Here is a 125450-nt window from a genome sequence, read left to right on the forward strand (position 1 = left end):
CTAGTCTTTCTTAGCTCAACATTTGTACAGAATTCATGTTACTACCATACTTGATGTGATTTAAATTTGGCAGAAGAGGACAAATATAGAAACATTAGCTGGAAATTGTCTTTCAAGATAGCAATTAAAAATAATTATGCAAATATGGTCGGAATGTATAACAACAGTAAGACTTATGCAACCTTGTAAAAGTTTTCATTTAATTAAAAAAACACCTCTGAAATAAACGGTATGGAGTAGAAAGTGCAATGTTTGGACTTTGAGGCAGAAGCAGAAAGCCATATAACACGGACATACTAATTTCTACTCATAAATGCATCTTTTGCGGGGGGTTCCCCATGCCCCATCTCTGAACACGCCCATAATCCCTTTACAAAATTGTAATAAAATTATTATGTTTATTGATTATTACTTTCTTAGGTTTTGTGATAAACTGAGGGACTCCTCACCGAATCCCAAAAATAGATCCACACTGCGCCCTTACTGAGTTCCAAGTGCAGTAATGTCATTGTATGCTGCAGGCTTCTCTTCGCTTTATGATGTATTAAGTGTAATCAAATTTTGCGCTCCTCCGCACTCTTGGGTCAGCTCACTATCGGCTTTTGATTTTTCTTTTTCTTTCTTTCTTTTCCTTTTTTCTCTCTCTCTCCGGAGAGACACGTCATATAGTGAGCTCACATTACTGTTTCGTGTGGTATTTAAAGAGTGCGTCCTCATTGCTTGGCAGAGCGGAGAGCCCACTGACATCCGAGCCGGGAGCGTGCGTGTGTGTACCGGCCTGCAATTGAAGCACTCCGCCGTCCGGAGGTCTAAGGTGGGCGGAGACTTGAGATCGAGGTCCTCCTGTGTGCAGATAGAGACACACCGTACATTTGTGAGACGGCACCCGCACACCGGTCCGAGGAGGAAACATCATGGCAACGACTACTTGCACACGTTTTACAGATGAATACCAGCTGTACGAGGAGCTTGGCAAGTAAGCCGCTGTTATATTAATTATCCAGAGTCTCCTGCATGCAGCCTGACCCCGTCCTGTAACCGTACAGAGCATGAGGAATCAAGGTCTGCACATCTGCGGTGATGATTGCAGCTCCATCCTTCCAAAACAAACGCACGCTGGTCTGGAGCAACTAAAATTAGCTCTAATCCTAAATCCTCAGTGCAGGGCGTATTTTGTGGACTTCTTGAAATGCATGAGCCAACCAGTGATGGTGTTTAAGATTGTCAGATTCTGTGTGAAGAAATACTTTAAGGGCACCCCCGCCCCAGGCTAATTAGGGACAAAGCGGTCTAATATGAGGGACAGATTGGAATCATCATCAGCTGTCTTTAATCACAGTGGCAGAAAGCTCAACAGAGATGTCAAAGAATAATGCTGCTACTGCCCTTGATCTACTGCAAATCTAATGAGGTGTGTCTTGTGATTAATAAGGAAAAAAGATGAGGGAGTGAGGATGTGTGGCCCTTAATAGGATGCAGACAAATTGAAACTGAAGAGGCTATGGGTGCCCCAGTGGGTAGAGGCAAAGTGGACTCAATGTCTCTGTCAGGTTGTGCGTGGGTAGAAAGGATCTCTCTGCAATGTTTGCCTCACAGGAACATTTATTCAATAGCCAGGCACAGTGAGAAAAAAAGCTTATTGTGATTGCTGTGGTTGGTTACAGTATGAGCATTTTATGTTTATTTTAAGTTCAGTTGTTTTTTGGTGATCTTTTGTGTGTGTGTGTGTGTGTGTGTGTGTGTGTGTGTGTGTGTGCGTGAAGTGATAACTTAAAGACAATAGTCACACCAACAGCAGCTGCCCTTGCTGATAATAGAGGCTTTATTTTGCTTGTGTTGTCATGTCTGCTGTGTTCCAGGTTTATGAATTTGGTTTTGAATGTGCGATGCAGATGTAAAAACAAGATTTGCTGATGAGTATTCCCTGACTCACACCAAGTGACCTTGGTCACCCAATCAACCCCAACTCTGGTATAAGTAAAGGTACTGCATTGAATACTCAATGACCAGACAAATATGTATTTAGAGTAAAAGTATTGAATGCAGTCAGTGACATAAGGCTTATTTCTAAGTAGCATATTGGATTAAAGCTAACAATGAATTTGATTTTCAGTGCTAATTATTTTTAGGTGTTTTGCAGTTAAGTACAGTTCTGATGTACTTAAATATTATCCAGCATTTCTTTTGAAGCCTTTAACAACTATAAAATATAACCATGGCTAAAATGTGATTTTGGAGGTTGGATAACCCTAAATTCAGACACAGGCACATTTGAACCCTTGGATATAATGCATTATTATGCTGTAATTAAAACTCACCAATGTTAGGACTATACGGTACAGTCACGAGTCATCCCTTATGTCTTTATATTTAGCTTGAAAGGAGCCAGCCTCGGAAGCACTAGTTCTCTACATATTTTGAAGCTCTTTCAGACTTTTTCTTTTGGACATTGGCTGCTTTTTTACCGAATTTTAGTTCAGTCCTTGTACCTGATCCTTTTCAGAAAATGATTCTTTTGTTTGTGAAACCACTTGACACTAATACATTATGAATTCAAGTATAAAAAGGCAGACAAGATTAACCAGAGTGTCATCTACATAACAGAAACTTAAACAAAGAACCAATTTTAAATGGAATCTTAGGCACTTTATTGCTAGGAGCCTGTTGCAAAAGCATAGTTCAAGTTTCTTTAGTTGAATCTATGGAAAATATCACAGCAGAGTAAGTAGGTATGGAGTAAGAAAAGTGGCAGGGTTAAAAACACTACCTACAGCAGATGAACAGTGTCTGAAAATCATGTCCTTAAGAAATACAAAAACCAGCAATGACACATCAGACAGCTGTTACAGATTTGCCAGCTGCACGTCCATGATGCTAATCCCCCATTTCTCCACTTCCCAAAAAGTGCTATACTGGATTGAGATCTGGTGACTATGGAGATCATTTGAGTACAGTGAACTCATTGTTATCTTGAAGAAACCAGTTTGAGATGATTTGAACTTTGTGGGGAAGATAAATGAGGCTACAAAAGAGAGAGCATATTTCTGCCATATTGGCTTAAAATTCTTCTCCTCGCGTATGAGGTCTTGAATAATCAGGCTCCATCTTATCCAAATATAGCACATCCCCCAAAGACTGCTGGCTTACACATGGTTCCCAGGGTATTTAAAAGTAGAATGAGAGGCCTTGAGCTTTTAGGCCCTTCTTGTGTGGAACCAGTTCCCAGTTTGGATTTGGGAGACAGTTTTAAAATTAGACCTAAAACTTATTATAACTTATTAAAACTTATTTTTGATCAAATTTATAGTCAGGACTAGATCAGGTGACCCTGAATCCTCCCATACTTATGCATGAATAGGTCTAGGCTGCTGGACGCTTCCCATGATGCATTGAGGGTTTCTTGTTCACTCACTTTCTTCATTCACTGTGTGTTTACACACCACTCTGCATTTAGTCATTAGTTATTATTAATCTCTGCTCTATTAACCACTGTCACCAACCACTGTCACCAATTGTTTGGTCAAAGGGGGTCATCTGATTATTGAGGTTTTCCCTGTATTAGTGTAGGGTCTTTACCTCACATTATCAAGTGCCTTGAGATGACTGCTGCTGTGATTTGGTGGTATATAAATAAAGTTGAATTGAAAAAAGTGGTTCAGTCATACACTAATGCTTTAATAGTGTAAGAAATTTTTTAGCACTAATTAAATATTATTTCAATTTTTTATTTTTACTATAATTAAATTTTTACTTAAATTCATCTGATACATACAGTCTGTGATTCCATGTTTAACTTTAATTGTCAGGCCATTGTGATGCCCCTAATGTATATGCAGTAATTCAAAGAATTCCAAGCCAGTAACATTTACATTACCGTGTTTCTCAATGACTATCAAGTTCTTCTCCTGAAAAGCTGGTTTTGTTCTATGCCAAATGCATCTACTGTGGCCAAACAACCCAACATGAGTGACTATGAATGGCTAATTTTGCATATTTGTAGATTACAAGATGCCAATAATTTTTAGAGCTGCATTTATTGGAAATGGACTTTAGTTTTGGCAAATTAGCAGCTTGCTTCATGTGTAAACAAACTGTAGACTCCAGTATCCAAACACTGTAGAAATTAGCATTATTAATGACCAAAATTGTTAACCCCATGTCAGATTCTTGATTACCACATGGAATTTCCAGGAAGATTGCCATTATGTTATTATTATATGAAGGAATAGACTTACTACTAAAAGTTTTCTATCTGGCTATATGACATCCATTTTTATTATATGACAAAAGGGAAAAGATAGCAGATTAGGTAAGAGACCTTACACTCACATTAATCCAGGTTTTAGACCCAGATCCAGCACTCCAGCTGATTCCCACCTGCCCTGCAGATAACCTGTCATGTTTAAGCTCTGCTGCCTTTCCCACCAACCAGCGGGATGTCAGCAAGTGTCATGCTTAGTCACCCTGTGTCCCCATAATATATTCATGTTGGAGAGCTTGTGAGATGCATGGGCTCTGAGGGGAGTGTGAGTGTTTCATTGCATAACAATACTGAGGTGAGATAAAATTAGCTCTGAGAAATGACAGAGGAGGTTATTTCTGTTGGTCTCTATTGAGTTTGAAGAGCAAATGTGGCCCCCAAAAACTCTAAAATGCACACACTTAGGGTACTTCAAATTGATGGCTTTTCTTTCCTGTTTGATGCCGCTGAAATTACTGGAATTATTCAAGTTGTAAAGGAGACACGACTGTAAATAATAATAGAAACAAACCCAAAGTTATTGTGTATAAATGCTGTAACCACAAGATACACTGTTGTTCCATTTGGGAATATGTCTAGATTCTCAATGGTGTAGATCATGTTTTAGCTTCACTAAAAGGTGTTTTACGTCTAAAACAGTGGGTAGTACGGTTAGTAGCTCTGTGGGTGAGCAGACAACCATATGCTAGATGGTCAGAGAACAGTGGACGGGGTTCGAGTCTAACCTGTGGCCATTTGCACTTTGTCACTCCTTTCCTGTCAATCGTCAGCTTTGCCATCAAATGAAGGCTAATACAATCTTTAAAAACAAAGGGTTAACTTATGAGAAGGTAAAATGTCAAAAACAATGAGAAGTACATTTGCCTTCATTATACATTATTTCCTTAGGGATTAATAAAGTATTCTGCTGAGCCCTTTTGGTCTGTCTGTCTGTCTGTTTGACAGTGCAGTGACAGACAGACAGACAGACAGACAGACAATATAAGAGCCCTTACTTTTTAAGAGTTGTTGAGGCTAGGTTAAGAAGAGAGAGGTGACAATGAATGAGTAGCAGTATGAAGAAGTCTGAAGTGGCAGAGATGTGTGTGAGGATGGTGTAAGACATGTATGAGGACAGTGAGTGATCTTTGGAATATGTAGGTAGAAAAGAGCATGGAGAGGTGGAGATATGCACTGGAAAGAAGAGGAATGAAAGTCAATAGAATCAAAAAGGAATACAGGTGACAGGTAACAGTGAAGACGAAGATGTAGAGATAGTGAATGTAGATGGAAAAGAGGACCAAAGAGAATTATGAATGTGGAAGACATCCAGAAGGTAGATGTAACAGAAGAGAATGCAAGGACGAGTGGATGATGGCGGAAAATGATCTGCTGTGCTGACCATTAAAGGGAGTAGCCGAAAGAAGAAGAACACATTTTGAGTGATGGTGCTGGAGTAGCACCAACACTGAAAAAGAAGCCTATCAATCCTGAACATAATGATATTTCATGCCAGTGTCATTGTAGTAGACCATATTAGAACTTGCCTTAATCAGCCAGGCTATCCTAAGCCTAGGCTTAATTTCCACACTGGATGTTATGTGATCTGATGATAGAATGTGTAAAGTATAAAAAACGGACACGTCTTCTGGGTCTGAAAAGTGAAGCCGGTGTGAAAATGTCATAAATCTCCATTGTTTCCAATGGCCAGCAGGGAAGGAGGCTCCTCTGTTTGCAAAAAGAACCTATGTTATATAGAAGTCTATACGAAAACTGCTTACTATATTTAGGCCCTCACTAAACACTTACCTGATCAGTTTATGTTGTCAGTCACTATAAGTTAAAATATTTTTACAGCACTGTGCTCTTATTGTAATTTATTATGCTCCTGTTTAGCAAATAAAGCAATAAAGGAGAGTATACTTCAGAGAGGGCCTATGTTGTTATCCACAGTAGATACTAAATAATAGTACCGTGTCCCTTGGTTCCGCAGTCAGATCCATTACCTGCTAATTACAGAAAAATCTAAGTAATATAAATTTGAAGCACTTAATTGGGTAAGAGAGGAACTAATCTAGAATAGTTAAGAGAAAACATGAAATATACTCTTGGGGTGGCTGTAGCTCAGGTGGTAGAGGAGATCATCTACTGATCGGAAGGTTGGTGGTTTGATTCTTGGCTTCCCCTAGTCTGCATGCCAAATATCCTTGGGCAAGATACTAACCCCAAATTGCTCTCCGATGCATCCATCGGAGTGCGAATGCGTGTGAATGTTAGCTATAAAGCACTTTAAAAAAATGTGCTTGTGTGAATGGGTGAATGCACAAGTTGTGTAAAGCGCTTTGAGTGCTCAGATGAGTAGAAAAGCGCTTTATATAAGAACCAGTCCATTACTATACTCCCTGTGTGAGGAGATAGTGATGTTTTTAATGATTTGTGGTTGACCATTGACCAGGACACCCAACCGAATGTGATCAAAATATGAGACCTAAATAAAATTTAGGCTTGTGATTTTAATTTATTCTCTTCTCAACATATTCACAATTTGTTTTTGGAAAAGAATAGCCCCTGGTGTTGATGAGGTCCGCCCCGAGTTCCTGAAGGCTCTGGACGTTGTAGGGCTGTCCTGGTTGACACGCCTCTGCAATGTTGCGTGGAGATCAGGGGCAGTACCTGTGGACTGGCAGACCGGGGTGGTGGTCCCCATCTTTAAGAAAGGGGACCGGAGGGTGTGTTCCAACTACAGGGGGATCACACTCCTCAGCCTCCCTGGGAAAGTCTATGCCAGGGTGCTGGAAAGGAGAGTTCGTCCGCTAGTCGAACCTCGGATACAGGAGGAACAATGCGGTTTTCGTCCTGGTCGCGGAACACTGGACCAGCTCTTTATCCTCTCCAGGATACTTGAGGGTGCATGGGAGTTTGCCCAACCAGTCTACATGTGTTTTGTGGACTTGGAGAAGGCATTCGACCGTGTCCCTCGGGGTGTCCTGTGGGAGGTGTTGCGGGAATATGGGGTGTCTGGCCCATTGCTACGGGCCATTCGGTCCCTATACAACCGTTGCAAGAGCTTGGTTCGCATTGCCGGCAATAAGTCGGACTCATTCCCGGTGGGTGATGGGCTCCGCCAGGGCTGCCCTTTGTCTCCGGTTCTGTTCATAATTTTTATGGACAGGATTTCTAGGCGCAGCCAAGTGGCGGAGGGCTTTCGCTTTGGTGGCCTCAGAATCTCATCTCTGATTTTTGCAGATGATGTGGTTCTGTTGGCTTCATCGGGTGAAGGCCTCCAGCTCGCACTGGAACGGTTCGCAGCCGAGTGTGAAGCAGCGGGAATGAGGATCAGCACCTCCAAATCTGAGGCCATGGTTCTCAGCCGGAAAAGGGTGGAGTGCCCACTCCGGGTCGGGGATGAGTTCCTGCCCCAAGTGGAGGAGTTCAAGTATCTCGGGGTCTTGTTCGCGAGTGATGGGAGAAGGGAGCCGGAGATCGACAGACGGATTGGGGCTGCAGCTGCAGTAATGCGGACGCTGCACCGGTCCGTCGTGGTGAAGAGGGAGCTGAGTGTAAAAGCGAAGCTCTCAATTTACCGGTCGATCTACGTCCCTACCCTCACCTATGGCCACGAGCTGTGGGTAGTGACCGAAAGAACGAGATCGCGGATACAAGTGGCAGAAATGAGCTTCCTCCGAAGGGTGGCTGGCCTCTCCCTTAGAGATAGGGTGAGAAGTTCGGCCATCCGGGAGGGGCTCAGAGTAGAGCAGCTGCTGCTCCACATCGAAAGGAGCCAGCTGAGGTGGTTCGGGCATCTGACAAGGATGCCCCCTGGGCGCCTCTTGGGTGAGGTGTTCCAGGCATGTCCCACCGGGAGGAGGCCCCGGGGCAGACCCAGGACACGCTGGAGAGATTATATCTCTCGGCTGGCCTGGGAACGCCTTGGTATTCCCCCGGATAAGCTGGAGGAGGTGGCTGGGGAGAGGGAGGTCTGGGCCTCTTTGCTTAGGCTGCTGCCCCCGCGACCTGGCCCCGGATAAAGCGGATGAAGATGGATGGATGGATGGATGGATGGAATAGATAAACAAATAGAGCTGCAACAAAGGCTACATTGTATAGGGTTTGATTGTATAACTAATTTCACTCTATCTAATAGATACATTTCTTGGATTAAAAAAGTGCTTAAACTAATCTGACATCAAATTAAAATTAGTAATTAAAAGTGAGTTACTACTGCAGGAAAAGGCATCTTTGCACTGTTTCTCTTGGACACAACGTTTATGTCTTAAATAATGCTTTTATGTGGCTGTGGTTGGATTTAGGAATAGGTTAGGTAATAGTGCTCACTGAGATACATGGTTATGTCGGAAATGATGGGTGGTTTGTATGCTTGCCTAACAGCAAGAATGTCCAGGATTCAAATCTACCATCTGAGGCCTTTCTGTAAGTTTGCACGTCCTTCCTGTGTCTGCATGGATTTTCTGGTTTCTTCATACAGTACAAAGACATGGCATCAGGTTAACACAGCTGTGATTGATTTTCTACCTTTCTGCTTCAGTACCTAAAACCTTTGGATAATACTCTGTATTAGATTAGACAGAAAAGAGTCCAGAATGACAGTGAGGTCAGCTGGACAGCTATGATGTCCCTATTGATGCTGACCAAGCTTATACAGCAGCCTCTCACCCCCTGTTTCCTGTCTTTTTTTTTTCCCCAGGGGGGCCTTTTCAGTGGTGCGTCGCTGTGTCAAACTTTGTACAGGCCAAGAGTATGCAGCCAAAATCATCAATACCAAAAAGCTCTCGGCCAGAGGTGAGAGTGAAAAACAAAGCAATCAAATACTCTCTGCATTTTCAGGAATTTGAAGAAGCAGAGACATCATGTCATCATCATGTGTATGTCCCAGATTTGAAAGGCTCACATTAGCATATTTTAGCGCTTGTTTGATTCCAGAGTGTGAAGCCTTCACGTCTGTTTCTCGGAGAGAGGCAGATGATAGGCTCAGTCATAATCCACAGCACGAGAACTAATCTGTGCTTTGAAAATCATTTCCCCAAAAAATACTTACAAGGAGAGTCCAACTATGAGACAGCTGCATTATGTTTTTTTTTTTTTTTACTTTTCCCAACATAACACTGACAAAAAAGGAAAGACAATACAAAACACCTCTGAAAGCAGCTAAAAATACAGTGGTGTTATTGCTGTTCAGAAATTAGCTCATCGGTGGGACTGTGGGAGTGTCAGCCTCACACAACCTTTATTAAAAATACAACCAGTTCTGTCTCAGGTTCAGGAATGTTTCCGCTGAAATTGTTTGTTCCTCTGTGTGCAGAACTGATACAGATGCTTGTGTCTGAACTGTAGGGCAACACTAGCTGCCTACAGCACAGAGACTTACTTGGATCTCTTACACTAACCTCCAAGCAAAACATTCAGTTGAACCAAAGCTCTTCTTGTTTCCTTCTCTACTTTCCTTGGTTACTTTTTTCACCTTTTGGTCATTTCCTTACCTGTATTTTTTCTCCTCTATTTTATCCCTTGTTATGCCTGTCTTGGTTTTTTCTTGTCTACCTATTTTTATTTTCTATTCTTTCTGCAGTGTCATTCCTGATATGTTTCTCCTGTAGTCTCTTTCCTCTGATGTTGTTTTTCTGCTTTTGCTGCTGGTTCTTCCTTCTTTTCTGTCTACTTCTCTCTTCACCATTCCTCTTCCTTTCCCTTTTTCCTCTCTTCTTTCTTCCCTTGTATCTTCTGTCTTTTCTGTCCCTGTTTTTTCCTCTCCTTTGCACTGATGTTTTCTTCACTTCTATAATTGTTTAACTCGACTTTTCTCTCTTGTTTCCCCTTCTATCACTTCTCTTGTTTTACTTCTTGCTTTTTCTTGTCATATCACATCCTCTCCAGTTGTTTTTGGTATCGTTTTCTTTTTCTGCCTTGTTTTTTGTCCTCTCCTTTCCTATTTTCTCCCTGTTTTCTTTTTGTTTTTCATTCCATGTTTCCTCTCTTCTCATTTTTCCCCTCCTTTTCTTTCTTGTGTGCTTACTTTCTTGTTTTCGCACCCCATTCTGTTCCCCATTCTTCATTTCTCAACGCGTTTTATTTACTTTATTTTCTTGTTTCATTTACTGTCATATCATCCCCCTTTTTCTCCTGTTTCTTCTCCTTGCCATTCGTTTTGACCACAGTGGCGTTTTCTTGCTTTGCTTGTTTTGTCGCAAACTAACATAGCATTACTTCCTTGTAGACCATCAGAAACTGGAGCGGGAAGCCAGGATCTGCAGATTGCTAAAGCATCCCAACATTGGTGAGACTTTTTTTCAGATTTCTGTTTATTACATTTTTAAAGATAACTCATCCAAGTGACTTCTTTAGTCTCAGCTGACTGCACGTTCCCCCAACCTTATAAACAGTACAATAACGGAAACCACCCCGGTGAATGAACAATGGGCTGTGAGGTCAGTTCCTTGATTATTAATATGCAAATTCTAATGAGAACTTAAGGTTGGGGAAACCTGCAGTCAGCTGAGACTGAAGAAGTCACTTGGATGAGTGACGAAACATTTCTCCCATTGAAAACACAGGTGTCTGAGGTGGAGTTGGGGAAGAGGTGGGTTGCACGAACGAAAGTCTGAAAGGAGGATAGACGAAGAGCACAGATTCAAATCATGCGAAGCGGAGGCTGATTGGCTCAAAGAAGGCAGATGAGAAAATAATTGGGCAAGAGTGAGAGTCTGAATAATACAAAGACAGGAGAGTATGTAAAATGCACGGAATTGAGCATAAGTAGTTTGTAGACAGCAGGCAAGAATATTATTGGACAGAGTAATGATATCAGAATTGAGTTTAACAGTGTGGGGAAATGAGATAAGAGATTACAGATCTTCCTCACTGAATTTACGCATAAGCTTCATTGGAACTGAGCAATACTTATGAATTTAGTTTTGCTTTTCTTATTTCTATTGTACAGCTGTCTATTTTGTATATGTATCTGACAACATCATGTTAGTGGGCGTGATGAGGCTTAATCAGAATGTGTTAATGTAAGCCCTTTGCATTAGCAATCTTACTGAGTTAGCTAAACTATTGAATTATATATACAGTCATACTAAGTTGTTCTTTGTTAATATTAATTGTTTAACATCTGTGACCCTGAGTGAAGTGAGTTGTGGGGTTGATGACTATCATCAGAAAAATCAGAAGAGTGCACAATGATCCTCTTAACAATGCACAAAGAAAGACGTGCAATGTGAACTTCAAAGTCTTTGCACTGAAGTTTTGCAAGACAAACAGTAATGCTGTGTATGTTTCTAAAAATTAAAAAAACAAACAAACCATACAGGGAGATGCTGACATAAAATGGGGCATTTTTAACTCATTAAGTTATATTAAACTAATTCTTTTGTTAGAGGTGAACTAAAAATATTTCAACTCTCTTTAATGTATTTCAGATTTTTATTTAGACTATTTAAACACTGAAAATATTTCACTTTTAAATCTGTCAGCTTAAGATTCTTATTGATAAGCCATCATAAATGGGAAATAGGCTTTAGTGAATTGCTTAATGGAGAAATTGTCAATAATGAATGCATGAAAGGCCCCAATGTTTAACTTTTTATATTTAAAATGTAACTTCACAAACTTCTGGTTGGGATCTCATTTCTATACACTGGCTATACAGACATTAATTGTGATAAAAAAAATAAAGCAGGGTGTGCTTTAGGGTGTGGTTGCCTTGTGATGGACAAGATGCTGCCATATGGCTTTAACACTATGCAAGAGAAATGATACATCATTTGAAAGATAAACCTATAACACTCCAAAAGACACTCTAAATCTGCATCTCATTTTATATTGGCCTAAATTAACAGCCTAATTCATATCAGTGAATAAGCAATGTCCTTTGCTACCCAGAGTAGCACTAGTGTTGACTGATCAGCTGATCAGCTGTTTAGCAATATGAAATATCAGTTCTTGTGGAAAAATATTCGTCAGTTAAAAAAATAGAAATAGAAAAAGCTAAAGCAATATCTATTGTTTGTTCTTACCAGTATGTCTTAAATATATGGGCTCATTTGGTCTATAATAGTGCCGAAAGGCCTTAATAAATGTGCTTTATAGCAGCCTGAATAAAAAAATGTCCTAAAACAGACCTAATTAGTCTGATATCCCTCTTGCAGTTCGTCTTCATGACAGTATCTCTGAGGAAGGCTTCCACTATCTCCTCTTTGACCTGTGAGTTGCTTCCTTTCTTCTTTACTTCTCCTGTTTTTCTCCTTCCATCCTCTACTTCTTTTTTCCCTTCTCCCCTCCCTTGTCCTCTGCCTCCTCTTTCCTCTCCAATGGTGCTTCATTTTCCACTCCCTTCCTTCAGTCCTTATGGCATCTGTCTCCTCAGTGATGCCACTGCTTTACATGATTTCTTTCTTTATACCTGCATCTCTTCATTCCTTCTTCTCTTCTTCTTTTTTCTCTTCTGTCTCCATCCCCCTTCTTGGTTCCAAGGCAGTTCCCCCATTGCATAACAGCACCCCTACCCCCTTCCTTGCGGCTCCCGCTTTAGTGCACACACAGATAGATCTACACTCCCCCGCACTGGAGCCAGTCTCCATGGCAACACAGTCAGAGTGAATCCTGCAACCGGGGTTTCCCCCTAATGAGGACATCCCCCTCCTGCATGTGTGTGTGTGTGTGTATACATTTGTGCTGTCTGAGTAAAGAATAAAAATTTATATAATTTGCCATTTTAACCTCCATCTTTCTATTTCTCAGAGTGACAGGAGGGGAGCTGTTTGAGGATATTGTGGCTCGAGAATACTACAGTGAAGCAGATGCAAGGTAAACCCCTGGTGAATATTATCTTTGACCCCTTTTTCTTCATCTTTTCTTCATCCTCTGCCTATGTCAGTCCTCCAGCCTCTGCAGTCCTCCAGCAGCAACTTGGAGAGTTGTGTTCCTCTCATTAGCACGCAGATAATTTTGACACATTGTTTTTTCTTTTTTTCTTTTTTTTTTGGCAGAACAGGCTGTGGCTCTGACGGATTATACCTCTGCGCAATTTTCTGTGCACTGAATTGCAAATTGAGGGCGAGGAGCTTTCTCCAGAGTCCAAATTTACAGACAGATTGAAACATACAAGAAAACTGTACAGAAGGCACACATGCCCATGCCATAACCCCCTTAGGAGGCAGACTTAAATCAATTTGACTGCGGAGGCGGTTTGTGAAGGCGTGAGAGAGAAGAGAAGAAGGGGACAGAAATGTTAAAGGGAGGATGGGAAGAGGTAGAATGAGAGATGCAGTAAACTGATTTTTTAAGCTATTTATTATTTTCCATAAACAGATTTATCCCTCAATCCTCGTCCTAACTCTGGCTTATTCATCTGTTATCCAATTCAGGACAATGAGTGATCTTTTTCACATTCGGTTTGGACTGTTATACTTCCAACATAAAATATGAAGTATTAATCAACTATAGCGTGAGAGCCATCAAGTTTTCAAGTGAAGCAGGGTTTGTTTTGTGTCTATGCAGCAACAGTAAAACTGGAGTTTTGTATTATGTTGCCAAAAGCATTATATAAATGTTTTATCTGTGGTAATTCCTCAAATTGTAATTTAGGTAAAGTAATAAAGTACAATATAATCATCAATCAAATCATGATGTTTATGCTGTCAGAAAATAAATTACCATACCTTATTGTCAATTTATTTTATATTTAAACAGTGCCAAATCACAACAACAGTCACTTCAAGGGGCTTTATATTGTAAAGTAGACCCTACAATAATACAGAGAAGAACCCAACAATCATATCACCCCCTATGAGCAAGCACTTTGGCAACAATGGGAAGGAAAAAAACCCTTTTAACAGGAAGAAACCTCCAGCAGGGAGGGGTGGCCATCTGCCATCTGGGTGAGAGAATTGAAGACAGGACAAAAGACATGCTGTGAAAGAGAGCCAGGGATTAATAACAAGAATGAGTCAATGCAGAGAAGTCTATTAACACATAGTGAGTGAGAAAGGTGACTGTATCTTTAGAGTTGCCTTACCTTTAAGTTCTGTTATGGAAATCTTTGCAATCTTTGCAAAGGGGGTCAAATACAGGTAATGGTAGAGAGTGTGATGAGGAGGTGCTTGATATAGAACAGAAATGAAGGACAGACAGTATTAAATTTGAAAGAGATCGGAAACTGCAAGGTGGTAGCAGGGTAGAATGTAACAGGAGGGCTTTCGGTAATCAGTAGGATGGCTTTGGAGAGTAAGAAGAGGAAGTGGGTGAAGGCAGAGGCAAGGATTAAATGGTGGAAGTTGGAGAAAGCAGAATGTTGCTCAGAGTTCAGGGAAGAGTTATGAAAAGCTCTGGGTGGTAAGAGAGAGTTATCAGATAGTACTGAGGCATTTGGTTTAGCCTTTTGACAAACTAAAGAGGACAAGGACACTTGGTGGTGGAATAAGGAAGTACAGGAAGTACAGGAAGTACAGGAAAGTATTCAAAGGCAGAGGATAGCAAAGAGTAAAAAGTAAGTCAGGGAGATGACGAAAGTAAACAGGAGTACTGGAAGGCTGGGGTACATCAAAGAAAGAGCCTGCAAAGGAAAAGGCTTTTAGTGAATTGTTGTATGTGAGATAGACACAAGGGAAAGAGAAAATTACTTTTGCTGATTGGCTAAGCAGAAAGATTTAGCTGCAAGTGATGCACAGCAGGTTAAGGTGATTAAGGAGAGAAACGGAAATGTGCTAGTGATAAACAGTGATAAACCTGTTGAGTTATGGAGATGTATATAGAAGAGTACAGTGGACTGTTTGGCCAGTTTTTTTTAAACACAGTTTTAAAGAATGAGAGGATGACTGAGGAATGGTAATAAAGTATACTGGCTCCAGATTTCCAGAACAACAGTAATGTGCAGAGGTATAGTAAGTACAGGGGGATAGAGTTGATTTGCCTCACCATGCAGCTATGGGAAAAAGTTGTGGAAGCTAGGTTAAGAAGAGACGTGATGAGTAGTGATTGTTTGGATACTTTTACCATTTTGTCTTATTGTAGCTGCTAGTGGTTCAATAAACACAGCAAAGAGAGGTGGCGAGAGAGGACATCTTTACCTGTCCCATTGTGTAGAATGAAGTTTTGTGAACTCAATTAATTGGTGGTGGCTGCGGTCTTTAGTGAAGTGTAAAGTGTCTTTATTCAGTCATTTAATTAATTTTCTCCAAGTGTTGGAAACAGTAATTTCTACTTAACTCTATCAAATGCTTTTTCTCTGTCTAATAATAAAATTATGGTGTTTATTGTTGTTTGAAAGCTGTATTGAATTGAAAAGTTTTTGGGAATTAGTGGATGAATATCTACTTTTGGTAAAACCTTTCAGATCAAGATGAATAAGAAATTGTATGATTTTATCTAGTTCATTTTAATAACCTAACCATATTAATAAGAGATAGTGGTTGATAGTTCTCTGGATCAAGGATCTTTTGCTTCAAGAGTAATGTCATCAGGTGTTGTATTCATACTTTGGAGGACTCTTTGAAATCATTCTTATAAATAATAGAGTTAAATTGTCTAAAATGTCTTTCAAAGTGACTGGAGAAACCTTCAGTTACAGGCATTTTATTATTGGGCATTTGATTGAGTATATTAGAGATAGGGTTTTTATCTAGTGTGTTCATTTGATCTTGTGGGAGGTTTAAGGATGTCGAGCAATTTAATGATGTATTCAATATTCAGATCATAATCTGAGGTTTATAATTACAAAACAAATCCTGAAAACATTAGTTATATCTATAGAGCTGTAAAAAAAACACCTGATAAGTCCCAGGTAACTGTAATTATTGCTTTAACTGTGTTTTGTTTAACTAGATGTGGGATTTTACAAGGTATTCACTTGAATTATTAATACACTGGACTTTGTTGAATTGAAGTCATTGAGAGAAACTGTTGGTGTGTGTGTGTTTTCTTTCTGTTTTTGTTTACTAGATCATTTAGTTCTGAAGTGAAAAGTTATTATTAATCTCAGGCTCTCATCCACAGCATCTCTTTTGTCCTGTCTCCCTCCCATCAAACCCAAACAGTTGTGGCAGATAGTTACCCGTCTGTGAGCCTGGTCCTCCCGAAGGTTTCTTCCTGTTAAAAGGGAGTTTTGCCATTCCACTGTCACCAAGTGCTTGCTCACAGAGGGGTTGTCTGATTTTTCGGATTTTCTCTTTATTATTGTAGACTTGTTGTTTTACAACATAAAGCACATTGAGGCAATTGTTTTTTGGCACTATAAAAATAAAACTGAGTTAAATTGAAAAAATCTTCAAACTCTAAGGACAAAAAAAACTGCTCTGGGTCCTAACTCTGGAATTACACTAAATGTGACCAAATTTCAAAAAAAGAAAGGTCATTATATATCCAAATGGTCCAGTTTAAAACTTCATTGACATTGTAATGTTCAACAAGAACACTTTGCTTGCCATTATTGAAAACAATAAGTCACAAACAGAATAATAAATTGTAATGAGTTTGAACAGATATGACATTGGTAATGCTACTCTTTGGTGCTTCCCAAATAAAGCTCATCAATGACTTCCCAATATACTGTACCATAACTGCAACTTGACTGGATGGAAGATGCATACAACCACAAACCACTTATACATACTAATCACTAAACAGTATGTTAAACAATATGTTTAATGAAACAGAACTCACAGACAGTCAGTGGTGCTAAATATGGGGAAACATGTTGTCAGCTGAGACTGAACAAATCACTTGTCAGAGTAATGACATGTTTCTTCCAGTTGAAATGCATCATCCAGATGCACACAATCGGCTTTCTTGGATTTCTTTACCTGGCTGATTAAGGATGCATCAAGACATTTTCTGTCTTTTTATTAAAATATATATATATATATATAATATCACAGATTTGGATCACAGCCTTTATTTCTGTTTAATGAGTAATATTAGAAAGTTGCAGAAAGATCCATCCACACACCTGCAGAAAGGAGCTACATGAACTTGCCTCTAATGAACAAATGCTATACTAATGCTTTGCCAGTTTGAAAAGTCTCTCAACCAATTAAAGGAGATCTGAAGATCAAAAGATATTTAAAAAAAGATAGGAATTTGTGTTAAACTATAAGGAAAGTTATTCCTCTAATTTTAACCTTTACTTTCCCTGTTATTCTCTGTTCTTTCCTTCAGCTGTCTTCAATCTCCCCTGTTCTCTTTGCATAAATTATGTGTGTGTCTGTGTGTGTGTGGCACTCTGTGTGTTCATGTGTGGGTGTGTGACTAGCAGGTCTTGATTTCTGTCCAACAGTATCTCACTAATGGTTTCCTCTCTGTACTCCATCTGTACGCAGAATCACTCAGTCTCTCCCTTCTTTCTCTACCCTGTTCATGTCTCACTCACTCTAGATGACCAAAAAACAGATTTCCTGTTACTTAACCTCTTCTGGTGTCCAACCATATGGATTCATTTGGTTTTATGTGTCAGCTTTTCACATACTGTAGTTGTTACTTGAATTTCTGTCCACCACAAATGAGTGTGTAAAATAATTCCACAGAAAACTGATAATGAGTCCTCTGGATCAGTGGTCTCCAACTTTTTTTGTGACACTGACCGGCTTATGTCCAACAATATTTTCACGGACCAACCTTTAAGGTGTCGTGGATAAATACAACAAAGTAAAACCAGTACCGGTACCAAAAATAAGAAGATTTATTCATAACACACGGGAAAAGACCCAGGGTAACCGAGTTAATGATAAAAATGATTTAAAAATAATGATAAAAACCCTGAAAACCATAAATTTCACACCCGAGCCTCAACTCTTGTGGCCCGGTACCAAACGACTCACAGACCAGTCCGTGGCCTGGGGGTCCATCCCCAGAGGTTGAATCCTAATGACTCTGTCACTGTCTTGTATATTTTTTTCCTCCAGCACTATCGTCAGGTCTGCATTTTAATTTTTCTTTGTTAGTCTGCACCATGGGTAAAGACTCGCAGAACTGGCATTTTTTTATATCTCCCTCACAGGAAGAAACTAGCAATGATACAAGAACCACTAATATAATTCTTGGCGAGTCAAAATGGGTGGGTATCCCATTAAAATGATCTCAACTTTGAAGCGATGTGTCACGTTGGCTGTGTAGAAGGCAGGTTAGGACCCAAATGCAGGACTTCAAAAGAACAATGCAAAACTCAAAACAGCTTTATTGCTGAGCAAAAGACAATAAAATACATTATACAAAATAAATCTGACCAAGCAGAAAACAGGAACTCATGAGATAGGCATAAACGAGGGAACATGGACAACATGGAGCGTACAGCAAGATAAACACAGCCTAGAAGGAGAACATGGCAAAGGGCAAGGGAAGACTGAGACAATATAAACACACAGAGAATACTGAGGGAACAGACCACAGGTGGGAACACAGCGGACACTAATCACAGACTAATGAGACAAGGAGAGCAAAACTGAACATACTGGAGACGAGACACAGGCAACCAAAATAAAACAGGAAGCAACAGAGAATGGGAACGGAAATGCAGGTAAACAAATATAGCAACCCAGATTAAGACATGAGAACGGACAAGGACAAGAGATATACACGGAGCCCTGGACAAAGATACACTAGCTTGATGCAGACAGAAGACAAAACACAGACAAGATAGAGTTTACGCAGAATAAGAAGCAGAGGAGACTGGGACACAATGAAGAAAGAAGGGAGCGGACTTCACAATGAAACAGTGGACTAGAACCACAAAGACTTAATATAATACTCAATACAAAATAATAAAGACTAGAACATAAATAACATCACAACCTCAAAAGAAAACATAAAGATTCTACAAAACTAAGACCCCTGGGTCCAAGACACCATAACTGAAGAAACAACCAAAGGGAGTGAAGTGTGGTAAATACATTTGAGGGTTATCTATGCAGCCAGGTACACTAATGACCAAAGTTCAGCTACAAATGATGTGCTGGAAGCATCTAAGCTTTACAGTCCAATATTTCAGTTCAGTTTTATTTATACAGCAGAGTCGCAGGGTTAACAGAGAGCCACTCACACCTATGGCCAAATTTAGAATCAGCAATTAACCTAACCTTACTAACTGCATATCTTTGGACTGTGGGAGATCCAGATTACCCAGCGAAAACCAAAACAGCTACAGATTAGGACATGCAAACCCCACAAAGGCTGTGGCCAGATGGTGGATTCAAACCTTGCTCTGAGGCAACAGTGCTAACCAACACACCACCGTGCTACCAGCATTTTAAAGCTGACCGCACAGCTGGCTATAACAAAGTTTGAAAATAACAATTAATATCTTATGTTTCTTAAGAAGAATAGGAAATGAATTATTACTAAAGTCCTCCAGTATCTCTCTTTTCCAGTATACATGCTGCTCTGCCTCAGTCTTCAGCCTTTCACCTCCTCAGCTCTGCTCCTCTGTGGTGCTCTGCTCCAGATTTCACTCTTTATTTAGTTCTTCATATTCTGGACATCTCTGTTTAGTGCAGTTATTATTCCTCTGCTGCTCTGCATAGCCAGCAACATCTCCATGTGTCCATGCATCCATTATCCCTGCTGATCACAGCTCAATATCCTATTCGCAACCTGTTCAGCCTTGTTCAGAATCTTCTATCTAACTAGCTGCTATAGCTAATTTGACTATTGGGTAATTAAGAGCTAACTTTACTGTGTGCACCAACAAGTCAAGAAGTGAAGCTGATGTTGATTCATAGCTCTATCACTGCATCGTTTTTCCTTGAAGCTGAGTCAAATTGAAGTAAAGAAATATTTCAACCAGCACTGAAGAATACATGCCAGGACATGTATTCCTCAGTGCTGGTTATTACTTGTCTTCAATTTGGATATGCACCTTGACAACACTGGACAACAGCTAGATTGCTTACACTTTACTGTATACAGGCATTGCAAAAGTGTCTCTACATTCTTTCTGAAAGCCACAAAGGGGCGATTGCTGTGGTTTCAAAAAGAAATATGGTTGTACATGTAAGAAATCTGTGGGAAAATGGCGCTCTGATCCCTTGATCTGTTATTTGCACTAAACTGATGAGTGTACAGTCTCAATAAGTAGTTTCAAGTATTACTGACTATAAAAAGGACATTTATTTTAAAAAGAAGAACTGAACATGCTTTTTGAAATGCAGAGTTAGAATCGAATCACCAAATAATTTCTATGAAGCTACATAGCAGAGGAAAGTCTAGTGAATGTAGCCTAGATGCTGGTGGTGGCCAGGATAAGGTGGATATGGGGAGGAGGAATGTGCTTCTTAAAGGCAGAGTGATAAAACAGCAATGACGTTTAAAGCGCATGGAAAACAGAATGATTGGCTCACAGAGGGCAGGCAAAAAAAACCAAAAAAAGAATGGGCCAGAGTGATGACAGAATTGAGTTTGTTTATCGTGGGAAAGCAGACGTGTTGCAAAGGATACACTACCAGCTCAAACACACAGGAATGGAAACAGATGGATGAATATAGATCTTCCTTACTGAACTTGTGTTCGACCTTAACCCTCTCAGGCCCAAATTACGTTTTGTGTTGCTAATGCACAACCAAGTCCTGCAGTGGTACTTCTGAGTAAAAAAAACCTCATAAAATATGTATGTGGGGTAATCAGGTTGTTAGGTCTTAACTGTTGCAAATCTGCAACGTCTGCCTGGAGAGGGTTAATTTCGTGAATTATGTTTTAGACTCCATTAGACTCCATCGTGTATTAGTGCAAGCCTACTTGGGTAAATGGCAGAATGCTCTCCGTCAGAGTCCCCCTTTGCTCATCACATTGGATATCAAAAATCCAAGATGGTTATGGTGAAAATGTTGAGTTTCTGTCTTTGTAATGGGACTAATCTTTCTTAAATCCTGATAATACTTTCCACACTCACAAATTCACTAGGGTATGCTTGCTTCTGAGTGATGTAAATGTCATCATCACACAGTGAGCAAATGCTTGCTTTTTTGTGTCCACAGAGAATTTATATTACAATGCATGTGCCCTTGATAGTGGACTTTAAAGAAATATCACAAGAATGACTACTTGACTATCAGGTCTCCAGCTCAGCTGTCCATGTCCTTGTTTGCAATAGACTATAATCAAGTCATTTCATATGCTAAGTGTGTTAGTGGTCTTAGTCTACCCAAAGCCTGTTTTATTGATAATTACTCAATAAAATTTCTCATTTTAAACCATTTTTAAACCATTTTATATGCTTTGACAAATGGCAAAGCTACTTTGGGATCGACACATATGGATGTGTTGTTTACTTCTTATTCAAGTCCATACCTAATCTGTGATATTCAGCTAGAAAAAAACACAAGAAGGCAACAGTAAAAATACTGCAAACATGAGGCTTCAGAATTTCCTTCTGTCCATTTTTTCAGTCACTTACCAGTTGAGAGTCAGCGGGCTTATCACAGCTTTCATAGGTGACATTTCTAACCACTGCACAACTGTGCCATCCAACTTCAAAAAAGTAATGAGTAATGTTACTGTAGCTTTGTCTGTCTTTTGCCATGGTGTGAAAAAGTGTTTGCACCTTCCTTATTTCCTATTTTTTTGTATGTTTGTCACACTTAAATGTTTCAGATCAAACAAATTTAAATATTAGACAAAGATAACACAAGTAAACACAAAATGCTGTTTTGAATAAAGTTTTTTTTTTTTTTTTTTTATTAAGGGGAATAAATTCCAACCCTACATGGCCCTGTGTGAAAAGCAATTGCCCCCTAAACCTAATAACTGGTTGGGCCACCCTTTAGCAGCAACAACTGCAATTAAGCATTTGTGATAACTGGCAATCTTTTCCAGTCTTTTCTAGTGCTGTGGAGGACTTTTGGCCCACTCATTTTTGCAGAGTTGTTCTAATTCAGCCACATTAAAGGGTTTTAGAACATAAACCATCTTTTTAAGGTTATGTGTGTGTGGGTGTGACTAAAGAAAGTGAACTCCGCTTTCCAAAGATGTAAAAAACCACAGTTAATTTATGTTATAAAACATAAATTTACTGGGGGCAATCACTTTTTCGCAGAGGGCCACGTAGGCATGGATTCCCCCCCCCCCCCCCCCCCTTGATAATAAACAGCTTTATTTAGAAAGTGCATTTTGTGTTATATTTGTTTAATGTTTAAACTTGTTTGATGATCCGAAACATTTAAGTGTGACAAATGTGTGACAAAAAAACAGGAAAACAGTTTTTTCATTAAAAATTCACTTTTAATTTGAACAGAATAGCAAGACGAAGAAACAAAGATATGTTTATGAACTGAATGAAATCTTAGCAATGGAGATTTAAAAAAACTCTATATGTCTAGTCTAGTCAAATCAGGAAATATGTAAAGTGCTTCTCACATCAACTCCCTCGCTTCCTCGCCCTGCAACAGCCTCTGTGCCTCAGATCTTCCTGTTCTCTTCTCTGTCCACTTCTCTTTCTTACTATGTTTTTGGTCCCTTTCCTTCTCGTGTTGCTTCCTTTATCTGGTCTTCACTGTGTTGTTCTGTCTCCACAGTCACTGTATTCATCAGATTCTAGACAGTGTCTCTTACACCCACCACCATGACATAGTGCACAGGGACCTCAAGGTGTGTGTGTGTGTCTCACTGTGTTGCATTGCTGTGCACCCGCTGTACAAGAGCTGCTTGTATTTTATAGTCCTGTTTTTTAATTTTTGCCTGTGATTTGATACAAGTTTTGTCTGTGCCTGCTGCCTGTTTGTTTGTCTCCCCTTGCCTGTCTTGCCTGTCTTCTGGTTCTGCTTTTGCAGCTCTTGTTGTACTATTTTAGAAGTCTGAAATATATTTACAATTCCTGTGGGTCCTAGGACTGTCATACTTTGAGCAAGAGTGACTGAGTGAGTGAGAAAACCTGAGAACGGGTGAAGGAGTAGAGGTCAATAGAGTGGCAGCAGTGACAACTTTAAATACTTGCAGAATCCTTTCCTCAAAGGCTTTGTTATCACTGCTGCTAAATAAATTACACACAAAAATATACAGGTTAGACAGAGTGTCTCCCACACGGAGCTGCAGAGCCCTCCTACGCTGCCTGACTAATATTTGGCACTTTCTTTAAAGCAGAAAATAGCAAACTGCACGCATTCTCTCTGTGTAGCTCACAGACAGGTTCACACTTTTTTATATGTGTGTGCAAACGTGTTGAGTGTGGAAGAGAGAGCTGGTTCCTACACTGAAAACATGTATGTGTGCCTGTGACAGTTGGGGCTCAATGTGCTAAATGTGTTCAGACTAACCTGCTCCCCCTGCTGTCTGCATGCAGTCATTGCATCCAGCAGATCCTGGAGGCCGTGCTCCACTGCCATCAGATGGGTGTGGTTCACAGAGATCTCAAGGTGAGTCACGAGCAGGTCATGTGTCTGTGTCCATGTAGGTGTGTGAATTTTAGCTGCACAGCTATAAAATCAGTATAAGGAACATTCTGTACTATGTTCAGGTCAGGTTTAGCTCAGGGACAAGAGTCCATGAAGGAAAAATGTAGAGCTTCCACAAAAAGAATGATACCTTCCAAATGTTAATACAAATTATTAATTATGAACAGTGTTCCAATTTTTAAAAAAAAGGTTCTATGTGGAATTCCCACTGTTATATGTGAGTGGTGTAGCAGATTACGTTTTGTTGAGTTTTGTCATCTGTATTGCAGTTTGGTCTGGATATCATCTTCTGATGTCATGTTGTCTGTTTGCCTGATGAAGGCCCAGTATGGCTGTGGTCTCACTTTTTTGTAAATCAGTAAGCGGTTCTCCATAGTTCTGTGTTTTGTCTGACTGTTGTAATTGACAGCTGGTAAGTGCAGTGAAAATATTTATATCCAGCATGTCTGTGCATGTCTATGGGCTGGATTTATCAAAACGTGCATGAGTGTTTGTGCACATATGTTGAAGTTCTGTCTTGTGCATGCACTTGAGTGGACTACAACTGAAAGAGAAATTTCATAGCAGGTGGAAACCTTGTGTCTGCTCACCTCCAGTGCTGCAGTGATGTATACCACGCAGCTGACGTTCTTTTGATTAAGTTCCTTTGGACTTTCATTGACCTGCTTCATGTTTAAGCAGGATATGTATGTATATCTGAACAGGTAACAATGAATCCCTGTTCACAGATGAAAGTAACTAATCCTTCACAGAGGAATGTTTGAATATTTTTTGTGTATATCAAGCGTTCCTCTTATTATCATGTGCTGTTTCTTACAGCATAGATACATACTGCAGCTGTATAAAACAATATCTGCTGTACTGAATTACATACATTTTTTAGTGATTTGTGCAGTATGTATGAGTAGCAAATAAACAAATAAAAAAAAACAATGTTAATAACCAACCAACATATAATTAAACAACAACCTAAAGCTCTATAAAGAACAAAAAAAACCCAAATAATCTTTTGTAATGATGCAGTCAAGACAAAATATTGTCAAGAATGTATGTTAACATTAATATAGCAATTTATATTACATTTATAACAGAAATCTGTGTGATGGCTTTTTATTGATTTTAAGACTATATAAACTTAGTACAAAAAGTAAAAAAAATTTGTGTTTGGTCATTAATTAATAAATAAATAATAATTAATAAATTACTCAATAAAATTAATAAATCTTGTGCTGTTGGAAAGCCTGTTTATTTCCCCTTAAATGGTCTTGAAAAGCTTGCCAAATGTTTTATTCCATGACCGTGTACTTCATGGGGCAGGATCAAAGGACAAAGGACAGAGGCCTTGGCAGAGATGATTCAGCTCAGGGAGCTGGTGAGGTGGCCAGTGGCGGAGACTAAGTAGCTGTGGGGGCTAGTTGGACCCCATAGCTACTGGCCAATGGAGTAGATAAATCCTACCCTGAGGTTCAGGATACTCAGAAGACTCTGTCAACTCTTGTGGGAGCTGAGCAGGGTGCACTTTTCTGATGTCTGGGTCCACAGCAGCTCCAGTGCAGGATACAGTGGAAGCTCCAAGTTGGCTAGACTAGTTTGTTCAGAATTCACTGGGTTCACTTGCCGAGACACAGATTCAGGGAAGGTCTTGGGTAGATCAGCACTCTCTCTGACCCAGGAAATATAGAAACTAAGGCAGCCTGTACAACCTGAGGAGCCCTCTCTTCTGTGGAAACAGCTCCCAATTTGGATTTGGGAGACAGACACACTGTCTGCTTTTAAGATTATAGGCTTAAAATTTTCCTTTTTGACAAAGCATTTTCTTAGGTCTGGATTAGGTGACCCTGAATTAGTGCAATAACCTTAGGCTCCTCGGGGTGTAATGCACTAGTGCACTAATGCACAAGTGTTCACTCACCTTTCTTTCACTCACTATGTTTTTAAACACTACTCTGCACGTAATTATTATTATTATTCATTCCTGGCTCTCTTCCAGAGTGTGTCTTTTGTTCTGTCTTCCTCCCCTTGAAACCAACCAGTTTTGGCACATGGCTGCTGGGGAAGTTCTTCTTGTTAAAAAAGGACTTTTTCCTTCCCACTGCAAAGTGCTTGCTAATAGGGGGCCATCTGATTGTTGTTGTTGTTTTTTATTTTCTCTGTGTTATTGTAGGGTCTTTACCTAACAATATAAAACCCCTTAGGGAACTGTTGTTGTGATTTGGTGCTACATAAATAAGATTAAATTGAACTGAATTGAATTGAATTGTCCTATAATAGTCTATTACTGTGAAGTAACTGGGAGTAAGAAGTGGGAATAACCAGCTAGTGAAGCAGTTGAGGTTTGTGAGATTTTATACCTTCGAATGCTGAGATAGCAGCTGGCCAAGCCCTCATATCAGCTGTTTCTCTCAGTCTTTGTGAGTAGACTAGAAACCTAGAACAGTCTAAGTCATTTTCTTCCATGTAGATTGTTGTGCCCTCTGGGTGCTTTGTGCGGTCAACTTGCTCTGTGACTATCAACTGTGTGGAATTTGGTTAATTGTTTTCCAACCCAAGTGCAGAATGCAGGAGACCAAAGTGAGCATAAGGTGAATATTTAATGCTGGATTGATCAAAGGAAAACATGATCCCAAAACAGAAAGCAAAAGGAGGCACAAAGAGTAATTATACAAGGAGTGTAATACTAGGACGCACTAGGAAATCTAGAAAGCATACTGTGGGTGACTCAACAGAGGGGCAAGAGGAGACTGAGACAATAATGACAGTAATGAGGCTAGGGGAAAGGGTGGGGGAAAACAGCTAGAACAAATCAAAGACAGATGGGCACAATGGGGCACAAAGGGAAGACTGTACACATTTAATAAAAAATCATTATAAAAAAATGTAATATATAAATTATAAATTATAAAATAACTGTACAAAACCAAAGGCAGAATAGCCAGAAACTGAAACAAAGATATATGAAAGAAGATACTTAGAAATGTGGCAAATAAGAATAAATAATAACAGTCAAACTGAGAACCCAAAAACATTGAACTAAGGTGTTTATTACTAATAACTGACCCAACCAGTTATTAGATTTAAGGGGCTTTTTCACACAAGGCCATGTAGGTTTAGATTTTTCCCCCGGTGCACTGGTGCACAGTCATGTTGGAGCAGGAGAGGGTCATCCTCAAACTGTTCCCACAAAGTTGGGAGCATGAAATTCTCCAAAATGTCTTGGTATGCTGAAGCATTAAGAGTTCTTTTCATTGGAACTAAGGGGCTGAGCCCAACTACTGAAAATGACCCCGCATCATGATTCCCCCTCAACCAAACGTTATCCTTTGCACAGTGCAATCAGACAAGTACTGTTCTCCTGGTAATAGCCAAATCCAGACTTGTTGATCAGATTGCCAGACAAAGAAGCATGATGCATCACTCCAGAGAACACTTCTCTACTGCTCTAGAGTCCAGTGGCGGCATGCTTTACTTCACTGCATTTGGAACTTGGTCATGAAGTGGCCATTCCATGAAGCTCTCTATGTAATCTTCTTGAGCTAATCTGAAGGCCCAATTTGGAGATCTGTAGTGATTGCCAACCTCAGCACACTATGCAGTTTACCTGGCCTACTAGTTCATGGCATAGTTGCTGTCATTCTCAATGACTTCTACTTTGTTATATTTCCCCCCAACCGTTTACTATGGAATATTTAATAGCAAGGAAGTTTCACAGCTGGACTTGTTTGGAGGTGGCATCCTATCACGGCATCACACTAGAATTCACTGAACTCCTGAGAGCGACCCAATCTTTCCCAAATGTTTACAGAAGCAGTGTGTATGCCTAGTTGTTTGAGTTTATATACCTGTGGCCATGGAAGTGATTGGATTACCTGAATTTAAGGATTTAGATGGATAAGTAATACTTTTGTCAATATTCTGTACATAAATAAATAAATATTTCATTTAATAAATACTTAATAAATACCGATTGCAATGTTTTTTCAGCAATACTTATTTCATCATGGTATTAGTTAATGCTTTGATGCACTGCTCTCTTTATTTTCATCTCTCACTTTAATACAATGCATGATTGGATACAATGCTTGGGTAGCAACCATCAGATGTACACTACTTTTCGTAAAACATTGAAGAATTCTTTGAGTGCACTATATAGTCTGTACTCACTATATTTTAGACAGTACTACATTTTCATTGAACCAGTTAGTGGCCCCTTGCATCCTGTGATTCGTGACAGTGTCATCATGGAGAGAACACTCCCATCTTCAAAGAAATACTACATTATATACAACATCATTTTATGTTGATTTGCAGTGACCCTTTTCTTTAAGAGGACAGTATAAAACCCCCACACCACCCCCACTGTTGGAGTTAACAATGAATTGACTTTCATAGTCACTTAGATTGTTTTTTGTTTTTTTGCTGTCTAGACACAGAAATAGAAACAACGATAATTCTCAGCCTGAGCCTGCTCTAATCAGACTATGGTTGGATGCTTATTTCAGTACCAACATCACTGTACGGTGCATTTGTGTGGAATCCTCTGCATGTGTTCTGTTAGGATTTTATAAATTTTATGCAAATATCAAATGTGAATTTTTTTTTCCAGGTACAAACATGGAAACTACAGTTACCTACTGATTATTTTCTAAAGCAAATTTCTGATTTTTATTGGAAAATATGAGACAGCATGGTAACTTGTTTGATGATGAAGTTAATATCCTCATGTTTAGCAATTAATATTAATCACATTAACCATCTAACATCCTTTGGTACAATATTTGAGTCAGGAAAGTGGACAAGTGATATACAGAATAGATGATATGTTAAAATCTCACAAATTGAGTTTTTAAATCTGAATTTTATAAAGAATTTGGTGCACTTTTGGTAACATTTAGGAAAGGAAAACATTAAACACGTTTGCATTTTGACTTTAGTTTTTAATTTGACTTTTTTGCCCATTGAGTATACAACTGTATATAATATATACAGTTTTTGTGTTTGATACTGACATTTGCAGCTCTCTTTATCATGATTATGATATAGTGTCAAAAAGTACAAAAACATCATCTGTTCATTTTGACTAAGTAAAAAAGTACAACAATTAATTCCCCGATTAGTCTGAAGTTCAAATCTTGACTTAGAAAGTGTTTTGTTTTGGGTTATTTTAAGTTGTCCAAATGAACTAGAACTAGAACATTTTATTAATAAAGTGTAGTAGTATTTCCTAAAATATCAAACAACTGAGTCTGTTCTTTGTGGAATGAAAAATACATTTGTCCAACAGTTGTGGAATATTTCTGAATAAGATTGATCTACTGGGCACAGTAAGTTAAGGCCTTTACTGTATGCACCTTCTGTGTTTTTAAATCAACCAGCAGAGGGTGACATGATGACTGTCCTTCAGCTGGATTACAGCATACAGCTGTTTCTATCACTGTGGTGAAATGATTGCTGCTTCTGTGACACAGATCTGTCACTCTTAGCATAAACTAGTCAGACAGCAAAGAGCTGTCATTCCTGTGTAGCTATTTGTCACATTTGCTTTTTACATCAGCGTCTGAGCAGCAAAGACACGACTATTGCAGACAGACAAGATGTGTTTGGTCGTCCTCAAGTAAACAAAGGCAAAAAAGGCTTATACACATTTTCCAGTCCCATCTGTGTGTCTCAACCTCAAAATGAGAGAGTACATTTTATTTGCTGGAAAATGTATGACTGTATCTCTGAATATGTCTGTAGCCATAACTATTTTTAGCGTTCTGATCTGAGTATAACTGGTCTGCCCCATTCTCCTGTTTTCCCTTTAAAGTTATGTATAGGAAAAGAAGTAAGAGAAGAAACTTGTTCCCAATGCCCCATTTTCCACAACCAGTTGACTACCCCCCCTCCCCCCAAATGCATTTATTGATTTTCTAAATGTTTGCATATACACACACAGCTGAGCATGATATCAGCAGAAGCAGGACACTACCTCAGGCCAACAGGACTCAAGTTGCGGACAGTGCAAAGGTGCCCCGAAGACTATCCAACATATAGTGGCAGGGTGCAAGATGCAAGCTTGGACAGAGTACACCGAGCGGCGCAACCAAGTAGCTCTATAGAAACATCTGCGCCACATGTGGACTAGAACTCCCCAAGTCACTAAAGGAGACACCATCAAAGATGGTTGAGAACAAATGGGGCTAAATTCTTGTGGGAGTTAGGAAGCTGCTGTCCAAGCAACCAGTCATAGTGGTGATTGACAGGGAACAGAGGACTGCAGTTGTGATAGATGTGTCAATCCCAGCAAATAGCAACATTATGAAAAAGTTCTGTATGAATGCCTCACACATGCTTATGCTGCATAGTCATAAACATCATCATCATCAGTCATCAGGTGCTCTGCTAGGATAATAAGCTGGCCAAAATATGAAATATAAGCCACTGACATCAAGACAAGAAAGCTCCTTACCATACGTGGAGGGTTCCATCCCAAGCCTAGTGCCACTGTACACTGAGGGGGAGGAAAGAGACTGATTAGTCAGTGTCAGAAGTACTATCCAAGATGAAACAACAAAGATCCATCAGTACATCAGGAAGATGTAGCAATGATGTAGCACTGAGCATGTGCTTAGGGAATACCCCAGGCAGCAGAAACTCAAGAAACAGGAAAAAAAGAACAGGGACCATCTTGGAAGGACTGGTCCTTCCAGTTGCTAAAAAATAAAATGTCACAGAAAGACTACTGCCATAAAATAAAATAAAATAAAATAAAATAAAATATCAGCCACAAAGAAACCAAATTAAAGCGCAATTTTTTTTAAAAAACTTAAGCTTGTTGAATGTGATACTAAACTTTTATCTGGCTCAACTCTGCAAGATTACTGTTGAGATCTTTGCATAGTGATTATAGTACTTGTTGCGAGTGTGTAAGATAGGTTAGATGGAGTTACAAATGACTTAACATGAAATAAAAACATCCCTAGATTTTGCCACCCCTTCTGAAGTAATTTAAGAAAAGCCTTTCAGTAACAATGTCGTAACAACCTTGAGACATAAATTAATAAGGTCATAAAATGTAACACTAACATGACACGACTGTGCTTGTGTTACACCTTCAGCCAGAAAACCTGCTGCTGGCCAGCAAATGTAAGAACGCAGCAGTCAAGTTGGCTGATTTTGGACTGGCCATTGAAGTACAAGGAGACCAACAGGCTTGGTTTGGTAAGACACACACACACACACACACACACACACACACACACACACACACACACACACACACACACACACACACACACACACACACACACACACAGAAGTGTGCATGTGTCTGTAGGTGTTATTAAAAATAACACAATTAGAAAAGCATCTCCATTAATTTCAAAACATATGTACAATTAGAAAGAATGCTACAGACAAAGTTTCATGCTCAAAAAATTAAGGAGGCATTTAGAAGACAAAGATGATCTAATTCTAAATAAGAGATTATCTAAAAGATAAGACAACCCCCAAAACACAAAGGGTTATACAAGTTGAAGCCACAGATATTTGTCCTTCTTTGGGTTTTCTCATTGTTTTTTCAACACTTTTGACTAAGGTCAGTCTCAATAAAGGGAGTGCAGAATTATTAAGCAAGTGTATTTTTGAGGAATAATTTTATTATTGAACAACAACCATGTTCTCAATGAACCCAAAAAACTCATTAATATCAAAGCTGAATGTTTTTGGAAGTAGTTTTTAGCTTGTTTTTAGTTTTAGCTATTTTAGGGGGATATCTGTGTGTGCAGGTGACTATTACTGTGCATAATTATTAGGCAACTTAACAAAAAACAAATATATACCCATTTCAATTATTTATTTTCACCAGTGAAACCAATATAACATCTCCACATTCACAAATATACATTTCTGACATTCAAAAACAAAACAAAAACAAATCAGCGACCAATATAGCCACCTTTCTTTGCAAGGACACTCAAAAGCCTGCCATCCATGGATTCTGTCAGTGTTTTGATCTGTTCACCATCAACATTGCGTGCAGTAGCAACCACAGCCTCCCAGACACTGTTCAGAGAGGTGTACTGTTTTCCCTCCTTGTAAATCTCACATTTGATGATGGACCACAGGTTCTCAATGGGGTTCAGATCAGGTGAACAAGGAGGCCATGTCATTAGTTTTTCTTCTTTTATACCCTTTCTTGCCAGCCACGCTGTGGAGTACTTGGACGCGTGTGATGGAGCATTGTCCTGCATGAAAATCATGTTTTTCTTGAAGTGTGCACTTCTTCCTGTACCACTGCTTGAAGAAGGTGTCTTCCAGAAACTGGCAGTAGGACTGGGAGTTGAGCTTGACTCCATCCTCAACCCGAAAAGGCCCCACAAGCTCATCTTTGATGATACCAGCCCAAACCAGTACTCCACCTCCACCTTGCTGGCGTCTGAGTCGGACTGGAGCTCTCTGCCCTTTACCAATCCAGCCACGGGCCCATCCATCTGGCCCATCAAGACTCACTCTCATTTCATCAGTCCATAAAACCTTAGAAAAATCAGTCTTGAGATATTTCTTGGCCCAGTCTTGACGTTTCAGCTTGTGTGTCTTGTTCAGTGGTGGTCGTCTTTCAGCCTTTCTTACCTTGGCCATGTCTCTGAGTATTGCACACCTTGTGCTTTTGGGCATTCCAGTGATGTTGCAGCTCTGAAATATGGCCAAACTGGTGGCAAGTGGCATCTTGGCAGCTGCACGCTTGACTTTTCTCAGTTCATGGGCAGTTATTTTGCGCCTTGGTTTTTCCACACGCTTCTTGCGACCCTGTTGACTATTTTGAATGAAACGCTTGATTGTTCGATGATCACGCTTCAGAAGCTTTGCAATTTTGAGACTGCTGCATCCCTCTGCAAGATATCTCACTATTTTTGACTTTTCTGAGCCTGTCAAGTCCTTCTTTTGACCCATTTTGCCAAAGGAAAGGATGTTGCCTAATAATTATGCACACCTGATATAGGGTGTTGATGTCATTAGACCACACCCCTTCTCATTACAGAGATGCACATCACCTAATATGCTTAATTGGTAGTAGGCTTTCGAGCCTATACAGCTTGGAGTAAGACAACATGCATGAAGAGGATGGACAAAATACTCATTTGCCTAATAATTCTGCACTCCCTGTACTGATGCAACACTTGGACCCTACAGAGGTTGTACATGTAGTCGAACTCCTTCAGGATGGCACATCAATACATGCCATTGACAGAACGTTTGCTGTGTCTCCCATTCCAGTGGTAAGTGCATGGAGGAAATTCCAGAATTTCCAAGCAGTTACTCTAGGAAAGCTGGACAGGACCATAGAAGGTCCTTAAGTGGCATGCGTGTCCTTTGTGCTGGAAGAAACAGTATGGCCACTGCCAGAACCCTACAAAATGATCTCAAGCAAGCCACTGGTGTGAATGTCTCTGACCAAATAATCAGAAACAGACTTGTATTATTGTAGGATCTTTACCTTTTAATATAAAAACGGCTTGAGGCAGCTGTTTTGTTTTTGTTTTTTTTTAATTTGGCGCTATATAATATAATAATTTGATTTGAGGGTGACCTGAGGTGTCAGCATCCTCTAGTGAGCCCTATGATCACTGCCCAGTATTGTGGAGCCCAAATGGCATTCATCATAGAATATCCAAATTGGCAAGTTCACCACTGCCACCCTACGCTTTTCAGAGATGAGAGCAGATTCATCTTGAGCACATGACAGACGTGAAAGAAGCTATGGAGAATGTTATGCTGCCTGTAAGATCATTTAGCATGGCTGTTGTGTTGGTGTGTCAATTATGGTGTGGAAAAACATATCCATGGAGCGATACACAGTCCACTATAAGCTAGGCAATGCGACACTGACTGCCAGAAGATATTGGGATCCTTCAACCAATTGGCAGATCCTGTGCTGGTGCAGTGGGTCCTTGATTCCTCCTGATGAACAATAATGTCCAGCCTCCTGTTGACAGAGTATGCATGCAGTTCCTGTAGTACAAAGGAATTGATACCACTTGACTGGCCGTAACTTGGAGTTCAGCCCAGGGATAACGTTTCCCCTGACGTTCTGATTGGTAGACAACCCATTTGAACCACAGCTGCTCCACCACCTTTTAAAGGTATCACAAAAGACAAATCAAACTATAAAAGTTAAGCACCAAAATAAGAGGTTATCTAAAGCATAGGAGCAGAACCTTTTAACCCTCTCAGGCTCAAATTAAACTTTTTGTTGCTAATGCACAACCAAGTCCTGCAGTGGTACTTCTGAGTAAAAAAAAACCTCATAAAATATGTATGTGGGGTAATCAGGCTGTTAGTTTTTAACTGTTGCAAATCTGCAACGCCTGCCTTGAGAGGGTTAAAATGCATTCTTTTCTGTACTTTCGCCAAGAAACAGGGCCTTCATTTGTGTTGCTTTTTGTTTTCGTGTGTAGGCTTTGCGGGTACTCCCGGCTACTTGTCTCCAGAAGTGCTGAGGAAAGAAGCATATGGTAAACCTGTAGACATCTGGGCATGTGGTAGGTGTTTTTTTTCTATTTTCAGCACCACCTCTGCCAATTTTGTTCTTGGCACTCAAACAATGGCTGTTTATGTGTGTAGGTGTGATCCTCTACATCCTTTTGGTTGGGTACCCTCCGTTCTGGGACGAGGACCAACACAAACTCTACCAACAGATCAAAGCTGGAGCATATGATGTTAGTCAGCTTCTCATCTCTGTTTCTCTTTAAGTTAAATAAGATGTGGTACATATTTTTATTGTATATGTGGGCATGCTTAGGTGTGCGTTTGGTTTAGTTTCCCTCCCCAGAGTGGGACACAGTGACTCCCGAGGCTAAAAATCTGATCAACCAGATGCTTACTATTAATCCAGCCAAGAGAATCACTGCCCAGGAGGCTCTGAAGCACCCATGGGTCTGTGTAAGTAGCATATACACATCCAGCATCCTATTAAAACTGACAGGAAACAATATTTCACAGCTCCTGATTTGACTATCAAGCAATTTGTAATTTGCAAATCCTCTCTCAGCAACTATGAGAACATGTGCTTAAAACTGCCAAATATGACATGTGCAAATATGTGCTGACATGTCAGCTTATCTTGAATATGGTTTTTTCCATAGACAGGCAAAAGTTCAACCTATTAACCTTCAGCAACCAAGAACTGAGTTCCACATGATAAGTTAAATTCCTGCAGAAATCTCTAGACTCTCCAAAGAAGTCTAGAAAATTACAATTGTGTTTAAAATAGAGTAAATTGACATCTTAAACAGTGTGTTAGTGTGTATAATAAAAATACATTGAAATGTTCAATTTGTTTGGCAATAAATCACAGCTTGATGCTCTGTAAATAAATGCCATCTTACAAGGGCCTTTGATTAATGTAACAATTCAAGAGACTCTGGATTCTGAACTAAAAACACAAGCTTGAGCCCAATGGAACACTTTTCTTCCAGGAAAAGTACTTTTTGATAAACGTGTTTTTTGATACAAGATTCAGAAGGAAAATACAGTTAAATGAATTAAATGACTTGTTTTGACTGTAATAAAATAATCAGAAACACAGTTGCTATCTAAATGAGCTTTGGTGCTACCATGTTTTGTTGGTAATTTTTTGGGGTATAAAAATGTCAGTTTAATTCAATGAATTCAGTACTTTTCAGTTTAAAACTAGTTTATGTCAAATGTATTATTTGATCAATTTAATTATTTTACAAAGTTAATTTTTACTTCTGTTTTGTTTTTATGACAGATAATAATATGATTTTTATGCATTAGGATTTAATATATCTAATTAGAATGTACATTTCATACATAACCATTAGACTGAACACTAGTTACAGTCATACGTCCATCTGTAACACTTGTCTTTCATTGGAAAAGAAAAATATTCCTTTAGGCAATTGTATTCACTGGAGTTTTAAGTGAACTTTTGCCAGTTTATGCAATAAAACTTTGGCACAATATCTTTAAAAATATGATCATAGCAACAAGAAAAAAAAGTTACATTTACAGTATTTTCCATTTATAATTTGTAAAACAATATTTTTCTTGACTGTCTTCATCAGTTTAAGTCATAAACCCAGTACCTGTGATGTTTGCAGGAATAGTTAGTAAGAATGACTAATGTAAAATTTGAGAGAAATTGGCCCAAAAACCCAACAAAATCACTAGCTAAGTCAAAGATCTAAATCCTTAACATAACAACATATCATTATTTCTGTAAGGAAACAGAATGTATTGTGCGGATACTGTAAAGCCAAGTTGAATCTCTTTATACTGAAGTTTTGCTGAAATTGTGTTACCTAAGGGGCCTCAGAATTAACACATTTCACCAATGCAGAATCTCACTGGCAGCTCCTGCCCACATAAACCTATCACTGTCACAGCTGCTCTTGTAACATTTTATTTTCAGCATCTCTTTCTCTGTCTCCCCACAGCAACGCTCAACGGTGGCCTCAATGATGCACAGACAGGAGACCGTCGAGTGCCTGAAGAAATTTAATGCCAGGAGGAAACTCAAGGTGTGAAAATATTTGATGGTTCAAAAAGAAGTTGTATCTCTGATTTCAGGAGAAAGGAGGAAACCCTTACTCTAGCTTAATGTCTACCAGTTTTGAACTGATTTCAGATTTTTTAAAAGGAGCTACAGTAGCTATAAAAACAATTTGCCCTTCCCTGCTGTAGTCTTCCTTTTTAAACACAGCTTAAGAAGTTTGTAGTGCAGTAAAATGATAAGGGAGGCATGGGGGATGCTTACTGTTATCACACAGACATTATGTAGGAGTAGGTAATGGATAATAGGTATTGATTTTTAAATAACTGGACATTAATAACTTGAGCTTATTATATAATAGTATACTATAGGATATTTGTTAATAGGCCGCTCAGTCTATTTCTCTTGGCAAAACTTAGGGTCAACAAAAAAAGGCAAATATGAAATTTAAACGTGAGTTCAGTGGTCAAACGCGACATATTATTTGGAAACCGTTGCGTGATATTTAGACTCAACATGTACCAGTATCTTTTCCTAAATGTTTCCAATATAGACAAAGGCAGTTCAATTCGGAGATATCATTAGAAACAATTGAACATGATTTATTGATATACAGAATACAATTATGTTATTTGGAGATTAGACTCTGATGAGTCACTGAATGACTTGGGTAAGGCGGAGATGTGGAGGGTGTGGGTTGCTAGAAGGCACCTGGAAGGGCAAATGATGGATGAGCAGTGAGATTTAAAGTACGCGGAGTGGAGGCTGCTTGGCCTGAAGACTAGATCACAAATGTCGCAATAAGCTTGACAGTGTGGGAGTGATGTAAGGCTTCGATTAGCCACCAAACACAATGCTATCCTTTTTGTCTTCCTTGGTGAACTTTATGTTTCTATCCACTAAGTTGAAGAGAGCAGTGAAGGATTGTAATTCTTGGATTTAGATTTTGACCCAGGTGTCATCAGTTTATGTGTACCAGTGGCTAGGTGCTGTCCTGGTGCTTTCCACTTCCTCCATGGAAAGGCTGGCTAAAATATGTGGTGGTAAAGCAGTCTAACAGTGTGCAAATCTGATCTGGGGTGAAGCTTGTTCTGTTTTCCAAGGAGCTGTCTTGTTGTAGTTGTTTTCTGAGAGTTTCCACTGCCTCAATTGTAGGTATGCAAGTGAAGAGAGAGACCGCAATAAAAGACACTATGGTTTCATCTGGATCAAGTTTTTGGTCCTTGTTGGTGAAGTCAGTGGAGTTTTCGATGTGATTGGGGGTGTTCCAACAACGGGTGCTAGCATGGTGGATAGGTGTTTGGAAATGTTGTAGGTGGCTGAGTTTATACTGATAACACTGGGTCTGAGTGAGACCCCTTCTTTGTGGATCTTTGGAACTCTTTAAATACAGGGTATAACTTCCCCTCGGTGTAGCCGATGGTAAGTAGGACAGTCAATAACTTCATCCTTTTCCAGTTCTTGTAAGCAACTCATGACGTTCTTTTTGTATTTGCTTGTGGGGTCTCGTTTTAAGGCTTCATAGGTATTGGTATAGTGTCAGCGTACTAATTTTCGTGTGATAATCCATTGTGTTTTGAACAACAGTGCACCTGCCCTTGTAGCCTGGTAACATGGTGATGTTATGGTCTTTGCTCAGAGATTTTCTTCTTTTCTTGTATTGTGAGGTTAGACAGGGGAACATTTGCACTGGAGAGTGTGAAACCTTCATCCTGATTTGCTCTGCTTCTGTTTGTGTTAATTTATTAATCCTTAACATACAGGTTAAAAGTTAATTCACGACACCAGCATATTAAATAGGTTTCAGGGTGGATTCTTATAATGCTTTTCTGTGTTCTTCCTCATCAGGGTGCCATTCTTACTACCATGCTTGTCTCCAGGAACTTCTCTGGTGAGTGTTGCTCTTTAAAAAGACAGAGGTGATGAGGAGAGGTGACAAAAATTTACATCTACACACACACAGACACACACAAAACACACATTAACACATAACAGGCTCATGGGAGATGCTATGGTAGAGATTTGTCTTATTTAAAAGCTCACCCAACATAGCTGTACTTATATTGTGTCAGTGTCACATATAACTAAATCTTGTTTATTTGTCACTTTGTTCTTTTATGATAAATGACAAAAGCTAAGTCACTGAAATCCATAAAGAGGCTAATAGTAGTGTTAAGAAAATGAAATGAACACTGACTGGCCTGACCCGATTTGCTTGACTAGCAAATCTAGAGAAAGCCAAATATTTTTTGCAACATGTTTTGTATTTGTTGTGTATCAGATTTCCATTAAAATGAAAGGATTACTGGCTAAAAACTATAATTCTTTTTTTTAACCAATCACATTTTGACTTACAGTTGGTAGGACTAGAACCATTTAACAAATTTAACATCGTAAGCCCTCCTGTATATTAAAAAAAACTATAAAACTAAGAACAACTGATATACCAATATTTATTTTTACATTTTCCCCAAACATACAAAATTAGAACTCTTAACACAATAGTTTATTTCTAGTGCTACAAAGTGCATTTTCTGGAGCTCATCAAATTGCAAGCAAATTAATTACAAACAGTGTTCATCAACCTGCACAAGTAGGTCGATGAATCCTGTTGAATACTTTCAACACCTGAAAAAAAGTCTCAGCAGTGAACTTTGGTGTTTTTGTATTTTTCTTGCTTTCTATCAGGTAACATTTTTTTAGCTTTAGTTCTAATGAACAGACAGCAACCTAAGGTAAGGTAAAAATGATTTATTTCAAATCAGACTATATAAAAACATGGTGGAGGTAATGTGGACATGCTTTAAACACCTATTCTTCCCACCCCTTAATCTGTGGCTGTAAATACTTTCCTGATGACTCTATGGTATCAATAGCTACAGCCACCCCACAATAGCAGTGGGGTGGCTGTAGCTCAGGAGGTAGAGCAGGTCACCTACTGATCGGAAGGTTGGAGGTGCGATCCCAGGCTCCTCCAGTCTGCATGCCAAGTATCCTTGGGCAAGATACTAACCCCAAGATGCATCCATCGGAGTATGAATGTGTGTGAGTGTAGTTAGAAAGCCCTCAGTATAGAGGTAGTGCTAGTGAGAATGGGTGTGACTGGGTGAATGTGGCGTGTTGTATAGAGCGCTTTGAGTACTCCGGGAGAGTAGAAAAGCGCTATATAAGAATCAGTCCATTTAGCTACATTTAAATCTTATTGAATTCACTACAATGCTTATTTTCTTAATTATATCACCATTAGAGTTAAAAAGAAGGATAAAACAGTTTTTTTTACCATGCAATTGACAAGTGACTAGTCTGTGAGCAAGCAGTGTCCTTCTGTTTCTCTGTCAGATAACCGTATTGAATGTCACATCCAGTTGCATAAGACCAAGATAGCTCAGCTTGAGGCTTTGCAGTAGCACTTCACTAACCAATGGGTAATGTCACAATGTCATGGTTCATCTGGCATGACAACATCATATGGGTTTGTAGACTCTTTGAGTTATATTTGTACCAGTTATCCCTATAGTGTTGTGGACTGGCTCTTCATTTAAAGGATCAAAGCTTCTGATTCCAAAGGATATTGACCAACATGTAATGCCAGACTACCGAGCCGGAGTTGAGAAAATTCACCTGGTTCTAACTGATAACCTCTGGATGTCGATCCTGCTATCTACTGATGAAATACTTTGAGTAGCCCTGCAGGTCAATTATGAGATTCTGCCTGTTAACAGCAGCTCTTCACTATGGTCCATGCACATGGCAAATTTAACCAGGTTATTCTTTAGTGGCCAGGAAAAGAACTGGCAAAAGTTTAATCAAATAGTAACAGTCACTTGATGAATTCACCAGACTTTTATCCTAATTTAACTAACCTATTCTATGCTAATGCTGATTTCTTGTACAAGTGTTGAGAGGAATGAGAGTAAGGAGAAGGGGTATGCACTGATCAGGAAAGAGATCCGCTCTATCCTGTGCCCAGTAAAGTTCAAATGGGGAAGCTGTGACTCAGTACAAAGGCCTCCATCTCATTTGAGACTATAATCCAACATGACAAAAATGAGTAGAAAAAAAAAGAGCCAAAAATTTGAATTCCGGTTCCTAAGTTCACAATGGTTGGGCAACGGTTATCTTCTGGTGCTTCCTGTTGACATTTCCAAAGTCCTTTCCTGGGGCACCAGATACTCAAAACAAGAATCACTAGTAGAATAAGCTGTTTACATACAGTTCTTATGAAATGGGGAGACATAATTATTTTTATAATAGCCTGCAAATATGTTCATTTATCTTGTAAAGTTGGACATTATAACATGGAAGTCTGTGGGGATTGGCTCACTTTTGAAGTCAGCCTCAAGTGGCCATATGAAGCAATGCAATTTCTCCAGTCTGTAGACAGATTCGTGGCTGGCATAAGTACCATAACATCCTGCAGTAACACAACATCCCCTCTTGTTTATGGATAGAACGAACATCATTTTTTTCAGTAGCACCATGAGCACCATGAGTAAAGTCACACCAAGACGCCCCGTGGGAGCTGTGTGAACAATAACAAGGATAATGGAGGGCTGTATCAGATGATCTGACTTCCACAATGCCTGACCGACAGTCAAGTGAGATTATGATAAATTAGAGCACAGATTGAAGGAAAAACAGCCAACAAGTGATCAGCAATTGGGAATTTCTTCAAGGTTGTTGCTTAAACTCAGGGGATGATCTCATGAAGCTAGTTGAAGACTGAAGAATATTCAAAGCTGTTCTTGAAACAGATTTGGCATTAAAATACAATATCACCCATATATAAAGTCGTTTTGGTTATGCTTTCTTTCTACACAAACCCATACGTGTTATTTTTTAGTTTTGATCCATTCACATAGTAGTATTACAGTTTTTTCTGAATGCTTAAACCCTAACTGTGATTCCTGTAGCACAATCTCTAAAACTATTCAGACTTATAGCAAAACCACTCACTGAGTTTGCAAAACTAAAAGCACAAAAACTGCTTTGCACTCAGTTTGCAATTTTGTAACACACACTTTGCAAAACTGTAGGCACAATTCACTGCACAACACTCAATTACCAAATTTCCAACACACTCCTAGCAAAAGTATACACATGTATGGCTATCATTAACACTAATTTGCCAACTGTCTGGCACACTTTCACATGTGAAAACTTTTTTAGATAATTAGTTCACTTTGCAATCAGCCTAAGCACTATAATACAGGTAAGCTGTGTGTGCGGAGTACAATGGAGCGAGCAGAAAGAGTGAGAAGTAGAGGAGGCCGAGGAAGAGGACGTGGAGGTGAAGAAGTAGGATGAAGAGGACGACAAGGAGGAGCAAGAGGAAGATGAGGAGGGGGGAGAGGAAGATGAGGAGGGGGGAGAGGAAGGGTAGGAAGAGTAAGAAATAGAATTGCTGATGACATCAGAGCTACAATAGTGGACCATGTAATCAACCGTGGAATGACCCTGAGGGTAGCTGGCCAACGGATCCAGCCTAACTCGAGCCGCTACACTGTAGCAAGTACCATAAGGACATCTTGAAATGAGAATCGGTTAGTACAGTCACTTCGCACAAAGATTTGTAGCACTGCCATATGCCAATGAGAAACACACCAATACCATTGATGTAAAAATACTGAAATTGTTACTTTACAGAATTGCTAGATGACCAGATGCTGGGGGCAGAGGAAGCATGTTCACTGCAGACCAAGTAACCCATATAGTCATTATGGCGATTGCAAATAATCCTATACTTGGAAATAAACACTTGTGTTTGTTTTGATGTGTTTGAATAAACACCAGTACTTGAAGTTTGGATCCCTCTATGCTTATGGATCTATGACAGAAGTATGAGCTCAAACTGACATAGCCTACCTTGTGCACAGAGAAAGCAAAAGCCAGATGTGTTTTATATTCATACCATCAGTGTGCAGTTGGCGCATTGTGTGCTTAGTAGATGATGGCTTGTGTGTACTGTTTGATACGGAAACACCATTTTTACAAAGGTGTGAAGAGTTAATCTAGCTGTGTTTGCTTTTGCAAGAGAACTACAATGTTTTGATGATTGGGTGACAGGTTTTCTTATTTGTGTGAAGAGTTTTGCAAAATTAGCCAATAGTTACAAAAAATGTGCTTAAGCAATCAGAAAAAACTGTAAAGTTTTGACTGGTACTGTTAATGATACTCTGTATTTTTCAGTGGGCCGTCAGACTACGGCCCCTGCTGCTGTCAGCGCTGTAGCAGGAACCACAGCTGGCATCGTGGAACAAGGTAAACACATCTCGCAAGCACATCTTTTAGCATTTTCTCCCTGCAGCTTTTAAAACTTTACATCCTTTCCCCTCATTGAGGCAGGAGCAGATGTGATTAAACGGAAATCTCCCAGGGTCACAACATCACACACTCCTTTAGCTCTATCCCTCAGCTTGTTTTAATCTCTCTTCCTAAATCTTTCTCTCCTCTTCCTCACCCTTATTGCTTCTTTAACTTTTTGCCAAGGTAAGCAATCTCATTTCTCATCTGAAGGGAAGAGTATTACAGACTTTTCTTTCCTTGTACAGACAAATAGCATGCACTGTGGTGTATAAGTGGGAGTTTAGTTATCACATTTTAAATGTGGAGTGCAGTAACTGTTCAGTGCTGCTTTTAGGTTGGGGATCACACATCCACTCAGAGCTCCAACATGATAAAAGATTAATGTCAGCAGAACTGGAGTGTTTTTAAGCTGTTTCTTCCTTTTTTTATCAGCATTTAAGCAGCAAAACACATACTTTATTTTTTCCACATCATCCCAGACTAATTCCTGCCCATCAGTGAACTCTGTGAATTAATCCAGCCTACTCTTCAGATTAACAAACCCATTATCATATACCTGCATCTCTGTTCCTCTTCCCTCATGCTTTCGCTCCTAATCCCCCTTCTATCTATGCCTGTGCGTGCAACGGTGCGAGAGAGTGTATTTGGATTATACAGAGAATTAGTTTGACTTCTCCCCCCTCCCTCGTGTTTGATGCCCTCTGCTTATCTAATGCTTTGGGCAATGGATCAGGGTCAGGAAGTGCTAGCAGGATGGAGAATTCTTTTTAATATATGTGTGAGTTTTTGCACATTTTATTCATTTGCTTTTTAAGACGCAGGGAAAGAATTTTCCATTTTTTCAGAGGGAGGGGTAAATTCCTTTCCCCCCTCCTCCTAGTGGTAGTGGATGGGAGGATAGGCATTGTAACTCTTCACATTTATTTGTGCACTTTGACAAGCAGGTGATTTTTTTTTTTTCTTTTAAGCCAGTGCCTGCATGCATGCATGAATGACCGCGGATGTGGATCTGCATTTGTGTGAGCAGATTACAAAGTCGTCATCTGAAGGTAAATAATGTGTACTCTACCATCTGAGGGTGTGTCGTTCTGCCTCTCTGCAGCAGCCAAGAGTCTCCTCAACAAGAAGGCTGATGTCAAGGTAAGCTAGGTCATCCTCTTCATTTTCATCTGCAGCATTTCCTCTTTATATTCATGGCTGTCCTTCCATACTTCTACTACTTTTATTAATCCGTAAATGTTTTGGTCAAAGGCAGATGCAAACTATTCGGGGTGATCTTTTTAAAGCACGATTGCGTTCACTTTAATTTTTTGGAAGATATTGTTTTTGGGTGTCTGTGATGGCTATATTGTTTTCTTTCCTAGGCTTTTCTATTATCCTTTCACATTATCCTTTTAATTTAATTAGAAATATTAAAACAGGGGAAGACATGTTTGGGAAGGTATCCAAAGTTGTTTTAAATTGGATTCCAAAAAACATGTCAGGAAACATATTAAAAAAGATGGAATTGGTGGAACATCCAACAACTTTTTTAGTTTAACTGACAATGGGCCAATATAATGATTAAACGTAAAAACACAAACACCCTACTGAGTGTCAGACCTTCAGAATGATCATAATGATGATGAGGGGTTCAACCATTTAAGAACAGGTTTCTCACAAAGAATTTGGTGACTGTATTATTACTATTCAAAAGCAAATGCAAGGAACAAGGCTGAAAACCCAGTATAAAATGGCTGTGATATTCACAACCTTAAATGACCCTGCATTAAGAATGCACTTTTGGCTATTGGAAAGTATGTGGAAATCTGAAAACCGTTGTCAGTAAATATAGTTCATTGCTGATAAAGCAAGTTAAAATTTTAATGTGCCAACAGTCAAAATGTAAAATTCTTTAAGAAAATTATGGTTAGCACATCCACTGTGCTAGAGCAGAGGGATGATCCAGCTTGTTTTAAGTTTAAAAGCCAGTATCTCTAATGTATAGGAGTGCATTAATACACATGACATAGATAAAGTGGATATCTGTGAAGGCACCATTCATTTTGAATGCATGAAGCACTCAGAATATAGACACAGTCACATGTAATGCACTTAAACACAGCTGTGGCTCAGCAGGTAGGTTGGGTTATTCGCAGTCATACGGTTGGTGGTTCACTATGCAGCTCCACCACTGTTAATGTTGAAGTGCACCTGGCAAGAACTCCACTTTGCCCCCAGTATCCATTGTGTGTGTGTGAATGGGTAAATGAGGCTTGTAGTAAACTGTGAGTGGTCAGTTTAGGTCACACTTCTGCACAGCGACCTCTGATGTTGTTCCTGGAATCTGCTGGAGCCATTCTTCCAGTTTTGGGGTTGCAGTTCCTAGTGTTCATATTACCACTGGGACCACTTTGTAGTTTACTTTCCACGTCTGCTCCAGCTGTTCCTTCAGCCCCTGATATTCCTCTGTTTTCGGATACTCCTTCTTCCTCATGTTGCTGTCTTTTGTTCCTTGTCAGCTACCACTATGTGTTGTTGGTTGGCAAACAGGTGCTTTTCTGTCTGGAACCCAAAGTCCCACAAGATCTCAGTGCTGTTGTTTCCACCTTTGGTGGTGTCTCTCATTACGACGGGCAGACTGCTAGTCTGTATGTGGCACAGATGTTCCTGTACACTGTCCCAGCGACCTGGTTGTGCATCTGGTGCTTAGGGCCTGTTGCTGTACTGCCATGATCAGAGTGTCATATCAGCATGTGAGGCATGCAACGATGTGCACAGGACAACTGACTGTCAGGATAAAACAGAAAACAGATGGACCAGACACAGGAAGACAGAGAAAACAAACACTGAGATCAAACTGACTAAATACAGAGAATGAGTGAGAGAGCTAGAGTGCGGGACAGAGAGAGAGGGCAAGAGAAACATGGAGGCAAGACAGAGACAAAAACTTTACATTTGCAACCAGATACAACTGACTACACACAGGGGGTGCTGGGGAGGACACACAGAGGACACATAAACTAAGGCAAACAGAGCACGCAAGGGAACAAAATTCAATGAACTAAGGACTAGTACCAGGGCACGCAAACTGAATACAAGAATTTCATAATTCCCTAAAGAATGAACAAGACCAAACCAAGACAAACTCAAACTCCTTTAAACTGGCCTTTTCTAGTCACTGGTAGGATGTCTTGATATCATCTACTTCTTTTATTTGTCGATGGTACTTTCCATGCAGCGGCTTGGTCATCCATGACAGCTCCTCCTCCTGTACCTCCTCATACTTTTGATAAATGCTGGATACACTCAGTTATTCAACCAAATAGATCTGATTTTATTTAAGTAGGGTGAAATTTGTAGTGTAATTACCCTATAATGTGTCTCACACAGCTCATAGTTTAACTTTATTTATTTATTTATTTATTTTTCTTTGTTTGTTTGTACCAAAATAACAGAGGATAATGTCTTGTTAAATTAAATGCTTTGTCGATATAAAATATCAGCAGATATTATCTCCTCCTTACAAAAAGTACAAGTCCAGACAAAAAAACTCAAACTCTGGGTCACCTAGGAATCAGCTATGCCTTTGAATGATAATGGTAAATGGTCTGTATTTGTATAGCGCTTTACTAGTCCCTAAGGATCCCAAAGCGCTTTACACATCCAGTCATGCACCCATTCATACACTGGTGATGGCAAGCTACATTGTAGCCACAGCCACCCTGGGACGCACTGACAGGACACTGGTGCCACCGGGCCCTCTGACCACCACCAGTAGACAACGGGTGAAGTGTCTTGCCCAAGGACACAACGACCGAGACTATCCAAGCCGGGGCTCGAACCGGCAACCTTCCGATTACAAGGCGAACTCCCAACTCTTGAGCCACGATCGCCCGATGACTTAGAGAAACATGTATAATGTGCTTTCTTGTGAGATGTATCTCTATCACACAGAAAGAAAACTTGCTTAGATGATGGAGTAACTTTGTCAGTTTTTAAATTTCACACAACATCATAAAAATTTGGTATCAAAATCCACATTTTTTATTTAAGTGTCTGATAACTGGAATATATGTCTTGAATTTGTAACAAATGAATACATTTAAAAATAAGTAAAACATTTAGCAGTTATGTTTTTGATTTCGATAGATCTCTGTGTCAACTGACTTGCATGTGCTTGGATGGGAAGCTTCCCCTGTCCAATGTGGCAGAGCAATTCTGTATTTATGTGTAGCAAAACATAATGATTTTCTTCATGCACAATGTATTTTAAAGATCTGTCACAAGTGCCTAAAACACTTGAATCGTACAGTGGTTCTGATTGGAAAAAAATCACTGCAATTTAATAGATCACTAACAAATAGGAAAGTGTTGCCACCGACAACGAAGCATCAGACAGAAGCCCTTCTTCTTCCATTCCTCCTGACCTGTTTCCTTATGTCACTCTTCATATCCTACATTTCTTCATTTTCCTTCAGCTTCTCTTCCCTTTTTCATCCTCCGCACAACCCCTCCTCTCCCTTCTTAGGGGTTTAGATTGGTAATCTCAGATTATTTCCCACCAGATGATTAATCTATCATTACCCAACCACAGCTTGTCCTTTGCTGGACCATGATGTAAAATGTACATAAACAACCATGGAGCTATTTTAGCATTCTGGCATTGGCACAGGCACTATCTCTCATTATAACTTCCACATCTCCTCTTTGTTTCCAGCTTTTTTTTGTAAATATGCTTTTTTTAAAGCTTCACACGTAAGTGTCGTAACTAACCCTAATGACAAGATATTTACAGTATTTTAAGGTTGCATGTACTGTTCAGTATTATTTTTGGTAATTGTTTCTTATAACTTTGGAAAGAAATAAACAGTAAACTTCACAACAAGCAATTTTGTGAGTTGCTGGGCAAAAGACATCCCGACAATTACAATATCTTTAAATTAATGTATTTTAAGTGTTCCTTCTGCCTGATGTTGCTATCACTTGGTATAGCGACGTCTATCACTGTGTCCTTTTTCTGCTTAATATCTACTATTATTATAGCCGGTTGGTGAGCCATGAGCCATTGAATGATAAATGAGGAATTTTGTACAAAGCCCTTTCAGTGCTCAAGTAGAGTAGAAAGGTGCTCCATAAGAACCAATCCATTTACCTGTATATAAGTTTGTGTAAGCAATCTATTCAGGTTTAAGTTAAATGCACTGCATGCACTTTAAGTGCAAATGTGTTATTATTCTGAGCCTTGTCCTGTCCAGGTGGCTCTTCTGTGTTGTGCCATGCTTTTATGGAGTGGCTGTTTGGTTTCTCCAGTCTAGAGGTCTGAGCACTCTTCACTGCACTGCACAGCATATACTATGTTGTTTGTTCTGTTTGTCATTTTGTTTCTTCCTAGTTGGTGTTGTGACCTTCTTTTTTGTGCATCTGTGCTGATTTGTAAACTCAAACTGAAAGCTCAGTTGGGATAAGTTGGATGTTTTAAGAGCTTTCTTAATGTATGTGTTCTTTTTCTTTCCCTTTTGGCTTAAAGGCAATGTTTTCTGCCCGGTGTTACAGGATACTGATTACTCCAAGCTTTTGTTGCAGAGGGTGGTACAAGTCAAAGAGTAGGTACTGGTCTATGTGTATAAGTTTCCAGCAAAGTTCAATGCTGAGGTTGAGACCCAGCCTGGAGACCAGTGGCAGAGATGAAGCAGTTGTGGAGACTGACTAGAAGGCTATGCTCCGGTAGTGTGGCTGGAAGCCAGCATCAGTGACCCTCAACAGGCTGGTGACAAAAGAAACAGAGACCTTCAAGGTGGTTTTACAAGGGGCTGGTAATGAAAGAGGCAGAGGCCTTCAGGAGGCTGGGAACAAAGGAGTCCCTCTGGAGGCATTAGAGCTTTAAATAAAAAGGCAGATTGGGAGAAAGGAGAGTTCCTTTATGAACCTTAAAGTAACCTCGAGTTGATCTCAAAGCTTTGGTCATGTGTTCTGCTTAAGTATTCTAGAGGTGGGGGTTCAATAATGTGAGCAGTTCTAAAAATGAGTCGCACACCTGAATTACAATAATGAAAAGACCTTGGTTTCCTAAAAACTTGATTATAAAGGTGCTTAATTTGTTTTAGTGTTGTAACCCTCTCTTGGGATACGAGGATATGCAATAGTTAATGTGAGAAAATATAATAGCATTCAAGAACACTCTTAATGCTTTTCTCATAAGTACATTACAAATTTGTTGAAAGATAACTATGTTGTGTTTAACAAAGTTCACCCTTTTTTCAGTGATAGAAATGTGAATATAAGCTTTTCAGATTTCCCCATTTTCCCCATCAGCTAGAAAAGCACCATGGATGTTGCAACCAACTAGGCTTTTTTTTAAACAGCATAGTATGCAAAGCATTGACTCCACAAGTTGATAGCTGAGAGTATTTTTAGCATTTTTACGAAACGTTGCTGTTAGTATTTGGCAACAGTGGTAAAGTGGGTGAGATCAGCCTCAGCCCCTGAGCACACTGAATTTCCATATGGACTTTTTTTCTTGTCCTTTTGCCTAACACAACATCAATTACAAGTAACAGTACCGTGGAAAAATATGAACAGAAAATATAGAATTCCAGTGATTCAAGCATGAAGTCTGTGAATAATTCCTGGTTTTGCATGTTTCTTCTGATGTAATTGAAATAGAAAAGTTATGCCTGTGAGTCTTTTTGCTGTACATTTAACATGTTACTAGTGGCTGGCTGTGTTTTCTGTGTTTGTTTTGTTTCATAAGTTTTGCATCTCTGTTACGTTTTGACCTCATTTTCTCTATTTGAATGTCAGGAAGACACATTAGAGATACTAATGCAGTGAGTCAAAATAGATGCTTGTTTTTCATGTTTGACAGATATTGTGGAGTTGATCAGCTGTTATTTATTTAATTTACCATTTGCCAAATTACATCCACAGCCAGTGGGCAGTAATGAAAAAGAAAAATGCTGTGATTGGTGTTTGGATTTTCCTGCATAGAGAAATGAGTCAGCATGAAAGATTGTTGAAAACTTTTTTACCTGATTAATAATGTAGCAAAAACAAAAACTGTGGAAACTGTTTTCGATCCATAGTTGAACGACTACACTCTTGATTCTAGATACTACTTTTGTCTTAGGAGAATTTTGCTGCCATCTGCTATTATTAACTGTATACTTTTACACAGTTACCACCCACTTCACTACCAGCAAAAGTCACATCTCAGAATGGTCACTGAGTACTAATATAATACTTTTTGTTTCCTGCACAGCCTCAAACAAACAGCACGAGAAACAGCATAGTCACCAGTCCCAAAGGCAACATCCCCTCTGCTGCACTGGTATGCAGCTCTATGTGTTTCTGTCTGTCCAAAACATTTCTAGCTGTGTGTGTGTGTGTGTGTGTGTGTGTGTGTGTGTGTGTGTGTGTGTGTGTGTGTGTGTGCGCGCGAGAGAGAGAGAGAGAGAGAGAGAGAGAGAGAGAGAGAGAGACAGTCAAAGAGAGACTGAGAAAGGGGGAGACGTGTATGGTTTTGGTAAAAAAAAAAGAAAAAAGAAAAGCTCTATGGGTTGTTGCTATGATTTTGTGTGTTATTCTAAGTTTTCAATCACTTTTAAAGTAACAGCTCAATAATTTTGCTTTTTAACTCATTTCCCTTTCTTGCCAAGAGAGTACAGTTAGGTCCAATCCCAGTAACAAACCCCTTAAAATAAAACAAATACTGACACAGGTTGTACTTACTGGAATTATTCTTTGTGTTCATTCTTTGTAAAGGTGTCCATGCATGTGCTGCTGTAAAAACATGATTCTAGGAGGATCCAGATACAAGCATACATAACCCAAAAGGCACAAAAAGAAACAGTGAGAGTCACTACCCACTGGGGTGCTCGCTTGAGAACTACTAATGGATCCATTTAGGGTTTTTATTTTCTTTTTTAACTGGCTGGTTAATGCATAATAAAATAACCTTGTTGCTGTGGTTGTAGCCACACATCAAGAAGCTTTGTATTGGGTTGTTTCTTGATTTGCAAACCTCTGGGATGGGTCTATACAAGTCAAAAACTTTTCCAGGCATAAATTTGGCAAATCATCCTTTCAAGATGATATGCTTCTATGTATTTGGACCATTTTCAGAGCATTTGCTGTTAAGCAGTCATCTATGGTTGATGAAAATATAGCCGGTGGCAAGTGAAGATTTTTGTTTTTATGCTTGCAGTCACAGCTCAAGAAGTTTCTGCATTCCATCAGTTCTACTTTAATGTCCCCAGGACAGTAGAACTGAGAGTCCCGCTGGGGAACCAATGCATGGTCCACATCTCTGTAATTGTTTAAAAATCTAAAAACACTAGGAGAATGCACCTGGTCTCACTTCCAATCAAAACCACTTTAAAAGGCTTACAGCCAGGAGGCTGTGAAACGTTGCACTTTTCAACCAAAAACTGAAGAAAACTGATTAAAATGTGCATCAATTTGAAACAAAAGTTGACATTTATGGTACCTATGTCAACTTGTTAAGGCTGTGTGTGCGAGCAGGCAGGGATGAGGACCCAAATGCAGGACTCGTGGAGACAAAATTGCAACTCGAAACCACAGATTTATTGCTGGCAAAGAACAAAAACCAAACCATGAAAGCACTAACTGGAACACACAGGCAAAATCTGAGGGTACAACGCAACAGGGAACAAAGGAAAACACAGGGCTTATATACACAGAGGCGTAATCAGGGAATGGGAAACAGGAGGGAGACACAGCTGGGAGAGATTAGGGCTAACGAGACAGAGGGAACTAAAACTAGATTCACTGCACATAAGGCATAGACCTTCAAAGTAAAACAGGAAACAAGAGAAACTAAAACACACTGGAACACGGGACTATCAAAATAAAAAAGGAAACATAGCCAGACGTACACTGTGACAACACGAGCAAGTGAGCTAGAAGGGACACTTGAGAGAGGGAGTGAGACATGAGGGGCTGAAGAAAAACATACATGGATACACATGACAGAGCAAGGGAAACATGTAAACAGGAAGGAGAGACGAGACACAAGGACACACAAACAGAGGAACACAGGACAAAGACACAAGGGGAACCCAATAGAAAAGAAACTAAACTGATCGTAAACAAACTCATTAATGTAATAAGAATGACCTCAGAACTAACCAGTAAACTTAAATTACAAAAATTACTTTTTGACAATAAATGCACCTAACAATAAGTTATAAACAGCTTTGGTAGATAAAATTCTTTGGGATGCATTGTTTTGGTCTTTCCATGATGAAGTTAACCTGACTTAGTCTTTTAAAATTTTCTACACCACTTACTGTATATGTGTGGCAGAATCACATACATGTAGTACACTACCATACATTGAAAGTTATTGTATACAAGATTAATAACTGCATTTATTTAAATTATAATGAAATGAATGGGATTAAAGTGATCACTTTGATGAGGGAGAGAATGCATGCGACAGAGAATTTAGTTATCATTCACAATTGTGGATTTATTGGGAATTTAAGGTCATCATTTACCATGAACTCTTTCCAATCTTTAACGTACTATTCAGAATTTTTACCATCTTTCCATGTGTTACTCACATCCTACGCTGTGCATATCTTTCTCTTATGTCTCTCAACCTTTTTTTGCCATCATGAAACACCTTCACCTTCATGTCAACTTCTTTCTGTTTTCTCCCCTCTCTTTCTCTCCATTCTTCCTCCAGGAACCTCAGACTACTGTTATCCATAATCCAGTAGATGGGATCAAGGTACATCCTCCTCCCTTTTGTCCACATATTATTTTCTTATACTGGTTTTCATTTGTCATTGTCGTCCCTACATTGTTTCTCTAGCCATGTGGGCTAAACTGTATTTTTCAGGGTTTTTGAAGGTTCTTTAATAAATGTGCGCATCTCTTTGTATATTTATGCATGTGGGAGACAGAGAGAGTGTGAGTTGCTTGAGTCCTGTGAGGTGTTTCTTTGTCTTATGGTCCCCTACTGTGTTTAGATCAGTGGAGCTCAATGGTTCTGCCACTGGCTTAGCAATCTTCATATGTCAACTAGAGTGCTACCAGAGTAACCACCATACCACCACTGTACAACCTATGTGTAACAATGGCTAAGAAATGTGTGTCTCTGTCCATTTATGCTAAGACAGCTCAGTCCATTGTGTCGGAGTGATGCAAAGTCAAATGCTTGGCTTTGTATACTTGGTATACGTGGTGTGGAGGTTTTGTAGATTTTAATGAAGAAATTTGAGCGTGTTGTGAATATGTGTGCATGCATTTATGGATGTGTAAAAAAACACATTTATTTTTATTAATTTTATTAATTATTTATGTGAATTTTTTGTAATCAGGTTTCTGTACTTTGCAGGAATCATCTGATAGCAGCAACACAACTATTGAGGATGAAGATGTGAAAGGTAGGCCTCATACATGCAAAGACTGACTTTATTAAAAATCTCATAGCAATACAAGGCCCCCTTTTACTCTTAGACAGCGTCTTTGTGTAGCACATCACAAAATCTATGTAGTTATTGTATCAAATATTCATTTTATGTGGAAGATTTAAACATCTAAAATTATGGAATTTCCTCACTTATATCATTTCGACTGAAGAAGTGTAGTTCAATTACCTTGGAGAATAAATTAGCAATTAGAGTCACAGGAACCCATGATACAATAATATGTCAATAAGGGATTTTGATACATTAAAAGGCAATGTATCAATCACATAACTCATCACCCTGGTATTTGTGTTTCTATATATATATTTGTCATTTGTCTTTTTTTTATTTGTGTTTTGTTGTGTAGTTGTAGCCTCTCATATTTATATTGTGAAACAAAAAACAAGGAGCAGAAGAGTCCAGATCAAACCAAAAACAGGTCAACACAAAACAAGACTATTCATGAGTCCACAGTAAAGTCTGGGGGTCGACCCGAAGGTCGACAACACAAGAGCCAAAACAGTTCAGGGGGCCGACCGTGCACACGGCAACGGCGACGGGCAAACAGTTCTGGGGGCCGACCGTGCACACGGCAACGGCGGCGGCGCAGGCAAAACCAATCAGGAGGCCGACCACTTGGAAGGTCCTCTAATGATCTAATGATCCTCTAATCGCCTGAGCCAAGGTGTGAAACTGGTTGTGGGTCCCAAAATCTCAGGAATTCGCATGATAAGGTGGGGCCAGGTTTCACAATGAACTCACCCGAAACTCTGGCTGATTGGGACCCACACCCAGTTTCACACCTTGGCTCAGGCGATTAGAGGATCATCAGGGGGTCCTTTTGTCCCTCTGTGGGGGGTTACTCCCACTAGGTTTATATCTGGGACTCTCCACCATTTGACCTTAGAACTGAAGAAGCTTCTCGAATGAGAGGTGAAACGTCTTCAAGCAACTTAAAGAAGTCCAGACGCTTTTCTTTGCAAGCTCCTTTGACAATAAATGAGGATCCAATCGCAGGCAGTAGTGGAGGAGTGAAGGTGGTTTATTGAACACAATGCGCCAGTGGAAAAACGGAAACTGTCACGGCGGGGTGCGCCGATGTGTGTGGAAACAGGACCCAAAAGCAGATGACGACGAGGAGTAGTAAGGTTTTAACAGAAAGGTGTGGCTTTATTAGATGACGGCAGAAGTAAACCAGGAAACCAAAGTAAACTGACAAGACACTAAGAAACAAAATACTAAAACGGTACTGAGACCAAAACCTAAACTATGACTGTGGTGGAAAATAACAAGCAAAGACCATGACTAAGACTAATAATACATAACAGACGAAAACCGTAACTAAGACTGAGGTCAAATAAACAGACGACCCGACAATGGCATGCAGAAAACAAAGGGCTTAAATACATACATGAGGTGATCAGGGGAAGTGGAGACACATGGGGGAACAGCTGACTGACATAAACCTAATGGCAGGACCAGGAGAGGAAAGCTAAATACAATGAACAAAGAACACATGACACTGTCAGAATAAAACAGGAAACACTAAAACTAGACATGACAACACAAACTTAACAAACCTAATGCGTGATGAATAATACAAGAACCCAAAACATAGAAAACCAGAGGAACAATAAACAATAACTGCCCAAACTAAAGACAGATAGGAAATGACACAAAAGTAATCACATAACAAAATGAGACAAATACAAACATGAACTCAGAGCGCTGGGTCAGAGACCCAGCCTGTGACAGAAACAGAGATCACACTAAACTATACTGGAGACAACTAAACTACTGAATACAAACCGGAACTCAAACATGAAGCAAGGTGGACGACGGTACAAGATGGTGACGGCAGGGGACACACGGATGAAACATGGTGGAATACACAGACGGACCAGCAACTACAAAGACAGAAGACGCGACTAAAATGCACACAGAGAAACACAGGGAGATCACTTTGTGTGATCCACAGGGAGGTGGGGGACACAGCTGGGAGTAATCAACGAGACGAGACAAGAGGTAAAACTGAACACACTCACATGAGACGCAGACCTTCGCAATAAAACAGGAACAAGAAACCATCACACAAAGACGCAGACTCGACACTGAGAGACAGACAGAAAATGACACATGGAACTAAACTAAACCTGCAAAAACATGACAACTCAAAATACTGGGTCAAACTGACCCAGAACCGTGACAATAACAGACTACAAGAAACAGAAGAAAAGCACATGATCTGTCACCCCAGATGATATACAGAAGTCTATATCTAGATAGACGATTCTGAATTTAGTAAGTGGAAGAGAATGGATGGATGGTTGAATGGATGGATACAAATGACTCTGCAGGAAACAAGATTGCAAGGGACTTAATCTAGGCAGCTACTTGAACATACTAGCTAGGAAACTCCAAACAGACAGGAAACACAGCTAGAGGAAGATCACAACAAGTGACAGGAGGAAACTAAGGGCTTAAATACACATTAGGTAATGAGGGAGATGGAACACACCAGGAAACACAAGTGAACTAAACTGACTAACTAGACAGGGGGTGCAAAACCAAACGCAACACAAACGGGACAAAGGATCATGAAAATAAGACAAGAAACAAATAGAGACAGAGATCATAAGATAAACAGAGACATGGTTCCATGCATGAGTGGGGCCCAGAAAGGAATTGGCAGGAACACCAGAGGGGTAAAACACCAGTTCCTGGTAAATAGCAGTCAAATGCAAGAGGCTGCGAGACGAGACTGACTAACCTGTGCATTGCCTGGATTGACTACAAGAAAGCCTGTGACTCAGTGCCTCATACATGGATCCTGGAATGCTTATAACTGCACAGAATCAACAGGATCCTAATAGCCTTTGTCAGGAATTAAATGGGGATGTGGCAAACAACCCTGGAGGCCAACTTCAAGCCAATAGCACAAGTTGCCATCAAGTGCAGGATTTACTTATGTTTAGGTTTTTGTATATATATATATACATATATATATACATATACATACATATATATATATATATACATATACATATATATATATATATATATATATATATATATATATATATATATATATATATATATATACACATATATATATATATATATATATATACACATATATATATATATATATATATATATATATATATATATATATATATATATATATATATATTCATGTAGCCCCTTCCGCCGGAGCACTAGGTGCGGTGACTCCCAAGCTAGGCGAGTGGCTCCAGCAGATCCCGGGAATAACATCGGAGATCTCTGTCCAGAAGAGCGCAGTCCTGGGAACAGCTAAGATACTGCGCAGGACCCTCAAGCTCCCAGGCCTCTGGTAGAGGACCCGAGCTTGAAGGATAAACCGCCCGCAGGGGCGTGCTGGGTGTTTTTTTTTTTTTTTTATATATATATATTAGGGGTGCAACGATATTCGTATCGATATTGAACCGTTCGATACAGTGCTTTCGGTTCGGTACGCATATGTATCGAACAATACAATTTTTTTCAATTTTTTTTTTTTTTTCAATTTTTTTTTTTGTGTCCCGTTTGGATCTATAGCCATCAGAATTGTTGTCTTGAGGCCAAGAAAGATGCCAAGAGGATTTATTTTAAGTGGATCATCATATTGGTCCATTTGATTGACCTTTATTATAATTATGAATTTATTTTATTTTCAGTTGCAAACGGGACAGACATGACTGTGGGATAGGACAGGGGGAAAGAATGAAAGAAAGAGGGGGAGAGAAAGAAAGAAAACCAAAGGGGAGAAAAAAAAAAGAACAATACAAAATTTGTAATTTATTTTATCAACTTTCCTTCTGACGATGCTGTCTGTGTTGAGCGCTCAGTGAATCTGCATTTGACTACTCCGCCTAGGCTCGAGAGTGCAGCCTAGGCGGAGTAGTCGAACGCAGATTCACTGAGCACTCAACACAGACAGCATGGTCAGAAGGAAGAGCGCAGGGCAAGCTAGCGAGACAGAAGTGGACCTCCCCACCCTCATTCAGATCTGGCGTTTAGAATTATTTTGGTTTTCATGTGACGTATGACCCTGAAGGTAAGCGAGTCATGGACTAAAGTAAAACAGTATGTTGGATGTGCCATGCAATGCTCAATTACATGGGTGGGAGCTAGTGTGTTAGCGCAGTTAGCTCGTTAACGTGTTGGCCGTCTAGCCCCTCTGTATAGGGTAGCTCGTTAACGGAGATTTGCCGTGTTGTGGCGTTAAGGTTATTTCAACGAGATTAACCTGAAAGCACTAGTGGGAACACAATGAATATGACTGCACATTTACGCCGACATCATCCTAGTGCAAAGACAAAAACAACAAGCATGCATGCTACAAACTTTAGCCGAGTCATTTAGACAGCTGTTAGCACAGGATTCTCCTTATGGAGACCTGATATGTTTAATATGCTGCTGAGAATATAGCCCAGAAGAAGCGGATAGTATAGCTTTTATTTTGGAAAGAGACATTTCTCTGTAATAAACTCTCTTTTCCAAAGATGAGTGATTCCTCAATCAGATACAGGGCTCGCAATATCGCTAGCCCGACTTCCCGGGGCTATCTCTGCCCTGCCTGTCGGGCTATTGTAGGAAGGAAAAATATATGTCAATGCTTTTGCATTCTTTCAGAAATGTAGCTGGGTAATTATGTCATTGGGTGAGCCACTGTCAATATGTGACATATTGAAATCGTGTTTGAATTTGCGCTTGTTTTTTTGCTTTCACTTTGCAATCGCGCGAACTGTGTATAGAGAGCGACAGCACTGATCTGTGAGTGATGATAATTTGTGCACCAATTCCTCTGACATCGTCTTATTAATTGTTAGCTTACTATGCAAACATGACAAGTGAAATCTCCCGCAGCTTAAACATGTGAGAGGTTGATCGCGCAGAGAATCGCTGAGCTTATGTGAGTGCGGCAGGATATATATTTCACTACGATGACCTGGATGACTGAGAACCTTCACAGACAGATATATATTTTAGTTCTGCTGAGCCAAATAAGACAGGTCAGGGTGAAGAAGTGACAGCCAAAGAAAAGCTTACCACAAAACGGAGAAGTTATGACAAATCAGACTATAAGGCAAAAAGAAAGTGCAGCTTTATGGTTTCATGGACAAAAGAATTTCTGTGGCTGCAATATGACGAGCTAAAAAACAACACGCACAAGGGTTAGGGTTAAATTTAAAAACTGTACTTTTGTGTTAAAATATATATTTATAATTTTAATAAATGACAAATTAAAAAGGCATGAACATTTTTTTTTGTATCGAAAAAATATCGAACCGTGACACCAAAGTATCGAACCGAACCGAACCGTGAATTTTGTGTATCGTTGCACCCCTAATATATATATATATATATATATATATATATATATATATATATATATATATATATATATATATATATATATATATATATACACACACATACACATATATATATATATATATATACACACATACACATATATATATATATATATATACACACATACACATATATATACATATATATATATACACACATACATATATATAAAACACCCAGCACGCCCCTGCGGGCGGTTTATCCTTCAAGCTCGGGTCCTCTACCAGAGGCCTGGGAGCTTGAGGGTCCTGCGCAGTATCTTAGCTGTTCCCAGGACTGCGCTCTTCTGGACAGAGATCTCCGATGTTATTCCCGGGATCTGCTGGAGCCACTCGCCTAGCTTGGGAGTCACCGCACCTAGTGCTCCGATTACCACGGGGACCACCGTTACCTTCACCCTCCACATCCTCTCGAGCTCTTCTCTGAGCCCTTGGTATTTCTCCAGCTTCTCGTGTTCCTTCTTCCTGATATTGCTGTCATTCGGAACCGCTACATCGATCACTACGGCCGTCTTCTTCTGTTTGTCTACCACCACTATGTCCGGTTGGTTAGCCACCACCATTTTGTCCGTCTGTATCTGGAAGTCCCACAGGATCTTAGCTCGGTCATTCTCCACCACCCTTGGGGGCATCTCCCATTTTGACCTCGGGACTTCTAGGTTATACTCGGCACAGATGTTCCTGTACACTATGCCGGCCACTTGGTTATGGCGTTCCATGTATGCCTTGCCTGCTAGCATCTTGCACCCTGCTGTTATGTGCTGGATTGTCTCTGGGGCATCTTTACACAGCCTGCACCTGGGGTCTTGCCTGGTGTGATAGACCCCAGCCTCTATGGATCTTGTACTCAGAGCTTGTTCTTGTGCTGCCATGATTAGTGCCTCTGTGCTGTCTTTCAGTCCAGCTTTGTCCAGCCACTGGTAGGATTTCTGGATATCAGCCACCTCCTCTATCTGCCGGTGGTACATACCGTGCAGGGGCCTGTCCTTCCATGATGGTTCCTCGTCTCCCTCCTCTTTCTTGGGTTTCTGCTGCCTGAGGTATTCACTGAGCACTCGGTCAGTTGGGGCCATCTTCCCAATGTATTCTTGGATGTTCCTTGTCTCATCCTGGACTGTGGTGCTGACACTCACCAGTCCCCGGCCCCCTTCCTTCCGCTTAGCGTACAGCCTCAGGGTGCTGGACTTGGGGTGAAACCCTCCATGCATGGTCAGGAGCTTTCTTGTCTTTATGTCAGTGGCTTCTATCTCCTCCTTTGGCCAGCCTATTACCCCAGCAGGGTACCTGATCACGGGCAGGGCGTATGTGTTGATGGCCCGGATCTTGTTCTTACCATTCAGCTGACTCCTCAGGACTTGCCTGACCCTCTGCAGGTACTTGGTGGTTGCAGCCTTTCTAGCGGCCTCTTCATGGTTCCCATTTGCCTGCGGGATCCCCAGGTACTTGTAACTGTCCTCTATGTCTGCAATGTTGCCTTCTGGTAGTTCAATCCCCTCAGTTCTGACTACCTTCCCTCTCTTTGTTACCATCCGACTACACTTCTCCAGTCCGAACGACATTCCAATGTCATTGCTGTATAGCCTGGTAGTGTGGATCAGTGAATCGATGTCTCGTTCACTCTTGGCATACAGCTTGATGTCATCCATGTACAGGAGGTGGCTGACAACTGCTCCGTTCCGTAGTCGGTATCCGTAGCCAGTCTTGTTAATGATCTCACTAAGGGGGTTCAGGCCTATGCAGAACAGCAGTGGGGACAGAGCATCTCCTTGGTAGATCCCGCACTTGATGGTAACTTGTGCTATGGGCTTGGAGTTGGCCTCTAGTGTTGTACGCCACATCCCCATTGAGTTCCTGATGAAGGCTCTTAGGGTCCCATTGATCTTGTACAATTCTAGGCATTCCAGTATCCAGCTGTGGGGCATTGAGTCATAGGCCTTCTTGTAATCAATCCAGGCAGTGCACAGGTTGGTCAGTCTGGTCTTGCAGTCTCGGCTGATTGTTCTGTCTACCAGTAGCTGGTGTTTTGCACCTCTGGTATTCTTGCCAATTCCTTTCTGTGTCCCGCTCATGTATTGACCCATGTGCCTGTTCATCTTAGCCGATATGATGCCTGACAGGAGCTTCCATGTAGTACTGAGGCAGGTTATTGGTCGGTAGTTGGAGGGGACCGGTCCCTTCTTGGGGTCCTTGGGGATCAGGACCGTCCGGCCTTCAGTTAGCCATTCCGGGTGTCTCTCGTTAACTAGCAGCTGGTTCATTTGTGCTGCCAGACGCTCGTGGAGTGCAGTCAGCTTCTTCAGCCAGTAGGCGTGAACCATGTCGGGCCCTGGTGCTGTCCAACTCTTCATACTGGAGACCCTTTCTTGGATATCTGCCACTGTGATGGTTACTGGACCCTGTTCAGGGAGGTCGCTGTGGTCTGCCCTCAGATCCACTAGCCACTGAGCATTGCCGTTATGGGTTGCATCCTTCTCCCATATGCTCTTCCAGTATTGCTCCGTCTCCAGCCTTGGTGGTGCTGTTCTCTTATTGTTCCCTTGCCACTGAGAGTACACCTTTGCTGGTTCTGTGGAGAACAGCTGGTTTATTCTCCTGCCTTCTATCTCTCTGGTGTACCTCCTCAAGCGGCTGGCCAAGGCTGTGAGTCTTTGCTTGGCAGTTTCCAAGGCCTCAGGTATGGACAGCTTGCTGTATTTCTTAGGCACCTTATTTGTCGCACCTTTCTGCAACTCTGTTAGTTGGCTAACCTCCCTCCGTGCTACTTTGATCTTGCCCTCTAGCCTCCTTCTCCATGGAGGGTACTGCCCCTTGTGGCTGTTCAACTTGTAGCCAAGCATCTCACTGATCACTGCTGCCGTATTGTAGATCAGCTTGTTAGTGTCGGTAATCGTGGTTGTAGGTATTGCCCGTAGTGCTGCATTAACATCATCTAGCAGACCTTCTGAGGGTACTTCACGTAATCTTGGTAACCGGCTACGGGGGATCCAGGTTTCAAGCTTGGCCATGATCCTATTTTTCAGGTCAGTTCCTCTCGCACTCAACGATCCTTCTCCTATCGCACTTGGGGCTATGTACCCAATCTCGGGTGGGGGTGATGATATCTCCCCCCTGACCTGGCGTCCTGACTCCTCCTTGCCGTAGCATTTGTGTTGTACCTCGTCAATCTCTAGCTGTGAGAGCAGTCCCTTCTTTCGAATGTTGGAACACTGAGCTACTAGTTGTTTCGCCGTCATTGTGGATGTTGGGTATCGAAGAATCCATAGGTCCCTCATCCTATTCATGTAGCCCCTTCCGCCGGGGTTACTTGCGTAGTAGCATTCCAACAACGCCCTGTTTTCGTCCCTTGCCCACATATATATGTATGTATATATATGTATGTATATATATATATATATATATATATATATATATGTATGTATGTATGTATGTATGTATGTATGTATGTATGTATATATATATATATATATATATATATATATATATATATATATATATATATATATATATATATATGTATGTATGTGTGTGTATATATGTATGTATGTGTGTGTATATATGTATGTATGTGTGTGTATATATGTATGTATGTGTGTATGTGTGTATATATATATATGTGTGTGTATGTGTGTATATATATATATGTGTGTATATATATATATATGTGTGTATATATATATATATATATATGGGTGGCACGGTGGTTAGCACTGTTGCCGCACAGCAAGAAGGTCCTGAGTTCAATTCCACCATCAGGCCGGGGTCTTTCTGTGTGGAGTTTGCATGTTCTCCCCGTGTTTGCGTGGGTTCTCTCCGGGTACTCCGGCTTCCTCCCACGGTCCAAAGACATGCAGCTTGTGGGGATAGGTTAATTGGATAATCCAAATTGCCACTAGGTGTGAATGTGCGAGTGAATGTGAGTGTGAATGGTTGTCTCTCCCTATGTGTTGGCCCTGCGACAGACTGGCGACCTGTCCAGGGTGTACCCTGCCTCTCGCCCTATGACAGCTGGGATAGGCTCCAGCGCCCCCCGCGACCCTGAAAAGGATAAGCGAATGGATGGATGGATATATATATATATATATATATATGTTATGTTTTGTTGTTCATCTGAGATATAAGTATATTTTTGAAAACAGCAGTAACATTTGCATGTTGCTAATTTTTCATGAGTATTGATATAGACAATAAACTGGGGTTTTGGAGTGCAGAGCTGAATTTTTGATAAACAGAGGCACAAAGCAAAATTAAAAACAGAGAGGTGGAGAGACTGAAAGAGGCGGGGAAAGAGAGAGAGAGAGAGAGAGAGAGAGAGAGAGGGAGAGAGGGAGGGAGGAAGAGGGACAATTAGAGCAAGCTAAGCCTTCCTCTCAGTGTAGGGAGGAAGCGAGGGGAAAGGGACACAGTAAATCTCATCTGAAGAGCTGGGACAAGAATAGCTTGATGAGCTCAAGCAGCCTCACATGCAAACAAGAGATATGATGGATGGTAGCGAGCAATTCATCGCCTTTACAGAGCAGTTGGAAGCATTTTAAAAAATGGGGGATATGTAGGGGAGGATCTAAGTAGTGAAGTAGTTTTTATGTTTAGCAGCATGAAGGAGTTTTCACTTGTAACCTCAGATGAGAAAGCGATGACTGATAACATTTACAATGAATAGCAAGCTCATAGGTAAGTGTGAACTGATTTGCATTCAATTTTTCAGTGTCATGAGCAGAGTTTTGCATCCGTACATTGGAACATTAGTACACTGTAGCTTCACAGTGAAGCCGAAATGTCACTTGGGATACAATCAGATTTTCTCACACTTTTTGTTTCTTCTCTGCAGCTCGCAAACAGGAAATCATAAAGATCACAGAGCAGCTTATTGAAGCTGTCAACAATGGAGACTTTGAGGCCTACGCGTAAGTCCAATGCACATCCTTCTGGTTCCATAAAAGATTTTTTAAACAGCTGCTGCAAGAGTACAATTTTAGCTCTTTAAGTGGACATTAAAGCTCTCCATCAACCACAGAGAACCATTAATCTGATTGACATAAAAACATGTTGTATTAAAAGATTAAAGAGTAATTGTAGTCATTGTTTTATCCTCTCTTCCCCTCTCTACCTGCCGTATAATTAAGAGTAATGCTTCTGACGTAGAGTGGGGAGGGGTGGTTAAAGTGTACCTAGAGTGATGGAAACCCATTTCCACAAAGAAAGGTGACACAGATTAAAATGTATGCATGAGTTTAAAAAAGCAATTATATTATAAGCAAAAACAATACAACAGTTACTCACAGAGCTCAAAAATAAGTCTGAGTTACTTTGAGTAAGATTTGTAATTCTAAATTGGAAGTGGAACTACAAAGACATAGTAATTGTATGTCATACTGAGTCACATTCAAAAGATAGTAATATAAAATTTCAAAAAATTACAACCATGATCAGTTTAGGTAAGTTTATGTAACACAGGGAAGTCAAAAGTGCAATTTGAACTACTGCCTCAAAAATATACATTTGCAAGTCAGAAATCGAGACTAAAAGTCTGGGTTAAATTTAGGATGTCAAAACATGCTGTATTTTACAAGACTCTAAGTTAAACTTACCATCTTTAGTAGAATAAGCTACTTTTGTCTGTTCCCTTATTCACAAGGAGTCACATCAGCAGGAAGTTTGTTTTGGCAGATTTTTTACATTGGCTGCCTATCCTGATGCAACCCTAGAAGGATTTGTGTCTCCCGCAGGACTGAACCAAGAAACTTTTGCTTGTTAGGTGACTGTTTAAACCACTAAACTGTGGAGTATGAACTACTAAATTCACAATCTTTAGTAATTAGTTCAAAATTGAAAGTGAGATTGTTTTTTTGTTTTTTAATTTAAAATTTAAACTGAATTAAATATTTGACTTGCTCAGTCACAGTTATAAGATTCAGCTGAAGTCATGATACACAATGAGAAAAATTAAATACTAAATTAAATTTACACAACATCCATCCATCTTCTTCTGCTTTATCCGGAGCCGGGTCGCTGGGGCAGCAACCTAAGCAGAGAAGCCCAGACCTCCCTCTCTCCCCAGCCACCTCCTCTAGCTTATCCGGGGGAACACCAAGGCTTTCCCAGGCCAGCAGAGAGATATAATCTCTCCAGCGTGTCCTGGGGGTGCCCCGGGGCCTCCTCCCAGTGGGACATGTCCGGAACACCTCACCCAGGAGGACGATCTGATATCCTCGTGTTGGCGTTGTTCCCTCGTCATCATAAATAATGTTGTTCCAGGTTCAACATTGCAAGTGACCAATCATCTTCTCCTGACGTCATCCGCGACCTCAAAAAAAACGCCTTCAAAAATCGGGAAACCGCCTCTGTAAGGACAATATGTATAATGCTTACTGTTTATTAAAGAAAAGTATCCTGAAATTCAAAGAATTCAAGTTCCTGGATTGGTGGACAGAAGTGGTTTCTCTTCTCGCAAATGAAGTAGATTTTTTTATGGCTGTATTTTTCAAAGGCACAAAAGGGGGACGTCACAACAATGTGATTGGTCACTTGCAATGTTGAACCTGGAACAACATTTATTATGATGATGTGAGAACAACACGGACACGAGGATATCAGATCATCCCACCCAGGAGGCGCCCAGGAGGCATCCTTGTCAGATGTCAGAACCACCTCAGCTGGCTCCTTTTGATGTGGAGGAGCAGCTGCTCTACTCTGAGCCCCTCTTGGATGGCTGAACTTCTCACCCTATCTCTAAGGGAGATAGGCGCAGAAATGAGCTTCGGAGGAAGCTCATTTCCGCCGCTTGTATCCGCAATCTCATTCTTTCGGTCACTACCCACATCTCGTGGCCATAGGTGAGGATAGGGACGTAGATTGACCGGTAAATTGAGAGCTTCACTTTTACACTCAGCTCTCTCTTCACCATGACGGACCGGTGCAGCGTCCGCATCACTGCGGCCGCAGTACCAATCCATCTGTCGATCTCCGGCTCCCTTCTCCCATCACTTGTGAACAAGACCCCGAGATACTTGAACTCCTCCACTTGGGGCAGGAACTCATCCCCGACCCTGAGTGGGCACTCCACCCTTTTCCAGCTGAGAACCATGGCCTCAGGGACACAGTCGACACAGTCGAATGCCTTCTCCAAGTCCACAAAACGCATGTAGACTGGTTGGGCAAACTCCCATGCGCCCTCAAGTATCCTTGAGAGGATAAAGAGCTGGTCCAGTGTTCCGCGACCAGGACGAAAACCGCATTGTTCCTCCTGTATCTGAGGTTCACTAGCGGACAAATTCTCCTTTCCAGCACCCTGGCATAGACTTCTATTTCAGTCAGTTTACACAACATATTGTCTACAAATAAATCTTTTTCTTAGGATTGCATAGACAATCCTAAGAAAAAGATTTACTTGGAATCTACAATACTTTGGTATATAGAAGGTTATAGAAGAACTAAACTCAGAATCACAGCTTTATTTGCTTGTAAACAGGTGATGAAAAAAAGCCAAAATGGTAACAAGGCAGGGCTAGAACTGACTGACACATAAAATGACAGACAAGAGGGAAATGCCAGAAAACATCTTGATGATCTCCAAGACTTTTGGTTAATTCCTCCATGGACTGATAATACAAAAGTATAACTTTTTGAAAGGTGTATGTCTCATTACATCTAGCATTTCAGAATAGGAACATCATATCAACAGTAAAATATAGTGGTGAAAGTGTGATGTCTGGGGCTGTTTTTCTGCCTCGGGACCTGTAAGACTTGCTATGGTAAATGGAACTGTGAATTCTGCTGTCTACCAAAATATCCTTATCAGAATGTCCATTCATCTGTTCATGACCTCGAGCCGAAGCACACCTAGGTTCTGGAGCAGGACAATGATCCAAAATGCACCAGCAAATCCACCTCTAAATGGTTTCGGAAAAACAAAATGAACTCTTTGGAGTGGCCCAGTCAAAGTTCTGACCTGAATCTGATTGAGATGCTGTGGAATGACCTTTAAAAGGTGGTTCATGTTCAAAAACCCTCCAATGTGGCTGAATGACAACAATTCCACCAAGATATGCGGGCCAAAATTGCTCCACAGTGCTGTAAAGGACTCATTGGCAATCATAACAAATGCTTGATTGCAGTTGTTGCTGCTGAGGGTGGCCCACCCAGTTATTAGGTTTAGCGGGAAGTCACTTTTTCACACAGGGCCATGTAGGTTTGGGGTTTTTTTGCCTTCATAATAAACAACGTCATTTAGAAACTGCATTTTGTGGTTACTTGTGTTATCTTTGTCTAAATAATTAAATTAGTTTGATGATCTTCGTTCTTAAGAACGAGAACTAAAGATGCTGAAATCAGATACAAAAGATGTAAAAATAGGTTAACTAATATACTTAGATTTAGTAAAAAGGAATACTATAAGAAGCAATTAGATATAAATAGAAATAATAATAAAAGATTATGGGAAATCCTGAACAGTGTTATAAAATGTGGGACTGGACAAAAGAACTATCCCAAGTATTTCATTTGTAATGACCATGAAGAATACAATATGGATGTTGTGGCAAATAGTCTCAATGAATTCTTTGTAACTGCTGGACCAAATTTAGCAAGAACAATCACTCATCCTGGGAAAGCACAGGAAAAACCCGATACACTGATTGACAGAAATCCATATTCTATGTTTCTCACAGCCGTTGATGAAAATGAAGTTCTTGAAATTGTCAAAAAATGTAAAAATCACAAATCTTTGGATTGTAATGATATTGATATGATAGTGGTTAAAAGAGTCATTGAGGCTATTATAAAACCATTTACATACATCTGTAATTTATCATTTCAAACTGGTCGATTTCCAGACAGAATGAAAATAGCAAAAGTTATACCTCTATACAAATCTGGAAACAAACACCATTTCACAAACTACAGGCCTGTCTCTTTACTACCTCAATTCTCAAAAGTTCTTGAAAAACTGTTTAAAAACAGACTGGAAAAATTTATAGATAAACATAAACTACTCACTGAGAGTCAGTACGGATTCCGATCAAGCAGATCAACATCATCGGCACTATTAGATTCAATAGAATACATCACAAATTCCATAGACAAAAAGCAATATGTGGCTGGGTTATTCATAGACTTGACAAAGGCATTTGACACTATAGATCATGATATATTAATAAGAAAACTGGAACGTTATGGTGTCAGAGGGGTAGTTTTAGATTGGGTCCGGAGTTATTTAAGTGACAGAAAGCAGTTTGTGAAAATAAATGGTGGTTGCTCCTTATGTATGGACATTGCTTGTGGTGTACCCCAAGGGTCAGTTTTGGGTCCAAAATTCTTCAACTTGTACATTAACGACATCTGTAAAGTGTCCAAAGTATTAAAAGTGGTTCTCTTTGCTGACGATACAAACATTTTTTGCTCTGGTGATGATCTGCAGAATTTATTGGAGGATATGACTAATGAAATAAGTAAAGTGAAGTTCTGGCTTGATAAAAACAAATTATCATTAAATTTGAATAAATCTAAACTTATGTTATTTGGAAATAGTAGTTTAAATACTAATGCAAAGATTCAAATAAATGGTGTTGATATTGAAAGAGTCAGTGAAAATAAATTTCTGGGGGTAATAATAGATGAAAAACTTAACTGGAGAGCTCACGTAAGATATATTCATTCCAAAGTATCACGAAGCATTGCAGTACTAAACAAGGCAAAACAGGTATTCGACAGAACATCACTTCATATTCTCTACTGTTCACTGGTTTCACCATACTTAAGCTATTGTGCAGAGGTCTGGGGCAATAACTATAAAACCACATTACATTCACTTTTTACTCTTCAAAAGAAAGCAATTCGAATCATCCACAATGCAGGTTATAGGGAACATACAAACTCACTATTTTTGCAGTCTGAAATATTGAAAATTGACGATATAGTGAAATTCCAAACAGCACAAATTCTATTCAAAGCAAAAAATAAAGAACTGCCAGGTAATATTCAGAGTATGTTTTTTTTGAAAGAAGGAAGTTATAATTTAAGGGGTTTTTGTAACTTCAAAACAATGAAGGCTTTTGTGTTTCTGTTCAAGGAGTGAAACTATGGAACAAACTGAATATGGAATTAAAGCAATGTCCAAACATAAAACTGTTCAAAAAGAGTTATAAAAATATGATCTTCTCGATCTATAAAGAAAAGGAAAATATTTAAATTAAGTGAATGTCTCTATTTAAAAACAAACAAACAAAAAATTCATGATGTGATATTATAGTATATAGTATATCAGAAATCTGTTCACTATTTTTATTACAAATTATATCAGTAAGGAAGCTGACTAAATATTCACTGATAATTTATGGGACAGGGGTGGGATTAAATAAGTGTATACTTCTTCCCACTCCCTTTCAACATGTAAATTAATCAGAATGTTTTTTTGTATGTAATTTGTATAGTATATTTTTTTTCTCTCATTTCTTTTCTAAATGTACTTGTATATTGTTCACATGTTGAAATAAATTACCAATCAATCAATCAATCAATCAATCAATCTGAAACATTTAAGTCTGACAAACATACAAAAATAGGAAATAAGGAAGGGGCAAACACTTTTTTACACCATTTTATATACTAAGGAGGAGACACAGTTGAACAGAATCCACCTGACAGAGCAGCTGCAAAACTGAGCGTCACACACACATGATAAAGGGAACTAAGATTAAAAAAAAACTTACTCGCTGCAGTGAAAAAAAAAAGATTCTCCAGCGTCCATATGATAGTGCCAAGAAATTAAACTGTAAGTGATGTATATTGTTATTAGTGAAATATAATGTAGGATAAAATGAAATGAGATAAGAAATACTGGAAAGGGTTTAAATTAAGAGGTTAAAGGTTTTCCATTTAGTATTTTGTGACAATGATTGTTGTTTTTATCGCTATATTTATTATTATTATTATTATTATTATTGTTATTCGAAGTGTGACTCTAACATTTGATCCCATTTCATGAGGGAGGAGCATGATAGAGCAAAATTATAAGCTCTATAATATCTTTACTAATTGTGTATACATTGTTTAATATTGTTACAGTTTGGAAGGTGCATCATAAATGCATAAATGAAAAGAAACTACTGTATTAACAAACCTGGGTGCAGTTGTGAGATGGTCTGTAATGGTTGTTACTTAGTAAGCAAGAATTTTGACATGCTAAGTCAGAACTATGAAACAGTAACTGTAACTGCTTAAACAGACGTGGGCAGAATTTTAGGTTTCCTTGTCAGTGTTATAAATTTTTTTAAAATGTTTTAACTATGAGATATATAGCATTGCTAAAATATTGTTACAGAACTGTTTAAATTATTCCGTGCGTCATTTGTGTAAAAATATATCTTGACTAACAGGAAGATCTGCGACCCTGGTCTGACCTCATTTGAACCTGAGGGGCTGGGAAATCTGGTGGAGGGAATGGACTTCCACAGATTTTACTTTGACAATCGTAAGACTAGTTCAATCTACTACTGATGTTTTGAAAATGTAAAATATATGATACATCTATATTTAATATTCATCGCTAAGTGGACTATTTGTCTCCCATCAGTCCTCTCAAAGAACAGCAAACCTATCCACACCACCATCCTTAACCCCCATGTGCATATAATTGGGGACGATGCTGCCTGCATCGCCTACATCCGCCTGACGCAGTTCGTGGATGGCCAGGGCCGTCCTCGCTCAAGCCAATCAGAAGAGACCAGGGTATGGCACCGCAGGGACAGCCGGTGGCAAAATGTCCACTTTCACTGCTCAGGAGCTCCTTCTGCCCCGCTGCAGGGGTGAGGTAGGACAACAATAGCATTCACGCAGACGATGAACATTTATAAAAATGTGTTTTCACTCAATCATTCGGGGTTATTAAATATAGCTTCATGGGAACAAATGTATATCTGCAGCACAAAAAATAAATATGCAAAATCTGAATGGGTGTAAATACTTTTTTCCAGGCATTTTGAGGAGGCAGAGCAGAAAAGTAACGAGCAGATAATCACAGAGAAAGAAGCAGCACTGAGAGAGAGGTGCAGGTGGATGTGTGGTGGGGTTGAAGGAATCTGATTTGGGGATTGTGGTCATGCTCCTGCACTCTGCACACCCACTTCTTTCTCTCTCTCCCTGTACAACTTCGACAACAGCAGACAGTAATAGCAGTGCTCCCATCTTCTGACAGCAGAGGACACATCAGCTACAACATTAAACTCTTGTAACTCTTCGGCCTGCCTACAGCAAACAAAAAAGCTATTGTTCCTTCCTATTGTTACTTCTAGTATAATTATGGCCACCGTCTGTCTCTGTGTTCTTTCAACTGTACAGTCTATTTATTATCCATTTTAATCCTTTCTTCTTTTTTATGACAATGCATGATTCCTTCCTGTGTTGTCATTAGCAGTGGCTGTTCTGCACGACTAAGGCTGCCTGTGTGAAATGAACAATCAGTATCACGTGTCTCACACAAAGAGTCTGGTGGGTGTATTTTATTATGAATTTCATTGTGTTGTGCAACAGCACAGCACAACACAATTAATTAATTAATTAATTTAATTTATTTATTGGGTGTTTAACTCCCCACCACCCCATTCCTCATCCCTCACGACCCCCAACCACTCTGTGAGACAGTGAAAACCATGCAGCATGCTAAGATGTTACTGTTGTTCTTAACTGATATTTATGTACTGAACATTGCAAGTTAACTACTGAAACTATGGTTGAAATGTTGAAATATCCCAATGTTTATGTAAATTTCCAGTTTTATCGTGGTGACTTAACTACAGTTACGCTGTTGATGGTATTTAATTGCATGATATTCCACATTAATGCATTTGGTAAATGGGGTGTTGTCGTGCATTTTCTGTTGGGTTTTTTTTTTTTTGTTTGTTTGTTTTATTTGTTTTTTTGCACTGCTGGTGAGCTATAATCTGCGGCCTCTACTTTCTGGATTTCTAAGTGCATAAACTGTTTTTGTTGACATGACAGTGTAGTATATGAGGATTCTGGTGACCATGACAGAATATGCCCTTCCTCAGTAATATTTGGGCCCAGGTTCTTTACTGTTTCAAAGGCAACAACCAAAACCTTAAATGATCATTTTTGATTTAACTTATTGGAACCTGACTAATGTAAAAGGTGACAACTTAAACTCAACACAAGGGTGTGTGGTTATTACTTTTGATTGCAATAATTAAATTAGACTTTGGATTTAAAAGAAAGCCAAGGTCAAAGTTCCCAAAGTGAAATCAAAGTTTGTTTTAATTATGTGGTCATTTAAAACCATATTTTAATTGTCAGTTTTTGCTTTGGGTGGCTGTGGCTCAGGAATTAGTGCAGGTCATCTACTAACCGGAAGGTTAATAGACAACCTATTAGAACACAACCTCATCCAGTTCAATGTCTGGCTCCTCTACTTCCACGTGGCAAGATACTAAATCTTAAAATGCATCCATCTGAATTTTTGGTTAAATGTGTTTAGGCATAGAAAAAGACATGGATGTGTATATGAATGAGAGTTGTGGTAAGAAAGTGCTGAAATAGAATAGAAAAGTGCTATAAAAGTAGCAGTCTGTTTTAACATTTTTCTGTCCCTGTACAAAAAACATGTATCTCTAAAACCTTTCTCATCTTATAAAATGCATTTCTTTGATTATTAGGTTAGTCAGTGAGTATAGGAGGATTGTATCAAGGTACAGGGGAATTCTTAAAGGATTGCATTTTGTCACATTTTCACAAAAGTGTACAGATACAACCCAACAAAGCTAATATTTACTTGTCCTTCCGCATGATTAGCATTTAAATATGGTAACATTATGCTCTTGTGCCATAATTTGTGACTTAGCTGAAAGCTATTTAAGAGAAAAAGGAAAGCTGAAAAAGAATTTTCTGCTGCTCCTTACACATCGTGTGTGGGACCTTTCACTTGGGAGGCAAATGTGTAAACCACTAAAGTTATGGAGCCTTAAACAGCTGCCTGCCAAGCAGATTGGAGCAGGATACACAGACAGCTATTGATGAAAACACTAGAACATTTAACACATAAAGTGACAGATATTTAAAAAAAAAAAAAAGACTAAAAGAGAGTAAAAGTGAAATTGAAAATTATATAATAAATCTTCCAGAGTTGCATTTGTACGTTTTGGAATAAGAACATAGAGTCACTCTCTCATTTTTTATGTATAAACTTTAGTTTTTCTCTAGTCTGGAGACATGAACAGGAACGACTTACTGTATTTCAGAATTCATAAAAGGGTCCTCCTTTTCCATAAAGCCCTAATTTTCACTTTGTCCTTACTCTTGTAGAGCTGTGGCTGACCTAAAACAAGAAGGTTTTAACATGTGGAAATATGGAAAAGTCACTTGACATATTTGTAAAAGACAACGGTGTCTTGCGCACACACATACATTATTACTTCTATTTCAAGCACTAAGCAGAGTTTCTTTTATATATATTTACAAATATTTGTGTGTAATGTCTAAATCACAAAAATTTACACAGTTTTTCCAGGACATTGATTCAACACACAGGCAGGAATGAAATTTGAAATAGACTGGTTTGGAAATAGTGGTTTTTTTGCACTACTTAAGCACTCAAAGCGCTTTACACAGCTTGCCTCATTTACCCAAGGACTTTTTTTGATGCCAAAGTGCCTTTTTATTGAACATTTATACTCCAATGAACGCATTGGAGGGCAGCTTAGGATACCTGCTTGAGGATACTTTGGCATGGACCTTCTCATTAGTAGATGACCTGGTCTACTTCCTGAGCAACAGCCACCCCTCAATGTTTGTGAGTAAAACCAAAATATTAGGTAGAATATCAAATCCTTTATTTTTACAATATCTCCCAGAAATATCTGGGAAAATACTACAAATATCTAGTGTTGTTTGCTGTATTTTCCCTTAACGATCTAACTTTCTGTCCTTGAGGGGGCATTAACTTCTTGAAGCTTGACATTTAGACTGACTACAGGATTAAAGTACATACATGATTATTGAATGTGAGAAGAAAAATGCTGAAGATTTAAAACAGGCTTATACAGACTGTCAAATAAAGCATTGAGCTGGTCTATTTTAGGACATATTCACAATATTGTCAAATTACTTTAGCTCACTCAACAAATAGTATAGAACATTCCTAGTTTGATCCTTCAAATATCACATACACAGTAAAGCTTAAACGACTGGTTGAATCATCGCAGGACGATGACTGGAAAGATCAAATCATGGAAGTGGTTTTCTTTTTTTTCTTTTTTTTTTTTTTTCTTTTTTTTTTTTTTTTTTTGCCTGTCCCGTTTGGCTCTTTTGCCATCAGAATTGTTGTCTAAAGGCAAAGAAAGATGCCCAACGGATTTACTTTACCAAATTGACCATCCCAGCCTTGCCATAATGGTCCATTTGATTCACCTTTTATTGTTTATTTTATTTTCACTTATTGAACATGGGACAGACTTGACTGGGGGAAAGAAGGGGAGAAAGAAAGAGGGAAAGAGAAACAGCTGAGAAGAGGGACGGGGGAGAAGGGCAAAAACCAAAAACCAACAGAATGAGCAGAAAAAGAAAAAAAAGAAGAAAAAAAGAAAAAAAATGCATATATCAATCACCTGGGTCACCTGCTGAGAAAGAAAAAAGAAAACAAGCAGAAGAGAACAAGAGTAATAGAATAAACAATATCACAATGATATATGGGAATATGACAGTAAATACTAAATATTAAACATTATTGTGCAGCACATAAGATCAACAGAACACAGTGTGCTTTGAGGTAGGAGCCAAAAAGGGTGTAGTTTGTGGGTGTGATCACCCGTGTGTACACCTGTGAGCATGGACGCGCTTGTTTTTTGTTTTTTAAAAGGTTCCTTCATGTAATGATCTGCTAGAGGGTGTGGGGGGGCCACAGCCCCGTCCTCCAGGGCATGAAGCAGGTATGGAGGAGATCAAAACTCCAGACATCCAGAGGCCCCCAGAACACAAGAGACCAAGGAAGACCAACAGAGGGGCAGCCGCGCCACTGGAAGTGGTTTTCAAAGAAAACTATAAAAATTTGCTGGTTCCAGCTTGTCACCTAATGGAGAAAGGAAACCAATTATCATGAAATATTAAAATATACATATATGATTTTATAAAGTAAACTAAAGAAAAATGTATTAGAAAGATAACTTTGTGCTTCTCACAACACTAAGAAATCAAACCTTAGGTACTAAGTGGTGTTGTAAAATACACCATCTACTAGGGTAAATGTATGGGCATACCAGCAATTCACAAGGTAAACTTCTCACCATCCATGCTATTCATGATGTAAAATAAAGAAATATTGCTTTCAAATACTTGTTGCATTGAATCATAAAAGTTAGAAGAAGATTTAAAAACAAAAACACATTAAGCACCTAAATTTGGAGAGACGCATGGTGAACTTGCCAAGCCAAGGCTGCGATTTAGTGTTTCACATTTTGCACGAGTAGTGTCTTCAACACATTATTAACAGTCATTCAAAACAGTCTTTTATTAATTACTAATTATTTACGTTATAAAATGAAATGGGGAATTATGCATCATCAGACAGTCTTCAGGTTGTTTTTGTTTTTTTGTTTTTTAAACCATTAGTATCAGTGAAACTCCAGAGCTATGGCTTTAGGATAAAGCCATGAATTTCCCTTCCTGGTCAAACCAAATGTCAATGCTATCAGTACTTTAATTGGATTGGTTACTTAGAATTAGTGTCCCTCTTTGAAAGCTGTACCTTCTTAATAGCTAGGTTTGGGCCTGGGTGTTAATCTTAGGCTTCAGCTATAAAGAAAAATTTAAATGTATTGATAGATCCTTATCATTTCTTCTTCTGTGTTCATGTGAGCAAGTATGATATGAATGATGATGATGGTGATGACTGTATGTGAAACAAAGCTTTTATCATGTACTTTTTGTATTTATTATATGATGATGATCAATATTAAAGTGTGATCAGATGTAATCAGTGTGTAAACTAATAAAATTGTCCACTCTACTATTCCGTCTTATCTCAACTCACAACATTAGAAAGAATCCCGTGTTGTTTCAGTTTTCCTTGTGTTTTTAGTGCTTTAAAATGTTACATGAATAAATGTCAGTATTTCCTCTAAACAGAATATTAGAATATTCCAGCAAGTATTTTTAGAAGGCAAAGTTTGAAGGGTCAGTAAAAACATCTCAACCACCACAGTGATTAAAGGAAAGTTCGAAAAGTAGATTTACTCATGAATGTTTTAAAGGTGTAAAGTTACTTCTCTTTTGTTGCATTTCAGGGTAAATGTCTCACTTATATATTATATATTTATACATTTATTAATTTTGCAGACAAGGATAGAAAATGTAATCTGTTGTTAAACATTAAACATCATTTTATTTTGCTGGAATTCTTACTCTACCCATTCTCTTCCACTTATCCAATTTAGGGTCACAGTGGGGCGAAACCTATCACAGTTGCCATAGGGCAAGAGGCTAGGTACACCCCTAGTCTGACACAGGGCCAACACAGAGAGACAGACAACAATTCACAACTATGGGCAATTTGGAAATTAACCTAACCTCACTAAAAGCATGTGGTTGGACTATTGAAGACAGCCGGAGAACCCAGAGAGAACCTATGCAAACCCACGGCCAGACAGTGGATTCTAATCGAAGACCTTGCTGTGAGTGTCAGTGCTAGCTACTGTTTCAACATGCCATGGATTTCATATGAGTGTATATTAATGTAAGGTTTTTCAGCTTACAGAGTTAATGTCACGGTCCGGGGCAGCGGCCGTGTGGAGAGTGGAAGGAGGACTCAAAACGCAGCACTTATTCAGGTGTGAGGGTGATTTATTGATAATATCAAATATAAAGTGGGGATGGTAAAACAGAACTAAGGATGAACTAACTGGGAGAAACTACACAAAGAAATAGCAAACCTGAGCATGAAGGGAGAACAGCAGGGAGAGCACGCAGGGGATTACACCAGGTATGAACACAGACGACGCGACCAGGAGCAGAGGAAATCACACACTATAAGTACACGAAGAGACACTGGGAAATCACACACAGGTGGGGGAAACAGCTGGACCTGATTAACCTGACGAGACAGGGGAACACTAACACCAGTGAAGGAAACGGTTTCCAGGGCCTAATCCGTGGATCGACTTCCTTCGAGGCGTGGACGTCTATCAGCAGAGAATGTACCTTCACCTATCAGCAGAGAATGTCCCTTAGTCTGTAACACAGTCAAATATATTCTCAAGCAATATTCAAGCATGCCATTCAGCGTGTTAGTACGAGCTCGGGAGCAGCTTGGGAGAACAAGAAAACAGAGACTGCTTTAGATTGTCTTCCCAAAGTGACTCAACTTTATTCACAAGTACAACAGTTTATATAGAGGGTAAAATTCATGAGACAGCAGATTTATCAGTTTAAACCAGTACAGACCAAGATAAGGCAGCGTCTTCCTGCCCTTGGGTGAAGAAGCATCCTTTGTGTAGTTTATCAGTTCAGCTACAATTGTGATTATCTCAGCGACATATTTTCAAGGCACAAAACAAAGAGTTCTTTCATTAGTGAAATCTGAAACAAACCATTTGGCCTTCAACAGGCGTCTCCTAAAAGATTAAGAAACTAATGTAGCTGAGGGAGTGATCTCTGTGGTATTTCAACCTTGTACCAGCCTGTGATTCTCACACATCAATTCTTGGGTCAAAGAGAAAAATAACTAAAACAAAGGGGCCTTATTGAATGACAGAGTTTTCCTGTATAATGTCACTATAAAACAATATCCAGTAAATGCTACCATGGTACTAAAATACCTAACAACCAGGGACCAACAGAGGGAGCACAAACCCAGAACCCAGTGTCTAAAATCCCAAACACAAACCATCCCAAAACAGCCATGAATAATAATGAAAGTAATAACAATAAGGGACACAAACACAAAGTCACTCAGTCATGGCCGCAGGACCATGACAGTTAAGTTCCCTAATTTGGTTGCTTTTGTAAATTGGAGCTAAATAAATAAATCAAATTGAAATATATTAAATTTAGGGAGATAAAACTCACCTTTTGCAAATACCTTAATGTCACGGATTATAGTGAAATACAGTAGAAACATATTTAAAATTGCAGTAAAAAAAAAAGTAGTAATTCACTAGCTGGGATCACATGCTTGTGAAAACCTACAAAAATGTTAGGTTTGCTAACATTTTTGTTGTTAATGGCAGATGGCTTGAGCATAAATTGAGGCTGTGGTTTGGGGACGGCCTCAGAGGGGACTGGTGCCAGTTCCTGGGTCAGGCAGATCCCCATAAGAAGTGAATTATTTGAAAAAGGGAGAGAGGGTGGGTACGAATCTAAGAGGAGACAATAGCGACCTCATTGTACAGGATACAGTAACCATCGCAGTGGCAGACATCGAGGAAAGTTTTTCAATATATAACTGGTTAGGGGTGAGGGGAGGAAGACACGATAAAAGACACACTGTGGAAGAAAACCAGAGTTTTAGAAGGATTTTAAATTCAAGAATGAAAAAAAGCTAATATGATGTCTCTTTCTAGTACTCTTGCACCAGCATCATTATGATTATTATGATTATTATTATTAGTAGTAGTAGTAGTAGTAGTAGTAGTAGTATTTGCAATGTTGCAATGCTGGTTCTGAGAGATTGATCTTGGAGGCTGCTGTTCTCTGCTCTTAGGTACACCAGCATTGATATTGTGTGATGCCTGTTTTCCTCAATGCTCTTCTAGCATTGCTCAATTTCAGCTCAGGATCTGCCCTTGTATTGTTATTCACTTGTAGCTGAAAGCACACCTTGGGATCTTTGCATGGATCTTTGGAAAACAGGCCATTTCTCCTCTTGGCTTCTGCTATGGAAATCTTGTTGCACTTTCTTATTCATCCAGGACCAGGTTTTTCAACCTGAAAAACAAGAAAAAGACTAGCACACCATAAAAAACAACAACAATAACAAAAAATAAAAAATAAAACATCACAAACAGCAGTACAGAACCAGGAACATGTGATCTGTCAGCCTGAAAAGAGATAGAGACACACATGCACACACAAAAAATGATATTCCCAGCATCCATGGGATAGTACCAAGAAACTGATAAAAGTCATGTTTAATTAAAGACTAGATAAGGAGAATATATTTGCGATTTTTAAGGCTTTGTCGTTTTATTTAGTATTTTGTTTTCTTTACAAAAAAAATTGAGGTGTGAAATGTTCATGTGTTATGCCCGGATTTGATTGTTAATGACGTCCATTGTTTTAAAGTACAGAGCCAAACAAGGCAAGAATTCTTCAGAGAAGAGGCAGTCAGCTGTCTGCAGTAGCTTCAGCAAGGCTGAAGAGCGATGATTTTTTATTAAAGGAAAGTTTAAAGGGCAAAACTTCTGTTATGTTTGCAATTCGTTTAATTAAATATTTAATTAAATAAAGCTTTCATGAAATGTAAAACATTTTCTGGCAGTGGTGTAAATGCATTTATTCTATTTTGAATGCAGAGTGGTATTACTATGTTAATTATTTGTGCTGTGAGATCCAAGTTTACATAATGAAGTGGCTGAAAATCTGTGTCACCACCACCTGAAGTATATGTGTGAATGTCTTTCTTGTCTCCTCTGTGTCTGCCTTTAGTGTTGCAAATACTTCATTAGCATCATGAATTAAGCTGTGTTGCCAAAACACCAATTACATGAATACATATTAACATCAAAGTCAGTGGTGCAGAGGTATCGGAGCCTGTCTGAGAACAAATTAATAAGCTGAGGGATAAAATGCTTTTTTACTTAAGGTCTGCTTTGAAGTACTTTGATTATATACTGTGAGCCATATGAATTAACCATCTCAGATTTTAATACAGGTATATTTTTCTTCATGAAACAAGATGCGATAATTAGAAATTCTGCTTTTTTTACCAACCAGACTGACAACATTGTGACTCAAACGGTGATAGTATCAGCCTTCTACACCAACACATAACTTTTAACACCTCTTTTTTCTTAGAGTTATAGTCATCTCTTGAGTGTTTGTATGTGTACTCGTGCGGTTTTCATCAGTAATGAAATTTACTGTAATCAGAAAAATATATATTTCTATGTAATAAAAAAAACACCACAAAAAATGTTTTGGTTTTATTTAAATGTGACTACATTCGAGATGTAGTTATCCATTCATTACATCTCTGCCCACATTAGGCGCATTTTAAACATGCATATCATTTGAGTTGAACAGACAAAACTAACCCTGCGTTCAGCAAGGCCGAGAACACCAGAGAACGAAAACGTTTTCTTTGTTGCTTGCTTAAACAAGTATTTGTAAAGAGTTCACTATCAGGACGCTTTTCAGCACCAGGAACGAGACAGCGCTCGCGCGCGACACACACGCGCGCGCACAGACTTTAGTCTACGACAGGACCAATGACTTTCACTCATTTACAACACGGGAGGCTCCGGGGAAGGCGTCAAAAGCACCTACGAGACGGTGGAAAAGGTAACAAACTCGATACAAATGAAGTGTTATCCTAAAAGCTTTATTTAACGGGAAACTTTACTTTGAACCTGATTAATGCTTCATAGTGATAGTACGGTTTTTGAAGTGTTCTTGCTTTGTGTTTGGGATTGTATTTACTGAATGCAGATTTTAAGGTTACGAGGCTTGTTGTCTGTGTTTAGGCTTTATGCCTCCCTCAGTGAACTTAATTTTACTTTTTTTCCTGGAAAGACCCGTTAGATGTGTTGTTAACCCGCGCCAGTGTTATTTTTCTGGGTTTTCGTAACTAAATTCCCCTGTGTTGTCTTACTGCTTAACTTGTGCTCACAGAAACATTCAATTAGATTGCCATAAAATGCTAAAAAGTAATGACTAGGAATACACCAAAAGCCATACATTCTCTTTTTCAGTAAAATCTGCTAAAGATTAAAGTCCAGGTTTTAGGAACTACTAAGGTGTGAAAGTGAAAGAAAAAGTGAAAGCTATTATTTTTGACATGCTTTGTTGCTTGCTGAAATAAACTGCAACATTTTGCAGCCGTTAGCGTTAGGCCTACATTTAATAGGGGTATGTGCATATAGTGTGTGAATAGTGTCCCTATATTGTATAACATAATACTGAAAACCATAACTAAATCTAAGGCTTGAATATAATAGCTAAATGCTGAGTCTTAAACCTTATAACTAAGTCATAGGCCGTATAAACATGGGGCACATCTTGCCTCTAGAGATCCCCCCTAAACCTGCATTTTTCATTAATGGTGAGCAGGGGCCTGGTTGCAAAAGTACTTCTTGTTGTTCACCTTTTAAATATTGACCAAGATTTAGGGGTAAGGAAATCACAAATTGTTAGCCACTTTTCTGTGCTTGTTAGCAACCCTCTGCTTCTTTAGCATGTAATGGTAGTCTTGGACTCCTTCCCCAGTCTTTTCTGAAATAATTGAGGCCTTAGTCCATATGCTGCCTATGGTACACATCATATTTTCAGAATTTTTAAGTAATCTCTGCAGCTACATATGGCAAAATGCATACCTGAATTTACAACTAGCACTTCATTCACATACAAGTACTGAGAAACTGAATAAAAAAATTTTTGGCCCTACCTTGTGTTTTTCCACTAAAATATATTTAATATTAGCCTTATTGGGTTTGCTCAATTACAAAATCTATATTTGGAATCTGCAGGATCCATTGGACAGTTGAGAGAAGAAAAGGGGCAGTGTCTGCAGATAAGCCAATCTCTCCATTTCAGCAAGCCAGATGGATTTGAAGACGGGCAGCTGCTGATTAGCCTGGAGGATCTCCTTGTCCAGGAGAGTGGTCCTGCAGAACTGTGACTCATCTGCTGCTATGCACCGCTTAAGGACTACGGTTGTAAGGCTTTGGCCTTTAACGGCTGTACAAATGGCCCAGAGCCTATCAAAGCCTGTACCGTTGGCAGTTAAACAGGGCTTAAGGACATCTCAGCCCGCAAGGCACCTGAACACACCTCTAGCTAGTGAACCCTTTCTTAATGGCACTAGCTCTAACTATGTGGAGGAGATGTACTACACATGGCTGGAGAATCCAAAGAGTGTACACAAGGTACAGATGAATTTAATTCTGTGTTTGATGTCGTTGTCATTTCTGCAATTATATATGTTTAAAATATGAAACTGCATGTAAAACCAACCAAGTGTCTTGGTCGGCAGAGATGACCTAATACATAACAGTGAAAAATAACTCCACCTCCATCAGTTACAGACAGGTATTAGGTTGCCTGGCATGGGACCAAAGTATGATGGTGATTAACCCATAACTGAAAAGGTGACTATGACACAGTGTTTAAATTTGTATAAAGGAGCAGAAATTTATGATGAAATTTAAAAAGATAAACAGAAACAGATTTTGAAAATAAATTGGGATGTTGGTGGTGGCTGGAGGGGAGGTCGAAAAATGGAAAATAATAATAAATAAGTACATAAATAACGACCACTAAATACACATGTAAAGAAAGAAAGTTGACAATTTTACTAAAACTTGAAAATACAAAATTTTCACACATGATCGTCAAGACACAAAATTGTCCACACCTGTACTTCTTGACATGTTGCACAGTGACAATCCACTGAAGACACATTATTAGTGGAAATCCTGGAATTTAGGTGATGGAGCTGCCTGAATAGAGTGTAAAGGATACATGACACACTCAGTGTAAATGCAATAGACAACTACCTGCACTATTCTCACTTAGGCTATTCTCACTTAGACATCACACAGAGTGTGCACTATGACACCAGTCTACATGATGAAATGCAAAAAACTGTAGTTCCTGGAGTGGCAACTTGAAGTTGCCTGCATAAATTAGTCAGTTCACATAGAATTCCATGGTTAAGTGGCCAGCCGAACATTAAAAATGTTTATTGTCCAGTCCAGAAAACAATTTTGGTGTCTATTGATAGTTTCCCCCGTTATAAAAACTGCACAGTCTGAGATTTTGTTTTATAACTCATCTTGTCAGTTGAAAGTCAAGTGTGATGTAGTTGTAGCCAATAGCTGGCTCCTAGGCCTTACTGCATCTAATTTGGTCCTGCAGTAAGGTACAGATTATCCAGAAGTTTGTGCTTCCATTGAGGTGAGTACAGTTGTAGTTACTTAACACTAATAAGCAGATATGTGTGGGTGGAGCCATAGTTTCTCAACTTGTTTGGTAGACATGGTACCGTACCCTTGCTTTCCTCTCTGACTCTCCTCCAAAATAAAAGTATAGCAGCAACCAAAATGCTTACATTGATAAATTAAAATGTGGATTCCCTTAGTCAGCCTGGGAGAATCACTGTACGCTTTGCACTAAGTACATGGTGAAAAGCTCGTAATGTAATGACTCACACTAAATTGCAAGAAGTAGTCACTCTCCTGCCCTCACACGGATATTAACTTGGGGTACAATTCATTCTTAATCTCTACAGGAGTGTGAGTAAACTGCCTTCAAAAAGTTATGTGTTTTCATTTTACCTACACTGATTTTTGTAAATCTTGCCTCATTGCCAGTTATGGCAAATGCTCCAGATAACAGTGACTTGACTTGAGTCTTGCTTAGTAATCACTGTTTAACCTAACTACGTTGGTGACAGGCTATTAATTCATGTGACTAGTTAGCATATTGCTGAGTAAACTGTCTCTTTCTTTCTCTATGCAGTCCTGGGATGTGTTTTTCCGTAATGCCAGTGCTGGGGCTCCGCCTGGTGCAGCCTATCAGGGCCCACCACACCTCAGTAGGACTTCAGAAAGACTGTCCAGTGCCCAGGCACTGGTGGGGACTCAACCCAGTGTGGAGAAGCTGGTGGAGGATCATCTAGCCGTACACTCACTTATTCGAGCATACCAGGTTAACTGCAACCACACAGAAAATGTTTTGTCTCTCATTATTGTAGAGTTAGGGTTTTTTTTTTTCATTTTAGTTTCTGGAAGTGACACAGACTGTGTTACAAAATGCAAAGATAGTAAAACCCACTTCACATATATCATCAGTTCTCTGCTATAATCTGCAGTGAAATGATAAGGAAGCAAAATTAAAGTAAGCCTTTTCAGTTTATTCATAAAGGAAAAAACAAAAGATTAACAACTTTCAGTCTGGTGTTTTACTCTGACACGGTACACTAAAAGTAATTCTACTTTAGTTCCTTTTGCCATTAACTACTGCACAATATTTTCTTTAGTAGATTGTGGAAAGTGCGAGGCAGGTGTTCAATGCCATGGTCAATAATTAAGTTGCTGTTTATAAAACCTTACTCTAAAAAATTCAAGGTGAACGTGAAAACTGACCAAGAGCAGCTATCACCACCAAATGAGGAATAAATGGTATTTGATTTTTCAAAAATTTAGATGACTGATTGTGGACATAATTTCAGCCTTACATCCCGAATTGGCAATGTTGTGACCTCAGATTCATCTGTAAATTGAATGCTTAGTTTCCATTATTAAGAACCCTCAAATAGTCCAAGACTACACCAATGCATTATGCATTATTGGACCATTGTTCATGCAAGTCTGAGTTGATAATGGGATATAAAGAGACAGTTTCTGCCTTTGGAAATTGTGTTAGAAACTCATCAGAATGGGGAGCTGTTGTGTTTTAAAATGACACAAACGTACGTACAGGACCTGTGTACGTTTGTGTCAATATTTTTAAAGGTGCTATTGGCATGATATTCTTACCAGATGTCAATAATAATCCATCCAGTCCACACATACAAATAAAAGAAACCATAGACCCATAAACTGTGTATTAGTGAGAAATGACACAAGGAAAAGTATTGAACTGAAATATATTTACTACTTGAAAATGTTCCCTCTAAGCCTGAAGGGAAAAAGAGGGAACAAACACATGTAAGGGAAGCTCTTAAAACATGTGGTTATCCTAAATGGGTTTTCATCAAGTCAGCAAAAATGCACAGAAAAGAAGACACCAACTAGGGAGGATCATAAAGACAAACGCAACAATATTGTCATCCCCTATGTAGCAGGTTTTTCAGAGAAACTCAGGAGAATCATCTCCAAGCACGACATCCCAGTGTACTTCAGACCCAGCCACACACTCAGACAAAAACGGGTTCATCCCAAAGACAAACTCCTAAACACAAGCTTAACAACATATTATATGCTGTACAGTGTAGTGAGGTTTGCTCAGACCTCTACATCAGAGAGACCAAACAGCCAAAAACACATGGCACAGCACAGAAGAGCCACCTCGATGGGACAAGACTTGGGTGTTCATCTGCATCTAAAGGACAGGTCACTCTTTTGAGGACACCAATGTTCACATCGTGAAAGAAGCCATCTATGTCCACTGTGAGCGACCATCTTTGAACAGAGGCCAACTGCCATGAACAACTGAACAACTGCCATCTATAATCCATTGTTGAGATCCCTTCCCAGACGCCTTAACGCCCACTCACATTCTGGGCCATTTCACCTGAGGAAATCACATGATAGGGTTTCACAGTGGGTTCACCCGAAGCTTTGGCTGATTGTGACCTACACCCGTTTTTACACCTTAGTCTGTGTGATTAGGTAGAGGATCAATAAGGGGTCCATGACCCTCTTGGGGGACTCTAGGGCTTAAAATCTGGGACTCTCCACCAGTTGATCTTAGAACTGAAGAAGAATCTCGGATGAGACGTAAAACATCTTCAAGAAACGTTCTAATTATTGATTCATTTCCGCTGGTGTCATGACTTTCCATGCCTTTTTGCACCTCCCTTTCTTCATGTGTTCAGTACTTTTTGTCTGTGTCTTTTCAATTTACAGTATTATTAATGTTTTATTTATAAACAGATTTATTTATGTAGTTATTTATGTTAAGAATAAAAATAATTAATAAATAAATGGGGAAGAATACACATAGAAATACAAAAAAAAAAATCAGTGAATGAAATAGCTGACATATAACCATTATAATTCCAATTTTCCCAGTGCACCAAAAACAGTAATGGACACTTTCAGTATCAATAATCGATGCATTGAGCCATATTCCCTTCTGTGTAGGTAAGAGGGCATCACATAGCCAAGCTGGATCCCCTGGACATCAGTTGTGTAGACTTTGACGATGCCCCCTGTACTATTGGTTTCCAGAACGTCGGTGAGAACAATAATCCTGTTGCATGTTTATTCATTTTCTCTTTTTTCCGCTGGCTTTTCTTTTCCTGTTATTTTTATACTTTGATCCTTTTTGTCATGATATATTTGATACCTTTAATTGTCCCACTGCTCTTTTATCACTGATCCACTCCTTATGTACCTTCACCGACCCATTTACCCTTTCAGTTTTCTTTATCAATGTGACAACCCTGCTTTCTTATCTTTTAGCCTCCCTCCTCTTTTATTTACTATCACAGGCCCACGCTTTGTGTGTGTGTGTCTGTCAGAGAAAAAACATGAGTGTCAGTGCATGTGCATTTGCCATAAAACATACTTCTTTGATATTATAACTAACTATAACTAATAATAACTGTCTTGCAGCAAGTCACCCATGAAAGAAGGTGTGCTTGTTGGCTCCTGACAACCTTTGCTCAGTGGCCAATGAGGTCAAGCAGGACTTTTACAGGCTTATCTAAGTGTGCTTCAATAAAATGTTACTATGATTAGATTACAGGCAGAAACTACTTGATTATGTTACATCATCAAAGAAAACAAGGCTAGGTTTTTATGTGCGAGGTAGTTCAGAAAGGCAGAAAAGTCTAAAGATCTCCTATGTAACACGCTGACTGGGATGTATTGAATTAATAATCCCCCATGATAAGCAGAGTACTCTGTACTAATTTGCTGACAGAGATGCACAAAAAGACATAGATACAACAAGTTGCCCTGCCCCTTGTCTATCTAGTTTTGTCTTATCACGGTTTGGTGTGACGAGGACATTGCATGCTTAGATAAACACAAGCCACTCTGACGTCTTAGACCGTGTCTCTTCACTACATTGGCGCACCATTTGACCAGTAAACTTAACCTACCTTCAGCTTTAAGTACATTGCTTCTCATTATGTGTGGTTTCTGTGACTATAGATTGGAGCTTTAAAAAAGAAGGAGGGAAAAAAAGCATTAAAAAAATAACAGAGTTATGTATTTATGACAGGTTATCTGTTTCTTTCCAGGCAAGTTATTAGGAAATTACAGACCCATAAAACCAAGCTAAATGAAAAGTTAATATTACATAATGACCATGGTTCAGGAGTTTAAACCATGGATGCTGATATTAAGGGGTGATTTGCCTGACCTTGTTTGGCGAGTTAATTCAGAGCCTCGGGGTTTTGAGAAAGAAAGCTCTGTCATTTTGAGAATGTAATCAGCTGAGATTTGATGCTGCAGCTGCTGTAAAAGAGCTTTGGCCCCTGATGAATTAAAGGATAGAAAGAGAGATTTGAGATTTTAAGCTAAAATGTTCCTTAAAGGAAGACTTGACCAGTTTAATCCACAAAGATCAAACTGCTTTCGCTGCTTGTGAGATTATGTCAAGAGAACTGCATAATGGGAAATAATGGAATCATCTTGTGTTCAGGTCAGGTTGTAAGGACATATGATATGTCAGTCATTTTTAAATCAAATCAAATCCCTGTACAGCTCAATGCAAATATTATAGACAGGGGTTTAAGTTCATATGGATTCACACAGGGTAAAGATAAAAATCTTTGCAAAACTTACTTAAGCATTTTTCAGTCAAAGAAAAATTATTATAGCCACTTAATAAAAAAGATTGCAAACCATTGATGTTTCTTTGTGAATGAATTTAATTCATTTTGTTATAATAGTCAAAATGCCAGAGATAAAAAGCAATTTAAAGGCGTGAAAAGTGGCTTTACCCTGAACCTTTGAGTTAGGCAATTCAAAATGCTGTGTACTTTATAAGACATAAGATGTAAAGAAAACCCACATACATACAAAATTGATAGAACAAAGTGAAACAATTAAAAAATTACCCAAACTAATAAGATCACTAAAAGTTATGTGTAGCTGTTGTTTAACTAACAACTCTTCATGCAGAGTCTTCTACCTTAGTGTTTTAGCTGTCGCATTGTTGGTCTTTTGAAGCCAAAAGTGTTACATTTGGGCCAGAGGGTGGAAGGCTTGGTTAGGAAGCTGCGTTTACAAACTGTACAGATGCATCTTCTACATACACAGTTCTAAGTAACAGGCTAATAACAATTTCACTCACCTAAACTGGAATACTATATCTTGGATGGGCTGTATTGTTAAAATGTCAGAAACACTAACACGATACATACGTTTTCTGTCGACTGTACCATTGTTTGTCTGCCTCATTTTTCTATTCTAGAAGTTGCCATTTGGTTTTGTCCTATCAATTTCACAGCCTACATATATTGTGCGATGATGGGCTGAAAGAAAGATTTTTTATTTCATTGTTTACACTGCAGGCATTTATGGGCTGGCTGAAAGTGACTTAGATAAGGTGTTCCGGCTTCCCACTACCACCTTCATTGGTGGGAATGAAAGTGCTCTGCCTCTCAGAGAGATCATATACCGCCTTGAGGTAAGGATCATATATATAAATGCTTATTTTTTAAACACAGAATGTGATGATCCAACTTGTTTGATTTCCAATGTCTTTGTGGTATAGATACCCATATAGATGCTGATTTAGATACCCATATATCAGCAGATACACACAGCCAAGAAAAGTTGTAACAGGAACCTCTTTTTTATCCAAACTAATACAAACGTAACTTTTTTTTGTCTCTTAGAGAGCTTACTGTCAACACATCGGTGTAGAGTTTATGTTTATTAATGACATGGAACAGTGCCAATGGATCAGACAGAAGTTTGAGACTCCAGGAGTCATGCAGTGCACTCTGGAGGAGAAGAGGACCCTACTGGCCAGAATGATCCAGTCAACCAGGTGTGTCTGTGGTGCTTCACTTTCTTAGTACGCCTCAACAAATAACTAAAAGTTTAAAAGGCCTTTCTCAGTCTGATGGAAGTGTAAAGTTCCGAGCCACAGTGTGAAACACCACAACCAACTTTTTGCAGGTTTGAGGAATTTCTCCAAAGGAAGTGGTCTTCAGAGAAGCGCTTTGGCCTGGAAGGTTGTGAGTCGCTCATTCCAGCCCTGAAGACCATCATTGACAAGTCCAGTCAGAGTGGAGTGGAGAGTGTAATCATGGGAATGCCACACAGGTGCCATGGCTATGAATTTTACCTTTTGCATATCGATGACCAGCAAATTCAGTTCTAATTCAATTCAATTTTATTTATGTAGCAAAAAATCACAAAAACAGCTGCCTCAAGGCACTTTATATTGTAAGATAAAGACCCAACAGTAATAGAGATGAACTAGAGAAAACCCCAACGATCAGATGACCCTCTATGAGTAAACATGTTGGCAACAGTGATAGGGAAAAACTTCCTTTTAACAGGAAGAAATCTCTTCCTATTGCAGGGTAACTAAGGGAAGATCCAGCCCAAATTTTATGCTGTGTTAAAAAGGAAAGTTTTAAGCCTAAAAGTAGAGAGGGTGTCTGTCGCCCAAGTCCAAACTCTGAGCTTATTCCACAGAAGAGAGCCCTGAAAGCTCAAGGCTCTGCCTCCCATTCTACTTTTGAGTACCCAAGGAATCACAAATAAACCAGCAGTCTGAGAGCAAAGTGCTCTTTTAGGGTGATACAGTACTAAAGCAGAGATTTGCAAAGGTGTGCCAATATAAAACTCTGAGGCCTTTTTTGTTGGAGATGGTGTTAGAAGTATAGGAGGGGTAGAAGATGGGCAACAACAAAATTCCAGTGCAATACCTCTAAAATGCAGTAAGGTGGAAGTGTTGCAAGTTCCTCTTCTAAATTCTTGCAGGGTCTGGTTCTGAGTTCCTTGAGGGTTTGATTGATCTTGTTTTTTAGTGTGGGTAATCTAGACTCTTGGGGTAATCAGGACTGTGCAACACCAGGCAGAACACATTCCCTCTTAGGCAGAACGGAAAGAAAGGAAACACACACGCAAAGAAAGCTCTTAAATGCACAAGAAAGAAGGTCAGAAATCAACCAGGGAGAAACAGAATAACAAATGGAACAGCATTGTCATCCCTGCTGAAGCAGGTTTATCAGAGAAATTCAGATAATTTTTCCAAGCACTCCAGACCCAGTCACACCCTCAGATAAAAAGAAAAGGCTTGTTCATCCCATGGATAACGCTCCCCTACATACATAGGTCAGAGTGGTTTTACAAGTAAAATACCCAACAATGCAGTGGTGTAAAGCACACAACCTGTTCACTGAAGTGACGAATCAAGCTTCTCCATCTGGCAATCCAATGGATAAGCGTGGTTTTGTCAGTTGCCAAGAGAACAAAATTTGCCAGACTGCATTGTTCCAAGTGTAAAGTTTCATGGAGGAAGGTTGTTTTTTTGTTTTTTTTTGGCGGGCTCGGCCACTTCCAGTAAATGGAAATCTTAATGCTTCAGCATACTAAGATATTTTGTACAATTTCATGCTTTGTGGGAATAGTTTGAAGGTGCCCCCTTCCTGCTTCAAAATGACTCCATACCACTGGGCAAAGTAAGTTCCATAAAGACATGGAGAGCGGGTTTGGTGCGGAAGAACTTTGGTGGGGACTGGCCTGCACAGAGTACTGACCTTAACTTAATAGAACACCTTTGGAATGAATGCAAACCAGGCCTTTTCGTGCACAGTCAGTGTCTGACCTTAAAAAATATAGTGTGACTGCAAAGGGTGGGTAGACATCATATTAAACCCTGTGGATTAAGGTCTGTGAAGGTTCTCAGTCATCCAGGTCATCGTAGTCAAAGGAGCTTGCAAAGAAAAGCGTCTGGACTTCTTTAAGTTGCTTGAAGACGTTTCACCTCTCATCCGAGAAGCTTCTTCAGTTCTAAGGTCAAATGGTGGAGAGTCCCAGATATAAACCTAGTGGGAGTAACCCCCCACAGAGGGACAAAAGGACCCCCTGATGATCCTCTAATCGCCTGAGCCAAGGTGTGAAACTGGGTGTGGGTCCCAATCAGCCAGAGTTTCGGGTGAGCTCATTGTGAAACCTGGCCCCACCTTATCATGCGAATTCCTGAGGTCAGATGGCCCAGGATGTGAGTGGGCATTAAGGCGTCTGGGAAGGGATCTCAAAACTGGATTATAGATGGCAGAGAGTTGGTGTCGTAAACCCCCGCCTCTGTTCAAAGATGGTCGCTCACAGTGGACATAGATGGCTTCTTTCACTCCTCTTTCAAACCATCTGTCCTCTCTGTCCAAAATGTGAACATTGGCATCCTCGAAAGAGTGTCCTTTATCCTTAAGATGCAGATGGACTGCTGAGTCTTGTCCTGTGGAGGTGGCTCTTCTGTGTTGTGCCATGCGCTTGTGAAGTGGCTGTTTGGTCTGTCCAATGTAGAGGTCTGGGCATTCCTCGCTGCACTGTACAGCATACACCACATTGTTAAGACTGTGTTTTGGCGTTTTGTCTTTCGGGTGAACCATCGGGCCATCTGACCTCAGGAATTCGCATGATAAGGTGGGGCCAGGTTTCACAATGAACTCACCCGAAACTCTGGCTGATTGGGACCCACACCCAGTTTCACACCTTGGCTCAGGCGATTAGAGGATCATCAGGGGGTCCTTTTGTCCCTCTGTGGGGGGTCGCTCCCACTAGGTTTATATCTGGGACTCTCCACCATTTGACCTTAGAACTGAAGAAGCTATTCGGATGAGAGGTGAAACGTCTTCAAGCAACTTAAAGAAGTCCAGACGCTTTTCTTTGCAAGCTCCTTTGACCTGTGGATTAAGAATATGATTTCACTCAAGTTCATAAAGTTGTGAAGGCAGACAAGCAAATACTTTTGGCAATGTTGTGTAACTCGACAGTTAGCAGCTTGCAGCTACCTACATCATAGTTCTTTCAGCAGGTGTTAAACGCAGAGTACAAGGATGTAGTGTACCATGTCCACATATTGAGAAAGAAAGGCCCCATGCACCAACACCAGAGCTGAACTAAAACTGTCTACAAGCTTCTGAAATTTTTTTCATCCTCAGCAGTTTACACAAATGATCCCCACTCTTACTGGTTGGTATTGTCTTTTGGTCATACTGGGCAAGTTCAAGTACAAAATGACCAGACTGACCACAAAAAAGACAGCTTCAACTTGGTTCTCAGCTGCTATTCCTCAGGTGCTAGTATAGCCTGACTGAGCTGCATTGGCCCCTCAGAATGGCGAACAGAGGAGCTTTAAGTGCTGTGCTGGAAGTGGAAGGCAGGGAGAACCAAAGGGCAGAATCGGGACGGGAACTACAGCCAGAGGAAGGCTGAGACTTGTCGTTCCATTCCTTGTTTTGTTCATATAGGTGATTGTCTACACTAATAGTAAGAGCCACAAATTCATTTAAACTCTTCAGCTCATCACTGGTAGCCAATTCAAACCTGTTGCATCTCTGTTAGGAATGTGCAGAAATGTGTTACAAAGGTAGAATTACTGTATCTTTATTGAAGTGTTTTTATTCCTCTTATGTGTCTTCAGAGGCAGACTGAATGTGCTGGCAAATGTGATCCGGAAGGAGCTGGAGCAAATCTTTTGTCAGTTTGACTCTAAGTTAGAGGCTGCGGATGAGGTTTGAACATTATTTAGTTAGATTTAGTCAAGAGCAATGAAACAGATTTACACAAAAAATATAACTATGACAGTGCTTGTGTTAATGATAACAACTGATGTTTGGAAAATGTGTTTAGGCACATGAATAACTTTAAAAATGATTGACACTCTTTAGCTGAGAAAGCCTCTTTTTTCCAACCAGAAGGTATCAATAGTAACTATGATGGGGTCCAGTTAAAAGTGGGGTACAAATTAGTAGTGCTCCCCATCTGTCACACAGAGACAGCAAAGAGGTGGTACTAACTAAACCCAGAGGTGAGAGGTGAACGATAGCTGTTATTAAGAAAATGTTATGTAATCAAAATCAAACAAAAGTGGAATCAAATCAAATCAAAACCTGAGAAAAAAAACAAAGTAAGACACCCGTTCAGCTTTTCAGCAGTTCTCATTCACTGCAATTATGGCTTACACAAGTACGTTGGTTAGGTTAGCTGTTAAGAACAAGCTAAAAAGCCAATGTCAGTATGCCATGCAATTATTAAAATATGTGACCTGCCACATGTATTTAACTCTAGCATATTAATTCAACTGTAGACTGATGGCTGCAGAATGCAGAGGTATATCTAAAAGGGGAACATGCAGTGGCACAGCACCTTCCTAAAATATAAATTTATTACATTAAGTGCGATATTACTATGTTTTTATAGATCAATAAAAGTAGCAGATTATTATGTTGGGTTATTAAATTCAGGTTAACATTAGCTCCACCTGCAATATTAAAATTGTGTAGGCCGTCTATTGAATAGCACATGTGCACATATGTTATTAATAAAAATAAATAAAGATGAAAGGTTCAGCATCTGACTTTGTGCTCTCAGGGTTCTGGCGATGTGAAATATCACTTGGGGATGTATCACAGGAGGATGAACCGGGTCAGTGACAAGTACATGACATTGTCTCTCGTGGCAAACCCCTCCCACTTGGAGGCCGTTGATCCAGTGGTGCAGGGAAAGACCAAAGCTGAGCAGTTCTACTGTGGGGACACTGAGGGAAAGAGAGTATGTTGAATTTTTTTCTTTACCATATAAACAGAAGACAATGTCTCCGTGGATGTTTTCCAATATGTTTGCATTTTGGTGAATCATTTTGCAGGTGATGTCTATTCTCCTTCATGGCGATGCTGCATTTGCAGGTCAGGGTATAGTGTATGAGACATTCCACCTGTCTGACCTGCCATCCTACACCACACATGGTACAATACACGTGGTGGTCAACAACCAGGTATGGACTGTTCGATTCAGTTTGTTACGTTTAAAATTCTTTCAGCAGTTATCAAGTTTATGGTATGGACAGGTATTTCAACAAATAGATCACTTAATGGTTATAATAATAATAATGGTTTTGTAACTGAATTAGTTTTCCCCAGATAAAACTAGGCTTCTGGAGTATGGATTATTGAATATACACTAAAAGTACTTTTGAATTGACCATAATACTGTGTATTTAACACTGCGTGTGAATTGCTAGAATTGCAGTTCCAGTAGTTAAAATGAGCACAGTGTCATAACTGTAACTGGTTTTAATATACATGTGTGTTACTCTTGCCCACATAGATTGGTTTTACGACAGACCCCAGGGTGGCTCGTTCATCTCCGTACCCAACCGATGTAGCTCGAGTGGTCAATGCACCCATCTTTCACGTTAACGCAGATAATCCAGAGGCTGTGATGTATGTGTGCAAAGTTGCAGCTGAATGGAGGAACACATTCCATAAAGATGTCGTTGTAGACCTGGTAAAAATGCTCGTTATTATAACTTTTTGTTAACCACCAAGTAAAATGACCCTGACTGAAACTGCTGTTATTTAAGAAAAAATACTTTGAAAACAGGAAACACTTTTACTAACTATAACCCGAAATAATGAAAGTAAATCTGTGAACAAAGCATAAAGTAGGAGTAAGCATGTTTCCAACATCTAAAAAGGGCATTAAGCCCCATCTGACCTTAGAAACATGACGGTTTAATTCAATTCAGTCCAATTTTTGATTAATCCAATAAAGGATCATTTGTTAGAAGCAGTCTAGAAAAACACAGACACACACACACACAAATGAACTAAATCAAGGTAAAAACTTTAAAAGTGAGGAGTTTAGAATAATGGGTAGTAGTAGTTTACAGTCAGGTGAAGCATGATGATACCCTAATGGCAACAAAAAATAGAATAGAATAGAATAGAATAGAATAGAATAGCCCTTTATTATCATTGTACATGTACAATGAAATTGTGGAGAATGAAATATTCATTCTCAGGGTGCGTTCAGAAAAGGCTAGAATACCTGTTGCTATCTCAAGGATTAGTTGGTTGCTAAAAGAAGCTACGTCTATTTGCTTCACTTATCTTCCAGTTATCTTAGACTTTAACAATACTGTGTGGATGTGAAATGAGCCAGTAGAAGAAAAAATAATAGAGTCAAAAGACTAATTAAAATGATAGATGGTGGGATCAGCTGTTGTCATTTAAATGGACTGTCACTTTACTGCACTGTGCCAACAAGTGTGCCAGTCAGTACTGACATACTAAATTTTCATACAGCATACAGGGTCAAATAGGTGATCAGAAAAACAAACATAAACATTTGCCTCTTCACTCAGGTGTGTTACAGACGGAACGGACATAATGAGATAGATGAGCCCATGTTCACACAGCCGCTGATGTACAAGCGCATCAAGAAGCAGAAAGGAGTCCTGCAGAAATTTGTTGAAAAACTCATTGATGAAGGAGTCGTCACAACTCAAGAATATGAGGTAAAGCTGCCTGCACACCTGTGCTGTAGATGGTTATGAAGCATGCAAATTGTAGACAAAGACACAATATAACTTCTTCTGACCTCCAAGTGGATTTGATTTTTGGCTGCAGTTTTAAACTCTATCACACATTTAGCTTGAGCTTACTCAGTCCAAAGATGATGATCATTGTCAGGATTTTATACCAAATGAAAAAGCTCAGCTAATTCTTTGAGACTGATCAAGTAACACACAGATTTCTCATGTGGACAGCTGTCACTGACAGTCAACTCCAGTCTATATGACGTAATGGACCTTCTCAGCAGGTTGAGTGTTAAAGTGTGAATTTTAGAGAGCCATTCAAGAGAGCTAACCTCAAGTTTTCTGAAAATCTTGTGAATGCTAAAACTCGAGAAGGAAGTCACTTAGGATTTTGTAATTACCATAGGTGTGTCTACTAGGAGGCTGCCACCAGTATTTTACTTATACTGTTGCTATCAGTTACTAGATTAAAAATCACAATGAAGATAAAAAGAAAGACTAAATTTTCTCATTAGATGCCCAACTTGCATTGATCTCTTGCAGGAGGAAGTAGCCAGTTATGACAAAATCTGTGAGGAAGCTTATACTCGCTCCAAAGATGAAAAGATCCTACACATCAAGCACTGGCTAGATTCACCCTGGCCCGGTATGACTACATGTTGTTAATGAAGCTAAACCATTTCTGTGTGTTGTTTTTTTAACTCCCTATTTTGTCAAGAAATTAACATCAAACACAATAAATTAAGACAGAATACAATGAATACAACTGAATACACAGAATATTTTTGAATCTTGGGCAAGAAGGGCATCCCATGCATGCCTCTTGCTTTTAATGCTTTTGTGTGTCTGTGTATTTAGGCTTTTTCACACTGGAGGGTCAGCCTAGAAGTATGACCTGTCCTTCGACTGGCATCAGCGAGCAAGCGCTCAGCCACATTGGCAACATTGCTGCATCTGTCCCAGTGCAGGATTTTGCTATACATGGAGGTGCCCTCACGTCTCTTGTGACAAAAATGAAGATCCACTGAATGTACTTTCAAGCTGTTTTAGACCTGGATTTTCTGCATTGGTGTTCATGTTGTAGGGTTGAGTCGTATCCTAAAGGGACGTGCAAATATGGTGAGCCAGCGACTGTGTGACTGGGCTCTAGGGGAGTATATGGCCTTTGGCTCTCTGCTCAAGGAGGGAATCCATGTGCGTCTCAGTGGTCAGGATGTGGAGAGGGGCACGTTCAGGTAAGAAATAGATGTACTATCTATGTACATATTTATGTAGCCAACTTCCTAAGAATAAAATATCAAGAGGTGATTGCATCTAAATCTCTTTGACCTGTGCTTGTATTAATTTCTTCACCTGCATCTTATCTCTGAATTTAAAAAAAAAAAAGGACAAACTCAGTCATACCACTCATTTTTTTCTGGTTATATTTCACAGCCATCGACACCATGTTCTTCATGACCAAAATACTGACAAAAGGATGTGCATCCCAATGAATTATATCTCCCCTGATCAAGCTCCTTACACTGTGTGTAACAGCTCTCTATCTGAATATGCAGTGCTGGGTAGGTAACATAAACACAATAAAGTACCAAAATCTGGTGCGTTTTGCATGATTCTTTGCCTACCTCTCTGTCTCCCACAGTACCTGAAGTACAGTATTTCACAGTTGAAGTGTCACTTTTCAATTTGCTGGCATGTTTCAACATCAAGGCTTCCGTTTCATTCTTCTCTCCCATGTGCAGGTTTTGAATTAGGCTTTGCTATGGCCAGTCCCAATGCACTGGTTCTATGGGAGGCCCAGTTTGGAGACTTTCACAATACAGCCCAGTGCATCATCGATCAGTTTATCAGCTCGGGACAGGCCAAGTGGGTCAGACAGAATGGCATAGTGTTGTTGCTTCCTCATGGCATGGAGGGAATGGTAAGAATTTAATCTACCACATTCCACATGTATCTCAATTTGATTTGTCTCACCATCAGAGTTTGGGATTGTATTACCACCTTATAATGCAACGCCTGCCTTGTATCGATGTCTTCTTGATTTTACGAATTGTTATATTTTTAATACTATTCTATGGGCTTGCACTGTCAGAGCACAAATCACTTATGTCTCTGTGTAAAACTGTGGGGTACTGTGTTGTACTGGAACAAAATGTTTATTCTGTCCATGGTAGTAAAATTATTTTGATGCAAATGAAAGGACATATATGGATACATAGTGCCTTATGTGTTACTAATAAACTTGAGATCTGCAATATCACATATAAACAAACCTTAAATACACTACAGGAAAGAAAACTGCATCACATTTGTATTGCTTCCATTTCCTTTTCATCACAGGGTCCAGAGCACTCATCTGCACGCCCTGAAAGATTTCTACAGATGTGCAATGATGACCCAGATGTATTCCCTGTGAGTTTGTGTCAGAATGTCATTAAGGAATCATAGTCTGTCAAGTAAATGATTTTCAAGTCTGAAAAGAGAAGGAATTTCAGAAGTTAAATCAGCATTCTTTTTAATGGCCAGCAGGGGGAACTCTACAGCCAAAAACAATCTGTATCTAGGGAATCTATGACCTAAGTAAACATACAACATTATCTTCATTTTGTGCATTTTGAGCATGCTTTAGTGTAAGCCTGTGTCATGGTTGATATGTTTCTCAGTTATATCAGTCCTTAATCAGCCCATCTGGTTTTAAAAAACTTAGTTCAGCTAGAGGCTTCAACAGCAAAAACAATGGGTGGCATCACAGTAACTACGTATGTTAAGGACAGAGTGGAACATGCAGTGCAGGTTGGATTCGTATTTTGCCACAATTAAAAATATCTTTCTGTTTTTCTTTGGACTCATTAGTAATTTTCCGTCCTCTTCTGTCTTTGTCAGAGTCATATTTTTTATTTGATTAATTTACCTTAGTACCTAAACAAATTAAATAATTGGAACAAATAATTCTGTTCTTTTGAATTTTTGAATTAAATAATTGTATTGTGTACATTTTGTCATCAGGTTGACTAAACTTTTCTTATCTTTTTTAATCTTCCACGTAAAATTTTGTATGTTGTATTGTAATTTCTGTTTGTTTTTTTACTTCATTGTATGTTGGCAGAAACTGTCTGAAGACTTTGCCATGCATCAGCTTTATGACTGTAACTGGATTGTTGTGAACTGCTCTACTCCTGCAAACTACTTCCACGTTCTCCGCAGACAGATCCTGCTGCCTTTCAGGAAGCCCGTAAGACATATATACCAAAACATGCAAGATAAGAGTCAATTGAAATTATGAACATGTTCTATGCTCTGTCTTTAATCGCAGCTCATAGTACTAACTCCAAAGTCGCTGTTGCGCCACCCTGAGGTTAAGTCCAGCTTTGATGATATGCTTCCAGGTGAGTACAGATCAAAAGAGTGCAAAAGAACTTTTAAAATATTTGGTTATTTTCTGTTTTTATGAATTCTGTCATGCAGGCACACATTTCAGGCGTCTAATCCCAGATAATGGGCATACAGCCACCAACCCTGAGAAGGTGAAGAGACTAATTTTCTGCACCGGCAAGATTTACTATGAACTGACCCGGGAACGCAAGAACAGAGGCATGGACGAAGCTATTGCTGTTGTACGCATCGAGCAGGTAATCAGTGTTTTGGTAAAACTGTTGTGTAAGTCTGTAAAAAGCTGAAACTGAATCTGAGACTGTGGAGTGACTCGTTTAGTCTAATGTCAAGGCAATTTCACACTTCACATACTTCACTGCTGTACAGGTAAAACAATGGTGGCATGGCCTTATAGTGTGCAGTATTTGTCTGCCTTAAGTCAATCACAGCACCTTGTTAGGCAACACCGCACAGACTTCCACACCAAAAGTAGCAGAAACTTGAGTGTTCATTCCAACCACATTGTGGCATCTTTCTTTTTTTGGCAGCTGTCACCATTCCCCTTTGATCTGGTGAAAGAAGAGGCTGATCACTATCCAAATGCAGATTTGGTTTGGTGTCAAGAAGAGCACAAAAACCAAGGCTACTATGACTATGTCAAGCCCCGCATCAGCACCACCATCGGTCACACACGCCCCATCTGGTAAGTTTGACTTTAGCTGACTGTACACCTGAAGACAGGGCAGTATACCAGTCCATTTACCAATATGTTCACTATTGTTCGTCTCCACATGTCTAAACCACCATGCTTGTCTCACTAACTATGTCTTTAAACCCTCAATCTAAACTGTCCCTCTGATATATCTAATCGAGTCCATTCTGGTCTTTTTGGTTGTCCCAAACCATACATCATAACAGGTCTTACTAGTCTTGTAAAACTTCCCTTTCATTTGTGCTGCCATTCTTCTGTCACATATCATACCTGATTTATCGCCCCTCTGATATAATCATTTCTAATCCTGTTCAACTCTGCCTTTTGTTTTTGTTTTTTAGTGCCACCCAACTATAAAACTTAGCAGGTCTGTCTGCCATCTATTAAACATTTCCTTTCATTCTTACTGCTATCCTTCTGTCATACATCACCCCTGACACTTGCCTCCACTCACTGCACCCCACGTGCACTCCTATCTTCACCAGTCTTGCTTTGGATGGTTTACCCCAGATATTTAAACTCATCCACCTTCACTGTTACACTTGTCTCTTTCTAATTCACACACATGTATTCTTCATGTACCTTCTTCTCCCCAGTGCATACCTCTGCAGACCCTCGTTTCCCTGATACCTACTTTCACTACAGGCTATAATGTCAAACATCATAGTAGACACAGCCTGACCTCATCTGTCAACCTGTCCAAGACCAATACAAAAAGGAAGGCGCTCAGTGCCAATCCCTGATGTAATCTCAGTCCCACCATGAACCCATCTGCATCTTCTACCACACACCTCACCACTGTCTTGCATGTCCTGCACTTGCCTCACATATTTCTCTGCTATTCCTGACTTTGTAGTACAGTATCACATTTCCTCTTGGCACTTATATGCTTTATCTAGTGCTACAAAGACACCGTGCAACTCCTTCTGACCTTCACTCTTTTGTAGCACACTGCTGCTCACTGATAGTCACCTGTCTTTGTCTTCATGGTCATCAGTTTTTATTTATTTGCACATTTATCGAATGCTTTAAAAAAAAAAAACATTCACACACACTATCATTATACTTGGGCACATGGACAGGAGGATCCAGGGTTTGATCCCCTGACATTTTGACTGGTAAATGGATCACCCTACCACCTAAGCTACAGCCATCCTGCAGGACACATTGAATTGCATCATGAGCAGTGATATTATAGTAAACAGGAGTGAGAACTCATACATCATTTAGAGGCCATGTCAGTACACAAACACACAGCAGACGTTTAATGTTGTGACTTTTAAATGTTGAATAAACTCACAGCCTCATTCCACTGTTCTTCACTCATATTTTGTGTTTAATTTACTCCCAAAAAGAGGAAAAGGCATCTGTAAACAAAAAAGAAAGACCTGTAAACCAGGTTAAAGGTGATTGTTATTGGCAGTATTGTTCTTTTTTTTTTTAATGTGTGTGTGTGTGTGTGTGTGTGTGTGTGTGTGTGTGTGTGTGTGTGTGTGTGTGTGTGTGTGTAGCTATGCTGGTCGTGAGGCTGCAGCAGCTCCAGCCACTGGAAACAAGCACACTCACAAGATGGAGCTGCAATATTTGCTGGACACAGCACTGAACTGAATCTACATTGATACTAAGGGCTGATGATCTCCCACCACTCTGGGATCTAGCCTATCTGCAGAGCTTCAGAGAATCCAGACCGGCTTCACCATTTTCCAGAAATTTTACGTCATTGTGTTTTTACTTCAGTATTTTTACAGATTAGAATTGTAAACAGATGTAATCTCAAAACACACAATGACTTTTAACACTATTACCAACTATTACAATCTCATGTTTACAGTGAAGGACGCCACTAGAGAAAACTCTGATGATATGCCTGTAATCCATCTGTGAATTTAGACAAATTACAGTTTTAAGACTGTAATATTTTATTTTTCTTATATTCAGTCAGATAATTAATCCAGATCAAATCTTCAAATAATATTATTGATGTGTGGTATACTGTTTTGGGTCAAACAATCAGAAACATTCCCCAAAAGTTGATTCTGTTCATCTGGACCTAGTGTTTTCAGTGGGAGATGCATTTCCTTCGGTGGTGCTAGTTTCAGTCATTATGCAAATGTACTGTTTATAAAATTGGGGAAACCTGCAGTCAGCTGAGACTGAAGAAGTCACTTGACGAAACGTTTCTCCCACCAAAAACGCTTCGTCCAGATGAACAGAATCAACCTTTGGAGAATTACAAAATCAGAAACATTAATGATGTTCATATTTTAAGGAAGAAAACGAGGATAGTTCTTTTCTGGCATTTTAGCACACTTTGCTCCAGAGTGGCTCCAACAGATTTCAGAAACAACATCACAGGTCTGTGGTCCAGAAAAGTGCAGTCCTAAGTATAAAGAACTAACTTGTATTTTTATTATTATTATACACATTCTGTTTTCATTGATCTTGGCAAATAAAGCTTTTTGAATAGTCCTGCTTTTGCTCTTCAATATTTCACAAATATATAATTTACAATTTTGCACTTTTTCTTTTATACATGTAATCAAGAAGCTGCAGAGAAGTCAGTCACCATTGTAACCAAAGATCTTCTAAATACTCAAGATCTCCCAATCATGCTCACGAGAAAGCCCCGAATAGAATTTGTAGATTAACCTCATTTTTCTTTTGGACATTTTCTTTATACTTTCACTTCTTTCTAAAGAGTAGAGATAAGAATTCACAATGAGTCACTTTAGAATGCAAGGAGCTGCCTCTTGATCACCGTCATCTTCACCCACCACAACCAGCATACATGGCATACAAGATGGCTCAGGTGCAATTGTAGTCCTGCAGCAACATTAATATGATGTTGCAGGATCAACACAGTCCTATCACATACACCACATGGACAAACAGAGGCAAAAGAATGTAGTGGACATGGAATGGAGTACTCTGAAAAATATATCCCAGTCTTATCGTGCAAATAGTGTTTTATTAAGGTAACTATCCATGTGTATTTTGTGTATTTGTTAACAAATGTATGCAGCATCTCAAATACTGAAAGTTTCTTTCAGTCTAGTATTAAATAAAATTCCACACAAACTGGCAATAAATTGTCATATAAGTAATTTAATGAGATTGCAGAATTACAAGAAATTTCAAGAATTATGTCTTCAGAATGTTTTCTGACCACAACTCCTGGTGTATGGCAGTGACCTCAAATGTAAATTTTAGCATAAAGCAGATTAGACCACTGTGCTAACTCTCAAAGCACACACCCAAATTATGCTATTTGGATGTTTATTTTGTTCCTGGCTGCTACTGTATAGTTAATTATCATGTAAACAAAGCACTTCAAAATAATTGTCTTCTCAAAATGATTAAGTAGCTCAGTATTTTCTTCTGTTATAAAAACTACCCTCCAAGATTTTAGTGCAAATGTGGATACAGACTCCTTTACAGATGACTCTTGGAGTTTCTGTTTTTTTCGATGAAGTCAAACAGATCCACATGTGAATCACAGTGCTTGGCAGAGCTAAAGTCACGCAGAAGTTTGTACAGTGTTCCTGTCAAAAAGGAATAAAAAGGTATATTAGAAAAATTAAAGAAACACCACTTTTTACAGCCAAATTCTGAAAAGTTATATCTTAAAAAATTGGCATTCAGCTCTAAATAATTAAAGAACACAACATAGTTTCATTCTGATTATAGGGGTGTGGTTCTGGGAGAGGTAGAACAGAGGGCTCTAGGGACATGGGCATTATTAGAAGAAGCTGGTTTTCTTTACCTAGCAACCAAATGTAACAGGTCAGTAAAGCCAACATGTGGCAGGCGTGTGGCCTCTGGCTCTGCTGCAATGGGGGGTGGGGGGGGGGGGTTACGGTAAACTCACAGGGTGGTGCCGGGAGGTCGGAGGGCACAGGTGACCCCTTTTAGTGTTTGGAGTCAGGAAGGAGCGGTGTGTGGTGTGGGAAGTAGCTAGAAAGCTGCTGTGACCAACAATCGAAAACTGTATGGGTCCTAATCACTTCACATGACACTAACAAAATGCTATGTGCTTACTGTCAATGCGGAAAGTGAAGGCATTAAGGCAAGCATTCAGACACAAGTGTGATCATCCTTTGAACTTTACGAAAAAAAATTGCATCCTTCAAATAAAAATCACTGTCCAGGCTGTTAAAGGCATTCAAGAAGTAAGTAAAGGTCTCCATTTCCCTTATTTTAAAGGCCAGTGTCTGCAGGTTTTTAGAAATACCGCTTTCAGTCAGACACCAGCTAACCCTTTAAAGAAATTATTAGGTGTTCAGTAAATTAGCTGGAAAATATACAAGCTTTAAAGTGATGCGATGTTAGAAACTGGAGAAAAGAAAACTGCATGTCTTGGGAACACTCACCTACTGTAATCCCTTCTGCGAACATCAACTCATATATGCGCTGTAGGCGTTGCTTCAGATTTTCATCCCCAAAGGTGAAGAAAGCCAAACCCCTCTTAGCCTTTGCTGCTGCCATCAGCTGGATCAGAGCTGCACATGAACAGATAAGAACTTACATACATTTATTTCATGTTGCACTGTGACAGACTTTCCTAGATCCTAACCCTTCAACTGTTGTGATTCAGTGCTATATAAATTAAACTGAAGTGAACTGAATTGTCCTGTTTTCTGTCTCGACCAATAAGACATGATTACTCTGTTTGCTAAATATATCCTCTTAATCTGTGTTAATCTGTGTATGGTAAGTGTATTTCTGTCTGACAACAGGGTAATAAAGATGTGGTGAGACCCTGTATAAATAGATTTCCTCTGGTTCTGTGAATTCCTCATTACACTGCTGTATGGACTAAATTCTTTCTTGTAAGAATAAAACTCTCCAGCAGCTGACTTTTTTTTTTTTAAATTTAATACACCATTAATTTCCACAACAAATGTTGCACTCAGTTTGTTCTTAACCATTTGTTTGGTTTGTAGAAATAGGTCACATTTATACATTTAATCAGCTGGCTTTCTTTGATGTCAGAAACTCCAAATCAAAGTGTAATCCTGCATATATGATCAAGCATATCACTTTAGTCCTTACACTAAATTCAGAGACCTTTGCACTAATGAATATAAAGAAGTTCACCTTTGAGTTGTGGGTCTCCATTAAAGGCGCCACAGCCCCATTTTCCCGTAGCGATATCTGGGTTTTCATGCCCATCGTACCCTTTAAATCCACAGTAAGCCTTCAAAGATACATGAGATTAATTCATTTTAGATTGCAGTCATACATTATAAGCATGGGTTTACTTTTAAGTAGCATTATAAGCTTTACTATAACTTTTAAACAAGCAATATAAATATGTCACAGATGAAAAGTAAAATACAAGTATGCAAATATTAAATAATTAAATTTGTATGTATACATGCCCAGTCAGAGGGTTTGGACAAACCCACTCATTTATTTATTTTTTTAATTTGTTTTTTTGTTTTTTTGTTGTTTTGTTTTATAATCATGAGATTAGGTTTTCAGTTCTTTGTAGAATTGCATTCATGTCTCATTTCCTGTGTACAATACAGCATGGTTACACACAAAAAGTTGTGTGTAACACAAAAGTTTTGTTAAGGCACAGTTATTCACTTATTCACATAGTTTTTCCCAATTGCTGTTACGGCCCTGGCCTGGGGAGCTGATTTGGACTAAGCACACAATCTTGCCACCATGCACACTGCAGCAACTCTGCTTTGTTGTGAAATTTCCTCACAAGTTGAATTCTGCTCACATGCTCTTCTAACTAATATCCAACCTGTGGGACATAGGCACTGGTAACATTTAACATCGAAGTTTTTATTTCTAGCTTTAAACTCTTGATGCTGTTTGACATTCTCGTCACCTACACAACACTATTCACATTAAAGCGCTCATAAAAGACACTTAAAGCAAGACACGTGCTTCAATACCTAGGAGGAAGGGCATCTGGTGTAAAAAAAAAAAGATCTGCCAAATCAGTTGAAATAGCTTTCAGCTAGTTGAAAGGTTGAAGATGAAGTTGAAAATTATTTACTTCAGAGAATTAGTTCATTAAAATTACCCCCCCTAGAAACTACCACCCAGCAAATTAGAGTATAAAACCACATTAGCAATTTGTAGGAGATTGCCTGAATCAGACTTTCATAGTGGAACTACCACAAATCAGGGACGCCTATAAGAAGAGAACTGCTCGGACCAAGACAAAAATTTAGACATTTAGCTATTTATTTAACCCTGGACTTTGGTTTGGTGTGTCCAAACGTGAGACTTTTGTGTCCATCCACCAAGAGAATGTAATGGTGATGGATCTCTTGTGTCAGTGATGGAGTTCTGCAAAATAGGATCTGGGCATCACTATCTGCCAGTCGTAACCCAGCAGAAATGGTTTGAGATTATCCAATCCTACATTGGGTAGTAAACAGTGTAGTATATGCTTCCACGTGTGTGTAAATGGAATACACAACTCAAGATGAGACTTTTCCTTCGTGCTTCTTTATTTTCTGCCAACAAAGAACAACCAAAGGAACAATAAATAACACATAATAAACTTCACCTTGTTCAGTTCTCGGGTAATATGTCTCATTCTGTACTGATCCACGCTGTGTCTGAAGTTCATAGCATCAATGGCCAGGATCTTTGTCTTACGCCGAGCCCATTCATCCCTAAAAATTGGATCAAAATGCATCAGAAAACTCAATAAAAAGTTCTAAAAAAAAAACAAAAGTTCTAAAGGCAAATAATGAATGACCCCCTCAGACCTTTGGGACTGATCTTCATAAGGACCTGCCCACTCAAAGGAGTCTCCAAAACCTGAATAGTAGCTGAACTGCTGTGAGCCTGAGAAACAGACAACAAAAGTTGTACATTAATACAAATATTGATGCACATTCATTTTTAGTAAATAGATTTATCATGAATTTCTGTACTATAGTCATTTTCCCCATTTTTAATTTCCTAGAGCTATTTATCTTAGCATTATCTTTGTATTCGAGTGGAGGCACTTCCAATGTTTCTGTGTGTTTTTTATGTGTAATATCTTTACGTATGTTGGTAAACAGACTTCAGTGAACAGGGTTTACAAGTTGTTATATTTAAAATTGAAAAATTACTTGTTTTCAACTATCTTTATAACTCTGTGTTATTATACTTACATTATAACCAATCCGGTCCTTTTTGTCCACTTAAAATATGTTTACAGAACTATCGTTATATTTGTTGCAATTTCCACTGTCCTCTTGGCCAGATTACTCTTAAAAAAACATTTTAATGTCAACGAGATTTTTTTTAACTGGATAAGTAAAACATATATAAAAGTCACTGCCAAAAACTGATTGCGGCTTCTACCTTGTCACAGGAATGTTGTTTGTGGCTCAAGATGATTTGATATCATTTATGAGGCATACATTTGACATATGTTTCACATATTATACACCAGCAAGTTATTTATAGCGTTTTAAATCAGTTTTTGGCAAATACCGAAAAAAAGTTATTGGCAGACAGTCACTTTTTGGACACAACACCAGCATCTCACAGATTCTGAAGCTGCAGGTTTCGTCACTTAGACCAAAATTGACTGAAACAGCAGAAGAAAATCAAAACTACACTTCACTTCCACCACAGCTTCATTATTCACTTGCTTATTATGCACCAGTCTACCGCTGTGTACAGTGCTGCTGGTTTTTGTTGTTGTTGGGTTTTGTTTTGTTTTTTTTAAATTGACCTCCGACAAGAAAACATTTTTGATCTTCTACAGAATATTTTTTAAGTTATAAAAAGCCAGGCCAGGAAAATTTCCTTCATGTTTTTCTGTGTTTTATCCTCAGTTACTTTGACACAACAAGCTGTGATGCTTATACCTTTGAAGTCTCATGATTGTAGCTGAAGAAGTAGAGCAGGTCATCTGCTGATTGGAAAGTTTGTGGTTCAATCCCTGGCTCCCCCAGTCTGCATGCCAAATATCCTTGGGTAAGATACTAACCCCAATGCTCCAAAGCATCCATCAGAGTATGAATGTGTGCTGGTGTGAACGAGTGAATGTAGCATGTTGTATAAAGTACTTTGAGTGCTCGAGGAGTAGAAAAGTGCTATAGGAATCAGTCCTTTCCATGTATCTAACCAATATCTCATTTAAAAACATGAGGACTTACAGGTAAGCTTTAAATTTCTAGTTTATCAAATACCACTGAGCAGAACTTTAATTTAAATATGACCTCTCTTCCTCCTCTCCTATCCTGTCTTTCTCAACTTTCTCCATCTCTGAATGAGAGAAAAGGTATCTAATATCCAAAGAAAAACTTTCAAACACGTTCACGAATCCTGGAGAAATGCTGTTACTAAGACTAATTGGAACAAGATAGAAAGAAATGAGGGATGGCTCGAGACTCTTGCACAGTATTTTGATTGTTGATTAATCTGTCATTTTGCCTCCCAACACAGAGCTATGCTGCAATGCTATGATTTATTTGGTAACATGGTCCTAACTGAATTAGATTCTTTTTGTTGTTTTTTGATGATTATTTTAATTTCAAAATTGAAATATAACATATAATTGTTAATTTTATTTTCTTTATCCATCCTTACTATTTTTTTGTCTTAAATTCATGTTATAGTTGATTTTTTTAAAATAACCATTTATGTTTTCTGACATATGAGTGTGTCATTCACTTATTAAAATAGCTATGAATTTAAAAAAGAAATCTTTATAGTAGAAAAGATGGAACCAGTTGTTATTTGATATTTTGGCTTCAAAAATTAACTTAATTAATCATTTTAATCATTCAGGCAATTTTTGTATGAAATCAGCCTAATTTTTGTGAGATGATTAATCCATTTATGAACAAACCTGTAATGATCAGACACTCATTGTCTTCAAGTTTCTCTGTGAAGAGGCGAGCTACAATCAGTTCTGGATTTATAACGAACAGGATCTCCTCCTGCAACAGACCAGAGCCCAGCACACCTCCACCTATCAAGCTGTTAGCGAAGTCTACCTGCACATAGACATACATAGACACACAAATAACCAAATCCCAAACAAAAAATATGAAACTGTAAATAAATTATTCATGTGGGACAGTTCTTACCTGAAGCATGCCTTTACCTTCAAGCTCAATCTGACCTTCTGAGGTGATATGAAGTTTAGACAGATTCGCCTTACAGCTATCACATGAACAACAACATGATTTAGAGAAACTCAAGGTAGTAAATCAAGGTGGTAACACAGCTGCTGCTTTACCACAGCAGATCTATCAATCTATCAGTTATTACCTTTCCCATGTGGGCATGTCCGTGTAGCTGAGGCACTCCCTCTCAAATGTCACCAGTCCTTTAGGTCGGGTACCTGCAATGACATTGATAAACACCAATGGACTCTTACTGAGATGTCTCACAAACGGGCAGAATGGGAGGATTCAACTTACTTTCATCTGTAACTTCTTTAAAATAATGCATGATGGCCCTCAACTTTTCTATCTTCCTCCTTGACCAGTTTCCAAATAGACTGTGTGGAGAATGATTATTAACAATTAACATACATTAGGCACACAAAATGAGAGACTACAGTGAAGGGATTTTTTTTCAACCTGTTGAAGTTGATGCTGGGGTAACCAGAGTACTCTGCGTTGGGACTGGAGGTGTTACGGTGAGGGAAGGTGCAAAAAAAAGCATTGGCAAGTAGGCAGGATATCTGAACCTGAGACATTGTGATGGCTGCACTCTGTCCCTTTCGTAGAAGCGGGATAGCCTGAGAACATGGAAACGCATTTTGTCAGTCAGATTATTTATTTTCAGGAGAACTTAATTTTAGTTTTCTCATCGAAAACTATTCGTTTTAGAATACAAATGTCCCTAATAATTAATAATTGTTTCAAGTTAATTGGCATTAATTTGTCCAAAGGTGTCATGGTACTGAGTTAATTATATGAAGTGCTCTGCAGACCCACATATACATAACAGCTTAGTGTAACATTATAACGTTAACAACTAGCACCAACCAGGAATGCTGTCTACTTTTGTTCATATTTATGTTCATTTTGATCATCATGCATACAACAAAAAGGCGTTAAAAGTAAACTTTTTTAAACCTTTTCACAGTAAGCTTTGCTGTTCTTCCCTGTTGTTTTAGACAATCAGCAGTCTACCTACTTACAGTATAGGATGAAAAGGTTCCTATTTTTACTGGAACCTTTTTGCCTTGAGGTGGCTGCTATTGTGATTTGGCACTATGTAAATAAAACTGAATTGAACTGTTATTTTGCAGAACTGCGCACAAATGTGTCTGTAGTCTCTGTGTTGTCTCACAGTCCCTATATTAAGAGACTTTACACCCAGAGACTTCGCAAACCAGTGGACTACAGCCTACTTTTATATCTATTTTTGGAGTTGAAAAAATAAGTACCTTTCAGATACTGAAAACATAAATGTGTCGGCTTTAGGTCTAAATAAGCATCCTGATCACAATCTAATTAAAGTCACCAAGGCATTCTTAATAGGTTATGTATCAGTGCCGCACGATTAGATATATTTTAATATCAGTCGCAATTTTGGCTTCCTACAACAGATGAATATGATTGAATGATACTGTAAATTTCTGAGGGGCCAGTGGAATACAAACCAAAAGCAAATCAAACACTGACCACACGCCTGCATGTTCTAATCACACACATGACAATCACAGTTGACTTTAGTTTGCTTCTCGGAGATGTGCTGAATGAGCACCTTACTGATCTTCAAATGAATGAACTTAAATGTAAAGGCAAAAGTAATGTCCTAATGACTTTGTGTTAAGATTTTGCACATTTTAAAATTTTATGTATTCTTTGAATTTTTCTCCAAAAGAGGGACTGAATTCAGGTGAACAAGGAGGAGCATTTTTATTTTAATCCAATAATTTGTATATTTGCAGGAATGCAGCAAAGCATTAATGTTGTATTGTTTAAATGACAGCACACCAAAAAGATTTTTGTCAATAAAATCAATGAATAATGATGATAACTTGAAGACTAGATGTAAGTGCAGGAGGCACAAAACAAGAGATGTTTATAGATAGATGCTTTTTAACCGCTTCCACCAACACCAGGTGCTTATTTCTTCATTCCTTTTCAGCATATTGTCATTCATGTAGTCTGAGAAGAAACTAGGGTCCTGCACCTTTTGCGCCCTAAGAAATATATTCGATTTCTGTTTAATTTAAAGAACTTTCCTTTTAGTGACATTTCAAGATAGTGACTCAGTATTTGGGGATACTTCAAAGAGACTTGGAACATTTTAAACTGTTCAAGTTTCAATTTTACAATTTTTGGCAATTCATTGCTTATATGAAAATGGTATTCTCTTGATTTTAAGTTATAAGTTTTTTGGAGGGTTTTGTATTTCTTAGATTTTCCAAGAAGATAATTTATTTCAATAGTCAACACAATATTACTTGTAGAAGATAACTGGAAATGATACCTTATTCACAAAGCTAGGGAGCTTCAAGGCCAATGCAGCAATCTTTGGAAACAGTGTCTTGTAGTAGTTTTCTGTATCTGGGGTAATCTGAAAAGAAAATATGTTCATTGCTTATTATCGCTCATTTAAATAGTCAAGTCACAAAACTAATAATTCAATTACCAAATGTGGGCATTCACCTTATCCAATGTGTGGAGGGCATCAAATGACCACTGATCTTTATATTTGGGGTTATACTTGATGATAGCTTCCTGATGAGAGAAGTTTTAAGACCACCTAATATGCTTATATAACAGTCATAGAAATTCACATTAAGCATGGTCAAAGAATAGCATCCGTTTAACTTTTCATGTGTCCTTGGGAACAAATTTCACATTATCAGTGTAAAAATGAACAATGATTCAATGTCCACTCTTGCCAACATACCTCTACATCTTTGACACTGGCTGTTTTCTTACTGGCCAGAGATTTCAGCTTTTTGGATATCACATCCCACCTTGACTTCTGATGTGCTACCTGAAATGACAATTACATTTATGTGCTCTGTTCCATTTGAGACAACATATAAAATCTGTATTACTTTTATATAAGCCTAAATGAAATACAATTAAAACACATTTAAAATGTGCTTCATGTTAGTCTCTGTCAGTGGGGGCAAATTTGTAAAACTAGCACACAACTGGAGACTGTGAGTCATAGTCCTGGGCTCCCAGCTTTTTGTGTTTTCAACTAATGGTACTTAACATTTAAGTATGAGTTATTGACTTGGTCCAATTTTTGGTTATGGTTTTAAGTTTTGTGGTTTTCTGATTGCTCACTGAGGTTAAGATGCCTCAGTTTTTAGTGCTATCTTTCAAAATACAATTCAATTTCATTTATATAGCGCTAAATGGGGCGCAATTTGGGGCAGGGATAGCTCAGTAGGTAGAGTGGTGGCCCCATGATTGGCAGGTCGGGGGTTTGAATCCACTGAACGGCCACCCTGAGGTACCCCTAAGCAAGGTGCCGTCCCCGGGCACCCAGTGGCTGCCCACTGCTTCACTGAGTGAATGGGTTAAATGCAGAGAGGAATTTCCCCACGGGGATCAATGAAGTATACATTATTATTAAATCATCACAATAGTTGCCTCATTCTGCTTTATGTTGTAAGATAAAGACTTTACAATTGCAAAGAGAAACCCAACAAAGATATGACCCCTGTGAGCAAGCACTTGGGAAAGTAAAAATTCCCTTTTAACAGGAAGAAACATCTGGCAGAACCAGGGTCAGGGAGGGCAGCCTTCTGCCGCAACCGTGTGGGGTTAAGGGAAGGGAGATGGGGCAAAAAACACAAGTGAAGAGAGCATATTGAGAAGATGGGAACAAGTACTTTGAGAAGCTGATGAATGCAGAATGCAGTGGAGGATAGAAGGGGACAGTTAGTGAATTAGGTGGAGCACTGTGAATGAAGTAAATAGAAAAAAAACTGGAATCAAAGGGATATGAAAAGATTATAAAAGATTATTTAAAAAAAAAAAGTAAGGAAACAAGCAGAGGACAAGGACCACATGATCTGTCAGCCCCAGATGAGAAATTCACTGCAATAAAAAATTAAAAATCCAGACTTTCCAGGATCCATGGGATAGTGCCAAGAACTTATACTGTGAGTGATGACATCCAGCAATGGTAAATGGTCTGTATATGTAAAGCGCTTTACTAGTCCCTAAGGACCCCAAAGCGCTTTACACATCCAGTCATCCACCCATTCACACACTGGTGATGGTAGGGCTGTTCGATATAACGATATATATCGGATGACGATATAAAAACATCTATCGTTTCATTTTACACTATCATTTGTTTTGTGGTGTCGCAAAATAAACTGTTTACGGCAATATTTTTCATTGTTTTGATGGTCACTGTAGTGGCTACATTAAAGTTCTCTCTTTCTCTTTATATAACCACACTATGGACGGACAAGCGCCTGTTTTTATGCTTTGTGGTTAGCAACAACAACGGTAACACCATTGCGTGTCCGCTCGTTTATTTTCCACATAAACCTTTCACAATAAAGCTCAAAATCCTGTTGAGACTTTTCAAAATAAACTGAATGACGTGAAAGAGCAGATTATTTACAGATGAGAATTAAAAAAGAGCTGCCAGGTGCTAAAAAATAAACCTTAGACTCAAACGTTAGAACAGGCTTTTTCCCCGCAGCACGCCGTGTAATAAATAACACAAAGAAAACGGCGGCTGTTACAACTTATGTCTAAAAATGTATCGTTTCATGCATCGGTTAAAACACTCGACTCCAGCTACATGACGCACAGCTGGAAACACTTCCCACAAGACGAGCTGCCCGAGATTCACAGAAAATGTTACATTTTTGTGATTTATATCGTTATCGGACGATAGAATTCTTATATCGGGATATGAGATTTTGGTCATATCGCACAACCCTAGGTGATGGCAAGCTACACTGCAGCCACAGGCACCCTGGGGAGCACTGACAGAGGCGAGGCTGCCGAACACTGGCGCCACCGGGCCCTCTGACCACCACCAGTAGGCAACAGGTGAACTGTCTTGCCCAAGGACACAACAACCAAGACTGTCCAAGCAGGGGCTTGAACTGGCAACGTTCCGATTACAAGGCAAACTCCCAACTCTTGAGCCACGATCGCCCGATGACAGAATGACAGAACTCATTTTTAATGAACCATTTGAAAGATATTTAAGATGAGATAAGAGATAATGGAATATGTTTAAATTAACAGGACGCAGAGATATACATGTTGTACTGCTGTCCACCTTGCTGAGGACACAGCTGTCTCTAAAAATGAAACTGTTGATTTACCCGTCGATCTAGGTCCCTCTCCTCACTTGTGGGCATAAACTGTGAGTAGTGACTGAAAGAATGAGATCATGGATACTAGCGACTAGTGACAGTTATTTTAATACATATATTTCAGTACCCTGTGGCTTGCTCATTAGTTTGAATTACTACTGTGTGAACAACATGCACGTCACTGTACATCAACACCAACTTTTTGCAGTCTGCTTTTCTCCAGCTACCTAGATAATACACCTCTTGCAACCTACACAAAGCAATTCTTAGCCTCCAGTGGCTCTTGAATGCCTAAAAACCTGTATAACATGTCTCGCAGGTTTGAAAAACCTCTGACAGTGAACTTATCTCTGTGCCTGTCCTGCTAGACCTCAGTGCTGCATTCGATACTGCTGACAGTAATATTTTATTACAGCGATTAGAGCATGCTGTTGGTATTACATTTTTCAGTGATGCTGAAAAACGTCATACATATATTACTTCTGGCCTCGACTGCTGTAATTCATTAGTATCATGTCACAAAAACTCCCTGAACAGCCCTTAGTTGCTCCAAAACTCTTCTTGTAAAACACATCTGCTCATGGTCTTGAATCACAGGCTTGTGTCTTAAATTGACTTAATATTGCTATTAATGGCAGTTTAATTTTCTGAGGTTTTTATTTCTTTTGGTCACTTTGAGTTCTGGGTTGTGACAGCCACTGAACCTTACATGGTTACTTAATTATTTCTCCTGAATAATAAGTGAATCCTTTTGCAATGAGGAAGCCATACTTGCCTGTGAACAAGGCATCTTCACAAAGTCGCTGTGCCATAGATCTCTCCCTTTCTGAGATACAAATATCCGTTGAGAGTTGAAAGTATCCACCTGAAAGATAAAAAGTATAATTTCAAGAACACAACCAATACCTCTTTTCCAATAAATCATCCAATGGTTCTCCATGGTTCTTTGACCATGGGGACTCTGTCTGGAGCCTCCCTCTTCCTTCTGCAGGGATGGGCATGCAGTTATCATCATGACATCTGGCCTCAGGTCTTCACTGCTCTTGAGGGGCTGTGGACAGTGGGTCTCCTGGGCCTTTCTCTGTCTGCCTCTGACTTCCAGAGGACATTGTTGCAGTTTCTCATCAATTATGTTTCATGACTAACACACATGCAGAGACACTCATGGTCTCATACAAACAACATAGCAAGATTTGATTTTTGTGTATCAGTTTTTTTAACGTTTTGTTACGCAGGCAGTAGTTGGTGACCAATTGTGATTTTTCCTTTATTTCTATGTTTTTGTCTTTGCATCCTTTGTTCTCTTTATGGTAAATGGACTAGTTCTTATAAAGAATTCAAAGCGCTTTATACAACATACATCACTCACACAAACACTTTTTTCTATCTGGCATTCATGTATATTTATTCTTTACCTGCATTAGAGAGCAACTTGGGGTTATTGTTGTGATCAAGGTTATTTGGTATGCAGACTGGAGGAGCCAGGGATCAAACTACCAACCTTCCAATTTGTAGATAACCTTCTCTACCTCCTGAGTTAAAGTTTTCCAGTATCACTTTGCCTTTGTCTTTGCAAATTTGTACCTGCCCACCTATCAGCTCTGGCACTGTAAAACTACATCAATACTAATAGGAATTAATAAATAACTAAATGAGTTGGTCTTACATCTATGAGGACTGTGTGTCTCTTGTCGAATCTTAGGGGACCCAGCTTCATGTCTCCATGTTGAAGTCGCCTCATATCCTTCAGCTGACAGCAAGATGAAGTCCGTTCCTTCTGTTGAAGGAACTCAGGACACTCTGCTTGTCCGTCTTTTACATTCTCTGCACTGCAAATTCTTGAAGAGGATGGCAAGAAGCTGTCTTGATTTGTGCTATCATTGCTGTGCTGTTCTTTTTCATGCTTTTCTTTCTCCTTTTGAGGATTTTGCTGTGTATCATGCTGGAGGGCTTCTTTCATCTGAGAGCTGTCATTGTGTTTGTGGCGCTTCATGTCTGGGATATTTAAAGACAAGACATGACATCAGGATATCAAGAAGAACTTTTGTTTTAACTCCAGGACTGAAGAAAAAAAAGATCCCGGATAAGTACTTTGAAGAAACAGGCAACCAAATACTTGTCCAACACCTAGTTGGTAAAATCACAAACCCTACAGTCTACAAGACACGATTAGACACACTATCATGTCCCGATTTAAAGAAAGAAACACAGTAAAAAAGAAAGACAGAAGAAAAAAAAATTACTAGAAATTTGTGTGTAGATTAGTCTTTAGGTTCAATGAAACACTAAACCCTCCATCCATCCATTGGCTTCCACTTATCCTTTTCAGGGTCGCGGGGGGCACTGGAGCCTATCCCAGCTGTGTCAGGGCGAGAGGCAGGGTACACCCTGGACAGGTCACCAGTCTGTCACAGGGCTAACACATACACACAGACCACCATTCGCACTCACATTCACTCCCACATTCACACCAAAACATTAACATTAAACATTAAACATTCTTTTAAAATGATATCCACTGAGTTTGTTTTCTCCTGCCATATAGATTTACTGTTTTAACCTACATAAAGGTGCATTTAACTCTATGTTAAATCCATCTAATTCTGCATTGTACTCAAGTCCTGACAGAATGGCATGACCACACAGTGGATCCAACAGACTGGGTGCTGCTGGGTGGGAAGCTGTAGAAGGACTTTCTGAGATTGTCTAAAATTTAAAAAAAAAAAAGACATTGTTATATCAGTGAGATTTTTTCTGACATGAAGGCTATTCTCATCATGCATCATTGACTGCTTTACTATTCAAACATCTCTGATATTTTTGATTGAATATACCACATGGAATTGTTTAAAGAGATAAAGAAATCACAGCTTGCCCATTCTTCCCATGCCACACACAGCTCAACCTTTATCTCCAGCTCTTCATCCTCAGTGCTGCAGTCCCTCTCAAGCCACTATGCCATAGCTGCTCGACAGCTGCACCACCTCAAACTGAGGCTCCAGTGATAACTGGGAAATGGCTTAGCCTTTCAAGGCCATCCACCTACTGGACTTATGACCAGTAAGTGGACCCCATGCTCCCTGCGGTGGACTCAGCCATGATCCTTCTTACTGGACCTGGGACTGCCTGAGTGTGAGTGTTCTCTGCCGACACTACCCAGCTTTCGAACCCTGGCACTGCTCCAGACTGGCTAGTCTGAGATTACACTACCAGGGGATGCTGTCGGCTCCACCCTGGGTCCAGCATTCTTCCTCGCTGCTCCAATTCCTACACTTTTTTTATACAAAATTATGATTCTCCCTTGCCTTGTTCTTGGTTCCCTCATGCCACACATAGACAACTCACTGCCATGGCAATCCCCAAGCCCGTGTGGCCAGTAGGAGTCCTTGGTGTTAAGGTTTGTGTACAGTATCAGTGTATTTAAAATACTGGCGTACGGAGACTTTGAAATCGTAATATGATCATAGAATTGTTTGAATGTTTTGTTAGGTAAGGACTTAGGCTAAAGATCACATGTCAGCTGTCCGACAGTCAGCATAGAAAAAAGCATGGACAGACTATGCGGGAAGATTGCACTCTAGACTGCAAAGCAATAATCTTCAAAATGGTAGAGATTATATATTGGTGAAACCAATAATCCCATGTTCTTCAGTCTAAGTAACAATACTACAATGAAATTACATATAGCCAGACATAGGTTTATCTAAGTGTTAATATTCTACAAGGCCTGTAGTGAAAATGCCAATATTCATAGAAAAACTTTGAAAGTCTGTCAAAGCCTGGAGATCTGTTGCTCAAGACCAATTTAAAAAAAAAATAAAAAATACAAGAAAGCCTTGGTCCTCAGAAGCAAAATATTGTAATGCTCTAATCATTAAAAATTTTCTCTTTGAGTAATCACTTGGGTTCTGTGGCTGGGAACCCCTGCAAACTGCACATTGCTTACTGAAGGACAGGTTGAATTTCTAATAAGGATTTATATATATATACATATAAATTCGAATGAATTTTATTCCAAGTAAATATCATTGTTTTAAAGTGTCTTGATGCATTCTCAATCATCCAGGAAAGTAAATCTCCAAAAGCTGATTCTGTTCATCTCTACGTAGCGTTTTGTCCAGATGAACAGAATCAGCTTTTGGAGATTGTTTTAAAGTATCAGGTTGCTTGATCGTCCGTCCTTGTCCTCTGCACACTTGACCAGATCTATTTAACAAAAGGTGCAGGCAGTAGTACCCCTCTTTCTGCGGCACTGTTCAAAATAATGCATACTGTTGCAACATGCCTTGTGCTATTGTGCAGACTAACTCTGTGTGCTTAGGGAGGCCAAATACAGCGATTACTCTTTCCGTGAGAAGGTAGTTGGGCTAGTTTGTTTCCAAACTGCTACAACGCTGGAAAAGTGTGGATAATAGAAACGGAAACGCTCTTGATCTCACGCGATTGGCTCCGAACTAATGATCTCATGTTCACTTTTTAAACTACGTATCCTCATAAATCATAATTCACACTCACAATTTAGCAGAAAGAAGTTCAGAATGAAACAATTTAACACTAAGAAAACCCCAGGGCTGCCTGGAGGGGGACATTAGGAAGCAGCTTAAGAACCTGTGTATGTGGTTTTACGGTAAGTATTGTCATTTACAGTCAAGACTGTGAGGATATTGGTTGCAGTCTATAAAAAACAGTGTTTAAAAGCAAAACTAGCGACGTTCAAATCATATAGGCTACAAGACGAATATGCGAGGGTTAAAGGCTGAAGTCCTGTCATTACACACGGAACACTCACCTTTCAACGCAGACTTCTCCGAAGGTGTTCACATTTAATGTATTTTAACTGCAATGTTAACTGTTGGCTTTATGGGTTTAAAAACAGTCGTCACCAAACCAGACACACTCAGCGTATGTGCCTTTTAGTTCACTTTCACTTTGACACGAAAACGAAAGTAAGGTTCAGGGAGCAGCTATTGGTTAAACTGCTACTACTTTCATTACTCAAGAAACTAGTGATGGGATTTCCGGATCTTTTTAGAGAACCGGCACTTTCGGCTCGACTCACTAAAAAGATCCGCATCTTTCGGCTGCGACTGACTCTTCAGGTTGTTTTGTTGCTTTAAACTTTTTAGCTGTAGCGTACATTGCAGTGAGAGTCCATGGTTTTTGATTATAGCAGATGATGTAGGAGTACCAGGACAGGGACAGACTGTTAAGAATGTATAGAAGTATGAGGACAGAGAGACACTGTTAAAAAGTTATGAGCTGTCTTGATGCAGAGAAAGTGGAGTTTGTCATCCGGGAGCTGTTGCCAAGATTGAACGATGCTCTGGCTCTGTGGTCAAGTTCAGACATAGGCTTTAAGCAACCATGAGCCACTGATAAGCGTGATAGATTAATAAGCATGTATAAAGTGGACTTGTTAAACAGTTCTGATAGGAGAAAGTCAATGAGCACGCAATAAAGTGGATTTGTTAGGGACAATTTACCATCAGCCTTGATAAAGTTTAACTTATTTTGTATTGAAAGACAGACTTTAAAGAAGATTCTTATTTGAAACTGGTGATAAAATCCAGGTCAGATACAGTTACATACAAGCATACAGTACACACTACTGCTCAAAGGTCAGAGGTCAGCTATAGAAAAGACCCTGATTTTAATAGAAAATTGGCTTTAATGTAACATCACATGAAGTTTATCAGTAATGTTTCACAGCTTTAATCAAATCATTCATCATCCATAAGTTGTGATGGAAAAATGTCTGCAAGCGTGCAAGAGCCCATTTTTAGAGACAATCATTCCTGTGTTATAATGCTCATTGAAGTTTATCAGGTCAGACGACCAACAGATGATAAGAAATATAATCTTACTAATTATTAGAGTTGAAAAGTACTTTGCTAAGCAAAATTCAATGAGGTTAGGCTGGAGATTGAGACGTTAACATAAAAGGTTCAGTTGGTGATGCATGAAAGAAAATAATTTTCTTCTAAAAATCTATTGGAGAATTCTGATTGTAAGAAATGAAAAATATTCAAAGAGTGAAACTGTTTCACACAGTAGAAATTTGTATTCATCGTTTATATTGGGGTTTTTTCTGATTTTAGTGTTTATTTGTGAGTGTAGTTTTTATTTGCATGATTTTATTCTGTTTGTATCACATTGTTTCAGTGTGTTATTTTACATTGTTTTAATCCACTGTGGATTGGCTGGCAATGGGACAAATTAGCTGATAGAGATCACATGTTGAGGCATGGGTGTGTCCATAGGTGTCCTTTCAGCTTTTTAAAGGTCGTATTAAAAGGAAGCAAGCTGAGCACTGGAAGGAGACAGGCCCTAGATTGGAAGAGGAACGCATGAAGGCCAGGTGGAAAAGAGAGAGCCGCTGCGTGATCGTGGGGGGTGCGATGCCTCGTCTGGAGACCGGTCAGCGTGATGTGGTGACCCAGTCCCGACAGCAGGAACGGCGACAGTAGGAGACAACGCATGTGATTGACATCAGGGCAGATGTACACCACTGCCTGCATTTGTCACTAGTGTCTCATTGTTGTTCACTGGGTGCAGCCATGTTGGGAGAGGGTCGCCATGGCTATAAGCCAGGGCAGCTTCCGGGATGATGGTCAGCCAGAGAATCCCCCGCCGCCCCGCCCCGCCCCGCCCTCTCCTCCCTGTGCCGCAAGCAGCAGGCGACCTCGCAAACGGAGGGCGCCCTTACTCCCAGCAAATGGGTGATAGAAAACCGATCGGTGCCTGTACCATTCCCAATATGCGCTGGCTGACGTCGGGGCAGCATGAGTACGAGCAATTTTTTTTTTTTTTTCTCGCCGATGCCCATGATGCCGCCCCCCACCAAGATGCCGCCCCGGGCAACCGCCCGTGTCGCCCGTTTAAAGAACCGCTACTGGCCGCGGTGGTATCGAGCGACGGACTCCAATGCAGAATGCGAACTGGGCTGGGATGTGATGGGCCCAGTGGTGGGATTTTTGTGCATGAAGAGAATTGTATTTTTTGCCAGTTTTAGAATAATCTTATCCAGTCTCAGTGGGAATTTTAGCATATCGAGAATATTTCATTATATACTTTTTTTCTTAGTATCTGGTTTGTTCTATTCCTGCTGTCCACCTCGTGGAATAAAAATGAATGAAACAATACTTTCCTGTCAAAAACAATATTTTAGTCAGGGCTAGCGGAAAGTTTCATATATATCATGAACATCTTTCCTCTTTGTCTTCCTATAGTTTAGTTTCATTTTCTTACCCCAACCGGTGGAGGCAGATGGCCCCTCCCTGATTCTGATTCTGCCGAAAATGGAGCTTTTCCTTCCCACTGTTGCCAAGTTCTTGCTCATAGGGGATCATTTGATTGGGGCTTTCTCTGTATTATTGCACAACCTTTATCTTACCATATATTTCAAGTTTATATGTTGTGAATTGGCTTGATTTAAATCAAATTAAACTCATTCAATTAAAACCAAATATAACTTGTAATCGAATCTATTCAAATGTAAAGTCCTCTTACTCAATTTGGACAACTAGCACTGAAAAATACACTGACATCCTCTGTTTCCCAATTAGCAGATCAGAGGTTGCTGTTTTATTCATGACTCAATACTTGAATGGTTTTAATAAACATTTAAAAAGGACATTGCTTCATTGTCTGATTCATTCTTTGTCTGTGTCAGTCCTTAATACACACACGTATACAATAATTCTAGTTGCCATAGTCTCCGGAGACGTGCTCTGTTTTCTCATACTTCACTGTTTACCTCATTCTGCCCAATAAAATGTACTAATTTTTGTAAACAATGACTTGTTTTATGCCATTAAAAAAACTGTCTCCATATGAGGACGTACTTGAAAAGAAAAAGTCACCACTTTGCATTTTACAAATCAAGTAAACAAACACGGGGCTATTTATCATATAACTAACTTTTAGGTATGTGGGACAGAAGGATAGGAGCTTTAAATGTGCCTCCATAATTATTCTAGAGTCTTTACAGTGTTCAGCGCCTGCTGTGATTTGGTGCTACATACATAAACTTGAAGTGAATTAATCCACCTGGGCCCTGTTTCAGGAAGCCGGTTTGGAAAACTCAGAGTGAAAAACGACACTCACGGTTGAGTAACCCCGAACTGTCCAACTCGGAATATTCCGTTTCAGAAAGGCTGATAACAATTAGTTCAGTCAACGCGGAGTTGCTTTAACCCCAAGTGAAGCGCGCGGACGAGGATACATAAAGCCCTGATAAGCGGAGCACAGATTAAGCGAGTCACCATGGAGACGGAGGGAAAGAAGGCGCGGTCAATGTATTTCACAGCGCTTGAGGCCGAAATTCTGATGGCAGCATATGCCGATAACATGCAAATTCCGCGGAAAAAAGTAACACAGCCACAGCTGCAAAAGCATGCATGGCAAAACATAGCCGACAGAGTCAATGCGTGAGTGTTAATTTAAACATTGATCGAGGGATTTCCACCCATTTAACACGTTATTTTATCATATGTTATTTTATTTGTTATTTTATACATTTTATTTTGTGATGTGATGTGAGCGCAGGTGCAACCCAACAGGCCCCAAACGTGCCTGGCAGCAAGTAAAAATGAAATATAAAAATATAGTCCAAACAGGTAAGGTGTAATTGTATTATGAGCCATAGTGCTTGGTCTGTTTGTCCCATGTAAATCAATTGCAGTTAGAGGCTACATTAATTTTCTTTCTGTAAGCACTTATTGAAATTATCTGAGCACATTACAAGTACATATTTGCTTACTCTGTATGCTCAAATGTGGCCCGTTATAGCCAACAGAAAAAAAGCGGAGGCCCGAAAAACAGGTGGGGGTCCTCCACCACCACCACTCACAGAGGCTGAGCAGTTGGCCCTCAGCCAAAACAGTGGGCGCCCTGTGGCCGAAGGCATCTCTGCGGGGACATCCTCTGAGTCAATAACCCCGCAAGACACAAGTGCCTACATAAGGGGTAAATTCAAAATAATACATGATGTGCATACATCCTTTCTTCACAGTCACCTTTGCAGTGCGACACATTCATTTGATAAACTCTTTACCATAATGAATTATTTTGTAGTGAAGTTATTTTCCTACTGATTTTGCCTTCCCTCAGTCTTGGTTGTCTTTGAGAGCATAATGACAATGAAGTGTAAGGTGCTTGGTATGTTTGTTAATTGCCATTTGGTCCCTTGTAAGTTATAAGTGACCTGTATAAACCTCATATTCTATCAGTTGATGGTGATGGTGTACTGCATCTGGTGCAGCCTCCTGTTGAGCCAGACCAACATGCAGTTGTGAGTAATACTCCACAGATTATATGAGTTTACAGTAGAACAGCAATGTTGTCTATTTCTTTACTACAGGAAAATAATGAAGAAACATTGACAGCTGTTACAGAGGAGGAAGCAACAGAGACACTTTATGAGGTTTACATCTTTTAATACTTTGTGTACAGGAAATACAGGCGACCAATAAAGCCAGTTGAACAAAAAATCTGTTTATTCTTCTTTCAACATGTTGAGGTGATGGGTCAAAAGAAATGATTGTGACATATGGTGTCTCTGACTGCTCTTCCATCTTGTATGTCCGTGGGAGGGTCAGGATGTTCATGGTTTGGATCACTGCTGATGTTTGGTTCAGAAGGACAGTGTTCTCCTCTAATTGTGGCAATGTTGTGAAGAATCACACATGCCACAATAATGTCACATGCCCTTTCTGGGGTGACCCTGAGTCTTTGCAGGCACTGGAACCGGGCCTTAAGCATTCCGATAGTCATTTCAATTCTGGCTCTTGTCCTGCAATTAGCCAGATTATATCGCTGCTGTGGGCCCGGTTCAGGGTCAGGGTAAGGGGTAAGCAAATAGGGTAAACATGGATACCCCCTATCACCAAGCAAGTAGCCAGTGAACTCTCCTAAGACAGAAGGGTACACTTCAGTTCAAATGTCCCTGAAGCAATTGGTCTTTATATATTTTAAAGTATTCTCAACTCACCATGTCCAAATTTTGTGCTCAGTGTACATTCACGGAATATTTGTGAGTCATGGACAGAGCCTGGCCACTTGGCTTCCACATTTGTGATAATGTTGGCAGCATCACATATGATCTTCACAGTGCAGAGAACACAAATTAGCATCCATTACTATAATGAAATAATTTGTTAGTTTGACATGCTACAGGGAACTATGTACCTGTACATTAATGCTGTGGAAAGACTTCCTGTTCACATAGTCTCCTTCATTTACTGAAGGAGCAATGATTGGAATGTGAGTGCCATCTGTACAGCCAATCACGCCTGGGAACCCTGAAAATAAATGTGCAATTTAAGTAGTAGTCCAAGTATCACCACATCATACATTAAGTTTTGGTCATCCTGATACCTGCAATTTTGTGGCATCCCTCTTTGATAAATCTTGTGGGTCTGTGACCGGGGAACACCACAGACGAGTACAGGAGACGTTTCAGTGCAACTGTAACATTCCTGACTGCCCGACAGACGGTAGCCTTGGAAACGTGCTCAGCGTCACCAATATTATACAGAAAGCTCCCGTTTGCAAGAAACCGAAGTGCAATACAAATAATATGCAATGAACTGAGAGCATGTCCGCGATGTGTCACATGCGTAATATATGGCCTGAGGATGTTATCCAAATAAATTATAGATTGTGCTGAGAAACGGTAACGTTCGCACAGAAAATCATCAGGAAATGATAAAATGTCCAAACGCGCTCTGATCACTCTCTCCCGGCGGAGAGCTCTGCGGAGAATTTGGGCTTCACGATCTACTGGCTCTTCAAGGAAGTGGCACGCCATGTCCGACACTTCCTACTGTCAGGTTTCCGACAAAGGGGCGGAGACAGTCAGGGTTAGTTGTAGTAAACCTGCTAGGGGGCAGGTTAGCTTCACGGAGTGTGTCGTCATAGTGACTCACTCAGGCTGCAGCTGAACTCGCTTTGTGAAACCGAAAACCCAGAGTTTTCGTTAACTCAGGGTATACTTACTCAGTTTTTCCACTAAACCGGCTTCCTGAAACAGGGCCCTGTTCTCAGGAGATCACAGGAAGATGACACCAAACATCAGAAGATCTTATTGTGCGCCACAGTAAAAGGCTGGTTTCTTGGGGCTAAAAGCACATAATAAACTACAGCAGAAGCTCACATAAAGCAGGAAATAAGCAGGCACCACTTGATCTGCTAATGCACGTTTCCCACTTTTATTGTTGCCTCATTCACTAACAGTTTAATGGTGCAAGATTACCATACACAGAATTAGGATATCTGCATGAGACATCTGGGGTTAACTGATATTAATTGTCAGAGGAGGAAGGTGGAAAATATCATGGCTAGTTTTGTTTGAAAGGCATCAACAGAAAAACACACACAGAAAAAAGTGATAAGATAAGATAAGATAACCTTTATTAGTCCCACACGTGGGAAATTTGTTTTGATGAGGTGAAGAAAGACACAATAAGTGTGCTGTCGTTTTAGATGTCAGCAGCTACTTTGTATAGTCCTATATCTCTGGTATTAGAAACAATTTAAATGAGTTAAAATACACCTTTATTTTGATAGAGTTCAGATGGATGCCTAGCATGACTAATGAGTATATCCTCCAAAAAAAACAAGACTTCTAATTCACTCAAACCGCTTTCTAATAAAGAGGAAGCACTAATGTAACTCACCTCCTCAGTCGAGCTGCAGGGGTTACATTTTAGGTCTCCTTTTCCTCCCCCCCCTCTCTCTTACATTCAAACCCTCTCTCAGTTCACACTAGAACAGGCCGCCACACCATCATTTGGTTTAATATGAGTGGAACAACTAAACCGCACAGACTTTATTTGATCAGTTAGGTCAACCTTTTATTAATATCAGGGTTCATGCACATCTTTCAGGGTCAAATTCAAGCACTGTTTAAGCACATTCAAGGTCCATTTTCAAGCTTTTCCAGCACATTACCAAAAAAGAAGAAAGCATGTTTCACTTTGCATCACCTCAGTAAGACCATGTAGAAATTTAAACAAATCATCTTAGGTCGACTTAAATGTCTTTTATGTCTGTTTTTTGTTAAAACAGAGAAAAATGCACCTCACAAAATACTGAAAAAGGAAACGGTTGCCTTACATGCATATAGTGTACAAACTCAACAAACACGTTCCTCTTAAAAATTAAGATGTGCAAATGTGAACAAATCAACTTGTTAGAGATCTTCATCTCCCCTGTAAATAAACAACAACCCAGAAAACAAGAAAACTGCACCAAACACCACAAACACCAACAAATTAATGTCTTCTCATCAGATATTGAAGCTTCTTTCCTGTGTGACATAAAAAATAGGAGACAGATGTTTGTTTGTTTGTGTTCTTTTTAACTAGTTAAGCACCCACGCCCAGAAAAATGGGGACATTTCATTTTCGAGCAGGAAGCTCCCCCTTTTTGTTACCCTTTAGATGAATAGAGTTTTTTAATTAAATGCATA

The 125450-nt window shown here is 39.4% G+C and overlaps 3 protein-coding genes across 3 annotated transcripts; 2 read left to right on the top strand and 1 right to left on the bottom strand.

Annotated features, from left to right (window-relative positions):
• The first annotated feature begins 862 nt into the window (after positions 1-862).
• camk2b2 (calcium/calmodulin-dependent protein kinase (CaM kinase) II beta 2) lies at positions 863-70889 on the top strand. Its single transcript, XM_085360128.1, has 21 exons — positions 863-976; positions 8946-9040; positions 10473-10532; positions 12406-12460; positions 12998-13063; positions 22753-22825; positions 30726-30828; positions 34065-34148; positions 34231-34325; positions 34426-34548; positions 36069-36152; positions 37973-38015; positions 42314-42385; positions 43533-43570; positions 49671-49739; positions 52122-52166; positions 52776-52824; positions 63073-63148; positions 69617-69711; positions 69814-70050; positions 70214-70889. Exons 1-20 carry the CDS (start codon positions 915-917, stop codon positions 70047-70049), a joined length of 1623 nt encoding a protein of 540 aa, XP_085216254.1. The 5' UTR covers positions 863-914; the 3' UTR covers position 70050; positions 70214-70889.
• A 10202-nt stretch (positions 70890-81091) lies between these two features.
• ogdhb (oxoglutarate dehydrogenase b) lies at positions 81092-100332 on the top strand. Its single transcript, XM_085358690.1, has 22 exons — positions 81092-81325; positions 82920-83108; positions 85268-85361; positions 87652-87767; positions 87979-88133; positions 88265-88411; positions 91743-91833; positions 92693-92872; positions 92967-93095; positions 93428-93607; positions 94467-94619; positions 95184-95286; positions 95499-95627; positions 95725-95875; positions 96075-96202; positions 96383-96561; positions 96981-97052; positions 97747-97872; positions 97954-98026; positions 98106-98269; positions 98561-98715; positions 100236-100332. The coding sequence occupies exons 1-22, from the start codon at positions 81092-81094 to the stop codon at positions 100330-100332; spliced, it is 3045 nt and encodes a 1014-aa protein (XP_085214816.1).
• A 1513-nt stretch (positions 100333-101845) lies between these two features.
• pargl (poly (ADP-ribose) glycohydrolase, like) lies at positions 101846-117888 on the bottom strand. Its single transcript, XM_085358691.1, has 16 exons — positions 117768-117888; positions 114645-114973; positions 113754-113843; positions 110581-110670; positions 110334-110405; positions 110155-110241; positions 108288-108448; positions 108126-108205; positions 107974-108046; positions 107790-107865; positions 107549-107696; positions 105465-105543; positions 105260-105368; positions 103822-103921; positions 103095-103223; positions 101846-102266 (listed from the first exon to the last, which is right to left on the bottom strand). The coding sequence occupies exons 2-16, from the start codon at positions 114969-114971 to the stop codon at positions 102157-102159; spliced, it is 1731 nt and encodes a 576-aa protein (XP_085214817.1). The 5' UTR covers positions 114972-114973; positions 117768-117888; the 3' UTR covers positions 101846-102156.
• Between the last annotated feature and the right edge of the window lie 7562 nt (positions 117889-125450).

The sequence above is a fragment of the Diplotaxodon limnothrissa genome, linkage group LG7 (genome assembly GCF_057381915.1).
Source record: "Diplotaxodon limnothrissa isolate DT_005_m linkage group LG7, D_limnothrissa_male_GT1.1, whole genome shotgun sequence".
Lineage (NCBI taxonomy): Eukaryota > Metazoa > Chordata > Actinopteri > Cichliformes > Cichlidae > Diplotaxodon > Diplotaxodon limnothrissa.

Excerpts from the sequence above, each read along its gene's own strand:
- camk2b2 (XM_085360128.1), top strand. The coding sequence starts at position 915 with ATGGCAACGACTACTTGCACACGTTTTACAGATGAATACCAGCTGTAC. Across the intron at positions 977-8,945 it reads CTGTACGAGGAGCTTGGCAA|GGGGGCCTTTTCAGTGGTGC; the intron begins GTAAGCCGCTGT and ends TTTTTTCCCCAG. Across the intron at positions 36,153-37,972 it reads ATGCCAGGAGGAAACTCAAG|GGTGCCATTCTTACTACCAT; the intron begins GTGTGAAAATAT and ends CTTCCTCATCAG.
- ogdhb (XM_085358690.1), top strand. The coding sequence starts at position 81,092 with ATGCACCGCTTAAGGACTACGGTTGTAAGGCTTTGGCCTTTAACGGCT. Across the intron at positions 94,620-95,183 it reads TCACAACTCAAGAATATGAG|GAGGAAGTAGCCAGTTATGA; the intron begins GTAAAGCTGCCT and ends GATCTCTTGCAG. Across the intron at positions 95,876-96,074 it reads GTGGAGAGGGGCACGTTCAG|CCATCGACACCATGTTCTTC; the intron begins GTAAGAAATAGA and ends TATATTTCACAG.
- pargl (XM_085358691.1), bottom strand. The coding sequence starts at position 114,971 with ATGAAGCGCCACAAACACAATGACAGCTCTCAGATGAAAGAAGCCCTC. Across the intron at positions 108,047-108,125 it reads TAAAGAAGTTACAGATGAAA|GTACCCGACCTAAAGGACTG; the intron begins GTAAGTTGAATC and ends ATGTCATTGCAG. Across the intron at positions 107,866-107,973 it reads GACATGCCCACATGGGAAAG|CTGTAAGGCGAATCTGTCTA; the intron begins GTAATAACTGAT and ends TTCATGTGATAG.